The 129,178-nt window shown below is 36.3% G+C and overlaps 1 protein-coding gene across 4 annotated transcripts; it reads right to left on the bottom strand.

Annotated features, from left to right (window-relative positions):
* Nucleotides 1-24,688: 24,688 nt before the first annotated feature.
* On the bottom strand, nt 24,689-126,068 carry Ca-beta (Calcium channel protein beta subunit). 4 transcript variants are annotated; one of them, XM_089245032.1, is made up of 13 exons: nt 101,671-101,761; nt 40,918-40,972; nt 37,992-38,108; nt 37,584-37,706; nt 35,063-35,196; nt 34,242-34,333; nt 33,413-33,543; nt 32,516-32,655; nt 32,123-32,235; nt 30,657-30,808; nt 28,442-28,537; nt 27,311-27,574; nt 26,446-27,109 (listed from the first exon to the last, which is right to left on the bottom strand). In XM_089245032.1, exons 2-13 carry the CDS (start codon nt 40,936-40,938, stop codon nt 26,588-26,590), a joined length of 1,905 nt encoding a protein of 634 aa, XP_089101158.1. In that variant the 5' UTR covers nt 40,939-40,972; nt 101,671-101,761; the 3' UTR covers nt 26,446-26,587. The 4 variants fall into 4 exon arrangements, with proteins under 4 accessions (XP_089101157.1, XP_089101159.1, XP_089101156.1 ...); XM_089245031.1 differs by lacking the exons at nt 40,918-40,972; nt 101,671-101,761 and adding an exon at nt 125,466-126,068 and having other exon boundaries at nt 24,689-27,109; XM_089245033.1 differs by lacking the exon at nt 40,918-40,972 and having other exon boundaries at nt 25,640-27,109; nt 101,671-102,278.
* Between the last annotated feature and the right edge of the window lie 3,110 nt (nt 126,069-129,178).

Here is a 129,178-nt window from a genome sequence, read left to right as displayed (position 1 = left end):
AATCGGTAGTCGTGTTGGACAAAACCAAACAACTGTAATGCGGATATGTGATCGTTGGATGCAGGAGGGTACGACGGACCGACGTGTTCGATCGCATCCACCTCAGTGCACCACTTCACGTGATGACAGGCGTATTGTGCGTATAGCAGTGACGGATCGCTCAGCCACATCACGAACCATAGCACAGCACATTCAGTCTGGACCGCATCATCCAGTGTCTGCGCGTACCATTCGACGCCGTTTACAGCAGAGTGGTCTGTCCGCAAGACGTCCATTGCTTCGTCTACCCTTGACGCAGAACCACAGACGTCTCCGCCGCCAATGGTGCGATGAAAGAAGGATGTGGACGGCACAATGGAATGAAATTGTCTTTACTGACGAGTCACGCTTCTGTCTGCAACACCACGATGATCGGATTCGAGTCTGGAGACACCGTGGAGAGAGGATGCTGAACAGCTGCGTTATGCACCACCACACTGGTCCTGCACCGGGTATTATGGTATGGGGCGGTATTGGATATCACTCTCGCACTCCTCTAGTACGCATTGCCGGTACTTTAAAAAGCCAGCGCTACATCTCCGAGGTGTTGGAGCCAGTTGTCCTTCCTTACCTTCAGGGCTTGCCCACAGCCATATTTCAACAGGATAATGCGCGACCACACGTGGCACGCATTGTCCAAAGGTTCTTCGTCAATCGCCAGATTGAAATGCTTCCCTGGCCAACTCGCGCTCCGGATCTTTCGCCGATAGAAAACATGTGGTCCATGGTTGCAAAACGATTGACCCAGATTACATCCCCAGCTGCCACACCAGATCAACTTTGGCAACGCGTGGAAGCTGCTTGGTCTGCTGTACCCCAAGAACACATCCAAAGTCTCTTTGAATCAATGCCGAGGCGTGTGGCAGCGGTGATCTCCAACAATGGCGGCTACTCTGGCTACTGATTTTGGCAGGAACCACACTTCACAGAAGTCTATAAATTTAATCATTTGATGCTTGGTCAACATATTATCTACAAAATAAATATTGTTGCGATATCTCTTGTCTTTCTTGGTGTTGCAATTTGGGTGGCCAGCAGTGTATTACGACACGTGCGCATGAATGGATAGACGGATAGAATAGACGTTAGAAAGACGGACTTTGCTAGATATCCCGGCTTCGTCTCATTGAAATTTGGTCAACCTATGCAGGGATAAAGATTAAAGTGTATCACACTCAGAGGAGGTATATAACTATATATAGAGCAGGGATCGTGGCCCGTGAGCCAAACGTGGCCATCGGAGGATTCTGCTCTGGCCCGCCGACCATTTTCAGAAAATAGCTATTTAAGATAGAAAAACGATAAAATTACGAAAAAAAATCGTTGAAGAGCCCTGGGAACTGAAAAATCTGTGCTGCTGTATTTAGTACTGAGAGATACTTTCCAGATTCAATGGCAATGTTGTATGCATTTGGTACATTGAAAGAGCCGTCGTAACGAATTCGGGGATTTAGAGCCAAACACTTTTCGAGACCTTCATAGACTTTTTCATATACTCTGAGAGGCAAAATTCGTTTTGCATTATTACTGAATTTGCAGGAATGCGGAAAAACACTTTAATGTCAGAAGTAATTTTAGAATTTTTTGGGAAAGATTATTTCACACAATATAGATGAAAATTTATAATTAATGAAAAAAAGGAAAAGCTACAGAATCACTGAAGGAAATAATTGTGGAACTACTGATAGAAATAATTTGAGAATTATTGAGAGTAGTTTCAGAAGTGCTAAAAATAAAATAGTTTATGGAAAAAAAAATTAAGAATTAATGAAATAAATAATTTCATAATTAATGGAAAAAATAATTTCATAATTAATGGAAAAAATAATTTCATAATTAATGGAAAAAATAATTTCACAATTAATGGAAAAAATAATTTCATAATTAATGGAAAAAATAATTTCAGAGTTACTGGTACAAAGTTCAGAATCAATGAAAAATAATAAGAAAATTGAATCGATGAAAGAAACTTTTTCAAAATTTATAAAAATTCAAATTTTAATGAAAGAATCAGAGTAAAAATAAAAATGTTTTCAACACACACTTTTAAAAAGTGTTCAATGTGAGGAACCCTGTTTAAAATAACGGGGAATACCATGGAATGACTTTGCGGTCCGCGGGCTTCATGGGATGTTTTAATTTGGCCCGCTGTCTGAAAGGTTGAAGACCCCTGCTTGTCAGGATGGGTAAAGGGGTTCAAAGACACTCAGAAATGCGGTCTGTGTTCCCTTGCGTTATTTTTTTTAACAATGGTAGTTTCATGAGTCCCCACGCTTGTTTTGAAAAAGATGCAAAAGGGTGGGGGGGATGAAGAACGTTTCACAGTTGTGTAGTAACCGTTCATTATTTTTCCGTATATTTTTTAAAGATATTAGTTATTAAAGTTGGCCACGCAAAGGTGCATTCATTAAAACTTGCGTTTTTCCGCTATGTGAGCTGTGCAATCCCTTGCTAATTTTTGAATAAATATTGAAATTCAGTTCAACATGAAAGTGATTATAAATATTTCTGCAGTTTTGAATAAAAATGTAATATAAAATTTCTATCTGTTTGACTCTATGTTTCGCAAGTATATTCATGTTCCCCTTGGCGAAATTTTCCTCCAACCACACAGTAGCTTTCTGATGAGTTTTTTTAACCCATTTTTGACTGCTTTTCCTGGATTTTTAACCAATTATGTTTTTTTTTTTTTAAATTTTGTATATGATTACTAGTTACCTATATATACGTATTTGAGTAGGTTCGGTTCAAGAAAATTGAACCGATAATTCCGCATGGTTTTTAAAACTAATTTAACTTTCAATTGATAAAAACTAATTAATTTTATCTATTAAAATAATAATTAGGATGACGGAAATCTTTATGTATCACGTGACAAAGAGAAAAAATTTATATATATATTTTCATTTATAAAAAATCATTCAGTGAAACCTCCCATAATGGACACTTTTCTGATCCTCGGTATCGTGAAATAGGGCTTAAATGTATTTGATTCCCCGTTAGCGGACACTCGATAGCGGACAGCAAAATCAGGCAAACAACAATTTTTTTCCAAACTACTTTATTATAATTTTCGGTCATAAACCGAGAATTTATCATATTCAACTAAGATTATGTTTGATTCCAAGCTCGTGTTAGTAAATATGCCAAATCGTCAATTAATATACTTAATTAACGGATTATAGCTATGGTCCAGAATGGTGAATGGTAATGTTGGTTTTGTTTGTTTATAACGTGTGAACAGTGCAGTAACTAGACAGGTGCAGTAATAGTACAGGGCCCACGTGGAAGGGGGCTCCCAAAATCGGCCTAAATGCAAATTCTTGCACAGGGCACAGGAATGGCTAGTTATGGTCCTGGTCATGAATGTGTATGTGTGTGTATTTTTATCTCTTCTTTACACTTATCTCAATTTTAAAAAATTTAAATTTTAAATTAATTTTAAAATTTTTATTACAAAATAGGGGTAGAACCCGTATCATGTACGGCTAAAAGTAATTAATTGTTTAATGAAAAGAGAAAAAAAAAGGTTAAACAATTTTCTATATACAACACATCCCATCTTTATTTGGGAATTATGCATAATAGCCAGTAAAGTTACAAATGTAGTGAAATTTAATCAAACTTCCTTTATATCGAGACGATTAGGGGTTAAGCACAAACAATGATCCCTCCCCCACATCCTGGAGCAAGGCCCTTAGGCTGGGATATTTTGCGAGCCCACGGTCATCCTTTTCACGAGCTCCCCTATAGTTAATTTATAGCGTGAAAAAACAAAAAATCATGAGAATCGTCCTGGGCTCCAGATCTAGAGCAATGTCAGCCCCGCCCTTGTGTGTGTGTGGGGAGGGGAGGGGGGGGGGTATGGCGCAACCACTGGTGTATCATTTTTGCACACACAGTAACATTTTATCATTCAAATGTGTAGGAATCAATTGCGACCGAAGAGCCAAACGTCTTATAAATGTGAAAGACGGAGAAAATGTGGGAAAAACCCAGTGCTTTTCACATAACGGTTCATGGTAATGCTAATGTGAAAGTATAAAAGAGGTTTCACTATATATCGTACCTCACCCCATTAGCGGACAAAATTTTTGATCCCATGGGTGTCCGCTATCTAGAGGTTCCACTGTTTTTTCTGTTTATTTTTCATAAGTTAGAACAAAAATAAATTTTTATCGAAAAGTAGGAGGAAATTTTTTAATTTTTAAGAAATGATGAAAAAGCCCTTTCTACGGGGGGGGGGGCGGTAAAGAGGAACCCCAGGTTTTTTCAAAGGGCGTAAATATGTGTGAAAAAAACGAACAAAAACAAATAGAAAAAATACACACAAACAGGTAAACAGCTTTTTTGTTTTATAGTGAAATTTTTTTCTGGAGAGGGGGAGAAAAAAATCCGTGCCCTGAAAATCAGGCCAAAGAGAAGAAATTTCAAAAGCGTTGGAGGCATGGGCACCCACAAGGGTGGGGGCTGACAGGGCTCTAGCCTTGGTGACCGGGACAATTCTCATCATTTTTTACTTTTCACGCTATAAATTAACTATAAAAGGGCCCTCGAAAAGTGTGACCGTGGGACCAACAACAGATCCCAGCCTAGGGGAACTGCTCCAGGTTGTGGAGCCCCATGGTCGGCGGATGCTTAAAATGACATAAATACAAGAACACTTATACAACCTCTGACAATAAAGTGCGGTGAATGAAGTCAGAACGGCCGATCTGGCAACACTGGCGAAGCAAAACGCTGCACATGCGTAGCGGCAGGTGTTGACCATCTGCCGCCACCGTTGTTCAGTTGAGCGTCGTTTGTGTTCCGTGAAAGACTTGTTTTACAAAGTGCTTGTTTAGTGCGTTGGTTCTTAACTGAGAACAGGAAAATGAACGAACAGAAGATCAATTTAAAGTTTTGTTTTAAGCTGGGCAAGACACCGAAAGAAACTCACGCGATGCTGGTACGTGTTTATGAAGATCAAGCACTGTCCATGAAGGTCAGAGCAGAAAAATCTCGCATCAAAACGATGCTAATCACCTTTTTTGATAGTCAAAGCATTATCCACGAGGAACTTCTACCTGAGGGGACGACGATGAATGCTGCAAGGTACATTGAAATTTTGACCCGTTTCATGAAACGTATACGCAGGGTACGACCTCAGTACGCACAACAAGGTTCACGGTTTCCTGTTCACGACAATGCTCGCCCTCACACAGCCAATATCGTCAAACAGTTCCTGGCAAAAAAGGGGGTGGTGCAAATTGAACATCCACCATACTCGCCAGATCTCAATCCTCCAGACCTCTTCCTATTCCCACGACTCAAACTCGCTTTGAAAGGAAAGAGATTTGACGGTATTCCTGACATCCAACGAAACGTGACGAGGCTTTTGAACTCCATCCCAAAAGAAGACTTCTTGCAAAGTTTCCAGGACATGTATAGGAGATCTCAGCGGTGCATAGTAATGGGAGGTGACTATTTCGGAGGACAGTAAGGTAACTTTCGTTAACATTTCATCTACGTTAATGTTACAGGACTATTCACCGAACTTTATTGCCAGAGGTTGTTTCGTGCATAAATGGGCTGCTAAACTAAAAGAAAATAATTCAGTATATCAAGCTGAGATGCTCGCTATATTTACAGCAGCTCTGGATGCAGCTACAAACAGGAAGCAGACTGTAATAAGATCCGATAGCCGTTCGAGTATCCAGGCCATTCTAAACCCGCTCTCTGAAAACGCAATGGCGAGAAAGATAAGGAGTATACTTGTATCTCACCCATCAATACGCATCTCCTGGGTAAAAGCCCACAACGGCCAGTGGGGAAACGAGCTTGCGGATGCGGCGGCCAAAGAAGCGACCAATACCGGAGTCTTTTACGACGAACTCTTATATCCAGCTTCTCACGCAAAATCACTCCTCTGGAGGGACATGATAGCAAATTGGCAATTGCATTGGGATATATATGCCGGAGGCGTCAGGAAGATCAACTCATGAAGTTATGAAGAAAGTAGATACTAGGAGCAGGGGCTGGTCACGAGAGCTCATCTTATTTGTCACCGGTCATGGGCCTTTCCCGGCAACCTTACATCGCTTTAAAGTTATTGCCAGCGATAAATGCTTTTGTCTTGAGCCTGGCACGCCCCTGCACTACGCCACATGCTGTCCAGAAACGACACCCTATCACTTCCGTTCGCCGACTGCCCATCTACACAGACCATGGATACTTGGCATACCACGTCGCGAGGAATCAAAGGAAAAGATAAGAAAAATGGTGAAATTCCTTGAGGAACATCCCGAGAAGATAAGGGATCCGTCTCCTCCAGCTCCTGCAACTCCGGTACCAGCGCCGTTAAGGAGATCGCCGCGTCTTCACCCTGACAGTGCGCTGGTGGCACTGTTTGCGAGCGAGGAGCAGGATGAATCCCAAACCTAATTAATGACGTCTCGTAGAAATTAGACTGACTGTATTGAACTGCCGGAGTGCAATGAGGTGCTCTGCCCTTCTTGTCATTTGATACAATCCTTGATCAATCAAATTTCTGATTGCGCCTTTTGCGATACGATTTTTATACAACTTTCCATGATTATTTATTATCCGTGCCCGTTGCACTTTACTTTAACTTGATTAATTTGATTCTTCGATTTACATAATTTTTGATTTCTTTGCACTATATGTAATCTTTGACGTATCAATAAATTTTGGTTTTACCGGAGATGCCCTGTTTCCCCCCCTCCGGGGGGGGGGGGCGGCGAAGTGCTTAAGTTGCTTCTTGCGACAGAGAATGGGTGTCTCGCGGTTTCTCCAGTCAGAGGTTGTATGTCTTATAAATGCGAGGACGTTTGATAGCCCTATATACAAAATATGTCTGTTTTTGTGGCAAACAATTATTGTTCTTTGTAGATGAGGCACCATCTGGTGAAAATATATATGTGACGTTGTCAAGCAGAGGCGGATTTAACGGTAGGCGCACCCATTGGCGTACGCAAAGTGGGGGGGGGGGGTTTGGGGTTCTAACCCCCCAAGCCAAGATCATAGTGTTCTTTTGCAGTATGGGTGGAGATACGGGTGGCATCAAAGGTGAAGTCGACTGATCTAATGCATATATGTATAGATGAATTGACATCATCATCGTGCCCCCCCCAACAATAACGACCGTGCCCCCTCCAGACTTCCAAGTCTATCTCCGCCTATGTTTTGCAGGGAAAAAAGTAACCCCCCCCCCGAAGGAAAAAATCTGAAACCCCCCGAGAAAATTCTGCGTACGCCTATGGGCGCACCTGACCAGGGCCAGTAGAATAGAGATGCCCTGACCTGACACGTCCGGAGCCTCGACTTCTGGAGGGTCCCGAAAAACCCGAACTTTACACTTTTTTCCAAAGACCAAATGTTTTCTTTTGTGCCAGACTAAAATCCTCTTCAGTTGTCAAGAGCGAGTGTTTCGGTAATACATTAATTTTTGTTATGAAATCCGGCAATCCTTAGTCAAAGACCGAAAAAGAATGGAAATAGAAGCTATATTTTGATTGAAAAGCTATCATTATTTTTTTCCGTATAGTAGCGTCATCTGTGTTCTGGTGATCCCAGCTATGCTATTCTAATTGTGCATCTAATTATATTAACAGTTATTTTTTAATCAAACTGGAACTTGTGCTGACATCTATTATGTTATAAGTAACTTAAAAACCACGACAGTATTCTTATTTTTTGCTAGATGGCAGTAGATATTCCATGTCTCGAATTAAATCCTGCATTGTTAGATCCGTGATTGTTTGTGGAGTTTCAAATACTTATCAACAGATGGTAGCAAAAGTCTTGCGATTCAGATTGCTAAAAACTTTGACCATATTAACCACATTTTATGGTTCATAGCGTTTTTCTTCTGTTATGACTTTTCAAATCATAATATCATGCTTTTCTCTCTTTTCTCAACGAAACTAACTACAATTTGTAATGTTTACGAATGTTTGTATTCTCGTTCTTCCTGTATTTTCGATAATATATGATCGTTTATAATAAGTATTAATGTGACCATATTTAATCGAGACTATTACGGGACTTCAAGATAGAACTAGTGAATATGAACGTTCTCAATTGCCAATCACTCCTGAAAGTACTAATTTAAACTAAAAACTAATTGTAAAACTAAACGAAATTGTAAAATAAACAAGATCAAATTCGAACCATTGTGAAGCTATCATTACGGCTTTGACCACGAACATATTTTTTTCTTCATCAGTGGTTACAGCCGTCTCAACATGTTTGTCTTTTCTCCCAGATTGTTTACGCGTGAAAAGCCTCCTGGAAATATTTTAGTTATCACGTTATATTTATTGATTTGTTTACCTATCATTATGGCCATATTGATGTTTTCTCCTTTAACACTCACGAAATATCCCCTTATAAGTACTCCAAATATAGGAAACACCATTTTTCCTATTGCCTGTGTGTGTGTGTTAAATCTCACTTTTTCATTTTAAGTTCTTACTAAAATGTCTTGTCATCATTGAACTGTTCGCATGTGTAATATCATGCCCATGTTGTTTTGTGAAGCTCTGTGATTGGACAAAAGGTGATCATGTTTCGAGTCGTGACATTAAAACCTTTCAATCCAGGTACTAGTTCCTCTGGATCTCCTAAACAGGATGGGAACAATACCTTGGCATCACAAAAATTGTCTCTACATTTGAAGCCTGTGTTGAGCAAAGCAGTTGTGTTGGGTGCTCCTTTACCTCAGGCAAATCATAACAATAATACTAATAAGAATAGTAACAATAATAATGCCATTATTCCTTCTACAAAAGAAACTGACATTGCTCAGGGTTCCTCCTCGAAAGACAATATATCAAATACACCACCAGTAACTGAACCTACGATGAAAAGAAAGCTGGACGGCAGTACTTATGCCCGGCCTCCAAAGAAATTTGATTATGCCAATTCTTTTGCTCAACCAAAAATATCGATTGATGATATTGACGATATTGTTGAAGTGCCGTTCGATTGGAATCTGATGGGGATATTGAACTGGGGTAATCTGTACAGCAAGGTGCTAACAAAGACAACAGAGGTCTACAGGCTATGCTTCTCACTGAATTTGCTGCCGAGTGAGATGAACTGTGAGAACTGTGACCAAGAGTGTAGGTTGAGCTTGAGAAGCACCACTAGAGATATACAGTACCTCGTATTCGCTTGCTATAAATGCAGGCGCAAAGAAAGCTCTGCACTGATAAGGTCTCTGACGAGAGGAACAATGTTTCAGAAATCAAAACTAACAATTGGACAGGTTTTGGGCTTAGCTTATTGGTTTGTGTATGGCAATGGTAGTTGTGATGAAGCTATCCGTGAATGTTCTTTCCACAACCCTCTACAATGGATAACTGTTGCAACTTATTTCCAGTACTTCCGTGAAGTTTGTGGTAGAAAAGCGAGAGAAGAAACATATATCGGTGGACCTAATTGTACTGTTGAAGTTCACGAGTTTGAATATGCCAGAGATCAGTCAAAACAAAGATTGGTTTCCAAACTAATCATTGGTGTATGCCGGGAAAGTGCAGAAATGTTTGCTATTGAGAATAAAGACGGGACTGTCAAAACTTTATTGAGGACTATAATTCAGTTTGTGCAGCCATATACCACTATTGTTGTGAGTTGCGCAAAGTTCTTCGATAATCTTATCGTAGAAGAGTGGGAAACCATGACTGCAGGCACCAATTTCAAATTTAAGGATCAGAAATTTCTTACTGATTTTCAAAACTGCAATGGTGTCTGGGCCGATTTGAAACGAACAATGCTGAGAAAGCGTCGAAAACAACTTGATACATGGTTAGGGATGTACTCGTGGAAGAGGAAATACACGAAAATGAACTTGAACCTTTACAAGTTATTTCTCCAACACATATCTGAGGTCCAGAAATATAATACGGGTCATCGTAAAATATAAATTAGGTTCTCCCCCCCCCCCATTTGATTATAATTATTCTCAAAATTTGTTCTTTTAGATATAATCGGTGGATTGCAAAATCATAATGTAAAAAATTGTTATGAGGATATAATTTGTTGATTGTTTTCTTTTAATGTCATCCAAGTATATATTAATGCAGTTCTAATGTAATTTTTTCTCCCTGAGAAGTTCAAAATCATTTGAAATGATTCATTTTGAAAATGTGCAAATGTTTTTATCAGTTATTTGAAGTTGCAATGATGTGTGTTTATGGTAAGCTACGTGCCGATTCTACTCGATTAAATTTTTATTGAAAAAATGCCAATGAAGGGTACCTACTTTTCTGTTATAACCATCCATACTTTTTTTAACACCAAATTGACGTATTTTGGCTTGTCTATTTCTGCACTCCTTCAGCGTGATATTAAGTTTGTTGGCGTGATATTATTTCTGTATGTCTTCAGCACAATATTTAGGCTTCTTGGAGCACAATATTTAGCAAGAACATTATATAAGAACATTATGATCCCCATTATGATATTATGCAAGAACATATTGAGAGTTATGGTAGAGTTTTATATTTTGGATGGGGCCAGGATCCACCTGAAAGCATCTCGCATAAGATCGCAAGCGCATACTTATGCGTGTTAGATTACACTAGCCTCGTGTATTCTCCTCCAATATTTGTATTGTCTTCCATAGTAGCTAAGCTAAATCACTTTTCAATTGATTAGAATCATTAAAATGCGTGCCTCTTTTATTATCTGGCAAAAGCTCATGCAATTCTAACGTTGACATTGCGTATGTAATGCCACCGGCTATCAGTGCAGATACCACAAAAGCTGCAACTATTAATAGAGCAGACAATCCGGAAGCAATACTAAGAGCAGCACCTACTACTAACATAGATAGATAACATAAATACACCTTTGGCTGACATTTTTACACCTCTGCGTTGATAACAGCAGGGTTCCGTTGAACCAAGCAGCACCTTTAACGATGCAACAGAAATGAATGACATTGTTAGGAGGAAAAAAATTGTATTGCTTTAACTAAAGAGAAACAAAAATGTGCTTGCTCGACAGAACCAAACTGACTCCAAGAAAATTTGCCTGGAAAGAAGCTGGGTGGTGCAAATTTGCTCAGACAAAAAAAAAAACAAACACCAATTGGTCTGAAAAGTTGTCACCATGACAAAATTTGTGCCAAGTGGATGATTATAACTGGAAAGTACCCAATATGAAGTAATTGTAGAAATCTAAGCTGTTCATTTCGTAATAAAACGTGATTAAATATATTTTAAATCGAGGAAAAAAATCATGTTAATTTGTGATATAGTTTGAGTTCTTTTATGTGTTTCCTTTTTTCTCTCATTTATTAGTGAGAACCTACACTAGACACCAGCCGTCCATCTTCAACCTGTTGCTCGCGAGAATCATGGTGTTCCCCGAAGCATCAAGTGCGCTCAATTCTTGTGTCCAATTTCATTCTCGAGCACTATCAATCAAACGCCCTGTAAAAAATTGCATTCAAGGAAAATAATTAACTCAGATTTCAGACATATGCATGTCAAAGTTGCCTTAAAGGTTATTTTTTGTTTAATGATGGGCATAAAGGAAGTGCTTGTGACTCGAGGAAGGTTGAAGACCCCCACACACGAGGATAATGGGAATTTTTTTCTCTGGAAAGAAGGCAGTTACTTCTCTTTGCTCTTATTTTATGTGTTATCTTTGTACAGTTTTACCACTTCTACCACCACCACTACATTTAAAAAGTTCAGCTATTTTGAAAAATGTTTTTCAAATGTAAATGAATTATATCATTTCCCGCTGAACAAGTGTACAGTATCATATGACTGACTTGTCCGAACTGGTAGGTTCTTTCTGAAAGAAAAAGTAAAGCAATTTATAGATTTTTTTCAATTCTTAATTATCTGTAAATATCTTTTTGATACAACTCTATTTTAGGGCGTAACATTTCTCTATTGGAACATGACCTGAAGTCTTGCTTTGCTCGTATTGGAAAAAAAAAAAAAAATTAAGACGAAACGACTAAATACAGAGTAAAGTAAGTCGGAGTATACTGTATAAATGAATACTGCAAACTTGTTTGAATCCAGTTAAATTATAACCTCAAAGTATTTTTCCTTCACCTTCAGAACAACAATGCTATTTCAAATTTGGTCCGAAATGACCTTCCAAGCAAGGTTTGTTAAATCTAAGGAAAAAAAGTGTCTGCTAAATTTTTTAGAAGCCAAGTTTTGTTTTTAACTCTTTTCCAGGCCTTGTCAAACTTTTTCATGTTGAGCGGCATGCTTACGTAAATTCTAAAAATTTTGTGCTGTTCTCAAACTTCCATTTAGTAATCACGCATTGAAATAGTAATGCCATGATGACCTGACATTTGTCATGCCCTAAATATAAACTTCTAGAATAGCTATTGAGCTAGGTCCAGAGTCAACTTGGATAACAAGATTCTCGGTTAGTAAGACACCTTGAAAAAAAAAGTCTGTGCCAATCACAAGTAGATTTGTTTTCAAATGCAAATTGAAAAATTTACATTGTAGAAAGTACACTTGCATGAATACCAAGCAGGGATGAAATTCGGAAAGAAAATTCACATTCTTCCTCTGGGAATCAAACCACTTACCTCTTACTGTCCTGGCATTTTCTTGTGTGACACCATCTGGGGACTAATATTATTATGAGTTGTTGCGAGTTAAGAGGCTGTCTATGACACAGTCCCATTCAGCGTAAATACATCTAGGAAAGAAAAAGTCTGTCCTCTGTAGCTTAATGCCAGAGCACTCGGCCACACGGTGGTGGTTTGATTCCCCACAGAGAAAGTGAATTTTCTTTCTGAATTTCACCTTCGCTTAGTGTCCAGGCAATTTGTATAATTGGCAGAGTTTTTCATTGTCATTATTGTCATCATCCCGGAAGTTTAGGCATTAAAAATAGGTCGAAATAGGCAGGCAAAAAAAAAAACACTAAAAATATCTAAAATAGGCATGTAAAAAAAGGAATTTATAAATTATGGGAGGAAGAAAAAAAAAACAGTATTAAAGGTCCAAAAAAAAATTGATTGCACTTAATCTGTCTACTGTTTTAATTATGATTTATAATAACTTTATAATAACTGCACTATTATCCAAGTTAAATTTATTTCAAACCCAAATTCCTGTTTGTTCCAAAATAAAATGTTATTGGACTTTCAGGATCAAGTCGATTCCAGAGCAATCATTAACCGACGGGGAGCCTGTAGAGAAAATTATCTGTGTGGGCTCCTTCGAGTTATGAATGATTCTCGTTTATTTGTTGTATTATTTGGAACAATCATTTTATAGTTGAAACATAGCTACCCTGTTCTATTGTTGAAAAAAAATTAACTTTTTTTATATTACAAGTCATTCACATCTAACACCATCCAGTCAAAGCAAAGTTAATGCATGTCAACACCAAGTTTCCTATCTCTCAGATCACTTATTCACATTTAAATGTGGCTGGAAGGAAGGGGACTTTCTGATAATAATTGATACCGAGAGTTGGAAAATCTTAAAATGAACATTTTTGTTCTCAATGCTAAAAATATCCAAATTTTACAGATTATGGCCTCTGGAATTCACTAATAAACATAAACCAATTAAAATAGGTATTTATGGCAGGAAAATTTCAAAAAAGTTTGAAAATAGGCAAGGAAGGCATTTTTCCTGAACTTCCGGGCTCAAGTCATTATGTTCTGATGTCATATATACAACACTTATTATAATGACCATTGTTCTGTCGAAAACCAAAAGAAAAACATTTGGGACGTATTGGTTGTTATGAGTTGACTAGAGTCCATGCAATTTTTCTGTAGACAATATCTTAGATGTGAAATAGGTGAAAAGAATTGAAATCAAAGAGTATTAATTATATATATCATATTTATTTCTTTTTTTCAGTAGTTTCCAATATGCTCAAGGCATAGTCCAAACTAAGTTATTTTTTATAAAAAAATTTTATCTTACAATCCAGATTCAAGGTGAACCTTAGCATAATTCAGTCCTGTCTGTTGCCAAAGTCCCAACTGAAGGGAAGCAGGCAAATGTCCTGAGAACCTGACTTAAGGGATCACCTTTAATTCCTCCTTCAATATTGCCGTAAGAATATAAGAATGTATGCTTGCCTCAGCTGGCAAGTATGTAATTGTGGACCTGTCTGTCATTGTAAATCTTTTCATCTACTTCGTGAGAACCTATGTGATATTTTTTAATGATCTGTATAACTGAGCTGGTAATAATTGAACATGTGTGAATATTAACATAATTGAATATGTGAGCAAAGTAAGCATAAAGTTAAATGCAACACACTAGGTTTCGGAAAAAAAATAGGGATCCTATATACAGGGTGATTATAAAAAAACTATCCCGACATATGGGCCCCTAACTATCATACCATTCACAGAAACTGAATGAAATTCTGGCATAAGGTATTTTGATGTATGCGCTCAAGAATGATATGGAAAGCAGTGTCACTCTAACAGTTACGGTTACAGTGAGAAAATTTCGAAAATATCAAATGGCAACACCAAGTTTTTTGTATTGGAATGTGATCTCCATTGTGAAAAACCCTAAATAGCGTTCGAACGGCAACTGTAGCATGAAAATCACCGGCGGTAGATAGGCTAAAAGTGAGGACAACCAATAAGGACGGAGAAGCAGCATGAAATAAAGCATTTTATTATGTGTTTCACAAATTTTCCACATGACCTTGTGGAGGACTAATCAGGCTGGGATCTCAGCCGAAGAAACGGTGTGACGAATGAAACGAACATTAATGCTCTGGTGCATGGCAAAGTCCTTTTTACTTTTTCCTTGCCTAGCTCCGGGGATTTTCGTGCTACAGGTGCCATTTCAATGCTATTTAGTGTTTTTCAGTATGGAGATCGCATTCCAATACAAAAAACTTGGTGTTGCCATTTGATATTTTTGAAATTTTCTCACTGTAACCGTAACTGTTAGAGTGACACTGTTGTTTTCCATATCGTTCTTGAGCGCATACCTCAAAATACCTTATGCCAAAATTTCATTCAGTTTCTGTGAATGGTATGATAGTTAGGGGCCCATATGTCAGGATAGTTTTTTTTATAATCCCCCCCGTATATAAAATACAGAGAGCAGACAAGATTCAAATCAACAAATTCAATCGATTTCTAAATTCCATACATTGAAAATATTATCTGGCATCTGACTCAAATTTGCCGTAATGCAGTTAATTGTAATCTAGAAAGACATTGAAATATATTTTGAAACTTAATGTCGTTGACCCTGTTTTTTTGTTAGTTCACACACAAAGTCCCATAAAATTCGGGAAAAAATATTCCTGTGGAATGTTTTTGTTTTTTTTGAAAAATTTATGCTCATCTCAAAAAAATTTGTCTGCCACCTAAATTTTTCTTCGATTTTTACAAGCCCTGTCCATGACTGTGCAGATCACTTTTCATGGCTAAAATCATATTCTAGATACAAAAATGTCTTTGCATGTAAATGGCTCCAATAATTCATTATACAGATTGCTTGTGAGATGAATTCAAACTCCATTTTTTTTTACTATATACATGTGTATCGTACAGAAAATTCTCAATAGGAGAATAAGCTGGCGTTAAGTGTAAAGGAGATCCTTTTCAAATAGCTATATCTTCAGGGGGTAGCAAATTAATGTAGCAAAACCTCTCTATAATGACCATTCATAGGCAAGAAAGTTTTTTTGCTAAAGGGGAGGACACATTAATATACATAGACTCCTTGTTCCACGTGTCTAAAAAGTGTCCATTAACGGGAGCATGCGCGGAGATACGGGGGTGGGCAGTGTCAAAGGTGGAGTCGACTGATCTTATGTATATAAGAATTGACATCATCATGCCCCAGACTTTCAAGTCTATCTCTGCCTATGAATGGGAGATTCATTATTGGATGTTCCACACTTTATTCTTTCAGGCAGTAAGATGTCTACTATTACCAGCCTTGGAGATGCTATAGGTTAGTCTCATTATTACACGGAAGAAATAAAGTAAAAGTGCCATTTTAACAGTTGTAAAATGAAAACAACAACAAAGAAAAGAACTTGGCCGAAAATAAATTAAATGGTGAATAGTTTATATTCAAAATCAACTTTTAAAACTGTACGACATAGCTTCCATTATTTGACATAATTTTCAAATAATTTTGATAATATAAACGGTGTAATAAAACGCTCCTTCTCCATTTAAACACCTTTGAACGATAAGTACATATTTTTTTGTTATTTTCCAGTGTGAAATGGAGCTCCCACACTGAATTTCTGTACAATAGTAATAAACCAACATGTGCAGCACTGAGCACAAAAAATACACTTATTTAATAGGTTGACATTTAGAAAAACAAAACAAGACAGTACACTCAAAAACACTGAACAAACATTCAAACCAAAGCAGAGGGAAGAGATAGAGGACATCTAATACTTTTCAACACTGATACAAAACTTTTTTTTTTCAAATTCAATTACAGTAGATCCTCGATTATCCGATCCTCGTTCATCCGGAATCAGTTCCCTCGGTGATAAGGAAAAATCATGACTAAAGTCTGAAATTTCTACTACTTATACAAATGCTAGTGAAGGTAAAGAGATTTCACAAGTACAAACAAGCGACAATGATAATATCTGGTAAATGCTCTTGAGAAATTGTGAGCAGCAGCATTGTGACTCATCAGAAGTAATTTTGTTTATGGGTACAGCTGTAAAGCAGGGGATGGCCATATTGTATTCAAATCGGTTGAATGTTATTTAATTATATTTTGATGAATTAACTAATTATATTAACTGTTTAGATCGATAAAAATTTGAGTATTAGAAAATTGCACAATTTTCTGTTGAAGTCCTAATTGCATTGGATAATCGAGGTTTCACTGTAATTTTTTTCATTAAACCCCATAAAAAGAATGATTTTATTACTATTATGATTATATTTATTAGCAGTGAATTTTATTTATTGGCTTCAAAATCTGTGATTGTAATACTTGTAGATGCAAAAATTACAGTATTGCTATTTTCTAACTGAATTAGAACACGAGCATTTAATCCTCAATATAATTTTCTTTACAGAATTCAGCAATGGATATAATTGAATAATTATGAAGTTTCAACCAAGAACAGAAATTATGAATTGGCATTTTGTTTTAAGTGTTAAAAAAACAGCTATGGCTGACGACTTTTTAATGGAGTCTGTTTTCACGTGATAGACACAATGCTCAAAACTTTAACCAGTCATCTGGTTATGACGGCATAGGACATCATGCCATTTTTGGTCCGTTTCAATTTTGGAAACTAATTAGTAATTATTTCAATTATAATTTTTTGTTGTTGATTTAAAAACAGTTAAGAACATGAAGTCAGTTTCAATGTATTCATAAAATTTTTTTATCAGTAAAATATATTTTATTAGCTTCAAACTTTTAAAAAGGGCGAAATTAATTGGCCAGATGATTGGTTAAAGGAAAATGGAAAAAGTATGGTAAATATTGATTTTAACTATATTTTAGGTATAAAATGGTGAAATATCATAAGGTTAATTGAACCCAGGGCCGTCTTGAGAGCATAATGGGCCAGGTGATTTTTCTGAGGCCCTACCTGGCAAATTTTCGAAAAATTCAACTCATTTTTTTCTCAGGGCCCTCCCTCTTCCCTTGAAGTGCCCTATATGCATTGGCCCCCACATGCATTAAGACGGCACTGACTGAACTAGCCATATCCTCTCAGATACTTGAAAAAAATCTGTCTGCATACATTATTATAATACAACAGCACATAATCCTGTATCAATCACTTTTTTTTATGAATTTCAGTGATATTGGTCTTTGCAACTTATCTTGCGCCTGTATTAAGATTATCATACTTTTCTATACTTGACACGATAACTTCAATATTAAATGGAAATTGATTAAATATTGTACTAATGATTTTTTATATTTGTCTGTGTTAATCTAAAGTCTGTGTTAAATCCAAAAATTACTGTACTTAGGTGTTAAATTTTACTCGATACAGGAATCTTACACTGTGATTTTGCAAAAATAATCAAAGTTATAGATGTTTCATTAGAAAGTTAGAAAAAAATCAATTTAACATTTCTTTCATTGGTTGCAGTCAAGAGCAGTAAATAAATGATTATGACCATGGTAATACCTATTGTATAAGTTGATTTTTTTTTGTAGTCGTTGAATGCATTAGCCTTGAAAAATACCAATTAAAGCTTGTGTTATCAATGAAAGTTTATTAGATATATGAGGTCAAATATCTGTTGTAAGCTTATGTTTTTCTTTGTGACAAGATTTTTAGTAGGGCATATATTCTATAAATTCTAAAATTCATTCATCAGTTGCTGACTTTGCATTGTCAGCTTTTAGTGTTTAACATACATACATTTCTTAAGAATTTTTCTGCTGGAAAATTGGAGGTTTTCATGGCTAGCATCTAGTAAAGACTGAGTGAAATAAGCACGATTCTCTCAATGAAATTCATTTCAAAACATTTTACATGCTTACATTGGTAACAGATATCCTCTGTTGATATGGAGGAGTAGTCTATTTGTGATTTTCTCGGCTACCCAGCTGAATTATCTGGGTAAAGTGGTCCTATATCATGTCTCTTGATTTGATCTATGGGAGGGGGTCACCAAAACACGAGCTGTTTGGTGATAATTTTTCAGTCATGAGCATATACATAATCCACCCCAAAAAATTATGAGTGAAATTACATTAATGTTAAAATTAAGTTAATGAATTGCTTTACGGCAACGGCATAGGACTGTTGTTTCACGGAAGAAAGTCAACTGTGCATGCATGTCCATTGCTACTGACAGTAAAGTTCATGATGCAATAGGTGTGAGAATAATGTACTTATAGCCAACAGCCTATGTATGGATAATGGGAATGATAACCTGTGATGACCAGAAATTACTGCATCCTATGAGCTAGAGTTAATTTTAGCAAAGTGAATTGGAAGTCCCCTAGGAATGTAATTTGAACTTTTACAATCCTTGCATTGTTTTTAAAAATCTTGAATGTGTTGAATATAATTATTACTATATTTCACTAGTCAGGCTAATGCATTCAACACTACACATTTATACATATTAATAATGAAATGTTTTAAATTATGACACAAAATGAACACATTTTATTAGTATAATATATATACATGCCATTTTCTTATTAGCTGAATGTAATTCTAATCACCCATTAATAAATCACACGAAATTTGAGCGGACATAGAAAAAGAAGAAAAAAACTTTGCACTTGAACAACTGTTTGCTTTTTAAACAGTGTTACTTTTTTTTTTGCAGGCACTTCAATCACTTTTTAAAATCAAACTATTAAGCTAATATAGCATCGTGCAAGGGTTTTCTTTACTCTTTAGAGATAAGTGAAATATATTTTTTTTTACACTTTCTGGAGGAATATTTCAATCGAAAGTCTGGTTTGAGAATAGTCATTAATATATGATTGAGAATTCCTATCTTTACTTGAAATTTTACTGCTAATTATATCGTTAGTTTCAAGTAAGCAAATGGAGATTAAAAACTATCAGTATGTATTCGAAAACCTAGCGCTGCTGAGAAATGCATTATACTTTTGTAGAGTTTGAGGGGAACAAAATGAAACAAACTAATGTTTATACTAAGCCAGGGTACATATAATCCCATCAATGTACAGTCATACAACATCATTTAACATATTGCACAATTTTTCAATTTTTTTTTTATAGTTTTATTAAAAAAGTGCTTTCATACACACACACATACACACTCTGCTTAAATAGTATGTGCACCACAAAATCAAAATTAATACATATACATCAAAGAAATGTTTTGTTCATTTTTTGAACACGTTTTCAAATGTTTAGCAACACTAACTTGGTTATTAAAACTGACAAGTTACTTGGGTAATTTTTTTTCTTTACATTCATGTTTCAAATTTTTCTACCTCATGTTCATGTAACTTGGAATCAAAGAAATTTATATTACAAGAGCTCTATACAATTGCGTCATATATCTTTTTTTTCATCATTTGTTTGAGATTTTTTTTTCCATTTTTATAATCAGAAGAAAATTTTACCTATAACTAAGAAGGCACATGGGTAATCACGGGTACAATAAATTTTAAATTTCACAAAATTGCAAAATTCTGAAATTTTTTATTTCAGAGATAAAACTCAATGATTTTTTTGAAAGACTTGTTTTTTTTCTTCTTCTTTTAAAGCAGATGCAATTTTGTTCATTGAGCATTTGAAATATTTGGAGGGAACTACAAATACTCTTCTGTAATTGAATTATTCCAATGACTACCTTTCACTTACATTGAATTTTTGGGCTAGGATAAGCATAATGCTATGTGATAGAATTAAGTGGAAATTATGAAGAAACTCCTAATGAAAATAGTTATTTTAATACTGGATGAACAGGAAAAAAATTAGAAATATTTAAAAAAGCATGTACTGTATGTTAAAATTATAAATTTCTGTTAGAAATTTTGAAATACTGAATGGATTTTGTCAAAATATTCTCAGATTTTAGTTTGGCTGACATATACTACTGAAGTTCTATATAACTAACTTCTTGTATAACAAAATTTTCACCAAAATATGCTTACACTTTTGCTATTTCACTCCTGCATTGAAACTAAATTTCAATAAATAACATTTCTCTCCCCCTGAACCTTAGACTAAATATAGTGGAACCTCAAGACACCTATGGGACCAAAAGTTGTGGGAACGTCTGTTAATAAGAGTAAAGCTAGTGAAATATATTGAACCCCTATTCCACAGGATTTAAAGTGTCTTAACAGGGAGCTTGTTATGGGAGGTTCCCCTGCACAAAGTTCAAATATTTTCTGTAGCTTAAATAATTTTCAATTTAGTGATGATTCATAGCAAGATTTCATTTGCGATAAAAAAAATCAAGGAAAGAAATTTCAAAAAGCTATTCTGTCTGTGAAAATATTGAGGCATTTGCAGCATCAATGACTAATTTGGAAAAGGAAAGGTCATATTTATTTCAATGAATATAAAGATAACCCAGAAATAAAATTCTATAGAGTAATGTATTTTAGCTCTCTGAATTCCCATGCAATAAGAAATACTGCTCTAGTAACTATTATGCTTATATAATTGAATTACATGCCAAATGTGTTAAATTAATTCCTATATTGTGGTGTAAACATGATTTTTTTAAAACTAAGTTTCAAAATTTTAAATCTCATTGCCTCAGGATATTCTATTTTCCTTTATCAGGTTAGCTTCATACTTGCTCTATTAGTAGGCCTACGTGCAGTTTTTTTAAATGACAATTTCCATTTTCTCTTGGATTGGATTTCGGCTATTAATAGCTAAAGAACCCATAAGGTCAAATTTTATCAATTTCTGCAAAGTATGAACTACATTTCTTAGTTTGCATTTCATGTTGAATGTTTCAGACTTTAGTGGCTGAAAAACTTATAATAATTGTATTCTATATCTCTGCCAATCTGTTGTTCTTTGACTACTCAATGTCTAAGATTAATCACATTTAAAAAAATAAATTTGATTATTCACACATTTTTCAAGTAAATCAAAATATGCATGTTAATTTAACACAAGTTACTCTAACCTGAAAGACTTTTAATTTACTTGTGAGACACCTTTTATTGTACAGCATGAGTTATTCCAACCTGAAAGACTTTTTGTTTATTTTACTTATATTGGAATACCTTGTGTTATATAAAGAGTTATTCCTAAGCTGAAAAACTCATTTTATTTCTATTACGACACCTTGTGTTGTACAACACAAGTTATTCTATGCTGAAAGACTTATCCATGCATGAATTAACAAACTCTCATTAGAGATTTGATTATCTTTATAGAACCATACCTGTTATGCTCGTCATCATGAATTTACAAAGTCAAACTAGTGTCTGACCATGAACCCAGTACAAGATAAAAAAATAAGAGTAGCGCCTATGGAAATTGTAGAACATATATATAACTGGAGGAAATACTATTTTCAGGATTTGGTAAGTATCAAAGATTAAGTTAAAGAATGATATTTTTAGATTTATATTAAAACAATGCAGTAGAAATGCACAATGTTTTGATGAGTATTAGTTGTACATTATGAATAACTAAATGTTTCCATCAAAATAACTTTCGTTGCTGGGAATAAGGCCACAAGATAGCAAGGGAGAGCAAATTTGTTTTCATTCAAGATTTTGTAATTTTCACTTTCATAATTCCTATATAAATAATTTAACAGCTCAAACTTTTCAGCATTAAAATATTTTGCTAATGCTTGTAAATAAACTGCTCATAGTATTTCCCATGTCCAGTTATATTGCCATAATTAAGACTAATTAATCAATGTGCCTAGCATGCTATATGAACTACCCCATTAGGAATTAATATTTTTTTTCCCACTGTTTTATACGTGCAGTTTAATTTGATCTAAAACAAGTATTTTTATCACTTATACATAGCAAGAATGGAAGATTACTTTAACTCTATTTTCCTGCAAAAATTATGTTGTATTCCCATGATAATAAAAACACTTCATATATTAGTGTTCTCCTTGTACATTTCTCTCAATATATATATATAGGTTATTGTAATACAATCCCGTTTAGTTTATAATGAAAAATCAAAGTATAAACATTAAAATAGAAAAAAAATTCATTAATGAAGCATAAACTAACCATTTTTCACGTATTGAATAAGCTTTTAAGCATGATATAATAATACAATCTCTCTATAGAATGATCGTTTTCGGAAAGCTGATAGGTAACACTAAGAAATCATATGTAGGGCAAGAAGTTTCATAGTGTGTGAAAAGAAAATTGACTATAACTAAAATTTCAAAAAACAATTTTCTTATGTTAAAGTGAACAAAATCTTTCTACTATAAAAAAAAAACACAAAATATGATTGTCATGGATTAATTACATTTCTTTAAACCCAAAATATATTTAATATACTTGATTAATATGGATCGTGAAATTATCGATAAATACTCAAAATTTACCCTGAGGACACTCAGATGAATAAAAAGCAAAAAACAGTTTCATCCATTAGATAAAAATTTACTTGAAATTTTTTTAATAAAATCATATTGAGAGAACACTTAAAATCTATGAGTAATATTTCTGCTTTAATGCACAAATAAATGATCAAGATAATTCTATACCAATGTCTTATTTCATGGAATACCCTGTTGGTTCTGCCTTTTTAATTATATATGTTTGGCACAATTGTTTTTAAGGCAATTATGTACATTTTCTCATTGTTGATCCTGAAAGGTATCAAGGCAAGTTATAAGAGTTTTATCTCTTTTGATGCCATATAGCAGTTTCTTCCTTAAAAGAATTAAGTACTGAGATTCATTATTAATTTTTTTTTGAACTCAGTATAAATTTTCAAGGTATTTGAAATATATTTACTTTAACAAAAGAAAAAAAAATTGTTTGTTCTCATATTCAAAATAATCTTTTGGTGAAACCCCCATTTTTTACCGATGACTATTTAAGTGCATTTTGATTAAATGGGAAAAAATAGTGGTCATATGAGTTAGGCCAACACCTAGCATCCATTACTCTTTATTGCTTAGCAGGGATTAATAAAAAGTTTTTTAAAGGAAAACTTCCGTATGCTAAACTATCCTAAATACTTTTTTTTTAAAGTCTATCTTGGAAAGAAATCAACTGGTTGGTTCAAGATGGCAAAAACTTAAAATTCCATTTTGGGGTATCAACATATTGGGAATTTTATCAAACATATTATCAATTTACTTAAGCAAATGATAAAATTTTTGAAATGGCCAATTCCAAACCAACTTTGATTGGTGTAACCTTTCAATTCTGGCATGTGTGGAGATATTCCTGTGATAGTTTTCTATTCACAATTAGGGTCTGGACCATAGGCACCAGAAACTAGGGGGTAGACGCTGTTTGAGTGCTTCCCTCCAATAAATTTTACAGGGGAGGGGGTTGAGCCTCCTCAATAATTAATGAATATACAATACATCACTTCCTCCCTCCTGCATAAAGGCTCGAGTCCCCTATATGTAGGGAAACTTTCTGCCCTTCACTGTTTTCTTTATTTTGGTGCCTCTGGTCTGGACAAAGTGGTGGCCATTCCATTACCACATTGTTCTCTATGCACTTTTTTGTAGTCTCAGATTTAGAAATAGGTGAATTATAGGAAAATATAATTCACCAATAGGTAAACTTTCTGCAAAAGTTGTTTTTAAGGAATTTTTTCGTCTTCCTTCGACAAGCTATATCCAGGGGGCTGTCCAGACTTATTTTGTCAGGTCCTGTTTTTGTGAAAATGTTATTATGTGGGAAGTGAAATAATCTAGATAATCTATTAATAAAGAAATGGAATGCCAAATTTACGGTTTCATTAATTTTTAATTTTGTGAAGGGTCTGTTTTTCGGATCCAGAATTTTGTGAGGGGTAAGTTTTTTAGATCCAAATTTTATGAAAGGTCCAGAAAAGGACCCAAATTTTGGCTGGACAGACCCCTGATATCAGTCATCTGATTGAATGGAAAGCTTCTTTCCATAGAAAGACAGAATTTGTGTAGTAGTCTATCCATTCGTTTTGGAGTCCAAAACTGAAATTTTTAGGATGTTGTGTATAGTTCATATTTATAAAAAAGAATCATATTTTATATTTTTTTGAGATGCGCTATAGATAATATGTATTAAAAATGCAGTAACTGATGAACTATATTATTTGGCTAAATATGATTCAAATTTTGATTGCGCTATGATGTTCATTTATGATTTGAATGAGTGAAATGCTTTTCTTTTTATGTATTCAAATTCTAGCAATAAAAATGGTTACAATACACGTCTGACAAGTCTCAGAAAAAAATTTTACGAAAAATTTTCATGACTTGATTGATAAAATAATTTTTCCTGTATCTGGTTTGGCTATGTGTAGCTTCTCAGAATTTTTTTCATGCTATTTTTAAATCTAAGTTGACAAAACACAAAATCATGTCCTTGTCAAAACTAAACCACCTTTAAAAATGGTAATAATATATGAATATAAAAAAATATAACAGTCATTAGAGATATCAGATATTTAAATATACTTTATCAATACATATAATCATTTTTGGTGTAAATTTATTACTTTGTGCACAGAATCTGCAAGCGTAAATTTTTCATCAAATATGCTAAAGGCTTTCAAGTTTTTGAATGTTAACAAAGTCTAAAAATTTATCAAATAGTGCAAATAATCATTTACATGCATTTTAGATCACAAATGATTTAAAAGTTGGTTTAATGATATCCAATTTTGAAGTTTTTTGCTGATAGCATCTACGTATTTTTTAATGAATGTTTTTTTAATGATTTATGCATATTTACAGTTTAAAATATCTTACTCTTATTACTATTTTATTTTTGAAGATAAATTTTAAAAAAAAGAGAAAGATAGAACTCTCTTATAGCAAGAGTGTCATTCACTAAGCTATACTATTTTATACTTCATTAACGAGAAAGCTTGCGAATTAGAAAAATGCAACTGCTGTGGTAAATGAACAAGAGGGACCCCTGATTTTTTTTTAAATCAAATACTCAGCCTATGTTATTTTAGATGTTTGAAAAAAAGAAAATAAACTAAAGGGGTGATTATTTAATCAGTATGCAAAAATACATTTTTGTATGACATTTAATATTTATATCCACACCAGTAGGGAGAAGGGAACATTCAAAAATAATTACTACTTAAAATAGTGGAACATGCAAAAAAACAGTAAAAGAACAAAAACAAGCCAATAGTTTGATTTTGAATAACTCGAGAGAATATGTGAAAATAAAATAAATTGGTTGGCTTACATGAAAATTTCTATATATATTTTAAATATATTTAATATCACCATGGCGAGAGCAAATGTTTCATAAACACTCGCCAAGCCTTTCACGAATAAAACTTTAATTTCTTGCACCTATGCAAAAAAAAAATCTGGATACGTAACAATTTCTTTTATAAATTTTTTGCACTTAGGCAGCAAGAATGAAGAGCGCAGTAATGAAAATCGACAAATACAAATTCACACTATGAGCCAATGACCTTGCACTTGCTCATGAATGTGATCAACATTTAAGAAGAAAACAAGGAGCACTTTGTGGGTACCACCAAACTCTGAAGAGGTAGTAAAAAATAGGAGGAATTTCTTTCATTTGAATGGTTGGAAAGGATATATGTATATATATATAATACAATTCATATTTCTCTTGAAGACAATGAAAATAAAACAGAAAAGTTCCAATCACATAACTGGAGCATTTGGAGCAACACTGATTCGTTACTCCTCACATAACTTGCTTCTCTTATTCTCTTGGCAAGCAATCCCAAGAGAAGACTTGGTAAATATTTTCATTTGGTTCGCCCCCAAGATGGAGTAGTCAGCAGGTAATGCCCTTGACCTCCAAACAGCGGAGCAATCAACAGAGTAGACTCATAGAGCCATCTGTGGCAGGCATTGCCGTATCGATAGAAGAAAAAGAGACAATAGGTGCAGGAAAATTTTGACATCGCCAGAAAGGATTTTAATTTGTTGACGAGTTCATAAGATATCCCTGTGGACCATGGTCTGTCCTCTGTGGGGTGATGGATAATCCCTGTCATGTGGGTGATGAGGATGGTGTCTCACTTCTCTGTCTGGTGGCAGTTCTCGCATCTCCCGCATTTCGGAGCCATGCCTGCGAGAGTATTCTCCTGCACGATCTTCAGCTCTCATCACTTTATCTCTAACTAATTTGCTGTCCCTGGGGTCCATTTCATCTGCATAATAGTTGTGCTGACGTTCGCGTTCGCGCTCTCTATCGCGGTCGCGGTCCCACGCCATCCTATCGTTGTATTCCTGGTCACTGAAGTCAGCCATGACATCCCTATGAGCAGGCCTGTGTGGCGGCAGATGGTGAGTTTCTGGATAGCGATTCTGCATGTCACCTTTGTCCATTCTGTCTGAAGGAGGACCATATACACTACTTCGGTCTCCTGCTGGCACTATTGGAGGAAGCTCCCGTCGAGGTTCTCGAGGTAACATGCGATAATCAACAGGAGATTCCATTTCAGGTGACAGCGGCTATTTGGGATAAAAACATTGGTTATATGTATTGCAAAAACATATGGAAAAATCAGATAATGAAACAGACATTTTTTTTTCTGAGAAGCCAACCACAAATTTTTTCAGAAAGGCAAATCCATAAGTTTAGTGAGAAAAAGAAATTCCTTTAAACAAATAATTAATTAATTAATTTTTTTTATTAACTGAACAAATACTTACTTCCCCATGATGCCTTGGTCGCCTTTCGCTTTCTGACCTGTATCTGATACCAGGGGGTGTGGAGTTGTGTCTGAGCAACCCTGGCCCAGTGGGGGGTGCTTCTAATCTTGGTGATGCATGAGGAGAAGGAATGGGACGTGGAACTACGGGTGGTGGTGTTTTAGTGGGAGGGTGAGTCGCTCTCCAGTAGGCCTCAAGGAATTCTGCCAAGTGTTCACAAGCTTCTTCTAGTTGGTTTTCATCGAGTATGACATCGAACATTTCCTAGTTTTAACCAAAAGGAAAAAATATGCTTAAACAATTCAATGCATTATATTCCTAAGAACTACAGTGTTTCTCAGCTTCAGAAATGCATTAAAAAAAAATAGAAAGAACTTTTATTCTAATGTAAGCACTGTACCATCCAAAATAAGGTGCATTCTGCAATTAATAAGGTGAAAGTTCTTTTTGAACAGAAAAAAAAAAACCCATTGAATATAGTGATTAAAATCAGAAAAAATGCCTAACATATAAATTTAATTTTTCATAATCAAATTAAGCTTACTGTATACAGTGGAACCTGTCTATTATGATACTGTATGGACTTGGAAGTCTGGGGGAGGGGGCACGGTCATTATTGCTTGGGGGGGCACGATGATGATGGCAATTCATATATGCATATATACATTACATCAGAGTCGACTTCATCTTTGACGCTGGGGGGATGAATGTATCTCCGTCCATGGTTATCTCACAGTTTGGATCAAGGGGGTGTCATTTTCCAAGGTACAGAAAAAATAAATTGGGATATAGTGTACTACCAGCTTTCTAAATAGATAAAATTATTGTTATAGATATGTGCATCTAAAAAGTGATTATTGCTCTAGGCAGGTTCGAAATACATTGAGTAAATAGGAATTTCACCAGAGGACCAAAGAAAATATCGTTAAATCAGTGCATTTCATAGACAGTATCGTTATACACAGGTTTCACTGTATCAAGTTGAACCCACTTTTATCCCACTTATGAAGTTTTTTTAATTCATTCTCCAGAGGTGGTTTTGTACAGAGTTTTGATTGTACACTATACAGTAATCAAAGATTATTTTGAAATAAAAATATACACTTGGATATATATACTTGAAAAACTTACAGGTGCACACTGTGTCAGTTTTTCAGCTGCAACCATTTGTACATTCAGATTTCTACTCTGAGATTTTCCTCGTGATTTTATTAACCTTTGCAAGACCTGAAATTGAAGTTATAGCATGAGGAAGCAATGAATGAAAACAACAATAGCTAAAAAAAACACTTTAAAGTTGGTTGAATCGAAATACAGTAGAACCTCGATTATCCAGGTTAATGATGAGGAAAATGATCACTAGAGCCCGAAAGTTTAAGCACTAAAAATGGTCAAAATAGGCAGGAAAAAAGCACTAAAAAGGCTTAAAATATGCACTAAAAAACGCAATAATAAGTGAAAGGAGGAAAAAAATGACTAAAAGCCTATATATTAAGTGTTAAGCGAAAACTGGCTAAAAATTGGTTGCACTTATGTCTACTGTTTCAATTATACCTTATATTAACATTATTTAAAAAATGAAATTGATTTTATGCCAAACAAAATTGTTTGTGGTCCCTCAGGATTATGTTGATTCTAAGGCCAGCATTAACAGATGCAGAACCCGTAGAAAAAGCGATTGTGGGGCTCCTTTGAGTTACAAGTGATTCTTATTTATGTTGCATTATTTGAAGAATTCATTTTTACACTTGAAACAAAGATACCATGTTTTATTGTTTTAAAAAAATTGACTTTTTTTCATTGATATTACAACATTTGCAAACATATAATTCAACTTAAGGCTTGATGTGGCTGCACCTGTCGCACGACCCTAAGAGTGTCTCTGGGCAATTCAATCGATTACTAAATACCTAAAATAACTTGCATGGTTGGTTGCTGTGCATTTCTGGTGTAATAAAAAATAAAATGGTCTCCAAAATACAATATGGACCCGACAGCCCTCTCAACTCCTGCATGGTCTGGGTGAGCCAAGATGTCAACTGATGACTACTTGAGACTGTGATCGGTCAGTTATTCATATACTGCAGTGCTGTCTAATGCAAGAGCCAGTTATGTTATAAAAAGAAACACACTTCTAATTTTACTTAGCTTTTCTCATACATGGGTTGTGTTCATAGCCCCCCCCCCCCCAGGGGAGGGCTGACCGAGCTCTAGCTATGGAGCCTGGGACAATTCTCATTATTTTTTGCTTTTTCATGCTATTAATTAACTATAGAAGGGCCAGTGAAGTCTGACTGGGGACCCACAAAAGATTCCACATTAGGAGTCCTGCTCCAGGTTGTGGGAGGGCCATGATTGTGTTTGTCTGAAACAAAAACATTCATGCGTAACACCATTCAACCAAAGCAAAGTTAATGTAGGGCAACACCAAGTTTTCTATCTCTCAGGCATTTGCACCTATTCGCGTTTCAATGGGCCTAGAAGGGGAATTTTCTGATAATAATTAATACTAAGACTTAGAGATTTTAGAAAGATAAAGTCTTTTGAAGTTCTCCATGCTCAAAATAACCAAGTTCTATAAAATATGGCCTCTGAAATTCACGAAAAACGTGAAGCAATGTTAAAATAGGCATTTATGGCAGAAAAATTAAAAAAAAAAAAGCCATTTATACAGAAAAAGTTCAAAAATGAGCATTTATGGCGTTTTGCTTGAACTTCCGGGCTCTAGTAATCATGAATAATCAAAAAACACTTATTGTTTTTATATCAGCCATTATGCATGGTTCTAAAATGTGCAATGAGAAAGTTATGATACCAATAGGGAATAATGCTGCTCCAGCTGATGAGTCAATGATCATACATTTGAAGCCACATCATCTTTACGCTTTGTGTTTGTTGTAAAAAATGCAGTGCATTTCAACTAACACCCCCGATACAAGAGGAGCTTTTTTCCTGGCATTCCATGTAATTGGCTGTAAATCTTCAAATGTCCATTGCCCCATGGCAATGTTCTGTTCTTATGTGTACCTATGGGATCTTCCTTTCAACGTGTTGACGTGGGACCTCACCTCTTAGAATGCAGGGGAAAGGGGGGGGGGGGTTCTGTAAAGGAATACAGAAATCTAGCAGTTCTACAAAAAGGAAATGTTTATTTTCAGTACCAATCTTACTTAACCAATGGGGAGTGGGGCAAAGCAATAACACACACATAGGGTAGAGCAGAGCAGAACATGAAACCACAATTTTCATAGCACTGCTAATCCCGGTTCCCAGTTAATGAAGATTCTACTGTATAGCAATTCAAGGATCTCAACCTCACTTTTGTAAAATATAACATAGGTTTTACCTTTGGTGAAGATATCTTGACGTACACTACAATGGGTGCTAAGGAGGTTTTGAGGAGTTGTGAGGGATGGTTAATGGTATCGCAGTCCAACACAACAAGCTGAAGTGTTCGAGCGAGTTCAAATATCCTCTCGATTTCGGCTTGTACTTCCGCTGCGAAGAAAAAAAAAACAGAATTAGTGCTCATGTTCATATCAATGTGATATATAGAAATCGTAGTCAATGTCTCAAACAAAAATTCTGTAGCTGAATTTTTTGCAATGTTCTGCTATATGTCCACAGTAGACTAAAAATGTTGCGTGGTAAAAATTTGTGCATACAAAAAAAAAATCCTCCTTTTTATTGTAGTATCATATTTAAATCAGAATTATTCAAATCTCTGAGTGCTCTAAACTTTACATTAGTGTCAAGAAAATATGAAAGAATACTTTTGCCTTTTATTTCATAAACAGTTCTGCTGCAAGATTGTTCTGTGAATTATGGCCTAGTTTTCTCTCTCTCTCTCAGTATATTCTACTTTGGGACCAAAAACTAAATGTTGCTGATATTTTTGACATTTTTTTCTCCCATGTCTGAACTACCCCAAATATGAAGATTGTTGATATTTTTCCCCCCATGAATTTCAGAAAAATATCAGGCTTGTATTATGACACTAAATAAATGGGGAAAAGCACAGCTATGTCTTTTAGGACTTTAAAAAAAAAATGTAGACTGTATTCTACCACTATTTAAATCCTACACATGCACCTCATACACATTTCTCTACAGAATTTCTAATAGACTGGCACATGTTGGAATGCGTGTGTATGTGTTGTGAACCTAATGTGAAGATTGTTTCTGTGCAATGCTTGTTATGTGTAATGCTGTCATCAATTCTTCTATGAATGAAATGTAATAATTGTACCATTGTAGGCCTCTTGCTCTCTGTGGCAAGACTTTTTAATGGGGAGATCAGCTCACATTTGTGCCTTGAAGTTGGAAACCACAGAAAACTAACTTCAGCCGACCACCACTGTGGTGACATTGGGATTTGAACCTGGGTCCCCGCAATGCGAGTCCATAACTATAACCACTCAACCTCCATAGCGGCCACCACAGACTGTATGCTGCAAAACAAATTGATCCTCATACATTTCCCATACATTTTCAGTACAAGGCAGAACCTTGTTGTGGCCCAGAATCAAATAAATCTTGGCTATCCTATTTGTACCATATTATTTTATTCAAGGAATGAAAAATGTTTTTTTTCCATATCTCCTCCAAAAGAACAGTTACTTTCTAATACCTATCTTTTTACTTTCTTTTCATTGTTACACTCAAAAGTCCAAATACTTTGAGCAAAATTAAGGAACAACAAACAAAAATAAGTTTTCCCTTTTGAAAAACTGCTAAACTGAAATTTGAGTGTTTGAAGTGAAATGACTCGAAATATTTCATTGGCGATGTACCAGAAATGCAAAATCATACCTAAGCAAGAAGAACGACTGTTTGCTCTCTCCATGATGGCTCTTTTACTTGGATTATTTAAAAGCGATCGCTTTGCTAGTGATATGTCCGCTGTCACTCGTGTTATGATAATCCTAAAATTGAAATAAAAAATGTAAAATATATTATACATATTTATGCTTAATATCACTGGCATAAACTTCATTTTATTCCATAAAAGGGCATAAAGATAGAATGCAGATAATTTTAAGAAAAGAAAATACCACAGCAAGCTGGATTCTAATATAGTTTTTGAGCAATAAAATAATTTTTCTATGTATAATCCTAGTTTTAAGTTTTTTAAAACAATAAAAATTGAAAATAATTTCAAACGTATTAATTTATAAGTGAAGTATTCAATACTTAAGAACTCACCTCCCTTCAAAGCGATGCTTCAGGTAGTCAAACAGCGCTTTTTGCATCATATCTGTGACCTCGTAACCCTTTAGGGATGGACCCACCAGGACTACAGGCCGCATGGAAGGCACTACATCATATGGGGGAATGTTCTCTGACTAAAAAGGGAAAAGCTATTTTACTATTGCAATTAACATTTGTCATTGAACGGCTCAAATGAACTCAATGTAAATTAAGAAATTTTATTCTCTAAGTCTGAAGTACTGAATCTTTCATATTTGGGCTGCCCCCTCCTTTTTTACCAATAAGATGAAGGTCGTGAACAAATCCAAATGAGATGGTGGTTGATCCCTCTACAAAACAATATTCCCAATTTCATTATAAAGAAATCATTAAATTGTTTAAAGAAGCAGTTTTGGGTTTACAGAATTGTAGTTGTATGAAACTAAATCAAACGTTTAGTCAACACATATTTTAGACAAAATGATTGGTTTGCTTCCACCTGGACCATTGCTCCACAGCCTGGAAATGTCGTGATCCCCCTGGCCATGACAGCCTACAGTGTTCCATTTAGTCATGTAGTTGTTTCCTCATTCATGCCCATGGACTGCCTTAAATCTTTCCAAGGACTTTGAAGGGGTATTTAGATCCCCTGGTTAAAGACCCTTGCTTTAAGTAAATACCTCATAATCATTTGAGAAATTCATCTATACAATATAATGAAACATTTCATTTGAATGTTGAGTAAAACATACAGAAAAATGCTTAATGTTGTAGAATAGTGGCATAAACACTAGAAGATTAAAACTGAATTATCTTTTCCAAATTGTGTAAAAAAAGTGTTTTGTTTTTTTGTGTGAAAAATATTTTTGCAAAAACAGATGCTAAAACTTTTTTTTAATTTCACATAACTACCTTCTTAAAGAAAGGCTTTTTCTTCTCTTTGGCAGGTGGGGTAGTGACGGTCTTGCCTAATTTGCTGTTGCCAAGACTATCACTATCCTCCCCGATCCCAGGATCTAAGCCATTCTGGTCCACATCAAAACCTAGTAAACAAACAGAGCTGATCACTCAGAAACTCTTTTCCTTTTCTACTTTACATATAGTAGAAAAAACTTAAAAGTAGAGAACTTAAATCTGAGAATATTCAAATTAGGACATCCACTAACAGTTTGCTTTGGTTTTGATTGTAATATCACATTACAATTTGCTATTAACATTCTGAATTAACCAGTCATCTGAGTATTTAAATCCTTGAAATGTAGCACATGGTGGGTATTTGAAGCTGGAAGGGAACCGGTTTACACTTAATTTCAAAAAGTTAACTTTTGGAAAATATATTTTTTTTATTAATACAACAAAATTCCATCCCACTGTATGACCCCTGCTTTAGAGGTTACAAGTTACTTTCACCTGGAGCTGATATATTCAGACCTGCACATAGCAAAATAGATTAAAAATCTGCATGGCGGCTGCTGATGTCATACCCATCACTGAAGTGATCAGCCATAACACAGATACAGCATCATGCCCAGGTGACTGGTTAAAAATGTAAAACTTTGGCATTTAACATTATCTCATATCTATGTTAGAGTCAGTGCTTGGATGACACACTCACAAAAATGCATTTATAATTAGAATTTAGTCTAACAATTATAAAAAGTATGATCATCTAAATGCAGAGGCATTAGTTTTAAACTCTAAAAAAAAAATATAAATATCAAAGTTTGTGAATATGTCTGACCTGGTGTGGGTGGCGTTGAGCCTCTGGATGTAGATCTGGGATTAGCTAGCTCATTTACAAGACCACCGATATTGGAAGAGGAACTTGTTTTACTGCAAAGATGGAGAATATAGAGATAAAATTAGATTATGATATTATGGATAAACCTAGATACACTAGACATTATAAATCTAGCGAAATATTTATTTTCTAACTACGTTTTAAAAGAAATACATAAAAAAAATACTAGTAAAAACTCATGAAATCCCTCATACGTAGTAAAATCAGGAAAAAAAAGTGTTTAAGATTAGGCTAAAAGTTTAAAGCTGTTTAAGCCACAGCTTTATCTCACAGAAAATTACCATAATTATAAAAGTATTTAAGAGCATATACATTATTTATGTCTGAAATTCTACAAAAATGTTCAATATAAAACGCAAAGTTAGAATATGTAGTAAAATCTATACCTGGAAGAAACAAAAATATTTTTTTTTCATGGCAGGATGAGAGGGTGGAATGTGAATACACCCTCTCAGCCTGTATTGAAGGTCAACTTCTGACCTCAAAAACTTTAAAGAAGTCAGCCACCAAAGAAATAGTGGAAATAATTTAAGTTTTTTCTTTGTTACAAGTTCCTTGAAATTGACTTTTTATATTTATAAAATGCTTAGTCCTGTATTAGTTTCAGAGACCCCTATTTTAGTTCTTCTACAGCTTTACACAGATATTTACTTATATCTGAAATGGGTTCAGTTACCTTTATTTTGGATTCTAAGTTCACTTGGTTAATTCTCGCTTATGAATTTAAGAATGATTAATTACATTTGATTTTATGGACTTACCTGGTATACAATTTCCTATTACTAGTTTGAGTCTGTTGTAACCTTAAGTTTTCTAACTTTACAGGACTAGGCACAAAACCGACATCACAGCCTTCTTTGACTAACCGACCTATCCACCAGTCATTGTTGTATTTCTGGAAATCAAGTTTGTATGTATGTGTTTATAAATGCATATACAATAATACCTGATATAACAAGTATAGTTTATAACACTGTACAACAATCAAATCACGTCAAACATGAAAATATACAATTCAACACTATTTTTACCTGCTGAACATGAATATCACTATGAAAAAAGTTTTATGGGCTTTTGTTTTTGAGATATTGTCATGCAAAGTTTGAAAAAAAAAATGCTTTATGAGTGGTTTTGATCTGCTGAGCACGAATATCATCGTGAAAAAGTTTATCAGCCTTTTTTGGAAATATTAAAGAATTGCAAAAGTGCTTTACAAGCAGTTCTATAGACAAATTAAATTAATGACATGAAAATGCACAATTCCGAATTGCTGAATACTAATATAAAGTATACCAATGAAAAAATTCTATCGACATTTTTATAATAGATATTACCATGTTAAGAATGAATGAACTATAGTACTGTAATACATTTTATTCTCTATCATTTTTGTTGTTTTTACATGTATAAAGAACATATTATACTTTTAATAGTTTTATGCATATTAATAATGTCTATTATATATTTGCAAAGTTGCTATATATTTATATCATTTTTTTGCATACATTTACATTGCTTTTCTCATATATTTGTTTTCCATTGTGTTTCAATTTATTTTGTATTAGACTACTGTATATGTATCAAATGTGCAATTACCAAGAATACAGAAGCCAATCTAGCTTTTTGATAATTAGATTTGTGTTGAGCACACCAAAAATCACTAAAGAATTTACCATTTTTATTCAGGATGTAAAAAATAATAATTTCTAAAAATTTCTTGTTTAGTGTAATTAAAACTTGCCAATAAAAAAAAAATGAGCAGTAATCTGCAGTCAGTGAGTCAATTTTTAAAGAGACCAATTACAAAAAGTCTAATAACAATTTTTTCTGTTATCATTAGCTCTTGTTCTAACAGACTTTTATAATATATATATATATATATATATATATATATATATGAAAATTAAAAAAAAAAAAACAAATTTATTTGTACATGACACAAATTTTTGCATCACATAAGAAAAGTAGTATAAAAAATGTGTCATCAGAGGTTGATGAGAAATACAGGGTGTTTCAAAAAGAATCACCCGATTTGAAATGTGCATACCACAAAAAGTATTAAACATAGACACTTAAGATTAATTTTATATTGCATGGCTAATCAAAGTTTTTTTTACAAACCAAATTACAGGTACTCAATATGTCCACCTTGGGATTCACTGCATATGTCTGTGCGGTAGTCAAATTCGTCCCAAACTTTTGCGAGCATATTTGCATCCACTGTGAGTGGATTTCTGTGGACTACGCATGCCAAACTCTGTCAGATGCGCTTCACATTTTCGTCTGACATGTGGGGATGGCTAGGGGATTTCCCTTTACGCAGACAACCCATGTCTCAGAATTATTTATGCCATCACCTAATACTCTGAGTAGGAAGTTCAACACCAGGATATTGTCAACGAAAAGCGTGATGAACAGTTGTTGCAGACTTGCATTTCGCGAAGCTTAGAACACAAAACAATTTCTGTTGTGAAATCGCCATCTTGACAAACACTGAAGTGGCGACCGAATGAAGAGCGTTAGTACTACCTGTTGGCAACTGCCTGAAACTCGAGATTTTTCTCTTTCTACTTATACATCATTCTATTAAAAGCTGAATAGTTATGATTTTTTAAAATCAGATGAGATTCTTTTTGAAACTCTGTATTGTTATAGTTTTTACTCTCAAAACTATGAAACTTTAAGTTACAGTCATGGCCTCTACATCCTGAAGCAGGGCCCCTAGACCAGGCTTCTATGAGCTCCTTTATGAAGGATTTATATCGTGAAAAACGAAAGGGCTCCAGGGATGGGGGCCATATATGGTTACAGTATTAGTATTTAAAATTGTTATAACACAGGGATGCCCATTGCCCAACCTTTTTAGGCTACAAGATATGCGAGATGGCTATTGTATCATCTGCATTAATAACTTTTTTGGAATGTCTTTCATAGACCAATAGAACATTTTTGTGGGCCAGACGTTAAGTGCCCTGGCTATTGATTATTTATAAACACTCGTACAGTTTATTATGTCATACATGGGTTTAGATCAAACCATAAGAGTTAGGGGTTTTAAATAGATTTTCAGTCCATAGATTTTATTCATGATTCTTTTTTATTTAAAGAAGTTAAATTTTTCACAATTCTGGTGTAACATCCATCTTCTAGCATAAATAATTTGAGAGCATTTTTCTCAAATATTTTTGAGAATTCAGATTTTTTATTTAATCAATAAAGTGTGTTTGATGACATTAGTGTTATTAGTTTGACTTGTTTTTAATAGTGTTTTGCGTAAATTACTTCTTTAATGTGAAGGTAGTCTTTAGTGCTGAAAGAAATGGCACATCCATGAACTGGTGAGTCATCATCCAGGCTCCCGTCATAAGCAACGTTTGTGCGCACTGCGAAGGCCACTGGCTTTGTCTAAAATAAGATTTAAAAAGATATTTTAAAAAAATCTGATGAATTTCTAATATATTAAAAGTCATAAGTGATATGCTATGAACACATAATTCAAATTGAACACTAAAAACTGGTCTAGTGTAACAGTAACAATTTTATACAACACAACATGTGTGAATACAGATACACTCTTCACAAAACAGTAACAATTTTACATGTAAAGTTAATGTTTCATGTATTTTTACTAATATTTTATCCCTATTAAAGCTATCAACTTTCATAATTTCCACATAATATGGAAGTTACCCGTGCTTTCTCGAGCTGCGACAAAGCCTGTCTTTCAGTCTCCCTTCGCAGAGCTTCACGCTCCTCATCAAGCGACAGATCTGAAGAAGGTTGACTATAATTTGAGTCTGCTGACCCCTGCAAATAAGGAAAATAAGAATCAGAGAGAGGAAAAATCGCAAAGTTTTTTCATTAGGAATTTTTTGTTGATTCGAATTTAAATATATACAAGCATTAAAACCTTGTTTATTGAAGATTTGTGAGTAGGGAGTGAAAGTCAAAACTTTCATTCAATCTTCCTTTGATTTTGAATTTTCTTTGCCTTAACACAGACAATATAGAAAAAGTATTGGAACTCTTCTAATGAATTTTTTTACTATATTAAATTTGATGGTTTTATGAAGCTCATATTATTTTATTGTTTTTATAGCTAACCACATTCATGAGAGTCGTTCATTTGAAACAAAGTTTAATGTTCTACTTTTTATTACAAGAAATGCCTTCATCCCTTTCACTGAGATCTTCAAGTTATAAGCAGGAAAACTGTTTTATTCTCCCAGCTCCCAATATAATATACAGGGCGCATAGCTAACAGCTCGCACCGAAATTTACTGGCAAATCGCTGATCTTAGAGGCATACTTCCAATTAGAAAATATATTCAAATAATATGTGAACCTCATACAACATTCACATTTCAAGGGGTTGTAGTTATTAAAATGAAATAAACTGATTTCACATATGGACACCCTGTGCTCGAAAACCCGATTAGATAGTTTTTGCCCCGTCTCTAATGAGGAAAAAAAAATTTACATTTCTAACTGCAATATTCACTGAAATATTTGGAACTCAAAAAATGGAGAAAGGCGAGGAAAAAACATTTTCTGTTAGTTTACTGTTTTTCAAAACTGTTCCCAGTTTTTTTTAAATTCGAATATTGCACCTATAAAGAAAGAATTTCGTTTGTTGGCCTCAGAAGATACAGGGGAACAATTTTTTAATTGGGTTTTTGAGCACAGCGTGTCCGTATAAAAAGTTAATTTTTTTCATTTAAATAACTATATAAACCCTTGCAATATGAATGATGTATATATATATATATATATCTGAGAGGTCCACACGTTATTTAAATACTTTTTATTATTGGAAGTATGCCTCTGGAATTAATGGTTTGCTATCGGTAAATTGTAGCGCAAGCTATGCACTCTGTATAGTAAGTAAAATTTATTTTTATGCTACTTTTAATAGGTTTAATGTAGCCTATATCTCATTGAATGCTGATAAGACAACAAACTTTAACCAGATATCAGAATTGAAAAACCATAGTCTAATAGAAGTAGCTAAGAGCATAGATGTTACATAGAATTCAAGCTCTATTAACCCATTTTTGACTGATCTTTTAATTTATCACCGAATTCCATAATTTCACACATACATGTGTCTATAATTAAAGTTGGTATGTTTCGAGCTGTTTGTGGCCTTTAACTATTCATAAGAAAGGTAATGAAACTCATGTCTTAACAAAGGGATACGGAAGAAATTGAGAGCAAAAAAAAATTGTGTATTATATAATACACAAATTATGTTTGTATTTGCAAAAAAAAGAAAATGTTCATACTCTTTTTACCAAATGAAAGTTAATATGTATGTACTTTACAAAGTGTGGTTGTACACAGACTTTTCTTTCAATATTGCTGAATAATGGAAAATCAACGATCCACTTCTATTTCATGTAGAAGGATATAGTGGAAAAATTAATATAGTGAGCCTTTATTTTCATGCAAATATCTGATAGATATTTTTGTCATGTTTTATAGAGAAATCATGCTGTTTTAATAGTATGAAAGAAACTGATAGCATTTATGCACAATGATATGTCACCAGTAAACCAAACAGCTGTAAAAGTGATACAGTATAACTTGCCATGACTTTACAAGATTCTCCCATTTTCCCCCCATTTCAGATTTATGAAAGGATTTTATTTTGGAAATTACTAGTTTTGTTACATTATTGGAGAAACTTAGTCACAAAAAAAATCAGTGAAGCAGAAGTATTTTCTGTAGACAATTAACATTCAAATGACTCATGAATTACAATTTAGAACCATACACATGCATAGACAACAAAGTGTGGGAAAAAATATCAAGATCAACATGACATAGGTAGAAAAACTGGAAATTTGATTCCTTTTTTTTTAATGAAACTAATTTTAAGATAATATTCATGTAATATTTTGAAATTTTCCCCATTAAAATTTTTTTTAATAATATTCATATTGAATCAGTTTTTAAAATAATATTTGAGAAAAAAAATAAAACTCATTATCATCAGTCAAACTATTCACACAAAAAAATATAAGAAAAACTTCAGAGATTCAATATTTATCCCCCTCCCAAATCGTGAAGAAACCTTTACAAACAACACAACAACACTTTACAATAGGAACATCATCATACATCAGAATAACTATTTGACATCAAGTTCAATGGATCAATTACATAAATACGAAAAAAAAAACCATTACAGACATGCATACCAAATAACAAATATCACTTAAGAAACCAACATTTCATGCACACTCATAATGACATAACATGCAGATAATGTATAATATTAATGATTCAAATTAACATTTAAACCATCATGCATTATCTTCCACATATACATGTACTGCATATATATATATATGCGACATTTACGAATAAACACATGAATACATGTTTACTGAAAAATCACAACTCATGCTATCGCAGATATCATTAATTCTTCCAGTTTGCATGCACAGGAATCTTATTTGAAGAAAAAGTATTAAAAACCTAAAATTTAAAAAAATTGGAAAATCAAAAAAAATTCAAGAAGTGTGTTTGTGAAGGAAGAAGAAAGATAAGGAAAATGAAAAAATAAAATAACTTGTAGAAGAAAGAAAGGTAAGCTGCGTGGTAGTCTTACCAGTGGTGTGTACTTGGACATACCAGTTTATCAGGCAATGAAGTGCGGGCGAACACTGTTGTCAGCGGCATGCGGGAACAAGACACTAGAATCAGAGCTACAAAAATGCACCCGGACAAAGACAGAGAACGAAAAGCAACATAAAAAAAAAATTGACCCTCCCATTAAAAGTTTATTTTTACCCAGTTACATTCCCAAGGTCTTTTCAATTCTCATTGTACTATTGAATACCAGAGTAACCATACCCTGGTGAGGGAAAAATATTTTTCATCTGTGTTTTTTTTTATGCAGTCATAATAGATAATTAATATATATATTAGTTGTTATTCGAAAATACATCTGTTCATAAATGTGATAGCATAACTACAATGATTGAAAATTAATTGTAATCATAGCTCCCACAAGGGGAATGGGTTGGCAGGCTGGGCTTGGACGATTCTCATTATTTTTTTGGTTTTTCATGCTATAAATTCACTATAAAGGCCTCCCCCCACGTGTCTTGTCTGGGGGCCCTGCTCCAGGGTGTGGGAGGCCATGACTATTATTCTATGTACTAAATACCAAGATAAAATAACTTGTCTAATCAAGTTAATCATAAATTAGAATGAAATATAAATGCATGTTGCTTATACAGGTTGTCCGCTCTTATAGCTTAATTAATTGGTTTTAGAGGTAAACTTTAAGCTATAAAAATGCTTTGCGAATGCTGTCACAAATCATAGATGTTTAGAGAGAAAAAAAACGAGATTTAAATTTTATACGGTCTCCGAATCATATCTAGCATGACCTCATGTCATATCCAGTAAAAAAAAATCCTCATGTGTGTGTGCACCAGCATGTATATATAAATTTCCGGCAGTTCATAAATACAGTGAAACCTCAATTTAACGATATTCTGCGGAAGAAAAAATGTCGTTGTAGATCAGTGTTTCTCAACCGCCGCCGGACCCTGACAGCGGACAAACCGAGCAGTGAGCGATTCATTTTTTATTTTGCTCTATTTGTTGCTCATCAGTCGTGTGTATGACCGGATCTTCCACTCACAAAAAGGAAATCAACCGGTCCGCTCTCTTCCAAAGGTTGAAAACCACTGTTGTAGAGTAAGGATGTTCACCTATTAAAAAGAACGCGGGCCACTTATTTAGGGGCTTTGGAACAGCGCCGTAGGTTACTTCAGTGATCTAGAACTGCGCCGCGAGTCACTCAAGTGATCAGTAACGTCGTGATGTGGAACACTTAAGCGATCTGTAAATTTGCCGTGGGACACTTCAGTGATCTGAATTACAAAATTAGGTTTGAGGTCGCGAGCCGTTGATTGAGCTAAAACGGGTTTTCCGCATTTATGCTGTCTTTTTCCGAATTTCCGTTTTTCGAATTTGAATATCTCTGTAAATATTGCACTTAGAAACTTTTTTTTTGCTGACATCACAGGAGGGCCAGGGCAACAACTTTCTAACTGGAAGTTAGAGTACAGGAGAGACCATATAAAATATTAGATTTTTTTTACTTTGTCATACACTGTATTTTCACTCTCAAAGCTGGCACAGGGTAGTTTTTGAATTAATTTTGAACATTTTTTTGAATTGGAATTGTTTCTAAATGACGGACAGTTGATGGGATAAAGACCGCGCTAGCACTTACAGGATACCCTGTACACAGGGTGATTCAGAAAAGATGGGGAAAACTTTAAGAGGTGATAGTACACACCAATACAAACAATTGCCATCAAAGGATGTATGGTCTAACATGAAACGCAAACGCGCTAGCGCGTTTCGAAACGGCGACTCCGCAAACGTTAAAACGACATTCCTATTGAAATTTATAGGAAGAAAAAGAACACCGTGCATGCAAATGTAACCTGGGGAAAGAAACCGTATGCAAATCTGCGTCATAGTGAATAAAACGCTCGGACGCTAGCCCTGTGAAGTTATTCCTGCGTACAACCGTTCCAACAGTTGTAACGTACGGGATAGTGACGCACTTCAGTAATACTGAAAAAGCAGACATGCATTTCATTTATGGAACTGCAATCTGATGGAGGATGTTCCAACTGCCCTCCGGCGGCGTATGTGGCTCCAGCACGATGGAGCCCCTGTACGGCACTATCTGAACGTCACTTTTCCAAACTGATGGATCGGGCGAGATGGTTCTGTAGCTTGGCCACCACGATCGTCCGATCTGTCCATCTGTCTTCATTTCCTTTTGTGGGGAGAGCTGAAGAGTCTGGTGTAGGAGACTCCTCTTGAATGTGAAGAGGACCTAATCACAAGACATTCGGCTGCTGCTGGGGAGGTTCGCGATATGCCTGGAATATTCCAGAGCGTTCGCCGATCCCCCCTTCGCCGCTGTTCTTGCATCACAAACTCAAACACTTTCTTGCCGAAAACTCAAACACTTTCGGTGATCGGGTGGTACGAAATAATCGTTGTGGTGGCCGAGTGGTCAAAGACAGACTCGCATCACGAGGTTCCGGGATCGAATCCCTCTGGTCCCGCAGTGGTGGTCAGCTAAAGTTGGTTTTCTGAGGTTCCCACCTTCAAGGCGTGAATGCGAGCGGATCCCCCCTGTTGAAAGTCTCGTCACAGAGAGCAACAAGCCTACAAACGGTACAAATATTCAATCATTACACTTCACTTCTGAAATGTAGACGGCAGCATTGAAAAATCAGACAACACTAGATACGCACTCAGACCGATAGATACTTACACTTCCGGCAAAACTCGCTGGGTAGTAAATTGCCCATGGCGATAGACCTGAGCTGTGCCAACACCAGCTACAGCAGATATACGTGTACCTGCGTATAGAAATGTCCTCTCCACTTGTTAATGCAAGATTCATTGAAAGACTGGTTATTTGTGGAGATGTGAAGATTACAAGGAAGATTCATCAATTTTACGTTATTTTCTTATATGTGTATCTGCTATAGATGGTGTTGGTTGTGCTCGTTTTAAAAGAAAGATACGAAATACTCTGTTATAGACGGCCTCGGAAGAACTAAAATATGTGATGAGTTTAAGAATATTGAAGGATGTATTTCGAGCGAAATATGAAAAATATCACTCTGTAGTGATTTTTTCATATTTCTACTAATCTACCAATATTACAAAAATGACCAAAAAAAAAAAATGCACAGACCCTTCGTATCAAGATGTTGAAGATTGGAAGTAGTAAAAACGATCCGGATCACACAAAAGCCGAATCACGACAGTCAATATTATTGCATATGCTCAAGATGGAGCATCATTCGATGAGAAAGAAATCATACAGACTCAGACAAATGCATAAGAAAGAAAGAAAATGTCCGATTCTATATACCAGAAAAATGAAGATTACATTAAGATATAACAAAAGAAACTCCCCCATATATATGCATTATTTCTCTCTCTCTGGTGAGCCTCCTCGAATCCCAACAGTTAGCTCAATTTAGCCAGGCGGAAGCTTTCAGCTGGTTGCCACGGTAACTAGAAAATAGGGAGGTGGTGAAGAGAAAGAGAGAGCACCCGCCATATTTTTATTCTTCTAATGGACTTTTCCAACATGGCGTAAGCAGCTATATAAGAAAAATAATAATAAAAGTCGATTGTGTTCTGCTTGGCCTGTCTCCAACGAGAATGAGACTTTTTTTTTTCATTCTTATTTTTTTCTTGGGCATACCTAAAGCAGAACGCAAACAACAGGGTGCAAGCAGGCAGACTGCAAAGTCGCGCTTCATCCAATTTACTCTATGCATGTAGGGGAAAAAAAAAACAACCAAAATTTCATATTGGAATTTTTTTTTGAAAAAACCGTATTTTTATTCGACTTGTATTTCCGGATATTTGCTTGGCGTAAACAGTCCCATTATAAATACATTAAAAAATAAAGATCTATCTATCAGAGAAACGACTGAATCTGAAAAAGACTGAACACAATTTCGTGTTTTTTCCGTCGCATTCTAGGTTATTTTTGCTGTTTTTTTTTTCTCCTCAAGCTGTGAAACGGAATTATCCGTTTAAGTGGTGGTGCTTGTACTAGAATGTCAGTTTGTTTGTTTTTTTCTTTGATTCTGCCAAAAATGAAAACTTTGAGCGAAGAAAATAACGATGATGGATCTTCAAAGAAAAATGCAGCAATCTATAATTTGTTCTAGCCCGTATAAACCCTGCTGGGGAATTTCGTTTTTACTCACACATTATACAGTTGTTTTTTTTTGTACAAGACGCATTAAAAAGTTTTCTTGTTAAAGATAACTTTCTTGGACGCAAAAATCTCACTTTTGGTGTATTTTTTTCCGATGTCATTCTTAGTAAAAATCAAGGCTGTCTTAACGCATGGCCCCAGGGGGGGGGGGGGGGGTGCATGTCTGTAGAATACATAACATACGTAAAAAAATATATTTATCCGAGAAAAGGCTGAATCTGTCGAAAGAATGAAAAAAGTTTTGCATTTTTTTTCTGTTGCATGCTTGGTCATTTTCGCTGTTTTTCCCCTCACGCTGCGAAACGGAATTATGCGTTTAAGTGGTACTTGTATGTACCAGACGAAAGCTTTTTTGTTTTCTGACTCTGTCAAAAACGAAAAGTTTGAGCGAAAAATACAAATAATGATGATGGATCTTCAAGAAATGCAAGCAAGCTATAAGTTATTCTAGCCCATATAGACCATGCAGGTAAATTTTGTTTTTACTCGTACATCATAGTCTTTGTTTTTCACGAGACAGATGGAAAAATTTAGTTGAAAATCGATCATTTTCTTGAACTTAAAAATCGCTCTTTTGGTGTATTTCTTTCTACGTCTTGGTAAAAATCAGAGCCATCTTTAACGCATAGCCCGGGTGTCTCATGTCAATAGGGCCTCCATGATACTAAGACCTGGTACTACGATTTTCAAGAATGAGAAAGATGTACCGTATTTTAATGTGTACAGGAAATCCCTCTTTTGCCAAAAATTGGGTCCTAAAAATATGAGGGGTTTCTTATACATGGACAGAATTATGCATATATCTTTTCAACCTTTTCCAAATTTTTAGCTCAAAAATCCTGGGAGTTTCTTATACACGTTAAAATACGGTGAATTGATAAGCTGTTACTTGTATAGCTAGATAGGGCAAGTAAAATCACTTTCCTTGAAGGACCTTGATGCTGTAGGGATAGCCCTGATAACAATAAATAGGCAGGGTTACGTGATTTTTCCGAGGTCCCCCTATCTGGTTAGAAATCAGTTTTAAAACTTAGCCTTGAAAACTGATATACTTTTGATCTCATTATTATGAAGGTCCCCACCTTCGGCCATGCCTGGGTGGGTGCTTGTTCTGAAACAGCACTGACAACAGGATTCAATCGTTACTATTGTTGTAAGTTGTCTTTTCCGACACCGAGATTTATTTTAACATCGCATTCACTCAGCGACGATTCGGAAAATACACATCACCAACTGAATTCTTATTTCCAGACCATATGTCCTTGAAGACGTTTCAAGCGGTCCGTGAGCTTTGGATGATAAAACAATAAACTCTAACTTAAATAAACTCTACTTATAATAAACTCTTACATTATTTGATACTTATTATTTCGTAAAAGGGCCCGTGGCCTTCATCACATTGGGGTCCGTTTCGAGGATTCTCACAAAGGGTCTGGATAACACAGATGGTTAAAAAACTCTGCTCTACGGACACTACAAAATATTGAGAGGTATAGTGCCGTACGCAGAACTGTTGTCAAATTTTTGGCAATAGTTTCACCCTAGCCCAAAAGTGACAGGAAAATATTAACAGTATCCCAGCAAGTGATGTTTGGGGCTCCCTACCTGGTTGCGCTTACTGGTCAACAAAACGTACCTACCCTCAAAAATTATTGTAGCAAATCGTACCATTTTCATTATCATGCCCCCACGATGCGTCTGAGGCAGAGTCGTCTTAAGAGCACCATGGGTCCCGGGCCAAGTGAGTTTACTGAGGCCCTTACCTGTCAAATTCGCGAAAATTTCAACATGATCTCATTATTGTAAGTTGTGCCGGCCACCCCTCTTCTCTTGAGGAGCCCGGGCCGTGCTCACGTGTTAAGACGGCACTGGTCTGATGGCTCTATGAAAACTCAAATTATTTCAACAATTCCTCCAAAGTGGGCAACAACGGCAAAAGAAACGAAAACTGGAAATCGTCTCTGTGGTCACGATAACAGCAGCAGAACAAGAGAAACGTCTATTCAAGAATCTAATTCAAGATTGTTACCATTATATCCAGCCGATTCCGACTTTCGATTATACAATAACCCTTTGGCGAAAAATTATTTTAATACCCTTTGTGGCTCCTATTTTCACACCCGTTGAGTGTGACTTGCATTTATTTTTTTAGGTTTAAAAGAAAAATACATTTTCAAGTACACTCATTCTTCAGGAACTTTCAGATATCTGAGATGGGAAGCATGGTGTGCCGGCCTTCCAATATAATTTGGTTGACAAGTACTTCCAACTAGGTATCCCCCCCCCTTTCCAGAACATCACTGCCTGGAGGCCAATGGGGCTGTAAAGACGGCCTAGCTACAAAATCCAGTAATGGAAGCACGACTCCTAATAGACATGTCTAGCCCGAGTGACGCGCGCGCACACACACACACACACACACACACAGTAGTAAGATGCTCGTCTTCCACTGAAGGTTACCATTACGGTCCATGGGTTCGAACCCAGGCATAGAACGTCAGAAGCAAGTTCTTTACCTACTTAACCAGCGGCGACCGCCAATGGATGGAGCCTTGATTTCCCACCCAACTCTACTGGTAGGAAATGACCATATGGCGATATATAACCGGAGTTGGTGGTAATAAAGTAGACATATCTTATTTTTGTTACAGTTACAACCGAACGACATAAAAATTCGTATGTTTTGACGCAATTTTTATCTTCTAGGGTTTCTAAATCCTTTTCCGCCTATGGGTCACATTTTCAATTTTTGTGCCCCTTCCTTCCCCGATCTTAACCATCAGTGCCCCCTCATCCAAGAGCAAGACCCTACAAATCGACTTATGTGTAAATTTAACCTGTACAGATATCCCTTGCTTTACGCAATTTTGAAAAATAAATTTTAAAAATTGCGACCCTCAAAATTTGTGTAGTTTGATAATGCATATGTATATAAATGTATTAAATGACAGAATTCTTTAGAGTTGTAGATGCGACAAATATGGAGGAAACTCTCAAAAAACCCCATCTCACTGGTGAGAACATCTTTTGGTATCACATCGACAAAGCCATTAGGATTTTAATCAGAGAGAGAGAGAGAAAATCTAGAAGAATCATATTTATACAAGGAATACTCAGAATATTCTCTATCTTTGCTTCTAAAGTTTTTATAAAAAGACTAAGAATGCTGTCTCAGCTGAATCTTGACAGCTCTTCTTAAAAAAAATCTCCAGAAAAGAAAACATCCACAATCATCAGAATCAATGTGAAATAGTGAAGACAGAGAAGCAAAAAGTATGAATTAAGTTTATTCAATAGCTTAAATTTACGAGATTTGTTTAAGATGTTGAATGATCAATTAATTCATTGAAAAAAGTATTTCACTGCTGAAAAGGACTTGGGTTTATTCTCTCTGTCTCCGGTGCTATCTTTATTTTTCTAGAGACTGTGTGTTTATTATTCTCTTAATAGTTTGATTTCACCACCGGACTTTTACAGGGACAGCGTTTTTTTCGATTTGCGAGAGATATAAGTGCTCCTTATTACTCTCCACTTTAATTTTCATTGAGTATTTTCAATCGATTAGAATGTTTTTCTCTCTCGCTTCATTAGATTTTCATTTTACTTTCACCGGTTTTTTTTTTCCGTTTTTTTCTTTGCGGATTCAATTCTTTTGCCCACGTGCTCGTATTGGAGGGAATACCTGGTTCTTTGTTTACTGCCATTTTGGTGTTTTCCCCTGCTTCTTTATATATTTGTGTTAACGTTTGCCGTTCTATTTTTTAAGTGTAGTTGCTTATTAACTAGTTTTTTGTAATAGTGTTAGTATGCCTCTACTTCGATTAGTGTTGTGTAGAGCTTACGACGGGGACGGGAAGGTTTCCCTGATCTAGGATATAGTAGCGGATAGTTTCAAGTGTAAGGGGTGTTTGGAGACGGGCAAGGTTGGAACTCGGAAGTCGACAGACATGTTACGGGAGAGAGTTAGGGTTTTGGAGAGCCCGGGTATAACGGAGCCACCTGTCGTCGAAGAAGCAATCTTCACGAACAACGATAGTTTAGGGGAAAATTGGTGGTTGGGGAAGAGGTAGAAGGTTATAGTGATAAGGATTTAATTATTGGGGATTGTATGGTTAGTGATTTATTCAAGTGGGGGATTTGGAGGGTCTAAATTTTCTAAAAAATGTATGTGCAAGCAAAGCACCAGGATATATCGGTCCTCAGGGAATGTGCTAATGAATTATTCGGGCCAGCCGCACAGATTTACAGGAGAAGTGTCCCAAGGGATTGAAAGCTTGCAAATGTGGTTTCAATATTTAAAACGGGTTGTAGAGAAGCTGTGCCCTATTATCGTTAAGTGAGTTTGTCGAGCTCCCTCTCGAAAATATTGGAAATTATTATCAAAAGGCAATTGAAGTGGATAGACGAGAATAATGTATTGTCGGATAATAAGCACAGGCTCAGAAAAAGGGTGGGGGAAGTCGTGTAACTAACCTCCTTTGCTTCTGTGATCACGTGACTAAGGTTTTAAGTAATGGCAAAAATTCAGATGTTTATCTTGATTGCCAAAAGGCATTCGATCGGGTCCAGCATGGTAAACTCTTGAAGCGCTCACACGAGACTGGGGACAACTTGCTGAATTGGATATAATCGTGGTTAAAAGATGGGTCACAACGGGTTATGATGAAAGGGGAATTCTCTGATTGGATAAGCGTCAAAAATAGAGATCCTCGAGGAAGTGTCCTTGGCCCCCATACTTTTTTCACTGTTAATCGATAAACTTAATCAGGTATCGATGGAATTCTTAGCGAATTCGCAGATGTCGTGAATCTAATGGGGTAGTCAGAAATCAAAGCGATAAGGAGTTTCTCCAGACCAACTTAACCCTAGATAACTAAACTTGAATACGTGTTACTGACTAACTCGTTTAGTAGTCTGTCAGGCAAATGTGTAATTATCAAGGGTTAAATAGGATTGCAGAATGGGCAAATGAATGGAGCATGACGTTTAGCGATGACAAGTGCATGGTCACTCATTTTGGTTCGAACAACCCACGTTTCTCTTACGAGTTGAATGGCGTCACTATTCCGAATGCAACTATGATCACCGATTTGGGAATTCTTATTGATGAGTGGATTAAGAGCGCGCAAGTTCTTATAACCGTCTCATTTTCATATTTCCATGGAAATCATTCATACCAGCGCCATCTATCGGCTGTTTTGGAGTTATTTTTTCGTCGTAAAGATATTCGTGACCTATCGATGCTAACCCCGCAAACCATTTTTTATTTCGGTTATTTTTCCCGTTTTTATGAATTTTCAAAGTTTCTACGGACTTTTTGCCCACCCCGTATGTAGATTTTTCATCTCTCCCTTTCAACTGATTTGCACCCGTAATCCCCTTACAAATTCGAGTAATACCAAAAATTAGCAATTGTTCTAAATGTCGTAAGTGAAGCGAAAAACCAGAAATTAAGTTCAAATTCTGATATAAAATTCAGTGAAACCTCGACATAATGGTACGCGAACCAAGGAAAAATATTTTTGTAGAGGGAATATTGTTGTATCCAGAGGCAACATTATCATCACTCACCACAAAATTTATGCTTTTGTTGACACCTTTTCTGAATCCGCGTTGCCACTTTTACCAATCACGAATGCACTTTTAAGAAATGATTCTTCACGAAAAATTACAACTGATAAGTGGATTAATAAAATTCAGTTTAATGCTTCGTCCTTTAAAATGGTTTACCGCATTCCATTTCCTGCATTGCACAAAAAGTAACACCCGCAACTTCAGTTTTTTTGACCAAATGATGCAAAATACCGATGTTAACAGACGCCCTCGGAAGAACGAAAACATATGGCGATGTTAAAATTATATTCAAGATAATTCTGTGCGAAATATGAGATATACCGATGCAGCGATTTCGAAATCTCTAAAAGCATCGTTTATAGAGAGATTTATCGTAGTGAAGAATATCGTTGTATTCTGAGGAGATTAAACCCATCACTACAAATTTATTAGCCTGTACGGCTGCTCCTGTTAGGAGTAAAAGAGTTAATAGACTTTAGACAATAACAAACAAGATTGGAAAAAAATTTGGTTGTTAAGGGATTTATTACATCGAGCGAAGTGAAAAAAATATCGTTTCAGCGAAATTTCACTGTACTTCAAAATAAAAATAAGTGTTAAGCTCAGATATCTCGCTGTATACTGAACAGAAAAATAAGTTTTTTCAGAATTTTAATTTGATAACCAATACTTTTATCACCAATTATAAGAAAAATTTCAAAAGTCTGTGTAATTAATAGCTAAATAGATTTTTTTCCTTGCATTGTGCTTTTTTAAATTCAAATGCTCCGTGAAAGTTCAACTATATGTTTAGGTGTGCCACGAGGTATAGAGATATAAGATGAAAACATCGTAGTAGACTAATTAAGAGACATTGACACGAGTTCGTTCGCGAGAAGAGTATGAATTCTAAAAATTCTTGATCAATTTTTATATCTTCATGGTTGTACCTTCATACGTTTTTGGGCAAGACCGTAGCGGGGAAGAGCAAGAGGTCCAGCCCCCCCCCCCCACTCTAATTGTTAGAAAATGGCTGATTTTTATGGAATTATATTTTTAATTCTATTTTTCTGTCATTTTGGTCCTCCTCTCGAAACATCAGTTATTTCCCCCTCCGAAAGAAATTTCTGGCTACTGCCTTATTTGAAGGTATTCAACACTCGGAGAAATCACGTAACTCGTATCTATTAACAGTTCAAAACCACGCAACAAATCGTGTGTTCGCCTATGGATCAAAATCGGAGGTTTGTGGCCTATCATAAAACTTGGGACAAATTGCGAAACATTTCTTAGTGCTGATGTGTCACAGACGGAAACAGTGATAATAACCATGAGAAATTTCTCATTCTGAAAAATCTCTTACTGGTGGGATTTTTAAAAATCACTATACATGTGAAAAAGGTTGCCGTCAACATTAACAAACACTTCACTTCTCATACGCAAGTCAACCCACTGCCCTTGTCAAATGAATGTGAAATGCGGGTGAAGTAGAACTTAGGAGTGTGCGAAAAATAAATGAGCCGTTTCGCACAATCTCAAATTCATCTAAATTTTCCGCTCAACATTTACGCCAATTGACAGACATTAATGAAGAGAGAGAGAAGCAAAATCTATATATAATTCAAGTTTCAATTATTATCCTGCTCCCATGTGTAAGAATGTGCTCCGAGATTGGGCCTATCTTGAATACGCCGAGGATTCTTCTAGGGCACCTATTATCCTATGACAATATCGGTGGATAATTTTGTAAGATATATATAATTCAACCGTTTTACATTAGCGGACCGGCAATGAAAATAAACGAGTGAAAGAAGAAAAAATAAATTAAGAAAATAATTTTCAGACCAACAGAAATAAATAGAAGAAATAATCTGCGGAGAGACGAAAAAATAGAAATATTTTTTGCGGATCAGCAAAATATAAACAGAAGAAAAAATAAATAGAAATAATTAGTGGACCGTGGCGAAAATAACTAGGAGAGAAAATAAATAGAAATACTTTGCGGGCCGCCAAAAATAACTTGGGTGAAAAGTAAGCAGTAAAAATATATAATTTGCGGACCATAAAAAATAAATAGCAGAAATAATTTCCTGACAGGAAAAGAGAGAAATATTTTACGGACCAGAAAAAAATAAACAATTGGGAGATATAATTTGAGGACTGGCAAAAAATGAATAAATATAATTAATCGATCGCTGACGGCTAAGACCGAAATAAATGTTAGTATACACACGGCATAACATTTAAAATCAAATCTAAAATTACGTAGTATCGAATATGAATTAGGCTTAGTATTTCACTGACCGCTAAGGAATTCCTAAGGACTGGCACCGGTCAGTGAACGAGTAATTGAACACTGCGTGAATAATAGTATATGTATAACGTATACAGGGCGTCCCAATATTTTTTTTGCACAGTAGATCTCTGCAACCCCAACCATTTACTTTAGAACATTACTTTCAATAAAAAAAAGTTTTTAAATGACGAAGTTATTTAAACTTCCAAAATGCGTTTCAGGGGTCGTATACGTAAAAAAAAAATAAAGAAATTAACGTTCTGTACAATTCCCTAGTGACACAAAATAAAGTGTTCCAGACTCTGCCACGAAGCTGGGCTGGAAGAGATCTCGTTGCCGAAGTCCAGTGGCAAAGTTCTGGCGTTCATTCATTCAGTCTTCTAAATTAACTTTTAATTGATGAAATGTAGAATCCCCTCTGGATGATGATTTGCAATTTTTTTTATAATTTTAAATGCAATATTTATCGAGGTATTAAATATATAAAATCACTAGTTTTGGTAAATTATCACTGTGATGAAATTTTCAGTGGCTCAAAAGTTTGTGTCTAGGGACTGTACACAAATAGAATGAACTTAACCATTTAATTTTTTTGTTCACAATAAATAATTTCATTTTTTGACAATTGCAGAATTTTTTCGACTGAATTTAATTTACGTTTCGAAAATCGTGAACCACACCTTCAATCACTACTTCACCAAACACCAACTCTGGCCATATTGCAATTTACTGCCATTAGTGAGATGGGCTGGAAGGGAAGGTGCTGTCTATCTGTGTCGCCTCGAGTTCGTTTGGGAAAATATCTTATCTATATCCTCCTTTGGGTTCGAACCCCGGGACCCTGACAACAACCTTCACGATGGTAGACGAGCATCTTACCACCATGCCACTCGGGTACCACCTTCAATCACTGGCGATAAATGATGAGAACTTTAAAGTCAAATATCTCCGTTAACATTGCATTTGCAAACGTGAAATTTCTTGTAAATGACTTTTTAGAGAGCCGCATTTACATCTCTAATTAAAGTTTTAGCTCACAGGATCTAAATAAAAAGGTGATTTTTCTACGTATGGGAAGTTTTTTACCCCTTGGGAAGTTTAAGACTGAGTAGCTAAACGTCATTTGAAAACATTTTGCAACTAAAAGTCTCTCTAAAGTCAACGATTGTAGAGATATCAGTCGTACAAAAAATTTGGGACATCCTGTATACACACACATATAGTACAAATACAACGTCACAACAGGCAAAATGCCCAACGAGGTGGCTGAGTATGTTGGTCCTTCCCATGTAGAGAGTTTCAGATCTCCTGGAGAGATTATAATGCTAACGGGACCCGCCTTGCTTTAGTATAAACTCTAAGCCAATATTTGTCCCAAACTCTAAGCCAATATTTTTAAATATTAGAACTTTGAAAACTTATTTTTTGAATTCCCGAAGTTCATAATTTAAATTACAAATATATAAAAATTCGGGTTGCTAGAGTTTACGTTCAGATGAGACGATTATTGTCAACCTAAATGACTTCATCGAAGTATGAACATGAACGAATCCAAATTATCTCAGTGGTTCAAAAGTGGATTTAGTGTATCCATACTGATAGAGAATAATTATTCATCCTAAAGATATTTCGTGACACGACTACAAAGTATGCACATTCCAGTTGGATTCAAACCACAGCAAACGCAAATACCGTAACATTTTCCTAAAATAATGTAAATTCGGGAAAGTCGTGGGAAGGAAGAGCAAACATTTCTCCACCACGCCTTCAGTCATAAATTTTAGGTACCCTTTCGTTAGAAAACTCCCACTCACTACTACGAAAATTTCCGAAAAAAAAAACAACTTTTTACTCATTTTCTAGAAAATGAGTAAAAACTTCTCATTCTCATGGCACTAAAGAGTGCGTATGAGACCCATATATATATTCATTCTTCTCTCACACACCCATAGTTAAGAGATGAATGTAAAGGTACGAGTGTCTGCGAATATATGAATTGCGTGAAAAGGGGGGGGGGGCACTAAATGAATGAAATGATCCAAAGGAGAGAGAACTCCACACATCTCTTTTCCATCTTCACTATACACCAAACCAACGTCGTTCTTGATGTGGTGGGCAGAGACCCACCCTCTCTATATCCTCTCGGCTTTCCTGCTTTGAGCAACCGATCCATTACTTTCCCGTGACGTCAGTCGATGACGTTATTTCTCTTGCCCGTGACGTCAGAAGTCCTGAAGGGTTGCCAAAAACTTTCACTTTCAAAAAAAAATTAGGTAAAATACAACAAAATTAAGTTTACTAAGACTGTCTACGAATTATTTTCACCCACATTCTCTTATTTTCTGTACCATTGTGTTTGGGCCAATTCGTATGAAACTTAATCGCCCTCATATTATTATTCACAATATCGCACAGTCGTCTCGTACGAGACGATAGGTATCGGGAGAGATTTGGATGAAACCTTTCAAAGACTGATGGGAATTTATATTTACGGCGATACTCGATATAACGATAAATCCCTCTACAACGATATTTTTTCAAGTCTTGTTTGGAAATTTTCATGCTCTAATGTTAAACTGCTGCCTCTCGGTGTAACGATAATCCCGATATGTTTTCTTGGTCCGCAGAGTATCGTTACATCGAAGTTTCACTGAATAAATGTATGGGAAGGAATTGAGAATTTACCGTTTTAGTTGCTTTCCTATAGTATCTTGTACAGTTGCAGTGAAACAAACGTCAGGTACCCAACACAAGCGGATAAAGGATCCTCGAGCAGAAGAGGCAGATCACCGAGGGTGTGTGAAGTGAATTGGGGGGGGGGGCGGTGAATATCTACCTTCACCTATGCTAATACAATTTTTTCACTGAACGGGGGGGGGGGGTCGTCACCTTCGACCTGCACTTGTATCCGTCTAAGGTACCCTAATATTAGTTCGAAGAAATCAATCGCATCGAGGCCGGACTTCTTGTAGGCAGATGCGTAAAAATGGAATCCTGCTCTTGGGCCCGCGAGTCCTCGCAATATTTTCTACCTTCATAATACTTATAGAAATATTAGGTTTGAGTTTCTACGTTTTTACGTTTGAGTCCTCCCAAAATTTCCAATAACTTTACGCCTATGGGGCAGATGCAAAAGATGAAGTCAGTCATCCCATGTCCCATATCATAGGCCGTCCAAAACTGAATCAAACTAATAAACCCCCCATGCCCAGCGGCTGATGGTGGGATTATAAACGGGGCCCCATACAGGCCTATGAAGAGGAACCTGTTTTTTTTGTAAGTTTTCGTAGTGCGGCGAATAAATTGTGTGAATTATAGGTTGTAATTGGAATCAAAATACATCGACTCTAATTAGCTTGAAATATTGTTTTTTGATGTGTTAAAAACTTATATGCGTCATAAATGGTTTATTAAAAACAAATATATGTAAATATGGCAAAGGAATACGAATTTTCTAAGCCTGGCCTTATTTGAAGGTTTTAGGCCATCACAATGGTCACATGGCCATCTTCGATTTAATTCAAAGCTCTCAAATGACTTTTGTTTAAAAAAAACAGTTTTTCTTACAGTGTCGTGATCACTATCTCATATTATGGGGACCGATAGGTTCATTACTTTTAATTAGAGTAAGAAAACACCAAGTCGAGACCAGTTAATAGACTGGTATTCATGGTGAGGGGGGTGATCTAATTTATATGCGTATACATGAACTGACATCATGGCCCTCCCCCTGTCTGCCTATGCCGGTATCCTATTTTACTCTTTGTTGTTTTGATTACCACACATAATACGGCTATTTTTTTACCGATATTTCGTCAAGAAAATACAGTGATCGGGAAGATGAGGACCACTGGCTCGATATTTCAATCAACGAATAACGGAAACAGGGCTCCAGACCCGTGGGTCCCGGAATAATACTTTTTTTAATTATAAATTGACGTGGGGGAGGGGGGGTGATCAGCTACGACCTCCTAGATTATACAGAAGGTTATCTAGAAGGTCGTGGGTCTACTCAGTCTCTTAGGTAGGATCGACCTTTGAAGGGTGCACACTAGGGAGGGAAGCAGCACAAATAATCTCATTCAGAGAAATTTTGAGTAACATTCAAAAAGCATTTTAAATTAACAGAAATTAAGATAGTATGTCTTTAAAAAATATATAATTTACCTTTTTTGGAGAGCATGGAGAAGACTCTTACTGCATACCCCCCTCTGGGTCACCCAAAATTCAGTAACAATGTAGGATCTTCCTCCACATGTGAATCACTCACAGAACATAACCCCAAGCCAATTTCATGGCTCCTAAGCACCACAAATTTAAGTTTTTTCTTCTCAGATTTTACTCACGAAAGCTTTTACAGTACATAACTTGAAGATCACATTTTTCTACATATTAATTAGTACAGATAATGCCTATTGAAAGCAATATCTTCAAAAGGGTTTACCAAATTTTTTACATTGGAGGTATCATAGGCGAATGACAGTATTAAACATCCCCCCCCACACCCACCCGTCTGATCTTTACACCACAGAAAAGCCCCTTCATAAAGCCTTTGTGGTACACATGTTGGGAATCACTGCTGTAAACCATCAAAATAAATTCAATAATATCCTAAAGCGTCAATTTTTTACGCCAAACACTTACACTCAGTTAAAAAAAAAATCAAATGGAAAAAAAATTAAAGTCATCATTGTTAATGGGTCTAAGTGATGCTTACAATTTCAACTATTTCATGACTATTAGTTTATAATTAATATCAATGGAACATATTTACGGAATATTTATTCAATGAAACACCATCGTGAACTCAATGGGACACATCCGATTATTTCAGTCTAAATCTTCCATGGATTAAGCCTCGCGAGCCTTAAAAAAGCCCGTGTGTGACCCGTGACATTTTCAAAGTCCAGTGGTTCGCGTGCACACAATATGAATTTCCTACTAATCGATAGCCCGAGAGAAAATGGGGACACAAAAATATTGTCCGACATTTACGTGACTTATAAATTATTCGCAAATATACAAACATTTCGGACCATAGGACACAGAAATAAGTTATTTGACACGCACACCACACGCGAAACCCGTTACGATAATTGAATCCCACCCTGTATCTACAACATGTTACATATATATTTTTGAAAATATATTCAGGTAGAAATCGAACCCAAGACCTCGTTAATAAATCAGAGATTCTGATCATCCCATAACAAGAATCACCGATATTTTTTTAATAGTTAAATTTTCCATGCACTTTATCAACATGCAAAATAACATGCTCAACATGCGGAATAAGAGAAAAAAAAATCCATGGTGGTACATTTGTTAACATGCAAATGTGGCTCGTTTTTCCATTGATAAAGTCAACTCCTACCTGTTTTTTGATGTGTGGACTCAACTTCTTCATTGTTTTCGCTAGGAGGAGTTTGCTCATAGTATGAGGTGCTATGGGCATGCTGGGAAACTGTTAGTGTTACCACGCCTTCACCTGTTTTTTTGTTTTATTTTTACGTGGCTACTTTTTTTTTTAAAAGTATTTATTGTTCTTGAGGTAACTACTAATATATTTCAGTCCAATGGCGAAAAGTCTATATATCAAGCAAGAACCATAGGTACCACCGATTTATCTCCTGGGGGTAAAATATACACACAGGTAAAGGTCAAAATCTAATATATACAGGGTATATAAAAGGGCTAGGAAGGGATGAAGTTGAAAATCTCCAAGTTCATGTAAATTTATCGGAAGATAATCGAATAACGCTCCATGCTATGACATACAATACAATCTCCTCACAGTACCTTAATCACTGACACTATTCACTTAAACGTAATTAATTCCGGTGGTAATATTCCCGATTCATTCGGAAATTGCTCAGAAATTTCAGAGGTCATGGATCACCATTTCCTTTTGTAAATGCCACTATGCTGTTGAGAAGTTCAGGACAAATTTGGATTTCTTTGGTTGGAAAGATGGCCTAGATGGTTAGTAGAATTTCTGGAACTGAATCCGATTAAAATCAAGGTTGATGTGATGATGGAATCGTAAATTTGATGTTCTTTTATTAAAATCTGTGCCGATCACATCCTGATTGAGATTGTAGTTTTTCAGACAGTTATACACAATTCCAAAAATGTTGTTTTTCTTCAAATACTTTCCAGCAGTTTTTCCGTCTTTCTGATCTATCTCGATCAGCCGATAGATCTCAGTCAGCACTGACCGACATCCAATCAGGACCACGATACTCTAGAGATGTGCAGAACCACAACCAATTTTTTGCTTTAAAAAAAAGCAGTAGCAACTAAGACTTCAAGGAAAAATTTGAGACTTTTTTCAGGGTAGAAACTCAAATAAAACTCATTGTAAACGTATGCTGTAGATGATGATTATTAATAATAATTCCCTTGAGAAATTGGAAAATGTTCAGAGATCAGGGGGGCACGGATCAGGACCAAGATCAGACAAGGAATACTTAACAAAACAAAAAAAATCGCACACACACACAAGACGTCGACGTCGTCGTCCTGCGTTTTCCACCAACTCCTTCACTCGCTGCTGGTCTCTACCCTCTCTAGATGAAACATGGCTGCTGTGTGTGTGCTGCTGCTGCTGTCCTGTGACAGTGGCGGTGACGTCAAACTGATCGGCCAATGGCGTAGCAGCTCCTATGCCCTCTTGTTCGATATGGAAAAGAGAGAGAGAGACACACACACACACCCAAACTGGAAAGAATTTCGGAACCAAGGATCAGCTGGAAAGGCGAAGTGGGAAATGGTGGGTGTCTTGGCGAACATCGATCAACAACATCCCCACCCTCATCTCCTTTTGGCTATTTATTTGGCCCCATTTTTCCCTGTGGATCGACCTCGGCCCTCTAACCTATGATTTTCCAATCACGACCCGAATCCAGATGAATCCCATAACGGGAATGAATATCTCAATCAGAAATCTGAAAAGGTAGACAACTTTAAATCAGGGGTTCTTAACCTAAGGGTCGCGACCCAAGGGTTTCTGATGTGGGTCGTAGAAATTCATTTACAATGCAGCAATGAATAATTTTGTCGTGTCCCACTGGTTTCATGGGCATCTTAATAATTTCGGCGGCCCGGGCCACGACCACCTAGATAGATAGTTATATAGGAGGTCGTGCCCGGGCCCGGACCCAGAAATTTTCGGGGCTCTCTCTAGAACCACGATTTCAAATATTTTGGGAAGAAAGAAGTCGGTATATATCCAAAAAAGCATAATATTATTACAGAATACATATAAATGTTGAAAAATACTTATAAAAAAATATGGAAACACGATCAATGAATATTTAAATTAATGAGAATTTGAAATTGATGGAAGAAGCATATAATTCTAGAATTGAGATGAAAAAAATCCCCGAACTAAGTTTCCAAAAGAGACAAATACAGCACAAGAAATTAAATTTTTCGTGTAAGATTCGCAAATCGGTGGATTTTATGAGGCCGAAGTCGTGTTCGGGAAATTCAGCGACAACAATTCACTGCCATGCAATTTCACCACCATAAAAAAAATTCATCGCCAGGAAAATTCACCAGCCAATAATTCGACGAATGGAAAATTCATCGACCATCAGTTCGACTTGAGGAAACGAACGAGTGAATGAATAATGAGCGAAGCCGGTCTGCCACTTGAGCCTGCTCGCTCTCACTGACTCACTCAACAGGTCACTCAGTCAATCACTAGGTATCTCGTTCTATCACTCACTGGGTCGCTCCCTCTGTCACGCACTCACTAGGCCACTCATTACATCTCTCACTCTCTAGGTTGTTTATTTTATAATATCACTTACTCACTCACTCACTAGGCCACTCATTATATCTCTCACTTTCTAGGTTGTTTATTTTATAATATCACTTACTCACTCACTCACTAGGTCACTCACTCACTAGGTCACTCACTTACTTACTAGGTCACTCACTCACTAGGTCACTCACTTACTTACTAGGTCACTCACTCACTCACTAGGTCACTCACTTACTCACTAGGTCACTCACTTACTCACCGGGTCAATCACTCATTCACAATCTCACTCAGTAGGTCGTTGACTCACTTTATCTCTAGGTCACTGACTTACTGCCTAAATCACATAGTAGGTCTCTCGTTTTTTATTCACTCACTGGGTTACTAAGTCTATCATCAAGTCACTAGGTTTCTCTCTCTCTCTTATACACTCAATGATCTGGTCATTCACTCACTCTGTTGCTTCCTTATTAGGGAGGGTTGCTCACTGAGTTACACACACACACTCAATCACCATGTCGCGCACTTACTCTCACTAGGTCACTCATTTATTCACCGAAATGTTTTAAGCTATAGTCACAATTTTTTGGTAAGAGATCGACACGGATTGGTTAAATTCAAGTTTTTAACCAATCTATGTTGATCTCATCCAAAAAATTGTGACTCACAGTTTGAACCATGTCGGTGAATACGGTCCCAAGTCTACCACTGGCTCGCTCACCATAACACTCACTAGGTCACTTACTCTATCTCTAGGTCACTTACTCTATCTCTAGGTCACTTACTCTATCTCTAGGTCACTTACTCTCTCACTAGTTTGCTCACTCACCAACACTGACCACTCTGTCACTCAATCATACACTAGCTATTGTTTCATTCACTGACTCACTCACTCCGTCATTCGTCACTCACTTACTGGCTCACTGACTCGTATCGAACTGTCGTCGGTGAATTTTCCTAGCGATGAACTGTCTGGTGGCGAATTGTTGTCAGTGAATTTTCCGGCGGTGAATATTCTGTAAACTCGTTGAAGTGAGTGATAAAATCTCTATATCAGAGGTTTTTAATCTTTAGAACCCCACTGCCCGGTTTAATTCATTTTTGTAAGTGGGAGGTCCGATCACACATACGACTAACGGTAAATAGATGGGAAAAATCAAACGGCGAATCCCTCACGGCCCGTCTTGACCAATGTCTGGGCCCAACGCAGTTTCCCGGCCCGGTGGTAGAGAAACACTAATCTATAGCACCTCACATTTTTTAACCCTTTAAGAGGTTTTTAAAATTTTCCTGATCCGCATTATAACTGCCACTAAACCTTCTAGAAATCGCCGCCTATTTTCAAGACGTAAAAATTTTTTTTCAAGCGTGAGCAGATAAATTCCCCTCCCAACACTGAAAATAACAATAAAAAAAAAGGAAGAGTAAAAACTTTTTTTTCTCTGTTATTTTTGCTGTACGTAATTATCCTGTACCTCGGAGGGAAAAGAAAGACAGTCTCTCTCCCTCCCCTTCTGTTATCTGGCTTTGAACAAAAGCTGGCTCCACCTACTGGCAGTTGATTGACGGTGGGGGGGGGGGGGGGAGAGGGGCATATTATCAGGAGAAGAATATAATATAACAATAGCTGGGCTCGGGATTGTCGAAATGAGATGGTTTTAAGAACCCGAGATATTTCGTAATTGCCAAAGTAAAGCGGATCAAGTTGGACGAGATATCTCGAGATTGCCCTGTAAGGCTAAATGCACAAATAAGACTAGGTTCTTACAAATAAGACTGATTCACCCTGGCAGATCACTATGTGAAACGATTTATGGCCTAATTGAACAAATCATTTGATCATTTTTGTCGCACCACGGTCATTTCTCTGCAGACGACGGCTAATTAAACCGGGCCTTACAATTTATTGCCGATTCCAAACGTCAGACTTTTTTTTATACTCACTGAGAGAACAACTTATTCAATTACAACTTATTCTCTGAACGGGGGGAGGGGGTAATCACCCTTACTGCTCCCCCCCCCCCTGAAACCCAGGATATCCATTCAGCCAAGTTAAACCCAACGGAGTCTTTCAATAACGACCATTTTATCCCGCCAGGACGGTCCAAAGGCAACAACAAAGGACCTTAAACAACTTACGGTCGGCACTCACTCAATCCTCCAATACATCGCTTTTACGGAAGAGAATACTCTTGATTCTCACAGTAGTTGCTCGTCACTCAAGGTGGCAAGATTTTGTGGAAAGAAATTTGAATGTCATGAATTCTTGTAAAAAGTTAATTTTTATTGACATTCTACAACCCCTTCCATTTCTTCTTTAGTTGCCTAATTGATTCCTTTAGTCTTTATAGTTTTCTCGCCTGTGGGGGGCTACACGAATTCTGCTGCCCTTCGCCCATTCTAGTCCAATTTTCTTGACCAATCTTTCCTCAAATTCGCCATCCTATGCTGGGGGGGGGGAAAGCTCCTCCCACACAAGTACACCCGTGTCTCTAAGTCACTCTTTTGGTCACTCCAATGCTCACATTCTCTAAGTCACTCACATGCTAGCACACTGTTTTGGTCACTCACATGCTTGCAGACGCTTTAGGTCATTTTTTTGCTTGCTAACTGACATGGTTCCTTGATTTACGGGTGACTCTAGTATTATTCATTTACAGTACACTTCACATGCTCTAAATCAACGGTTCTCAACCGGTGCTCCGCGGAGCCCTTGGGGCTCCATGTGCACTTTCTAGGGGCTCCGCAGTGACTCAATGAAAATAAAATAAATAAGTAAATTTGATAGATAAATGAAAAAAAGAGGCCTACAGGGTTCCGCCATAAAAATTATATACAAAAAGGGCTCCTCGAGTCAAACAGGGCTCCGATATAAAAATTATGTATTGAAAAAGGCTCCGCGAGTCAAAAAAGGTTGAGCACCACTGCTCTAGATCATTAATCACTCTTGTAGTCATTCACTTTCTTTTACACTCTCTAGGTCACTTACACTGACCTGGTTCTTCACTCTGTGGGTGATTCTTTTCGTTATTCAAATGCTTGCTCACGCTCTAAGTCACTCTTTTGCTCTCTCTCACGTGCTTGCAAACTCTCTTGGTCACTTTTACGGTCACTCACTGATCTAGTCCCTTGCTGTCCGGGCAGGTGCGAATTTATTGAGGTATACATCCATTTTGCCACACTCTTCTCCCATTCTACTGATTTCCTTGGCCACTCATTTCTCAAATTTGCCACCCCTCTTAATTCGCCGACCTGGGCTATTATAGCCCGATGAGCTCTCCCCTGTAAATACCCCACTGTGTACAATAACTTTTGAAAAAGGACCCAACAGCGAACGCAATGCTTATGAGATAAGTATTAAAATTTGAATCTTTTAATAATTTTCTGCTTTTTAGTCCAACAAACATGGGGCTCTTGCGGCTTTCCATCACTCAATCTGAGAAAAATTTCTTTCGAATAATTGAAAAGGGGCCTGACAGTTTGATCAAAGTTTGAAAGACCTTGAGCCTTTCATTAGGCCTAACTTAATATGGATTTTTCGTTTTTGATGAGATCGTTTAGTCGATTGTAAATATAATACCATTCCCGTCTTTTGACAACGTCACACCTACTGTATACTGAAATACAAGTGAAGATTTTGATCATTTTTGTCGCACCACGGCCATTTTCTGCACAGGAGGGTAATTAGACCGGGGCCTGAAATTTATTGCCGATTCCGAACGGCAGGCTTGTTTTTTATACTCATCGACAGGTTGGTGCTGGTGAAGATTTTAAATCTTAGTTTGCCATTGTTTATAGTCAGGGCCGTTTTAACGAGCTCACGCTGAAGTTATTTTTCTGTGGTTCCCAACTTCGAGGCGCGAATACGATCTTATCTGCCCGTTAAAAAGTCTCGCAATAGAGAGCAACAGGCCTACGACAGCACAAATATATTCAGCCATTTGACTTCATTCAAAAATTTAAATATAGATGACAGCACTAAAAACGCACACAAAACGCCATATACGTACTCAAACTCTGTTAGGTGTCACACTTTCGGCACAACTCAATCGGTAGTAAATTGCCCATGACGATAGACCGGGGTTGTGCTCGGATTGAAAAAAAAAAGAAGAAATATTGAATAAAAGAATTGAATTGTTTACTGCAAAAAAGAGGTAGCTCTATTTTGGCTATTTTGAGCTAATCCATTTTCTTGTTAAAAAGAGATACATTTCCTTCGTTTTGTGCTAGGAAAAAGCAACTGCAGCAGTTCGTTCTTATGTCTCTTAATAAGATAGACCACCGTAGCATTCGGGCTAGAAAGGGGCCGATTTATTCGAATGGAAGAGAAACGGGCTTTCTCATTTTTGCACCAAACCCTTCCATTAGGGGGTGGGGGACCCCGAGCAAAGCGAGCATCACTTCCATGAGACAAAGGTGAACAATTTTCGAGTTGAGTTGCTGCTTAAATTTCGGGCCAATCACTCAGTAACTCCCTTGGACACTCATATCCTCACTCACCTGTTCACTCATACAATCATTCATATGGTCAATCACTCGGTCACTCATATGGTCACTCCTACACTCACTCACTTGGTCAATCATACAATTATTCATATGGTCAATCATACAATTATTAATATGGTCAATCTATCGGTCACTCACATGGACATTCATACAGTGAATCACTCGGTTACTCGCTTGGTCACTCATGCGGTTAACCACTTGGTCACTGATACGGTCAATCATTCAGTCACTCACTTTGGAAATCTAACAAGCAATCACTCCGTCACTGACTTGGTCACTCATACAGTAAATCACCCAGTCACTCACGTGGTCAATCATTTGGTTACTCATACGCTCAATCAATCAGTCACTCACTTCGAAACTCATACAAGCATTCAGTCAGTCACTCATACGGTCGATCATTCAGTAAACTCCCTTAGAAACTCATACGGTCAACCACTCAATCACTCGCTTGGATACTCATAACGCCACTCACCTGGTCACTCATATAATCATTCATATGGTCAATCACTCGGTCACTCGTACGGTGAGTGTAGTACTTAGTTCACCTCGTACTTGTAGTACTTGCACTCGTACTTGTAGTACTTGCACTCGTACTTGTAGCACTTGCACTCGTACTTTGTTCACCTACTCAGTTACTGATATACGGTCAATCACCCAATCACTCACTTGCACACACATAAGGTCACTCATTCATACCGTCAATTCCACTCTCACAGATACTGTTGCTCACGTGGTCAGTCATTCTGTCACTCACTTAGACATTTGTACGGTCACTAACTCACTCCTAAAGCCGATTTCACACTCACTCGGTCACTCACATGATCAATCATCACTTACATGGTCACTCACACAGTCACTCATGGGTTCAGGGTAGGTGAAATGTCAGATGCGAAAATTTCGGGGGTGAAATGTGACGGGGACGAAACGTTCCAGAGGCGAAAAGTCGGGGAAGAAATATAGGGGGCGAAATTTCCGGATCCCGAGGAGGGCACCTGAGCAATTGCTTCATTTGCCCATGCGAAGATCAGACAACGCCTTGCTGATAGTGTTTAAAACAATATCAGCAGCTGAACGAAGTCAATCGCTCAGCTATAGACACGTTAGTACTGTACAATGATCTCGAAATGGTGCGCCGTTGCACGATTACCAAAACTTCCTCGATGAAGCAGTAGCGACTCAACACTTCTTTGTTGTCATTCACAATGTTGACCACCAAAAAATTCCAGACGTTGCACATTGTGACTTTTATTATTTGTCCATACCAAGGACGGAATGTTTGCATCTTTACTTCTTGAAAATATATAACTGAGACACGGCAGCTCAGTCGCCCTCAAGGGTATCAGACAGGTGCGGTTTTGCTGGATCCAGCACTCGCGGTGATAGAAATAATAAAAAAAAGATATACATTGTATCAATTAACTTTCGGGGCTTAAGCGTTGTGCCTATTGCAAATATTTTCACGACTATGACACATCATAGAATTTTAGTTTTTTAAACGATAAATTTACACCATGAAAATCCCAGGCCTTAATCACACCAAATGTCACGGTGTAGGCCCCCGCCCTACAGACCGGGACCCACAATTTATTGCCCATTCCGAACGGCAGCTTTTTTTATACTCACCGAGGGGTTGGTGCGCTAACTCCTCGATGCGGGACTCTCTGCAGTAGCAGTTTTTCTGTGGTCAGGTCACCGTATCTGTTGTACCCTTGTGTCAGGTATGTTTCTGATAAGGTCGAACCGTGTATCGAACTCGCGACATCTCTGAACATCCTTTGGTACTTCAGGCGAGTATCTTATCGACCTGGGCTACAGCGTCCACTCCTGGATTTAGGGCCGTCATTACAGCTGTTTTGGTGAGTGCTGATGAAGATTATTGCATTTATGTCTGCTGGTTGAACAGTCATGCCCCCCCTATATGATGGAGTAGAAATCTCCGGCGAGCCATCTTTGAAGTTAATTTATAATGTAAAAAAGAACAAGGATTCGTCTACAGCCCTGTCAGCCCTACCTCGCTATGTAGGGATGGGGGGCTTTTGTAAACAGAGCAGGCCAGTAACTAAGCTGAGACGACCGAGGCATAATGCTCCGGGGCCCGGAGCCGAATGGAGGGGAGGGGCACATGAACTAACACACTCATGAAAGTTATTTTCACTATTATGTGATGTATTCCTTATATGTTAGAGTGTCAATTTCTATTAGCCTACCCTACAGCAATTTAAATAGTTTGATGTATCCCGGTGACGAAATAAATATCCGCATGCAGAGATGGTAACCTCGTTAAGCGAAATTTCCCTTCTGACTGAATTTTTCCCACACATTCCGAAAATTGTGCTAAAAATCTATCGGTAGAAGTATGCAGTCAAGTATTTTTCACTAGAAAAGCGGTCGTTGTTTTCCATTTACATTTTTTTAAGCTAAAATTCTTCTGTTTGATGAACTTTCAAAATTTCCTACAAACACAAAGAAATTTCCCATATGGACCAATTTTGGCCAATTTTTCCCACGAGTTACCATCACTGTCCGCGCGCGTGTGTGGGAATTTGAATCCAAAGGAAATTCAGAACATGTAACGCCATCTTTACTCATGGGAAAGAAACATAAATTCCTCAGATACGAATTAATACTTTATAACGTAGGAAAAAACCATAATACAAGCCGAAATACACTGAAATTTCTGAAATTTCAAGCGCAATAAAAGACAGGAATTGAAAAAATCGAAAAAATATATATATTAGAAATTCCATAAACAATTTAAAATAATTTTTCAATATCATGTGTTTTTTCAATTAAAAATTAAGTTTTCAACAGAAAAGTATTGATGGAAAAAATAATAATAACGGTTATATACACAACATATAACATGAGGACGACCTATTAATAGATGTAATGGCTGTTGTTGTTCATTCAAGGACGGCTTTGAACGACGGAGCCTATCCGTCTCGGCATCTTTTATGGGTGATTTCTCAAGACGAGAAGATATAAAACTAGCAGCAGCCATTAAAGAAAATTTCACGAGTCTATTGGGGAGGAGAAGGATTATTATTAAAATATAAAAATGAACATGATGTTTGAAGACGGGTGAAAATAAAAATCAATACCAAACGTGCGCGTGAAAAAAAAAGAAGCTGTGTGTTTTTTTTGTATCATGTTGAACCCTTAGACGTCTCAGAACAACTTCCCTCTTCTGAGCTGACTGCAGCTATAACTATCTATCAGACAGCTGTGAAACTGAGAACATCTTAGTGAGGAGAGAGAAAAGATCACTCCAAAAAACACTGGAGGGCTTTTCCTTATGCAAGTGATGGCATACATTCTAATTTTTGCAACCATGTATAACCCAGAATTATTTAATCTTTAGGAAAGTGCGGCCCACTTCATTGATTTGAAAACGTGTCACGGGCCACTGCGTGTCAGTCAAGTGATTTGTGAATATGCCACGGGTCATTCAAGGGATATGGGAATGTGCCGCGAGACATTTATGCGTTATGTAAATGTGTCGCGGTTCCCTTAATCGCTGTGGAACTGTACCGCGGTGATCTGTATATGACGTGGTGTGTACAATTATCGAGGAATCGATTTATTGGATAAAAAATAAGCGATAGAATGAAAAAAATATAACTCGTGTAAAATTAGAAAGTAAAATTTTAAGTTAAAAATGACAATAAACGATAGTGATGCTAAAGGACCAAAGATAGATGACGCTGAAGGACAAAAAAAAATTTATTTAGGCACGCACAAATTCGAAACTTAAACTGACTCAACATGAAACGAAATTAATCCATCGAACAAAATGCAAAATTGAAATTATATTCACCGATATTTGACTGCATCAAATTTTTCGAAAATTGAGTTCAATTAGGATAAATTTTACCAAAATGATAACTTTTTTAAAATATAAATTTTTCTAAAAGAAGACTTTAATGTACAGGGTGATTATAAAAAAACTATCCCGACATATGGGCCCCTAACTATCATACCATTCACAGAAACTGAATGAAATTTTGGCATAAGGTATTTTATGACATGAATATTTATCATTATTACATAAGGTATTTCGATGTATGCGCTCAAGAATGATATGGAAAACAACAGTGTCACTCTAACAGTTACGGTTACAATGAGAAAATTTCGAAAATATCAAATGGCAACACCAAGTTTTTTGTATTGGAATGTGATCTCCATTGTGAAAAACCCGAAATAGCGTTCGAACGACGGCAACTGTAGCATGAAAATCACCGGCGGTAGATAGGCTAGAAGTGAGGACAACCAATAAGGACAGAGAAGCAGCATAAAATAAAGCATTTTATTGTGTTTTACAAATTTTCCACATGACCTTGTGGAGGACTAATCAGGCTGGGATCGGAGAAACGGTGTGACGAATGAAACGAACATTAATGCTCTGGTGCACGGCAAAGTCCTTTTTCCTTGCCTAGCTCCGGGGATTTTCGTGCTACAGGTGCCATTCCAACGCTATTTAGTTGTTTTCGGTATGGATATCGCATTCCAATACAAAAAACTTGGTGTTGCCATTTGATATTTTCGAAATTTTCTCACTGTAACCGTAACTGTTAGAGTGACACTGTTGTTTTCCATATCGTTCTTGAGCGCATACCTCAAAATACCTTATGCCAAAATTTCATTCAGTTTCTGTGAATGGTATGATAATTATGGGCCCATATGTCGGGATAGTTTTTTTATAATCATCCCGTATATATTATATCGCTTGGCTGTGTCACTGTCATCATGGCTGCTATAGGAGAATATTTGTTTTTTCTACTTTTAGAAATTTATTAGAAATCTCTAAAGAAACTTTTAGAAATTTAATTATATATATATATATATATATATATATATATATATATGAATTATTTTGAGAAGTTGCAGAGAAAGAGTTTTGAGAAGTTCTCCCGTTCTCTTCCTCCCCAAATCCATCACCTAAAATGAAGAAAATCAGGTAAGGGGGACAATCGATTTGCTGCGAGAGCACGTTTAAAATTTACACCTTCCATTTAGAGGGCAATTGACAGACCCCTCAATACTAGGGGGGTGAAGGGTTGAAAATTAAAAAGTTCTCAATGCTAAGAACTTCTAAGTTCAACAGAATATGCCCTCTAAAATTCGCGAACAAACATAAAACAATATCGCAATAGGAATTTTCGGCAGGAAAAATTAAAGAAAAAAACATTTCACAAAGAATGTTTGGAAAATAAAAAAAAAAAAAAAAAAAAGGCATATATGGCATTTCGCCTGATTTTTCGCGCTCTAATGATAAAGAACTTCAAAATGCCGTCCCCGTGATGCTATAGAGTCAGTGTCGCTTGGTTGTCACTATCATCATGGATGCTGTAGGAGAATATTTGTTTTTTCTATTTTTAGAAATTTATTTGCAATTAGGCAAGTTTTCAAAAGAGTTTATTAATTATTGGAAATGTGCCCAACAATTTGAAACTAAGCACAATGTACATCACAAGTATTGTATTTTATTTTGCTACGCTCATTCTACGCTATGCTATAGCTAGCGATTCTGTTAGATGGTCGGTTAGATGGAACACTATTTTTCACACCTGGCGTGTCAGAAAATAAGGAATACTATAAGTATTTTCTGAGTTGGGCTAGAACATTTCTTAAAATGGTACGTATAGTAAGATAGAAAAGGAAAGGTTTATAAATTATGCGTGTTCTGTTCTCTGTGGGCTCGCCTGGAAAGTTTTGGGGCAGAACAGGAAGAATGCATTTGTGACTCTTGCTTGTACACCGCCGCATCATCAACTACAAGAAACAAACGATGAAACTTCTTGAAAAAATCTTGTTTTTGATCAACTCGAATTAATTTTATTCATTTTACAAGATATACAGAAGACTGGATGTTGTGAAGATATTTATTATTTGAGATGTTAATTTTTTAAGGAAGGAAAAAACTCATCTCTGCCTCTACCGGGAGTCGAACCCGGGTCCCTCGATTGCCGGACGAGTGCTCTGACCAATTATTTGAGATGTTAATTTTTTAAGGAAGGAAAAAACTCATCTCTGCCGGGAGTCGAACCCGGGTCCCTCGATTGCCGGACGAGGATGAGAGCACTCGTCCGGCAATCGAGGGACCCGGGTTCGACTCCCGGCAGAGATGAGTTTTTTCCTTCCTTAAAAAATTAACATCTCAAATAATAAATATCTTCACAACATCCAGTCTTCTGTATATCTTGTATTAACAAGTGGAGAGCAACATTCATGTCATTTATTCATTTTGAACCCCCTATTCTGTATTGCAACACAAAAATGATTTTTTTAAATGTCTCTTTTCTTAGTTATAATTTTTAAATACGATACACTTGTCAATGCAGAGACAAGAAACCAAATTTTATAAAAATACTGGTTTCAGGTTCCACTCTACCATGTTTCAAATTGGAATAATCGAAAAAAAAAAATAAAAGTGGCATTCTCCATATTACTCCGAATGTACTACACAATCATCGATGTTTTGTTTTAAAAAAGGCATCACGATAGCACCATCTGCAACGCTACTGACAACATGTGTGTGTTATCATCACAAAAAAAATAAAAGCTATGGTCTAGAGACACCAACAACAACTGTTGAAGACACGGGAGCACACGACGCAAAATCTTCTCTGTACCAACATTAAAACGTATTGCCTCTGGTATGCCTCTCTCTTTTTCTCTCTACGGGAGCTCCCGTTTTCTCACTCACTCCCTGAACTCTCTTCAAAAATCGATTCCGAACCGAGAGATAATTTGCCAAAAACATTATCCGGATACCACCGCAAAACTGCGCCAAAATAACGAAAATGGAATATTGTGCCAAGATGTTCAGGAAACAGGAAAAGAAAAAAGTTATAGCAAAATTTATTTTCCTTTTTTTTCTTTCTATGTGCGAACACGTGAACGGAATAGAACTAACCACTATTCAAAGAAAGGGAATGTGGAGTTTTGCCATATTGGTGGGATAGGAGAGATCAGTTAGACTGGTCATGGACCTGAAAATGTGGACATTTGTCTATATTACAGCACCAAACCGCATCTGAGCATACGTGTCTGCTGTTTCTGGCCTCAGAAATTGTTGACGACAGGTCTGGAGAAATTTACATTCCCGGTCGGGTGTGTAGCCAAAAATAATAGATGCCCGAATCAATATTTTATATGCCTGAAAAATATTATCACTGGATTTATAGTTACTTGAAAATTTTAAAACTGAATTGATTTATTACCATAAAAAATATCGGAAGTGATATAATTTTTTTTAAATCGAAATTTTGAAAGAAATAGAAAATTCAAAAGGAATATGGGGTCACCAATTGGAAATCTCGAATTAGTCGAACTCTTCCTAATCATAATTTTCCTCTCTGTTGGCGTAGGAAAAGAAGTCACCAAGTCATACCTTACCTCGCTTATAGAATCATAGCCGATTTATGGTACGTGACCGGACTTGGGCAGGTGCAGCCCCAGGGTAAGTCAAGTCCTGCTACTGAGAAACCGGGACAAATCCAGATAAAAACCGGGACGTATTAAAAAATTTTCAGAGGGCATTATAGTGTCGAACTCTTAAGTAAATGGATAAAATTCCCCATTAGCACCAAACACCTGGGCCTTCTACGGTTTAGTTTAGTCATCCTCAAACCTCTTGTTATTGAAGACCACTGAAATAAAGAGGAAATTTTCCCGAACCAGCAAAAATGGGAGAAATAATTTTCAAACCGGGGGAAAAAAATATTAGGAGGTAAATTTCCTAACCTTCGGACTTATTATAGTCATATTTATACTTTGTTATTATAAATACGTGAAACCACGTTGAGCTATGACTCCTGCTGTCACCTGTTGAACAAAAAACAAAACTATCTGTTAAAACTCTTTGAAATAAAATTATTGTTGGTTTTGAAATGATGTGCAGCATGAATATACACGATATATAGTACAAACAATACATTTTTTAAAATTTTTATCCATTTCGCACACTTTAGCCTATATACTATAAAATAGGGTCATGAAATTTTTAATTGTTTTTTTTTTTTGAAAAGTATATTTTTACGTTTTTATCAAACTAAGGTCTTTTCTCTTCCGTAAAAAGCATCAAGATATACCATTTGGTGGAAGTGAGGTTTCCGTTTTCTAAAACAGCCCAGTTGCAGCATGATTTCATTCTGTGCCCAGTACCATAAGTTGTGTACACATTTGCATTGTAGCTGCCAAAGAAAGCATTTGAATTTCTGTGGAATTTTACGCAGATCTTAGGAACACTTGCATAATCGTCGATGAAACAATTAAAAAAAAAACTAAATTATTCAATTTTTTTTATGCCCACCGCGTCGGGCATGTGATCTAAACAAAAATACATGACTTCTGGCCGAAAATTTTACATACGCCAGGCATGTCGGGCAATAGATTTGTCGAGCCCTGGTTGACGATACGAATAAATCTGAGTGTTTCATAAATATGAATAAGACGCACCAGATGTAACCTCTCATCTCCAGATGTTTTTGAAAGAAGACAATCGAAAAATAAAATAAAATAAGAGATAGGAAGTTCTTCTCGATGGTTATTGAGCTCTTCCGGTTGCTGTCTTTTGCACAATGCTGTGTATCTAAGAGTGAATAGTTCCAATCAATGTATCAATATAATAGAGGGAGAGAGAGAGAGAGAGAGCTGTTATGGCCTCTTCTATTCGGACTGATTGACGACCCATTTCCTCCATGACTCGGGTAGTTTGTCAGAGCTGCAGACCCTATTTGTGCTGCAGACCTGTTTTTTTATTCCCGAAGTTTTGGTAAATGTGTCAGTAATGAGAAAAAATTTATGATTCCCAGCAAGTAGTCCGGATATCTCCGAATATATACGGATTACCCATCCAGTTTAGTGGATCAATCATTCATGTGTGTGTTCTAATACCAATAGCGGTAAGAATGACAGAAGTCCATCCGAGAATGGTATGATCTATAAAAGCATTACATAACTACCTATATTAGGTACACACCTATGTTAGGGGTGAATGTGATAAATTAGTTATTGTGCATAATAATCGGATTTATCACTCTACCGCGTAATATATACAAGGTGCCAAGTCCCTATGCATCCTTTAACTTCTGAACTTTTGATTCAGTTAAAAAAAGTAATAAAATGACGTGTAGATGTCAGCCATGTCATTAATTTTGCAAGAGTTTTTATATTGGAATTATTGTAGTTATTATTTTAGTTTTCAGCCTATCCCTAGGACGATACTTGGTTCTCTAGGTCAGTGGTTTTCGCACTTTTGTCCCCAGCGACTCCCTTGTTTAATTTATGGTTCCTTCTGCGGCTCCCCCTCCATCCTTTGATAGATATTTTCCCATAAGCAAAAAATATATGCAGGGCATGTCTCCAGATTGCTGCGACGCCCCTTGGAGCCGCGACTCGCTCCTTGAGAAACACTGCTCTATGTGTTTCACCAAAAGTCCTCAGATGATCGCTAATTGAAAAGTATTCTCTAGAATCAGTGGTTCTAACCTGCTGCACGTGATAGACCTTTCAGGAGGTACGTATGAAATAATCAGCTATGAATAATGACAACCTATGGCCGGTGGGCTAGCTTTCAGTCCGTTTCTAACAGTAAGCATACATATTACGTCCGTGTTCTACGAACCCGGTGCCCTCTCGCTTTTAATTAGTGTCCGAGAACGACTAAGTTGCTATGTAACAATTATAAGAACTATTGCAATGAAATAGCAGTTTTTGAAATATATAAATTTGAAAATTTGCGCCCACACCACCTTCGCAAAAAGCAATACATGTATCCGTCGACACGTAAGGGTTGGAAATCACTATCAAGAACTTCTAGGAATAAGCGTAACTATCATACATGTCCTAGTGATGCGGGAACCATTTACGAATTTCCAGGGGAGGTACTTGATGCAGGAAAAGTTGAGAAACTTTCGTTCAAACTTTTTATATAGCAACTCTCTCTCGCTCTCTAAATGTATTTGTCTCATCACTCCCATTCGCAGAAAAAAAATGATCGACCGTTTACGTAGTCACGCCTCGAAGTTAAAAAACACAAATGCAAATAAATACAAGTACAAAATCTGCGGAAACAAAGCGCATAAAAAATATGGTTGCCATTGCTCAGAGGTTCTAAACCTATGGGTCACAACCCGAAAATGAGTCACGGACCTATTGGAAATCTTCAATACGACACTTCAAAATAGATACTTAGGCACTTCAATTCAATACTTCAACAAAAAACCAACTTCAGTCAACCATTATCATGAGATAATGTGACACACCTATTGGGTCTAGATGCCAAAATTACTTGAGATTAATTAACATTTGAATGCAATTTTATATGTGTGAATTATTATTAAATTATTATTTTACGTATGAATAATTATTTTTAAGTGTATAAATTATTAAATCATTGTTTTCATGTACAGATTATTATGCCACGATGTCGTGTAGCAGACATCGTCGATTTTCGAGCTCAATATTTGGGAATCACTGGTCCAGAAAATAAAATTAGTACGTCTTAAACACACATGCTCAACTATGTTCCGCGGGCCAGATTGGCCCTCGAGTCATCTGATGTGGCCAGTGATGTCAAACATAATTTTGCACCATAATAACTTAGCGGAATATTTCCTTATTGCCAAAATGACTCGCGGTGCAGTTCGTCATCATTTGATTGACCCGTGACGTATTCCCAGATCACTTGTGTCCTGCTGTAAGGTTCCAGATCACTCGTTCCCGCGGCACAAGGTCATTTATGCGTTATATCAAATATACAAATCGCAGCGGCACAGTTCCATATCGCTCAAGTGACCTGCGGTGCTGTTCTAGATCAGTTGGTCTATCACCAAAAGACAAATTACATTATACTTCGGAGAAAGAAAGTTCTGAAAGTTCTTCTCAGTTTAACTCTGGAGTGCACGGGTTAGGCCCGTGAGACCCATGCATATGCATTTCTCTCATTTACCGATAAATGGCAGTAAAACATTTTCGAGGCTCTAGCTAATTTCCTATGTAAACTAGTTTATTTACTGTAATAGATAGGCTGAAATAGACTTGAAAGTCTGGGAGGGGGGGGTCGATTCATATATACGTAAATACATTGGATAGGTCGGCTTTAACTTTGACGCTGGGTGGGGGGGGGCATTGTCCCGTCCCCAGTATCTCCGCTCACGTTTACTGTGCAAACTTTGGGCGAGAGGTGGCTTTTTTTTTAGGAAATGTTGAAAGATTTATCTGTATCTGGGTCTGTGAGACCCAACCCTCCGTGCAATCAAGCAACATTTTTTTTTCTCAAGGTTAACTGATATGATTATTTTAAAATGATTGTAAAAATTAGGTTTATATTTTCATATTATAAGATTTTTTTCAGATCCATTAAAAAAAAGCACAAAATTTTATTGTTTTTATTACTGAGACTTTTATTAAAGGACTTTTCAGTCCCTTGAGGACACAAAGTGTTCGTAGTGTTTGCATTTCTGTACCATGTATGAATTTTCGAAATAAAAAAAAGTGGTCAATTACATTCATTTTATGTTAATATTGCAGCTAAAATGATGTATCGAAATTCTAAAAAAATAGTGTGTAAATATTTTGTATGAGCCTGTAAGAGACAGAACCCGTGCACTGGAGGGTTAGAGAACCTAGCGTTTAACTCTGCGTGCTCTGTAAGTGCTGCTCTATCTATCTTACAAGCCGAAAGAGGAAAATTTAAAAAGATTGAAATGTAATGTATTTTTAATGTGTTGTGAGTCTACTGATGATTATTGATTTTTTCGGAAGAAAGCATTCACATCAAATCAATGACCATATGGTGATGCTATATGGGTAGCAATGACAAATTATCTCATCTTAAGTGATTGATGGACATTTACTATGCTGCGGAATGTATACATATTTTTTAATTTCACTCTGAATAATTTAATAAATTTTATTCTGAATAATTCTACCTACTGAAAAAATTCAATACATATCATTAAATTCATTAAATATTTCTGTGGAATCGGATTTTTTCCCAATGTTCATAGCAACATTTCTATCGTAGCGCTCAAGGGGAATAATTTAGCGCATAAATTAGTAATTAAGTATTTCACGTAAATAATAGAAAATTCATGTCTTTTTGAAGGCAAATACCCGGATGTAATCCGGAAATTCGAGAGTCGTAGACTTCGAACGTCATTCGTTGGAAATAATGCTCGAAATCTCTTGTACACAATCAATGGTCGTACACATCGTTGATCTTTAAGAGAATTATATGGCTGCTGGAGGCAGGTACTTTTGAATGCATTGTGTGTGCGTGTATCCTCATATGCATGTACACACACACACATGTTGAATTAGTAAGTGGGTTTCTCATGATAAATTAACGGGATTCCCGGCAGCACCGGACCCCCCAGTGGTAAAATGTTTGCTTGACCACCACCAGCAGCAGCAGAATTCATTTCATACAGCTACTCACTCATGAGCATTTCTAGACGCCGTTCCATTGGCTAGATGGAAGCGACGGCGAGTGTGAGTGAGATCTCTCACAGAACATACGATCGATATACCGGGGCTTTTACTGGAAAAGATTGTATATAAGCAGCGGCTGTGTGGCGAGGCAGGAAGGTGGGATCGGGAATCGAGCCACACACACACGTGCGCTCCTGTTCTTTTTTTTCAAATTTTACATTAACAGCAGCGCTTTTGCATGCAAAAACATTATTCGCACACACACCTAGCGTGCTGAAGGTATAGTGTACAGCCTTGTGTTTTTCTTTATGCCTGTCTTGTTTTTTGTCACAGGGCTTTGCATTCACTTCTCGAGTGAAATGAGCGTGTATTCATACGCACGATTAATGTTAATGGTAACCATCTCATGATGAAGTGGTTGAATGTCTAAGAAAAGAAAAAAAAAGGACTTTGATATTACACGCGCGTTACTGATCGATGATGCTTCTAGAAAGCAAAAGTAATTCGGTTAAAAGAGTTTGTTTGTGTGTGTGTGGGCGATCGTTAATTTGCTTGTGCAGTGGGAAACGCGCATCCAAAAGGTACACACTGACTGTAAAACCCATAATTACAAGCGAATAAAAGGAGATGATGGTTCGTTATTTTAGTCCAGAACCTGCGGTATTCGATTAACACGATTCTCATTAATTGTTTCTGGGGGGATTTATTGCCAAAGGGTAATGAATTATTTGAATTAATTAAAATGATCGATGGTGATGGTAAGATCTGGCAAGCAAATTGCAGAATAATGAGAGAATATATGATTAACAAAATGCATTTTCTGTAGGAGGTGAGATGGTTTTAGTAACCGAATGGATTGAAGTGACTTCAAACTGTCTAAGAAGTAGACAGTGAGAAATCACTAACAAATATTAGTGATTTCTGATTAGTATTAGGTAAAGTTTTCTACTCTTCATTAAGTATAGACTAATTCAAAAAATGGTGGAATTTAAGTATCGTAGTGGTTGAAAAATTATCTTTTTTTCTGTGGTTGGGAAAATGTAAACCGTTCGAAAATATTTTTAATGAAACAAAGCCGTAAACACATAGACCACAACAGGTAACTTGACTATGAGGAAAAGATTGAAAAATAAATGCAGTAAATAAAGGAAACAATGCTCAATATAGATGCCCACAAAAAATATAGATCTCTATTAGTTATAATTTAAATCAAGAGGAAAAAAAATAATTATTGAAAATACAAAATACACCCTGCCCATAAAATGGCTTCCCAATTTTTCCCAGTATGAATACAATGTTTCCATTTTGAACGTGTCAATTGTGGTGAATTTCACGACATCCGAGGGTAGGTGTTGTATTTATTCACAACGCTGCGAGAGAAAAATTAACTGCGTCACCACAACCTGGAGTTGTCCCTTACTAATCGATACCACTACTACTATTACTAAACCACACATGTACTTCGTCCATGTCCTTATGAGGAACTTCTAAAAGATTGGAATGTGAGCGTACGTGTTGTGAATCTTACGTGAAGTTTGTTTCGGTGTAATTATTGTTATATAGTGCTGCCATCGCCCATCTGTTTTTCGAACTATGAGTAGAAAGTAATGATTTATTTTTAGTACCGTTGTAGGCCTGTTACTCTCTGTGACTTTTGACTCTGTGACTTTTTGACGGGCAGACGGTAAACATGTGATATGAAACTATGTATCTTTTTTATTTTTATGCTGCATAGCTATGTAAATTTCACGCAATAAAATACCGGTTACTATGTTTTCGAGTTTTCCGCACTTTGTTACACCACTAAAACATTGTAAGGGGCCGTACAGGTATTACGTCAGCAGATTGAAAATTAACTAAGCGGCACATTTACAGATCACTTAGGTGACTCGTTGTACAATACTAGAGCATTTAAGCAGCTCGTGACACAGTTTCAGATCACTCAGGTAGGGCCGTGGCACATTCACAGATAACTCAAGTGACCCATTGCGACAGTTCAGGAACACTTACGCAGTACGTGGCACATTTAGAGATCTCTTGAATGGCATGTGGCACAGTTTTAGAGCACTTAAGCGGCCTCCAGTGCAGTTCTACATCACTCAAGTTACCCGCGGAACATTTCAGATTACTTAAGTGATCCGCAACACATTCCCAGATCACTTTAGCGATCCGCGGCATAGTTACTGATTACTTGAGTGACACGTGGCACAGCTCCAGATCACTTGAGCATCCCGCGACACATTTGCAGAGTGCTTAAGTGACCCGGACACATTTCCAGATAACTTGAAACCGGTAAATTTGGCAACTACTATAGTGATTATTTCTAAGCAAGACAATATTTTGGAGCACTGTCGAGACCCACTAAAACGAAATAAAAACTTTTCCTTTGGGGTGTCTTCACGCTACTTCTGGGGTAGTGCAAAGTAGCCCCCAGTTTTGCTCAGAACGTAATCATCAAATTACTATGGATCATATAATGGTGAATAATCAGTTGATTACGAATTTTACTGGTATGATTTGCTGGTACGACAACTATTATATATATACAAACAACATTTATTTTTCAATTAAGTCATTTTTTGACTGCAAAATGAAAATTTTTTTTTTGGCAAAAAAAATTCTAGATAAAAAATCAAGCATCACAGATATGTTTTGCAAATGATATCCAAAATGGTGGATTGGATATCATCCAAATGGTGGATTGGTTGCATCAGTAACTTAAATACATGAGTTGATCGATGATATCTCCTATCGAGCCAAATCAAAACTACGACGATTTTAGCAGCTGGCTGATACGAAGATGAATTAAGAAAACTCATCTGCCTTTGCGGGAAATCGAACCTTCGCCCTCTCACTTGCCGGGTGAAATCCTCTTTCCTTAGAACTCGTGTACGCTGAACGGGACTGGACTGTACACGGACAGTCGGCCCTAATTCAGGCCAAAGCTCGTAATTTCTGACATGCGACAAGATGGCGACTTATTCGAAGATGTGTGAGTGTGTGTGATGTCGCTCTCCGCTAATCATGCTTGTTGAAACCTTTGTATGAATAGCAGAGAGTGACACCTTCTCTCTTCGAAAAAAAATTAAAACAGTTTGGAAATTTTCCATAGTATAGCCGCTTGGCAATGTTGAATCTTTTTTCAGTATTGATGCAAAGTAATCCCGGATTACGGTATCCATACATTGTGAGTGTGACGATTACCAACTTGCCGATGCAATCACAGCTGAGAAATCATCAACTCAGCTTACCTCGAAAATCCCAAGCATGTTTTTTCTTTGTACTGGTATCACAGAAATAGAAACTGTTTATTCAAGGGAAGATGTATTTTTTTAAACTGACACGAATCAACAACGATTCACAAAATCCAGCTAGACAAGCCATTCGGAGCAACATTCTCCAATAATACAATCAATCAATATGAGAATAAAAAAAAGCTACAACATCCTCAATTATTATATATGTATCCTTCCCCTTCAAGCATATATCGTCCTCCCCCCCCCCTCATTCCAGAAGCACGAATGTGCAATGTCCTTGGAAAAAAGAGCGTGAGAAATAACATTTAAATGTTTACTCTACCCATGTTGCTACTTTTACTGTATGGAAGTTATTTTCCTAAAATGTTTCGTAACTTGTGTTTCAATGGGTATACACATACATGTTTCACGCACAATTTAGATAGAAAAATAAGGGATCCAACCAGCAGATGAAAAAAAATAGAGAAATTTACATATTCGTGCTTCTGGCATGCGACGGACGATATAAATTCAATAGTAAATTTCTTATGCGCACTCAGTACCCTCTCACTCGAACGGCAGCAGCCATTCACATTGGTAGTGAATATTTGGAACACACGGGAATGACATTCTAGCATTTTGTCCCACTGAATTTCGTGAGTGCTTTTCGTCCTCGACGCAAATCCTTTATAGAATTTAGCGGCGAACTTATAGAAATATAGTAGAATCTCGAAAGCCCGAGGTTCCGGATAATCCAAGGAGCTGGGGAACATCTCGTAATTCCTTCTCAAAACCTGTTCCACTGAGAAAGAGTTTTGCTTTATTTTGTCTAATTTTTTCTACGAATTCGAGTAAATTCAGTATAAAGGGTCTTGACAGGAGGTCGGATTGAAGGGGTCTTGATCCTTAGACTGGAGTCTCCGTTGGACTCGCGTACCAGAATTTTTCACTCGATGGTAAATTTATAGTGTAAAAAAAATCAAAATGATAATATATACTTATATCCGCCTTCCAGGAATTGAGCCCCTCTCAGCCTCTCTTTTAGAGAGACCATGGGTCGTGGCAATCCCTAATCTGTAAGGAATTCACAGGTGAGAACAAGACAGGTGAGAATAAATATGTTGAATACGTAGTTCCAAAAAAAAAAAAAAAAAAAGACAGGATATAATTATATTTCATCAAATGCAACTGACGGGGGCTCGAGATCGGTGAGTTAAGGATGGAAACTTTCTTAAGTTTTAGTATACAGGTTGTCCTGTAAGTGCTAATGCGGCCTTTATCTCATCAACCGTCCGTCGTACAAGTGTGATTCTATTTTAGAAATAGCTCAAAATGCGTTCGAAAATTACTTGTGCCAGTTTTTCAGATTGGGAACACGGCGTTTAGCAAAATAAAAAAAAATTCAAATTTTCATACGGTCTCCTTGTCTTCAAACTTTCAGTTAGAAAGTTGTTGCTTTGTCTCTCCCGAGGACAACAAAAGAAAAGTTCCAAGTTTGTAATTGCAATATTCGCTCAGATATTCGAATTCAAAAACCAGGGAAAAGTTGGGAAAGGACAGCGTAAATGAGGGAAAGGAGCGTTGTTCGTTAGTTCTTGCTGTTCTTTCATAAGGCCGAACACATAGTGAGACGACCACGAGGTACGAGAGTGCATAATAGAGACAATCGACGAAAACAATTGTGTTGTTTTGTTCTACACCGCACATACTCGATGAGCCAGACAAAGAAGGGAGAGAGAGAGGCCACTCAACAAGAGGTGCGTGACTTGAAAAATCCTGTTCGTTTTCACCTCGATCTGCTGATTTTTGCTATCTGCTGATTGATCCGTTTCTCACTTTTTTTCCTTTCCCCCTCTTCTGCAGAGGGGTCATCATCATCATCATAATCATAGCCTTAAACTTCAGAACCCCTCCTACCATTTTCTCTATCCTCTTCCTCTTGTAGTGTGTGCGGACCTAGCTTCCTCCACCCCTATGCATTTTTTCTTCCTAGTCGCTATTCTTGGAACGCGTATCTCTTCGAGTCACTATGATCACAGCCTAACTTTTTTCCGATTTTTGAATTCGATTATCTCAGTGAATATTGCACTTAGAAACATGGAGTTTTTTCTGTAGGCCTCAGGAGAGACGGGTCAACAACATTCTAACTGGAAGTTAGAGGATAAGGGAACCGTGAAAAAACGTAGATTTTTTTATTTTTCATTCTCAAAACTGGTACAGGGTAATTTTTGAACGCCTTTTGAGCATTTTTTTTATTGTAATCATACCTAAACAGACAATTGATGAGATAAAGGCCACATTAACACTTATAGGACACCCTGTATGCGAGTATATTTACTTGTAAAATCGATACAGGGAGCCCATTCCCCCAAGTCATTTTCCATAATTTTCCGGGTAATCCACGTTTTCAATAATCCCAGGTGGTCTCGGTCTTGTTCACGTCTGATTGTCGAGACGCTACTGTAGAAAGAGAGAGAAAGAAAGAGAAGAGTGGTCATTGGATAGGACACAGGGTGGTTCAGAAGTCCTGGCCCCCTTTTGGAAAAAAACTGTCAGAGACAAACGGCTTGAAGCATTTGAAAGAAATTCGCGTTTTTTTTTTACTTACTACAAAATTTCTACATCATGCGTGCACACTTTCAGTAACGCGGAGGAAGTGAAGGCAATGTAGCATCTCTTGTAGTATTTCTTGCCATGTTATTTGTAACATGGGTGGTAAAAAAATAGGGCTGAGAATCGGATAAAATTTTTAATTGGTTAATCAAAAATTTTAATCGATTAATCCACTGTTTAATTGAATTTTAATCGAATATTTTCAAATGCTATTATTTTATAAAAACCTTTTCAGTAACTTCTTTTTATTAATTGACATTATAAAATCATATTAGACTCTCTCTTTCTTTCACACTCACCTATTCACTAGATGTCAACAAATATTAAAAGGGATTCGAAAATTAAGGCTGCGCGCTTGTAGTTTAGAAAATAAGTCATTTTAGGTTTAGTCCCTGATTTTGAAACAACTTTCTCTTTCGATCTTCATTTTGTTACTTTTTTTCCCTCCAGAAACTGCTCCTAAATGATACTGAAAGGGAAGGAGCTGATGTTTCTCTCTCCTGAATACGAAAGCTGCTGTTCCCAATGAAGGGAGCAAAATTTGGTCCTGTCTTCTAAAAATTTCATTAAACCCAATTTAAAACTGAAATCATCACCAGTTTTCGTCGTTGGATCGACTTAAAGATAGAAACAAACGTCTTAAAGCATTTTTAAAAGATGTTTCTTCTCTTTTAAGAAAAACAAAACAAATAACATGACAGGAAATGTTATATAGGCTTGACATTCGCCGCGTCACTGAAAGTGCACATGTAGAAATTTTGTAGTTAAGTAAAAAGAAAAAAAAAAACAAACTTGAAAACCTTCTTTTCAAATGCTTCAAGCCGTCTGTTTATCTTTTATAGCTTTTTTTTTAAATATTTTTTTTAAAGAGGATCAAGACTTCTGGAAACCCTGCATGTTTCAGGGGTTACGGATGATCATAAAAAAATGTCAGTCTGTGAACCTCTGAGCCTGTCTTTACATTACTGAAATAAATTCAACGCGTAACATTTAGATAAATATTTACTGTGACATAGGAGATCCAAATTTTTGATTTCTGCAATATAACTAAAACAACATTGCTAATTAGAAATTTTACATTGCTAATTAACAATGATCAACATTACTGATCAGCAATACTATCATATTAATATGATATTTTCATAAGTTTTCAAGACTTCAAAAGAAAGGCACATCAAAATTGTGAAAATTGAGAAATTCAATCACCGATATCTCGGCAAGTGTTCATTCAAATGTTATGTGGAGTTAATTTTTTTTCTAATTCAATTTAAAAAAAAAAGCGCAAATTTTATTGATTACAATTTTTCAATTGAATGAAAGTCATAATCAAAATTGAATTCGGTTCTTTATGCTGATCATTTTTTGTATTTCATTTTCATTATCAAATGCAGAATTTTTATTTCTTTCGAATAATTTTCTGAAACACCGCGTTTAAGACTATACGAGAAGAAGGAAACAACTGACATTAGCATACAATTCAAAGGGAATATCAAGAGATTTTAGTTTCTAAACAAACTCTCTCTCAAGAAATTACTCTAATTCAAGAGAATATTACATAACTTATATTCTTAGGAAAACACTCAACGCATATTAAATACATCAAACACCCTTTTTTCACTTGAGGAAACACTATCCCCCTCTCCCTTTAAGCCAGAATTATTAGCGCAATTATTTTTTACGAACTGCCGAGAATGCCGTTCATTTCTTAGAGGAAAAATAATTAACATCGACGAGAGAGTTATAGTGTCATACAGTGTATGTGTCAAATGAAGAGTAATTTAAATAAATGAGTCCAATCCTCACTCACGTTTTTGAACAAGACTCACTCGTTCGGTACGTAAGAGAGAGAGAGAAGAAAATTTTCTCTCAGGAAATATCCGGAAAAGAGTGATCATAAAAGAGGTCGCTCATTATGTTAAAAGGAAAAAAAATATATAATAATAAAGTGATGTTGGGAAGCTCGTTAAAACACATTGTATGTGCTGCCATCTTAGCCCTTGTTAAAAAGAGAAAGATTCAACAACAACAAGAACGAATTCTTAACCAATTTTCTTGAGGATTTCACTATTTTTCCCCTCATCATTATAAAGGCAATGGCGTACAGCCGAGCTTTTCAAACGGAGGTTCTTCTTTACGCCATCGACTTATTTATGCGCTTCGAGTATCATCTTGAACAAAAAAGAATTATCGCCTTTTTTTTTTCCTTAAACGAAATCTTGAGAATAAGTGTTAAAAGATTATGAAGCTTTAGAACCTTAAACTATAAAAACCTTAAACTAAACCTTAACTAAAAAAAACCTTAAACTATAATTTCGTTCTCAAAAGAGGTATAAAAATTGTTCCTTTACCTCCTTCCCCCATGATAATTTTCTTACACTTCATGAAAATCATTTGAAGTTTTCCCTCGTAAAGAAAATCATGGCTGAATAAGGCGTGTCGCGAAATGATATTGCGCCACGTGTATTGGTTTGGTTTTTAATGAATATAAGTTTATCCTGATAAGAGCTGTTACGTAACACCAATACCTAGTTTGTATCAAATCTTTTTCGAACAAAAAATTTGTTGAAATTTCGAAGGATAAAAAAATGGCGGAATGTTCTCTTTTACCACTTTCACGCACAAGCTTTTGGCAAGAAATTCGGATTATCTCTATTTGACGAATCAGTGATAAATTTGGTAATCCCTTGTTCTAGCCTAGCAGAACGTTAGAAAAAAGGAAAAAGTATAATAGATAAGGTAAATAGATTTTTTTAGAGTGTTCTTTTCACCCTCACCCTACGTGTTCTCTTTCGCTTTTAAGTGTATATAGTTGAAAGATACACATTATGTGTGTGGGGGAAAAAAATCCTCAACAGAAGTATAGAAGGAAAGAAGAGGGAAAGAAAGAGCAACTTAGATAATAAGGCAACAATAAAACAGTGGTTCTCAAAATTTTTGAAGTGATCCACTGTTTATATCAAAAAATTTCTAGGCCGACCATATGTCCCGATTTTCCGATTTTTCGCCAGTAAAAATATGCTGTCTCAAAAGCACTTTTCGGAACGCTTGTTTCGGTTTTAATTTTGGCGATACTAACTTTAAACGACATTCAATTTTTTTTTTAATATTATACCCATAAATATTTATTTTGTTTTTTGATGTTTTTAGCGTTTATTATGCAAGATAGAAGTGTAGCGAGGTGTATGGTCCGTGATTTTTGCATACAAGGTGATAAAGAAAGAATAATCAGATTTCGAAATGATTCTACACTTGAAATCGACCATTAACAAAAATTTCTCATAAAACGTTTTTGAATTTTAAAATTTCTCATAAACGTGACATTTCTACACTTATATCTGTATATATAAAATTGATTTTCTGTGTCTGTCTCTGTGCGTGTATGTTCTCTATACAAATCTAGAAGTTTAGATCGATCGTCGCCAAATTTTGCATATATATCAAATGGGACTCGACTTGAACGATAGGCTACTTTAAAGTTTGTCAGACCTGGGCAAATGTTCGAAATGGGCGAAAAACTATCGGACAACAATGGTTTCTGAGCCTCAATAATCACTTGCGAAATGTTTACGTTGGTTAACATGGTTCTCTAGCAATGCGTTTCAGACATGTATTTTAATTTTTTAATTTTTTATTAATTTTTTTTATTTATTATTATTATTATTATTAAAATTAATTAATTTAATTTTAATTAAGCCTTTACAATGATTTGTCACTTCTTTAATCTTGTAAGTATTATATATAACTTAATAGTTTATTCCTTTATAATAGTTTGCCACTCACTTTTTCAATCCTCCCAGTAGTTGAAAAAAAAACCCCTTGCAGCGCCGGGTATTATAGCTTTCACATATATTACTTATACTTTTTTTTTAATTTTTAAGAAATATAAAATTTTTAAATCGGATGATCTTTCTGAGTCACTCTGTATAAGTATTGATTCGATATATTGATTATTGTACAAGTAGAATTTGATAAAATTACATTGTATAATGCATGGTAATTAGCTCAGCTGCGTACAGACATTTTGTAATTTTGACATATTTTTAAAATAAAAAATGATTTTCTTATTCGGATGTTTATATTTTTGAGAATCTCTCACACTCCGGGGACGAATTCACACTTTGGGAACCACTGTTGTAAAGCTCCGCGATGGCGAAGAGGGAAAACACAGAGAACTTGTTTGAATTTATTCCACTGTTGCTTGGATGTAATATTACGCCTGTGATCATAAAGAGGTAAAAAAAGTGTCTCGTAATGATAGCTGTATTCGATTAACATGGTTCTCATTAATTGTGTCTGGAGATTTATTGTCACACGTAAATGAGTTATTTGAATTAATTAAAATGATCGATGGTGAGATCTAGAAAGCAAATTGCAAAATAATGAGTGAATATATAATTAACAAAATGCATTTTCTGTATAAGATGCGATGCATTTAATGACCAACTGGATTAAAGTAACTACAAATCATCCGAGAAGTAGAAACTAAGAAATCACCAACGAATATTGGCAACGAATGTAGGTGATTTCTGAGTATTGTTAGGCAACGTTTGTCCACTCTTTAATAAGTGTTAACTATTTCAAAAAATGTGAAGTTTAAATATCGTACCGGTTGAAAAATCATTATGTTTTGTGGTTGGGAAAATGCAAACTGTTCGAAGATATTTTGAATGAATCAAAGCCATAAACAGAGACCTCAACAGGAAACTTGGCCATGGGGTGGCCAGAGAAGATTTCAAAACAAATAAATAAGGCAGCTGCAATATGCAGTGTAGTGAAAAAACATTGATAAAGTTCCATTTTATATATATGAAAAACAGAAAACAAATTAATTATGTGAACTGGAAAGAGAAAGCAAAATATATGAACAATGAAAATTTCAAAAAGAAATTAATCGAAGAATTCAAAAATGAAAAATTCAAATAAAAATTCAAAAATAAAAAATTCAAATAAAGAATTCAAAAATGAAAAATTCAAATAAAAAATTCAAAAATGAAAAATTCAAATAAAGAATTCAAAAATGAAAAATTCAAATAAAGAATTCAAAAATGAAAAATTCAAATAAAGAATTCAAAAATGAAAAATTCAAATAAAGAATTCAAAAATGAAAAATTCAAAGAATTCAAAAATGAAAAATTCAAAAATGAAAAATTCAAAAATGAAAAATTCAAATAAAGAATTCAAAAATGAAAAATTCAAATAAAGAATTCAAAAATGAAAAATTCAAATAAAGAATTCAAAAATGAAAAATTCAAATAAAGAATTCAAAAATGAAAAATTCAAATATGAAAAATTCAAATAAAGAATTCAAAAATGAAAAATTCAAATATGAAAAATTCAAATAAAGAATTCAAAAATGAAAAATTCAAATAAAGAATTCAAAAATGAAAAATTCGAATAAGAATTCAAAAATGAAAAATTCAAATAAGAATTCAAAAATGAAAAATTCAAATAAAGAATTCAAAAATGAACAAAGTCATAGCCATTGTCTAGGACTCTCATCAGGGGGAACACCCTGACATTGGCTTAACACAGAACGTTTCTAAGAGCATTCCTTGGCCTACATAGCCTAAATAGATGCTTGATCCCCCGACGTTCTGCTGTAGTACCATTGAATTCAAAAATCAAAAGGTAAAGCCAAAACGAATGTTTTTGTCAAGTTTAAGAAAAAAAGTAAAGTTGCAGTCAATATAAAAATATATGGAATACATAAAATAGATGCAGAAGATGCAAGTGCTTTAAACATAACCGCTAGCGGTTATGTTTAAAGTGATCAGTTATAGTTATTGGTGTGAGGAGGAAGTAAGTTCAAGGTGTAAGGAGGAAACCTGTTGCATATTAAGATTTTTTTGAGATTATTTAATGCATTTTGAAAACCGTTGTCATTATTACAGATATGTTTGATGCGAGAAACTTGAGAAAATACAATATCTTTGAAAACCTTTTTGTTGATATTTGAATTGTGATTGGTTAGGAAATAGACTTTGAAATTAAAGTCTTTTCTTATGGTCTTAACTAAGTTCCAGTGAAAGTAGGATGAAATCATAGATTTTCAAAATTTTCTTTTGATTTTTGGCTTTGTTCTGGGATAGTACATCTCACGGACTAATTATCAACTTTTTGTTGGTCTCCAGGAATCCAAGGATGTTTTTAAACCTACCGGTATAACATGAGTTATGATTAACCTTAAATCAGCCTTACACGACCGAATGTAAATTGAATAAGGTGTTGCATTCGAACAGCGGTCCTCACCCTGCGGTAATAATTGCCCCCCTCCCTGCCTGCTGTACTGGGATATACTGAAGAGGGTGATGAGTGAAAATCAAATGAAAGGGGAGTCACGGAGGTGCTGAGTCACGACAATTGGTGGAGGAGGCCACAGACAGCTGTGGAGAAATGAAGTTTTCAAGTTAAAAATATTGAGAAAAAAATGTCACTATTTCCGGAATTCAGCAGAGCTGTCCATAGAATCAGGGCCATCTTGACCCACCTCCTCATGGGGTTTCATGTCCATAGGGGCATACATGGTAAGATTTGACACCATGATTTCGAGTGTAAGTATGTAAATATTTAAGCTGAGCATACATACTTCCTGCTAATTATATGAGGTTTATTAAGTAGGTTCATTGGATCGTCTTATATTTTACAGATCTATTTTTCTCTTATAATTCGATATTTGAGAGGGACGATCAATCCCTCCCTTCTGGACCCGTTCCTGGCCCAGGGTTTCAGAGATCGATCTCATTTATGAAATTCTGTTCAGTATAAATTTAGTTTAGACTAAATTCAATAATTTAATTAGAATGGGTCTCACTCTTGAATGGGTGTAGGATCCCTGGGTAAGACCAAGGAGCCACGAGAAGAAAATATGGTTCAGGGGGGGGGGGCATGGGCTAAAAAAAGTTGGGAACCACCGCATTAGGGTGATGATCAATAAAAACCTTGCCAGTCTCAATTGGATACAAGCATCGAACTCCTTCAGTAAGCACTAGGTGATCAACAGCAACAATTTCTTTTTAAATGCTTTGTATGGATTACGGAAATTTCCCCTCCGACATTTCACCCCCGGGAATTTCACCTCTGACGTTTCGCCCGGACATTTCACCAGTCCTGACGGTGTATGTGACGAAGTGAGTGGGTGAGTGACCGCATGAGAAACCGAGTGTGGTCATTCATACGGTCACCTTGATCACTTATATGGTCGCTAACTTGATCACTCATACGGTCACTCAATTGATCACTCATACGGTCACTTAATTGATCACTCATCCGGCCAAGCACTTGGTCACTCATATGGTCACTCATGTGGTCAGGCACTTAGTAACTCATACAGTCACTCATTCGATCACTCACTTGATCATTAATATGGTCATTCACACAATCATACAGACACTCATCACACTTACTCATACGGTCACTCACAGGGTCTCTAACTCATTAGCTATGACCACTCTCCCAATTAGTTGGTCATTCACACATCCAGTCACTCACTCGGTCACTCATACATTCAGACCTGGTGATATGTCAGGGGCGAAAAGTACCGGGGACGAAACGTACTAGAGGCGAAATGTCGCTGACGAAATTTCCGGATCCCGATTGGTATAAGGGGGTAATGTTTCAAACATTAGTATCACGGTGTGCTTATTATAAGGCTTTCTATAGAAATATAAGACATGACGAGAATAGGTGTTTGCACCTACAAATACAATCAATTGTGTGTGATATAAATCAACACCTTTCGTAAAAGTTGACCTTTGGTCATCCATTCCATTCATCGCGTGAAAGTAATAACACCTATCGTATAACACATACCCCTCGCTTTCATCTCTCGAGCAACGACGATACATTTTAGCTGAAAATGACCTACCGATGAGAACCTAAAAATAGAAATGCGCTTTTTATTTTCATTTTCGGTGATAGGTGTTATTTTCGCTTTTGTTCTATTTTGGTTTTGATTTCATTTTTATCTATTGGAGTCAGTCCGGAACGTGATTGGAAATACGCATCGTTATGGGATGAGCCAACTAATGGTGAACTAGGGGTTGAGATAAAATTCCTAGTTGCTTCCAACAAAAAAGCGAACCCTTTAATACAGTGTTTCTCAACCTTTCTGAAAACAAGGACCAGCAAAATGTCTGAAACAATTTGACGGACTACTTACGTCCCGTATTACAGGACATAACTGCAATTTCCGTCCCTTTTTTTATACATTTGTCCCGTTTTTCAACGGTACTTATTTGAATTTGTAATATTTTACACACGCACGCACGCGCGCGGTTTATCGTATTTTTCTCAAATGCATTTTTGTTTACTGCGTTTGCACCTGCCCTTCATTTCCACACATTTCCATAATTTTAGAACTAATTAGCAAATTGCATTTAAAGCAATATATCACAATTTTTGGCAAAATTTAGTGATATCCCGTAATTAAGATTACAATTTCCTGCATTCTCCTTGGTGATGTAAGTATGAAGGTATTATTTTATTTGTACACATATGGATATTACTAATATCAATTATAACGGCAAATAATTTTATCAAGTCTGCTTGTGGATTACCTATGTCATCTCTGGTCCGGGGACCATAGGTTGAGATACTACTTCAATAGTTACCACACAGCGTGTTGGATAATGAATAAGCGTCTTAAACTAGAAGTGGTCATCACACTGTTGGCTGTAGTTCAGTACTCTTTTGTGTGTTTTCAGATCTTCACAACCTTTTCTTTCACAGAAACTCGCCACAAATAGCAGTGTTGCCAACTTTATTGTTTTTCCAACTATAAATCCAGTCTTTCTTAAATGTTTGGTCGGAAAGATAGCTATCTTATTATAAAATAACCATGTAACGTAATTATAATATCGATGACAAACTTTCTGGTTGTTCAAATCCCGATTTCAATTATTTAAATAAAAATTTTGTAAATTCTAGTTGTTTAATTTTTATACGGTTGGCAACACTGACAACGAGTGACGAACCTTACGAAGTTACGATGCACCATTAAGTTTTCTTTAACCCTTCACCTACAAGCTTTTGGCAACAAATATGATTGATTAATATTTGATGAATCGGTGATAAATCCAGTAACCTTGTGCAAACTTAACCGCATGTTAAAAAATGTAAGAAATGGGAAAGAAAAAAAATAGAAGAAAAATAAATAAAAAGAGTCACACACACACATTGTTTTTCAACCTGTAGTCCGCGGACCCCCAGTGCGTCCGTGAGTACTTTGCAAAAGTGTTACCGAGATCATTTTCTACCATTTCAATGAGAGATGCATTTTGTGCTGTGAAATTGTAATGTATGAAATTTTTTGACATAAAAAAATGCATTTAAAATGTTTTACAGAGGCGTCGAAATTGACTTTCTGATGCTACAGGGGGTCCATAGAGCATTAGCTGGCACCACGGAGGGGACCGTGACATTGAAAAGGTTGAGAGACACTGGTCTGCCTATCCATTCCGTTGAAAATTTTAAAACTCACGAAACGAACAAAAAGGGGAAAAAAAAACCAAAAAAAAAAATCTTAAGGACGATAAATGAAATACAGTCAGCAGCAAAGTTTTTTCCAAAATCCATGGTGAAAACTTTCTTATTAATTTTAACAATGTTGCCTAACTTGATCTGCTTTTTCGGTTGACCCAAGATGTCTCCGGTTCTTAAGACGCTTTTATTTCCAATGTGGTAGTTATAATGCGTAGCAGGAAAATTATAAAAACCGCTTAAAGGGTTAAGAGAAAGGAAAATCTGACATTATATTTTGCCTATTTCAGAACTTGATAATTATGCACTCGAAACATGTTCATCTATTTGTTGTTCATCTTCATTTTGGGCAAGCACCGATTATCTGAATATTCTTTTGTCGACTGTATTTTTATTTTTTTAATTGTATTTCTCGCTCCTTTTATTATCCATTTCATGGAGAAAACAGATTTCTAATTTGTTTCTGTTTTGCCAGAACACGAGAGACACTCTCAAAATAGTCTTCAAGTAGGATTCCTTCAAGGAAGGATTTATTTAATTTTTATCCAACTAACTTCTGATCAAACCTCCTTTCTAGTTACCTAATGCCAGGAGAAAGACAACCGGAAAAAATACATTTTTACATGTTTTGCAACAGTGATGAAAAACTAAGCATGTTGAAAACATATGCTTTTTCAGAAATAATAGATGGCTTTGAACTTAAACATATGGAAAAAAGTAAAAATAATTTCCAATTATACATAAATTTCTCAAAAAAAAAGTAGCCAGGAGAAGTTCATTTAATAAAGACACTCGCCTCTTTTTCCCAAATAAATATAATTTGTGAATTAAATTTAGTTTCCGGAATAATCCTTATTTCTAATTGATTTAAAAAAAGGTTAAAGTTATTTCTGCATTCTTCTCTTAACTTTCTCAATACAAAATTAGATAAGTGGCAACTGATGTTGTAGGATTTGAACCAATATTTTCCAAATGTCATGAATGGGGGGAAAAAAGCTGGGGAAAATTTTCATTTGGCTATAAACTATTGATAAAAAATGTTTAAAATTATGAAAAAAATGAAACACGAAAGTATACCGGTCCTAAAAACATATATTATTGAAAAAATGTGTATATTTTTTGTTTTAAGATAAGAAAGTAATAATTTTAAAATTTTAAAAATGGGCTGGGGAGAGCGAAGAGAAGGGCATTTCCTTCACGAATGAAATTTTGTTCGAGCAAATTTACAAATTACATTGATGAAAAAATTATAAAGAGGGTGGTGACTTTTCAGGAACTGGGATTTATGCGTTAATAGAAATTGATGAAAATAGAAAAGTTCTGCGCTAAATATTAAATTTAGGTCAATTTCGTTGGAATGACCGAAACGCGTTCAAAAAAAATCCAGTCTGCTGTTTCACAGCCTCAAGTCTCAATTTTCACACTGCTTAAGAGTCCCGTATACTAGCAAGAGGCAGCGTATGTCTCTAGGTAAGGTCTCCAAAACTTTAAGGCATACTCCAGGCCAGGACAAAATAAGAGCTGGTAAAGAGGAAGAGTGACTATGGGCGAGGATGCTCAACCATTATGGGAATGTGGGGCCACTTTATTGATGTGAAAACGTGTCGCGGGTCACTTAATGAAGTGATCTGGACAGAGCTGCCGGTCACTTGAATGATCTGTTAAAGTGCCGCGGGTCACTTAAGTACTCTGGACTGTTGCACGCGTCACTTAAGTGATCCTAAAATGCAAGGTGGGCCACTTAAATGCTCCTGTACAGCACGTTCCAAAGGATTATTCAAGGGATACGTAATGTGCCGCGGGTGACTTAAATAATCTGCATATATTCCATAGGCTTTTAAGTGATATGTTAATGTGCCGTCGGTCACTTAAGTGACCTGTAAATTTGTCGTAGGTTACTTAAGTGATTTGTAATGTTCCGCGGGTCCCTTAAGTGATCTGTAAATATGCCGTGGTCCCCTTGAGTGATCTGGAACTGTGCTGCTGGTCGCTCAAGTGATCTGTTAATGTGCCGCGAGTCACTAAAATGATCTGGGCATGTGCTGTAGGCCCCTTGAGTGAACTCAAAATGTTCCAAGTCATTCAAGTGATCTGTAAATATAACGTGGGATCTGGAATAACGCCGAATATCACGTAAGAGACATGGAAATGTGCCGCGGGTCATTTAAGTGATCTTAAAATTCAATGTGGGCCCCTTAAATGCTCTGGAACTGCGTTGCACGTTACTCAAATGATACGTAAATGTGCCGGGGGTCACTTGAGTAATACGGAAATGTTAAAAATTAAATAAGGAACACTTAGTTTATTTTTTACAAAATTAGGTATGAGGTTGCGGGCCACATCAGATGACTCCTAGGGCCACGTTTGGTTCGCTAGCCATGGCTACATGCATGGGTTGGGCATGTACGCTTCAGGGGAACGCGAAGAGATCGTTAAAAGAATGAAACCGAGTAGGCTGTTCTGTTCATTTTTTTGACTGACCATCGCTTAAGACGGGCGTCAGTGAAAATTCCCAAATCGGTGATCCTACTGTAGCTGCATCGAGAGAAATTCTAAAATTATGCTGAAATATTCTATTTTTTCTAACGAAAATTGATAAGGGGTGGGGGAATCCTTTACAATTTCCTTTCATTCACTTTGTTGTTATAAATCCTAATTTTTTATTAGCCCTCACCACCAGCGGAGGGGCTCCGCGACAACTTTGTAAAGCGATTAACATAAACTGTTGCAGGACTGTAAGAGCCCCCAGTGTATTTCTTTGCACGTGGGCCGAATGATGTTGTTAAGAAGACTCTCTGATACACCAGATAAAGAAAAACTGCGGGCTGATCAGCTTATCAATTAAAGTTATGAAACATACTTATTAGAGCTCACAAATTCGATATGGTGGAGACTTTTATTAGGTGGATCGTAATAGGAATGACGAGCTTATCTCTTTCTCGAATAAAGTCTGAATAATATTGTTTAAGACATACATGCTCAAACCATGGCCCGCGTTCCATAAGTGGAACTCGGAGTCATCTGATGCGACACGCGACAAATTACAAACCACTCATTTAAGCTGCCAACGGCGCATATCCCGGTCACTTGAGTGACCCCAAACACTATTCCATATCCCTTGAGTGACCCCAAACACTATTCCATATCCCTTGAGTGACCCCAAACACTATTCCATATCCCTTGAGTGACCCCAAACACTATTCCATATCCCTTGAGTGACCCCAAACACTATTCCATATCCCTTGAGTGACCCCAAACACTATTCCATATCCCTTGAGTGACCCCAAACACTATTCCATATCCCTTGAGTGACCCCAAACACTATTCCATATCCCTTGAGTGACCCCAAACACTATTCCATATCCCTTGAGTGATCCGCGGCACATTTTCAGTTCACTTGAGTGGCACGTGGTACATTTGCAGATTACTGAAGTGGCTGACTGACATATTTACAGATCACTTGAGTGGCTCGCAGCACACTGACAAATCATTTAAGCGGCCCGCGACACACTTTCAGGTCACCCGAGTGCCTTTTGTCACATTTCTAGATCAATTAAATTTGTCGCAACGCATTTTCAGATCACTCCAGCGGGGCCACGGCACCCTATCAGAATCAGCTGAGTGACTCATGCCGCATTTCCAGAAGACTCGAGTGACCCGCGACTTGTTTCTCAAACAATGAAGTGGCCTACGCTCTCCAAAAGGTTGAGCACCCTTGATTTAAGTTCTCTATATTTCTTAATTAAAGCAATAAAAAATTTGTACGATATATTTACTCAGTGTAAATTTTTAAGATTTAATATAAGCTACGTAATTTTCTTATTATCTTTCAATTATCAGATTTTTCATAATGTATATATATCTTGCATTTTCTAAAATTATTAAAAGAAATTTAAGTATTTCATAATTACCTCACTTCATTAGTTTTAACGTTCCCCTCTTTAAATTATTTCATTTTTGAAAATTATTTTTAAACTTGTGGAATTGAATTCCACAATCTAAGAACCGAAACCTTTAATAATATTTAATACAGGGTGAGCAAAAAGTCCGTAGGATCTTTAAAAATGAATAAAAACCGAAAAAATAACCGAAATAAAAAACGGTTTGCAGGGTTAGCATCGCTAGGTCTCGGGAATTTTTTTTGACAAGAAAAAAATCTCAAAAACAGCCGATAGGTGGTGCTGGTGCTAGCGACTTCGGTGCAAATAGGCAAATGAGACGGTTATAAGAACTTGCGCGCTCATTATCCACAATCATTGTAAACCCTTGTAAACCGTGCATGTGGACCTGCTACACACTGCCGTTGCTGGATTTGTGACTCGCCTGCAATATGTTATCCCCTGTGGTGGTGTTCATGTGGAGCACATACTGCTGCGATAAACGATTTGGAGGCATTCTGATCGTTATTTGCGTATCTTACGTACTTGTGTACATCAGTGCCACCTATCGGCTGTTTTTTGAGTTTTTTGTCTTAAAAAAAATTCCCGTGACATAGCAATGCTAACATTGCAAACAGTTTTTTCATTTCTTTTGTTGTTTTCGGTTTTTATGAATTTTTAGTTTTTACGGACTTTCTGCCCACCCGGTATAATGTTTTAACAAGTTATTTTTTGACAATTATTCCAGCAATTTCAATTACAACTCTTCCACAACATTGTTACGTAAAAAATTTAAATAAATTTTTAAAACTGATTTATAATGATTCTTTGATTTTTAGGTTTTACCATATTAACTAGACCATTTATGCAATTTCCTATAATACTTTTCTTCTTTGAAAATTGTTTATAGGACAATGTCACAAACGAGTTTGAAACAAATTTTTAATCAATCAAACAGTTAATTAATGATTCGAAATAAGAATTTGAAAATTAAAGTAAAACATATACAGGGTGTTTCTGAAAGGAATAAAAATTCCATGGTTAATTCTAAAACTAAAGTAAAAATATACAAAATAACCAGAAAAAAAGAGAAATTTAGATGTAATAATGACATCTCCGTGAAATGATAATTGGGAGAAATCTATAGATATATATGTTACGGTAAATGTGATAGATCCGGTTATTATACATAATAACCAATTGGTATGCATAGTTGCTGAGCATTTTGATAAGTTTGATAAATATCCCGATTATCACTTACCGGTGATTATGTATCTTGCCCAAGCGTAATTGGTAAATTTGATAAATTTCCTTAAATTTATCACTTTCACCGGCTAGGGGCCGTTCAAGTATTACGTAAGCAAATTTTTAGCAATTTTTGACCCCCTTCCCCCCCCCCCGTCAGCAAAAGTCCGCAAAACGCAGACCTCCCCCCCCCCCTCCGTCAGCAAAATTTCGTCATCAGCTTTGCCCCTCTGAATCCTAACTCATATTTTAATAAAGAATGGTTGATGATTTAAGCACTATCTATCCAAACCCCCTTTCCCGCTTGTCATCAAAAGTCAGCGAATCGGAAAACCTCTCCCCCCCCCCATCGATGATGACGTAATACTTGAACGACCCCTATTATGCGTAATATCCAAGCGTCACGTCGTTGGTAAACATGATAAATCGTACTGTATGATATACTATAATTGAAGGTAATAAATTACGGTAATTCATGTAAGATTATATCGGGGTACGAACGTAAAATTTGTTATCATTATTGGGGGGGTTCGACTATATTCATCACATATACTAGACTCATTTAGATTTTTTTTTCACATTTATCAAATTCATCAATCACAACGGTACTACGCGTAATCACAGATAAAGGCGATAAATTTCAAAGTATTTAGCAAATTTACCAACAACGCTTGGCTATTACGCATATTCACCGGTAAAAGTGGTCAATTTATAAAACTTACCGGTATGATTGATAAGTATGCATAGTAACCGGTTATTATGTATAATAATCGATTTATCATATTTACCGTAACATAATGATTATATGCAAATTTATTCATTCAAAGACCAATGGTTCGTGACTGTTCTCATACATTTTGTGAGGAAAATAAAAGATTACTACTTTCACTTGATACTCGTTTACCCTGATATTTGTGAATATTTACACATAGAAGATGCAACCATACAGTGAAACCTTCGATATCCGGAACAACCCAAAGAATATGTCACATGTGCAAATTTCAAAGGTGCATGCGTGAGGAGTGAAAGGGTGTTTCGCGGGGTCAGTGACCAAAGAAATAGTGCAAATGATGCGCGTGAGGTAATTTTGTAACATTTATGTAAAATTATATAAATAAAACAAACAAGTTTGCAACACCCAGGACTGTATAAACTTCATAGTCTTTTACTCCAGCTCTTTTACAGCTTCTCTACGGAGATATTTATTGATGTCTGAAAATTTTCTCATTTTAGATGCATTAATCTCGGTTTATTTCGGACTCTGCCAATATGTTGACATAATGCAGGGTGATTCTAAATTCATGGGAGAAAATTTAAGAGGTGATATAAGGCACCTAAACAAACATTTTTGGTCATAGAATGTGTGGTCGGATCGCAATAGCAAAGGTGCTACAGGGTGTTTTTAGAGAGTGCACAACAGCAAAAACAAATGCCATATTTTTCCGACGGATTTGCTGCGACATGTGCTATCAACCATTCAAGAAAGCATATTCACCTTCGGAGTGGATTCGAGTTTGTTTTTTTATAGGTGCAAGGACCATCAAAGTTATGCTGCGCCAAACAATAGTCAAGCGGTATAATTACTTGTTTTAGAATTTGCATCATCCAGGTTGCATGAGAAGGACATGAGACGGCCTACCACATTACAATACCCTGCTGTCTCGAATGGTTGATTGCACTTATTGCAGCAAATGAGTCAGAAAAATATGATATTTGCTTTTGGTGAAGAGCTGTTGTGCACTATCTAAAAACACCCTGTACCGCCTTTGCTATTGCGATTCGACCGCACATTCTACGATCAAAAATGCTTGTTCAGGAGTCTTATGATACCTCTTAAAGTTTGTCCCATGAATTTAGAATCACCCTGTATAAAGTACATTATTTATCATAAGATAATACGAAGTAGGCCTATATTCTGTACCTATGAACTTAAAAATGAAAACTTAAGAATATATATTAAATATATTAACACCATTCAGCATCATGACGAGCAACAATAAGTATGAATTAAGATAATATATTATGCATATTAAGCTAATTAATAACAACTAATAACATAATTAAATCTAAAAATTATATTGAACTTTAATGCAATATAATTCTATAGTTTCATATCCATAGACTATACGACTTATAAAAGATTATAACTTTTCATATAAAAATGCAATTATACACAATAATGTGATAGAAAATTATAGACTTAACATATTGACAATATTAACTCGAAATTTTATTGAGATAACAATGAATTATACATTATTTTTCCCTTAAAGAAAATAAAGCTGTTTAATGAAACAATTTTTTACTAACTTTTATTCATTACGCACTGGGCATATCGATTTGAACTTTTCATCCCACATCCAGATAGCATTGTACCCATTTAAATACTATAGTATTTGATTGTGCATTATTTTTTTTTAAATGAAATTCATAATTTTTTTAATCAAAATTTTCACTTAAAAAAACAACGCTTTTTCTTATAACTATAAAGTCGAGGTGAATTGGATATTGAGAGGGAAGAAGACTGCAATTTAACACATTAGAAACCCTAAATAATGACATGCAACAATGTGCAAACCACATTCATCAGCACATTTTCAACTTAACTCATATGCAAGGTGATTACTTAATTCCTCTTCTTGCATTTTACTAGCGAACGTGAACCTTTGATCCTAGAGGAATACTTCCAATTAGAAGAATTATCCAAATAACGACGTATAGTAAAACTCAGAACACACCATTCATGTTGCAAAGGGTTGTATGGTTACTAAAATAAAAAAAAATAAAAAAATTTATACGGACACCATGTGCTCAAAAACCCAATTGAAAAGTTGTTGCCTGTCTTTTCAGAGGGGAAGGGGGGGGGGTGAAATTCCACGTTTCTAAGTGCAATATTCGCATATATTGAATTCAAAAATTGGGGGAAATTTTGAATAAAACAGCAAAAACCAACGGATGGCACTTCTTTCCTTAATCAATCTTCTATCCTTCATTTATGTTTTCTTCCCAATTTTCCTCAGATTTTTCAGTTCAAATATCTCAGTGAATTATTTTCTCAGGAGAGACAGGACAACAATTTTCTAATTGAGATTTTGAGCACAGGGTGTGTGTCCGTATAAAAAGTTAATTTTTCTATTTGAATATCTATGAGACCCCTTATAACATGAGTGACGTATCTGAGTTGTGCACGTTATTTGGGTACTTTTTCTTATTGGAAGCACGTCTCATATGGATCAATAGTTCCCCATTAAATTGCGGCAAGGGGAATTAACTAATGTAACTATATAACCCGCACATTATGGAAATGATAATTATTCTATAGTCATACAGTTAATAGCATTAATTTGCATAACCACAAGAAAAGATTTGGTGCGCAGATTTTTTTTAAACATGAAACTACGGGAGTAGTGAGATGATAATTATGCGATTCATGTACTCCGTTGTTATGCACTAAAGATACTCGAACATCTTGGTTTCTAGGATCATACGCATACATGTAATTATGATAACTATCAAAGAGAAACATTATGCAATAATAGATAATAATGGATCATAACTCACAGTTCGGTGGATCAGTTTCATGGAGGATGAAGATCTTCCTTCCAGCGTTTCTATTTTGTTTTTCCCTCTCTTAATTAATCACCAATGCATCCAAACGGAAAAAGGAGCGGTAACGAAAATAATTAACGCTAATAATCAAAAACGAAATGACTATTCGCTGCACTACGGAATATGCTTCTTCTTTACTCTCCGGTGCACTTTCATTAATTCTAGCATCGAAATGACGAACGCATTTGGCAAAATTCGAACCAAAAATACCAAAAAATATTGAACAAAAATGAGGGTTTTTTTTTTCTTTTCGGAATTTGCTCTCTCTCTCTCTTGCTGTTTTTTTTTCTTTCCCTCGTTCTTCCTGGTTTGTTTTAACACTCGAAAGAAAAGGTTCTTTTTTAAGGGGAATGATGAGAAATTGTTAAATTGTTGTGCACATCGCTAAACGTAAAAATAATTACAATAAACGACGAGAACAACAAAAAAATAAGAAGCGAAAATCTACAAAAAAGAGACGTTTTTCCCCTAAAAAACGATGTACGGGTGTTGAAGGGGGGGAAGAAGAAGAAGAAGAACAAAGAGCACAACACACACAACATCGAGGACGTTCCGCGGATTCCACTTCACTTTTCGAGGGGGAAACGACAAAAATCTGGCGATCAAATTCGCTAGCGCTGCCGTCGCCAACTAAACCCGCCAGCACGCGCCAATTGTCTGTCTCTCTCTCTATGGATATGGTTAATATAGACTTGAAAAATGTATCAAAACAATATAAATATCCCTTAGGGGTGTAGGACAGGGGCGGTCGCAACGTTTTTTTTTGGGGGGGGGGCTACACCTACGGTAATAATATTGCCTTTCTAAATTCTGAATTTTCATCAATTTTGGAAATAAAAATTTTCATCTAAAAAAAATCTGGAATTCTGCATTTTTATCAGGAAAAAAATAATTCTGGAGTTTTTCTTTCCTAAATTCTGAATTTTTTAATCAATTCTAGAAATCTACATTTTCATCTAGAAAAAAGTAATTCTAGAATACTGCATTTTTATCTAAAAAACATAATTCTGGAATTCTGCATTTTTATCTAAAAAACATAATTCTGGAATTCTGCATTTTTATCTAAAAAACATAATTCTGGAATTCTGCATTTACATCTAAAAAAATTCTGAATTCTGAATTTTTATCAGGAAAAATAATTCTGGAATTTTTTATATTTCCTAAATTCTGAATTTCAATCAATTCCGGAAATCTACATTTTCATCTAGAAAAAAAAATTCTGGAATTCTGCATTCTTATTTAGTAGAAAGAAATAATGTAAATTTTTTTTTTCACAAATTCTAAATTTTCATGAATTCTGGAATTATCATTTCTTTCCTTTATGTTGAATTTTCATGGGTACTGCAAATATCTGTCAATTATTTTTATTTTCGATTCATTGATTCTGAACCTTCATTAGTTCCCCGCCCCCACAGATAGTTTCTTTCATTAGATTCTCGTTTTAATTGGTTTTTGAATTATTTCTTTCATCAATTTAAAATTTTCTTCAGTTCGAAATTTTCATTTACTTTTTTTTTGTTAATTTGCATTTAATTGTGTCTGTATTTTTTGTGTGGATATTTTTCAGTATTCCTGTATATACTGAAATAATATATGAATTTTCGGATTCCGATTACCCTCTCCCACAGTGGAATATAAAATCAAGGCTCTAGGGGCAACGAAATTAAAACGCCTCCGGGGCCCCCACTTTTATTTTTGCGCCGGGCTTATTAACTTTTATTTTTGTAGAGGTGCGACCCAGGATGAAATAAGGAAATTGTCGAAGACCTCTGGGGTTGTTGATCGTATTATTCAGTGTCATCTCAACTCATGGGCCATGGCTCCGACATTCAGCAGCAGGGCCTTTACACTTGGATCTTTGGCGGGCCCTCATGCTAAACTCTTCAACCCCCCATTAGACCTAATGAACACGAATATCACCATGAAAAAGTTTTATTGGCTCTTATTTTTTGAGATATTACTATGCAAAGTGTGAAAAAAGGGCTTTATACGAGCAGTGTCTGTGGATAACAATGGAATTTCCAACATGAAAAATATGCTATTCAGGATGGTTTTGACTAGCTGAACAGGAATACCACTATGGATAACGTTCTATCGGCCTTCTTATCGGAGATATCACCATGTTAAAAATGAGTGAACTATAGTGTTGTAGTACAATCTGTTTTTCTGTGCATTTTCATTTTTTTTATGTACATTAATATCGTGTATATATATTTGCGAGGTTTCTATATACAAGTATTTATGTTGGTTTTTTTTCGCATATTTATCTTTTTTTTTTCATTATGTTTTGATACGTATTTGATTCACTGTTATATACGTATGTGTAATGACAAAGAAAACTGGAGCCAAACAAGCTTTTTTTATGGTCAGATTCATGTTCAGCACAACGAAATACGTAGTAATTGTCTGTTTTTTATTCAGGACGCGGAAAAATTTTCAAAATTTGTTGCCTAGTGGAATCTTTAATTTTAATATGATGGAGGAAAAAAAAACACATAAATCACATGAATCGTATTACTATCAAAAAAACATCCAGAACTTTTGGGGTGACCGGTAAAAGCCGATTTATTCAGATAAGGTATTACTCTCTAAATTGTATGGATGCGATCCGCGATTGCCCTCAAATAGAAAAGACTGAAACCTTCAAGTATTTATGAATAACATTCAAGTAGAGATTTGAAATGGAAAAATCATATGCAAATTATCAACGATATAATAAAATATTATAATATAAGAATATACGTATAATCTCCGAAATATTTGTATTAGAAAAATTTTTAATAACTATTTACAATGCATGGATCCTGTCCACTCTTCATTAAGGAATTTGTGTATGGAGAGGAGATTATATGACTATTATTATTGTTATATACTCCTAGCATGGGACCCCAACAACCTGCAGCAGAGCCAGTAGGCTCGGATCTATCACGGGCGCCTAGCAAGATTTTTCATTTGCCCCTTCACGGTGAGCTTACATTGTCAAAAAAAAAAAAATCACCTTGGGTCCCTCGGCTGCATCCCTCTTATGATCATTTGAGCATTTTTGTGCTACCGCGGTTATTTTTTGCACTCGAGGGCTAGTTACACCTTTGACATACAATTGATTTCCGATCTCGAATGGCATCCTTTTTAATACTTACCGAGAGTTTGGTGTGCTATCCCGTCGGCGTAGGACACCCTGCGGTAGCAAAAAAGTGTGCAACGCAATCTCATCACCACCCTTGTGGGGCCATGACTTTTAGTGTTTTTAATAAATAATAATATTTTTTTGTAGAATAGTGGTTTTTAAAACGTGGTCAGCAATAGTTTGCTGAGGAATCCACGTCATGATTTTTTTATAGATATGACCGTATTTAGGGGAAAGAAGATAGGTCTAGTGCCCTGTGTCCCGGAACCACAAACGTATAAACGTATTACGTATTGTTATCTTTGGTCTACGTCCGGAACAGGGGAAGGCCGGGGGAAAGAGCAAATTTCACCGTTTGACGAAGTGGTTCTTAACCATACTTGAAGGTGGGAGGGGTGGGGGGTTGTAGGGCTTTCGGGGGATCCGTGAACTTGGATGAGAAAACAATTGACTTATATATTTCTTTACTGTGTTTACATGTGAATATTACTCTAGAAAGATATCCGTGGCCTTCATTTGATTGGCGGGGGGGGGGGGGGTTTCCTGGCACAATATATCCTTGGAGCACAAAAAGTAAAGAACCCCGGTCCGTTCCTTCAAAATTACACGGGAGTGAAAAAATATGTGTTTACCCACGAAGTGTTACGTCATTTCGTGGCCGGTGCGAAAATAGTTTGGCGGCCCTCTTTAATACGTATGTCGCGTTCCCCCGCCCATGAGAGATATGATAGGGAGTAGACTTGGAGATTAACTAATTTTTCCTATACAACATTCAGCAAAAATCAATTGAGTCAAATCAATGGGCCCTTTAAAAGACTCGGAATTCGAGTTCGTCAGAGAACCTCTCCGAGGAGCTTCCAGAATGGAGTCCCACTGGAGGGTTCAGGTAGATAGAGAGCCTTGTGTTAACAAGATTGAGGAGACGGAGGGATGGCAATTTGGGGAATTGACGGTTCTGAGCCCTGTTAGCCCAGGCTGACATGCTCTAGATCAGGGCCGTCTCACAAAGCATCAATCTTCTCCCACCCCCCCCTCCAAAGCAAACTGATTTTTTTAGATCCAACTTGCTTAAAAATACCTTCCTACCAATTCACATTCTTAATTTCAAAATTTTTAACCAGATTGAATTTTCCCGAGAGCCCTTCTACTCTTGAGGTTCCCCTATTGTGCCTCGGTAGTCCCATGCGTTGAGATGACATTGCTCTGGGGAATTAGGTATTGGTCTAATATTTTTACCACATTTAAAACTCTGAATTCTCTTGAAAACCAATGGTATAAGGAACCAGAGCTAAAAATCTGGGGTCCTGTCAAAAATCAAGGCCCCATTCAAGGATGATGTTGGCACACGCACGCGCGAACACACACGCGCGCGCGCGCACGGATTCACTGTGATAGAGCTGTGTGTCTGTTGGTAAATCGACTTATTTTTCACCAATAGACCGACAGAACTTCAAGTTGCAGCTTTTCTAAAGCAGTTATAGTTTAAAAAATTTCAGTTTAACGGCCCTTAACATTTTGCGGCCCGGTGCGATAACAGCCTCCACACCTGCCCAAGTTCGTCCCTGTTTATCCTTCTTACCAAGTATCTAGTTGCGGCACTGGTTTCCGAGAAATGAAAAAAATTAGAAAGAGGATGTATTTCAGTCGCTGACTATATCTCAAGCTTTGACCAAGGAATTCTCAGGAAAGAACTGTATTGAGATTGATTAAAAAAGAGGAAAAAAAACTTTTTTCTAGTGACACGCAAGTGCTACGAGCGACCACACGCTACCCCAATCACATTCACTTGCGCTTCCAGACGCTCTGACGTAACATCGGCCGCTCCCAGCGGTTATTGACTGATTCTCACATTCATACCACTGCAAAAATTATTATGAAACATATGATTTGAAATTTCTGAATATTTCACCTCTTTTTTAGTGACGAAACTCATTTTTCATTCGACTATAAGAACCATGAAATAGATAATATTTTTCAAGGGAAAAAACGTGTTTCTCAAACGGAATTTCGAGACGAATGCCATTAATTAAGGCATTAGGGATCCACTCCGATTTTTTGTCCAGAAATTATGGCGATGATGATGATAGAGATAATATCGACTGCAGTCACAGCGGCGCCCCCTCTTATCCGGGACCGGGGACAAAACGGGAAAACGAGGTTTGTATGGGCTGTGTGTGTTTGGCGTGACAGTCGCGTTTGTGAGGTTTTTTTTCCTGTGGCGCGCCTGCGCCTTCATAAGAGACTTGTTATGGGAAAAGAGAAGACCCAGCCCATAAATCCCCCCCCACGGTTCCTAATATTGCCGCCGTCTGGCCTACGTTCTTTTTTTTAGGGGGATGCACGCATATATATTTGATTCTACAGCTATATTACCGTTATTTACCATATCGGTAATTTTCCAGGGCTCTTCTAGACCAGTGGTTCTTAAGATGAAGCCCTGCTCGCGGTTTTGGGATATTCTGTAGGAAACGCGGGTAAAAATCAAATGAACGGGAAACTGCGACAGGTGGTTAAAGGAGCCACGGGTGAGCTTAAAAAAATCGGATTTGTTGATAAAACTTTCAGAATACAGCATAACTGCACATAGAATTAGAGCTTAACTCATGGGCTCATGCGAGATGGCACGGGGGCCTCTTATCCATCTACGGATGAAATATTGTAACATGATTTTCGGAGGTGAAAATTTTAATATATATGCTGCTACTTTCAGTAAAAGTACGGAATTCTCCAGAACACACGTCATTCTGCTCGGGTAGCCCTGCATAGGCGTAAGATTGCATCGGGCCTATGTGAGCCTGAGTTTCTCCAATATTTACTACCCCATCTCCATAATACCTATGGAAATATTCGGTTTGGGGGAGTCTCCCTAATATTTTGAAGCCCTCTAAATACAGTAAAAACAGCGACAAGATTGTTACCGCAGGGAGTCCCACATCAAGGGGTTAGCACACCAACCTCTCGATGAGTATAAAAAAGACTACCGTTGGGAATCGAAAATAAATTGTAGGTCTCGGTCTAATTAGCCATCGGGTGCAGAAAATGACCGTAGTGCGACAAAATGATCAATACAGTAAAACCTCTTTTGGTTGCACAAAAAAATTTGCCTGTAAGAGAGAGATGACCATTGATCAAGGAGGGTTTGAAATGCATACTTCTATTATAAAAGGGGAAATTATTATTTGGCCGTAAAAGAGGGGTGAACGTATCTGATGGGTGTCCGTTAAGAGAGGAGGAGGTTTTACTGTATTTTCAATAACTTTACGCCTGAGAGGCTTATGATGTTAAAACGACCCTTTATAGAGCCCCCACAAGAGGGAAGCTCACTGAACTTTAGCCCTAGGCCAGAGATCAACTTATAAAAATATTTCCCTATAAATTTACTCAAAAAATCAATTCAATTGTAGAATAGGCCTCGCTCCCGGATGAGAGGCTTTGGTAAGACAGGAGCCATGTGAAGAAAATATGATACTAAGGGACATATAGCTGAGAAAAAAGAAAGAAAAACGGCTTTTGTGTTAACACTGCAATGTTTTTTCTTGACATTTTTAAACCCACGGCTCCCCCCATTGGGATATTTTTTTTTCCATGGGCCCCATAATGCCTTATCCAGCCCCCGCAACATCCAGAAGCGAGTTTTTTTTCATTCTTTCCACTTAATGAATTTAGTCCAAACTGAATTGAATGAATTAAATTAAAAAAACTGAATTAAACGAATCCGCGGATCCCTGGGCCAGGCATGGAGCCAAAGAGAAGAAACGATGGGGCGATCATCCCACTCGGTAGAGTAGAGAGCCCGGTAGAGTACGAGGCGATCAAATCAACCTGCATAATAAATCACCCTTCACGAAATATTAACCAGAATCCAAGGCTGCTCTGGGCTGGTATAGAGTTCGGTGAGCTTTCTTCTTGCAGAATTTATATATGAAGTGCCCTCTCAACATCAAAGGTCAAGGCCAAAAGTGTGTTTTGGGGCCCCATACTTATCCGGAAAAGTGACAGCATGTATGTATGCATACTTACTAACGAAGGGGTTACGACCATATTTCATCATTACGCCTGCTATGGGCATGAGGCTTCCTCGGTCTTGCCCAAATGGGTCCGATACGTAAAGACGGTTCAGCTGAAAGCAGTCATATTTTTTTCCATCGTATCTTATTCAAGAGCTTATCTTTATTTTTTCAATTAACAAGCTCATTGTGGCTCCCTTATTCACAAGTCGGGACTCTCCTTTCAATTCCTTCCCCACGCAACTCACAGTGGCGCACCTCCCCCCTCAGTCATCTGTCTTAACTCCCTTTCAATCCCCCCCCCCCAACACCACATAACATTCAAGAGCTTTATTTTTCAGAAACGAACTTTTCTTCCAAAGTTCACTATGGTTCAAAGTCACAAAAATCACTTACTCGCACATCATAACTCCCCTTTATTTTACATCTCATTGCCCCCCCCCCATTAGTTATCTGTAATGACTTTCCCCTCTTATTTTTCACACCTCATTCAAGAGCTTTACTTCTTCACAATCGGATTTTTTTTTTCATAGCTGACTGTGGGTCCCCTAAGTCACCTGTCGTGATTCCCCATTATATTCTTTTTCATAGCTGACTACTTCACCAAGTCCGGTCATATATATAACCATACGGCAATTTCCAACCAGTAAAGTTGGGTGGGAAATGAAATCTCCATCCATCGGTGGTCACCCCACGATCGGTAGGTAAAGAACTTGCTTTCGACGTTCTATGCCTGGATTCGAACCCATGGACCTTGATGGTAACCTTCATTGTGGAAGACGAGCATCTTGCCACTTTCGGGAGCTGCATAGCTGACTGTGGGTCCCCTTAGTCACCTGTGGGAGAGACAACTGTCTTTCCATTTCCACACGCATTTCATTCAAGAGCTTTATATCCTCACAATCGAAATTTTTTTTCACAGCTCACCCCGGTAGTCACCTGCCGTGGCTCCTCTTTCACTTGATTTCCACCCGTGACTGCCGTTTCACTTGATTTTTTTTCCACCCGGGGAACCTTAACAGTGTCCCAGTACCAGAAGGGCAGGTTGAGATACACGGTTGTATACGCTCTTGTAGGTACTACTAAGATATTAGCCCGTGGTAGTGACCCGAAGCTCATAAGCCACACAATCTGATACATAATACAGTCGAGTCCCGTTTTAACGAATACCGTTACTTTTCTAATCCCCCAGATAAGTTTGCATAGAAACAATGTAAAAATCTGGAATTCCTTTATAACGAAATTTCGTTATTACGTAGTGATTTCTCCGGTCTCTTGGAGTTCGTTATAACGGGATTCGACTGCATGTCTTCTCTCTTCGCATTTTTTCCTTCCAAAAAGCCAGGCTTTTTCAGAAGCCCCATGATCATTGGCGCCGTATTTGACGTACCGTTCGGACAGACTATCCCCAGTCTCTCGCCAAAATCGAAATAAAAAAAAGGGGAACAATGTCTTGCTGGCAATGCTTTCTGTCTGCCAGTTTCACTAATCGAGACTGACTATCCACAGCCGGCGTGGCTATTTATAAATACATTACGTTCGCGAATAAAAGGCCCCGTGGCCTCTGCCGCTTGTATGAGAATTAAGACAGTCGAATTCTAACTTGGCGAAGAAAAAAAAAAAGCTTGGCATTTTATTATTATTTTTTTTTAAAAATCTTTTTCCTTTCGTCTGAAGTTTTATAACTTGGCGCAGGTGTAACTGTCTGTTTTTTTTTTTCTTTTCTGAATAGAATGTTCCCTTTAAAATACATGAAGAAAGATATTTTGAGATACTCTGTGATGTTAGGGGTTTCCTCGAAGAGAAATTTATGCATACGGAATAAATGTACGTCATTTGGCGAAATGTAACGTCACAGCGTCATTGCTGGTGAAAAAGACGAAGAAAGAATAAAAAAACATTGACTTTGAAGAGAGTTTTTATGGGAAATTTAAATGAGTTATGAATGGATTATGTATGATTCAATTCGATAGTTCCTTGATTGAAATTTTTTTTTTTGAGTTCCTTGTATAATCGACAATTTAATTTTGATTTTATGATGAATAAAATCAATAGTTTCTAATTGATATTGGGTTTAATGAAATTTAAAAACTTTCTAATTTCGAATAAAATCAAAAATTTGTAAAGGCATCTAATTGCAAATTTAGACTCAAATTTTCACTTAAATCAACAATGTCAATTGTTTGCAGTTTTCTGTAAAATCATCAATTTCTGATTCTTTTCGATTTTTAATGAAGTAAGCAAAGTTTCTAATTCACTGCAAATTTTCAAAAAAAACAAAAAAAACTCAACATTTCTAATTGATTCTGATTTTGAATGAAATCAAAAATTTCTAATTAATTCCAATTTTCAATAAAATAATTTTTTTTAATTACAACCGAATAAAAAACTCCTAATCCCAATAAATCAAAATTTCTAATTCTCTCCAATGTTCCAATCAAATCAACAATTTTAAATGTTTTTTTCCTTGTACCAGAATAGATTTTTTCTACAGTTAAATTAAAAATTTCTAATAACAATCAAATCGTTAATTTCTAATTCCAATCAAATCAACAATTTCTAATTTTTCCAATTTCTAATAGAGTCAAACATTTCTTATTATTCAAATTCTTTTCAAGTGATTCAGGTTTCTAATAAAATAAAGAACAGACAACTTCCAATAAAATGAATAACATCCAAACGATTTCAATTGAAAACTGTCATTTCAGTTTCTAATAAAATCAACAATTTCCATTTTTTATTTATGTTCCAATTTATATCAAAACAAAAATTTTGATTTTCTTTTCTTCCCATTATCTTTCCCGAAAATTCGATGAAAATGTTATGAAAATATTTAAAAATGACCTATGATAAATCCCGATCATTGATTTTTTTTCCATTACACAATAAACTTCAATGCAAGGACGGATTTCCCGAATAGTTATGAATTAATTGTATGATTTGAAAAGATGACCATGGGTCCCGTATTTTTGGGACCATCCCCATTTCTTCTTTTTTTTCTGTTCCGATTTTTCCCGTTTCTTAGTCGAAGATTTCTTGAATTTTTTATTCAATTTAACACGTTGTTACAGGTAATTTTCAACGGATTGATTGAATGCAATATTATCATATAAATGTTATGAAAATTTCATGAACTCTCGCGCTGGGGCAATACTGCATATTTCGCATAGGGAGGATTTAAGGCCGCTGTGGTGGTCGAGTGGTTATAGTGCCGGACTCGTGATGCGAGGATCCGGGTTCGAACCCCACAGTGGTGGTCGGCTGAAGTTGGTTTTCTGTGGTTCCCAACTTCAAGGCGCAAATGCGAGCCGATCTCCCCGTTAAAAAGTCTCGCCACAGAGAGCAACAGTCCTACAACGATAAATCATTCAACCATAACACTTCACTCATAGTTTGTAGAACTGGGGGCAGATGACAGCACTACACATAACAAGCATTACACAGAAACAAAACTTTACGTCAGGTAGCACTACACGTACACGCACATTCCCGCATGTACCGATTCGTTGGGGGGGTTCCGCGGGGGGGGGGTGCATGTGTGGGTAGCAGTAGTAGGTAGGGGCTCGGGATCCATGATGTTCTTAACTCAGCCACCTCGTTGGGCAGTTTGCCTGTTGTGGCGTTGTATTTGTATTTGTATTAATCACCCCTATCACCCCCCCCCATACATCTCCGCCTGTTCCAATTTCTCTCCTTAGTATCGTTACCAATTTGAAATATATACTTGTTAAATTTTTTTAAATCATAATATAACTATTTTTTAATTTCTCATAAAATTTTTGATGCATTTCAATTTTTTCTTATAATAAATATTTAATATAATTTATAACCATAATTAATTATGTTTGTGTTTTTAATAAAGGAGTTTCCTCTTCGATATACAAAAGAGACAAAAACTTTCTGATTAACTTTTCGGAAGTAATAATAATAATAACGTGATCTTCACGTATTCCCAAGGGATCAGCATGATCCGTCCATGGAATTTCTTAATTTTTTGATTTTTAATAGTATTTGATTCTTTTTCCCAGAGTCTGTGATGAAGAATTTTTCTCGATCATTTCTAATAATATAGTTAAAAGTAAAGAAAGCTTGAGTTTAAGTAAGAAATACAGTGAAACCTCGTTACAGCAATACTCGAGACAACGATAAATCCCTCCTGGATTGGAGTATGCCGTCAGGTTTTGGAGACTGTACTTACAAAGGGACACTGAATGAATGAACGCAAGGGGCTCTGCCACCGGACTTATCCCTTGCCGAGATCTCTTCCAGCCCAGCTTCGTGGCAGAGTCAGGGACAAAGTGAGTGCACCTAACAGTCTGATTGTGTAGCTAGTGTTGTGTTTGATATTTCAGTGCTGCCATCTATACTTCAAATTGTGAGTGAAGTGTAATGATTGAATATTTGTAACGTTGTAGGCCTGTGGGGCTTTCTGTGGCGAGACTTTTTAACGGGGAGATCGGCTCGCATTCGCGCCTTGAAGTTGGAAACCACAGGAAACCAACTTCAGCCGACCACCATTGTGGCGCCGGTGGGGTTCGAACCCGGATCCTCGTGATGCGAGTCCGTCACTATGACCACTCGACCACCACAGCGGCACTTACAGAGGGACATTGACTTGGTCGTGGGGTGCAGAGAGGAGCCACGCCTGCTCTTGATGGCACACGGGCATTAAGCTATGAAGAGACTTGATATTTTGCAAACGGAATTCATTGGAAGAGCGCAGATGTCAGAGGGGGGATATGGTTGAAATGTTTAAAATTTTCTTCGGGATGGATAAAATGGACCATGAGTTATTAATACATTGTCAATCAACTACTTCGACAAGGGGACATCAGTATCTGTACATCTATTGGTAAGAAACAATTCTAGGTTGTGGTGTCGCAGGGAGTTTACCTCCGGGGGTCGTGAATTCTAACACAATTGGCACGTTTAAAAAGAAGTACGATAAACATGTTTGGATGAATCGAGAAGCTATCCATTCTTAGATAAGACAACCATAATTTTTCATTGGGCACTATATTTGTGTTTTAACATAATTATTGGTTTCTTATTCCTCTTATTGGGTTGCTGTATTTTTAATATAGTTCAAATATATATTTTCGACATCCATATTTTTTCTATGTGGCATCTTTTTTCAGCCACATCGTTGGGAGTTTTATTTGTTGTGGTCTTTGTACATATTTATATTTGTACAAATTGTCCATACTCTAATGTTAAACTACTTCCTCTCGATATAACGGTAATCCCTTTACAACGATATTTTTTGTTGGTCGGCAGTGTCGTCGTATCGAGGTTTCGCTGTATGTCTATAGATCAGACTATATCCGGTAGAAAATTAGAATTACGCAATTACTAATTTACCGTATATGCACTTCGTTTCACTATAGCTCAATGGCTGAAGAATAAATTGAGCAACTTCAGTAATATATTGGCGATAAATTCAACTTCTAGTGCCAAAGTAGGTCGAAACGTGAGACATGGTGGAAATTACTTGGCGACAAAATTCAATTTGCACCATGACCATCAAAAAAAACCAGAAAATTCTATATTTCTTTCCACGAATTCCAATTTGGTTGTTGGAGGATTATGTCACTCCTTGGCCGTATTATAGTCTCGCCAAGGTTCATTATCTTCAAGAAAAAACCTTGACGTGACGCTAAACAGTTGAAGGGTTGCTACATTCCCAGCACCCAATTGACTCGATCGACAAAGAAATTCGATTAAGTTTCATGAGAAAAAAACGGACACGCTTGTGAAACTCAACATGAGTTGTTTCACCTCAAAGAATATATGTTTGAGAAGAAGCCATCTTTAAGGAAGGTTCCAAAAAATTACTGCTGCTTTTCCGTTCAATATAATTCTCAAGGTGGAAAGTGTTCTTATACTTAATCTTGTGAGAAAAGAAAAAGTGAATTTACCGGACATAAATGTTAATCTTTAGTAAACGTAAAACGGGAGGAAAGCAACTTTTTTTTTTCCAACGCATGGAACTTTCCTTATTGAGTTATTCTTCAACCATTAGCTTTTACTCAAAACAAAGTCCTTCCAATGGAATTACGTTTTTTATTTCTTTTTTCCTCTATTTTACGGAACGCGTTCCGAAGAAATAAATGAGATTATAGGACGTGCTTTTTTAAATATTATTATTACTATTATTATTAATATGTGACTTTTCGCATAATTTTTCTCGCTGCAAGGAGACTTAATAATCTCTTTAACAGAGGTTTAAGGCAATTTTTGCGATGTGTACTCAATGGCATCCACTCCTTTTAAAAATCATATTATTGATAATTTTCTATAAAATATGATTCCATTTCTCTTCGCGATTTTTATGAATATTAATTCGTGGGAGTGTTTTTTTTTTTTTTGGAAATTTTTCGGACGTCAACACACACGTGCATGAATAAATAATGCGGTAAAGGAAAAAAAATGCGCGTTACGGCGCGGAACGAAAACTCCAAATGGAATCTGGCAATGGATCAATTTTTCGGGTTTTTTTCCTTTTCAAAGGACGCATGTTCGTGTGTGTGTGTGTGTGTGTGTGTGTATATATATATATATATATATAGGTCTTTTTTAAACTGTAAATAATTCAGAAACCCGTTCACACTGAGAGGAAATGACGTAATTAATACGTCACATCATGAGCCTTGTTTTTCACACAAATACGAGTCACGTTGAATGTCCGTGAAAAACTGAAAAAATAAATAAATATTATGCTATAACAGAACAAACAATTTTCTGGTGAAAAATGTGTTTGTTAAACTGCTCGAGAAATTTAAGGCGTATGAGTGTAAGCAAATGGTATTTATTAATAGCCGAAGTACAGGGTGTTTCAAAAAGAATCATCCGAAGTAAAAAAATCATTAACAGCTATTCAGCTTTTAATCCGTTTTGATCGAGTAATGCATAGGTAGAAAGAGGGAATCCCTGAGTTTCAAGCAGTTACCGGCAGGTAGTGCTAACGCTCTTCCTTTGGCCACTTGAAAAAGAAATGCTTGAAAAATAGCTTTTCCCAAAGTTAGAAACCGATTCGGATGACTTCATTTTCCAGCAGGGCGGGCCGCCACCCCACTGGAGCGTGGACGTTCGAGAGTTTTCGAACAATCGCATTCCTAAACGACAGATCGGCCGTACGGGACCTGACGATTCAATTAAACATCTTTGGTCTCCAAGATCACCGGACCTCACAGTGTACGATTTCTTCTTATGGGGATTTATAAAAGACTACGTTTATGTGCCTTCCCTTCCAGCTACATTAGCCGAACTGAAGATACGCATAACAGCAGCCGTGGAAGCAGGTCTGGGCTCGAATCCCGGTTCGGTCATTGATGTCTACTAATATGTACTAACAAATTCGTAACTGGACAGATCGTAACGATCTCTTGGGAATACGGGCTGATCACGTTGTTATTATAAAAAAAAAACATGCTCGGAGAAAAGTTTGGGATGAATTTGACTACCGTATATAGATATATGCCGTGTATACGAAGGTAGACATATTGTGCATCATCAAAAACTTCGTGATTAGCCGTGTAATATAAAATTAATCTTAATTGTCTGTGTTCAATATTTTTCATGATATACGCATTTCAAATCAGGTGATTCTTTTTGAAACACCCTGTATATTTATGGATCGACAACAATCATACTTAATGAATGCCGTTTGAAATGTTTGTTTAAAATTTATTTCGCTCAGAAAAATTCTTAAAACGGTGGGAAAATGCTTAAGAGATAAAGCAAAAAAATGTGTGAGAAACAGCGCAAGAAATGCGTTTTTCAACGACTCTAATTCTTGCCGCTTTTCTATAAAATGGTATTGGAGTGAAGTGAACTTACATATAATTTTTTTTTATAAAAAGTGTTTGGAAATGGTGAAAGCAATGATAATGTTGATTCATAACCTTAAAATTTGATCATTTAATCATTTTTGTCGCACCACGGTCATTTTCTGCACACAAGGGCTAATTTTAGACCGGGATCTACAATTTATTGCCGATTCCGAACGGCAGGCTTGTTTTTTATACTCATCGAGGGGTTGATGCGCTTAACCTTAAAAATATATGTAAAAATATCATATTGAAATTTTGTGATGATTCAATCAATTTATTTTTAGAAAAATAGTGTGTCAAACTCAAGTGAAATTCCAAAAATAACATTCTTAAAATAACACGCTTTTCAAGTTCATATTCACGGGTTACTTGTATGTAAAAACGCAACACCAAAGTGGACGTACTTTTGGTGTTAACAAAATAAGGCCTGTTTTGGAATAATAAGAAATAGTTCTTTTTCAATATATATTTCATAATATATAATCATAATATATATATTTAAAAAAAAAAAAAGAAGAAAAAAAGATATTTTCTTTCAAAATGACGTTTTATACGTAGTCGGATCTCTTAAACGATGAATAAAAACTACTCAAACAAAGGGTATCAGAAACATTTATTGAATGATGAAAGAAATATTTGTTAAGTGGTGCCAGAAAGTTTTTGGTATAAAGTCCAAAAATTTTTTGATGGGTAGTAAGGATATATATAGTGACAAAAATATTTGATAGCCAGCACAAAAGGTATTTGTGAAACTCTGTAAGAAATGTTTTCTCTCATAGGCATAATTTCATAGTTTTTCATTCATAGTCTTGGGTTTAATATGCTTTTTAAAAGGGTGGAAAACAAAAATTCTATTGATAATTGAAATCGAAGCTAGTTATGGCATTCATGTGTCTTGTTTTACTCGTAAAACATTGCTAGATATATTAGTTAAAAGGCGTAATATTGCTCGTCATCCTTTGCAAATAATATCCATTAATATATGTTTGCTTAACATAAGAAAAAAAAACTGTTTGCTAAGGACTGAAAATAAGGAATGTTGTCAAACTATACGAGAGAGATGTTGTTGAATATAATAAGAAAGGTTTTGCTGAGAGAAACAAGAAATGCTTTTGAACGGATCAAGAAATGCTTGTTAGAGATGTCATATGAATGCGCATTCAGTGGTGTAAGAAATGTCGATTCAAATCCAAAAAAATATTCATTTAAGGGCAAAGGAATTGACTACATTTTAGTTATACAAATACAAGGTCGCAACAGGCAAAGTGTCCAACGAGGTGGCTGAGAAAGAGATGCCCATAACAAATATGGATGTCATGTATTTTAGAAATACAGAGACCTCAATCAACTATTAATTATTAATTATTCTATTATTAATTCAACTATTAACTAACCCCCAATTAACAAGACTATATATACGCGCGATAAAATATAATACAATACCCATAAAAAGTATTCATGGTTGTCTTATCTAAGAATGGATAGCTTCTCGATTTACCCCAACATGCTTATCATAACTGGTGTTCCCTTGTCGAAGCAGCCGATTGACGGCGTATTAAAATTACCAAGATTCTGTAATAGCTATAAGATCTAGAACCTTTATAGTTATCATAGTTTGGAAAAAAACACTTTCTTATTACCCAAGCTCCTGGCATTTATTAGCACACAGTTTGATTTGGTCCTCCGTGGTTCAGCGTTAATCGAGAAGCCATCCAAGTCAGAGGTGGGTAATCGTCAATACTGTTATTATTATCATTTAACTAGTGTACATTCCCGTCTACGTGGTCAGTAAACACCTGACCTAAGCTTATTGTTAACCTCCCAGAACCCCCCCCCCTCCTATTTAGGTGAATCCCATCCCAACGAAGCCACCTAGTGGTGAATGTGGAAAGCTCCAAGAACGTGACCCCCCAAAGGGAGAACTAAATGCCCTTCAGGCTTAAGTTAAAGTGGTGGATCCTGTTTCTATATACCCCCACTGCCCGTTGGCAGTACTAGAATCACTGTCACATCTGAACTCCCTCCCGAGTGGATAATAAATAATAAGGCTCGATACTCTGACAGAGACTCACTAATATTCTCTCCGACGTGCTTCCTTCCAATTCACAGGATTACCCGTCCAGGGAAATAAAGTCTATGAGAAACGTCTCGAACGTCGCTAATCTTCCCCAGGAAGGCAACAAGACAACAGCCGAAAATCCCTACACACCCTGTTCCCCAGTTCCCCTAACCATAGAATCCTCGAATGACACAAGATGTTCATTCGATTTCACAAGAAATGCTCATTTAATGTCACAAAATGCTCATTTAATGCCGCAGAATGCTCATTTAATGCCGCAGAATGCTCATTTAATGCCACAGAATGCTCATTTAATGCCGCAGAATGCTCATTTAATGCCGCAGAATGCACATTTAATGTCACAAGAAATGCTTATTTAATGTCAGAAGAAATGCTTATTTAATGTCACAAGAAATGCTTATTTAATGTCAGAAGAAATGATAATCTAACGGCACAAAAATGCTCATTTAATGACACCAGAAATGCTCATTTAATGACACTAGAAATTCTCATTTAATGACACTAGAAATGCTCATTTAATGACACTAGAAATGCTCATTTAATGACACTAGAAATGCTCATTTAATGACACTAGAAATGCTCATTTAATGACACTAGAAATGCTCATTTAATGACACTAGAAATGCTCATTTAATGACACTAGAAATGCTCATTTAATGACACTAGAAATGCTCATTTAGCAGCACAAGAAGAGACGCTCATTTAGTAGCCCAAGAAGTGACGCTCATTTAGTAGCACAAGAAGAGACTCTCATTTAGTAGCACAAGATAAGCTCGTTTAATGGTACTAGAAATGCTCATTTAATGGCACAAGAAATGCTCACTTAATGACACAAGAAATGCTCACTTAATGACACAAGAAATGATTATTTAATGACACAAGAAATGCTCATTTAATGGCACAAGAAATGCTCATTTTAAGGGCACAAGAAATGCTCACTTAATGACACAAGAAAGCTCATTTAATGACACAAGAAATGCTCATTTAATGGCACAAGAAATGCTCATTTTTAAGGGCACAAGAAAAAAGTGTCCATTAAATTGCACAAGAAGTGCTTATGTTACAGTTCAAGAAATTATATTTAACGGCATAACAAATGTTTGATAAACGGTTCAAGACCGCACAGAAAACATCAGTTAAACAACGAGTATTCAGACGCCCGTGGCAATCCCATTACCATCGCCATACCAATGTTGAAGTATCGGACATCCTGGCAAACAACAATTTTCAATCGCGGCGAGATATAATGGTAGAGAGGGATAAGAAAGATCACCGAGCGCGCGCGCGTGTGTGTGTGTGTGTCTCGTGGCATGAGATGATTGTCAGCAGCAGAGTGAGTCTATTGCTAGCCTAGTATTGTTTCGACAGTAGTCATTGTCTCGGAGCCAAAAAGTTTCTGTTTTTGTTGCCTCTTCCTCTCCGACATTATCCCAAAAGAAGACCCCGCTCCTTTTCTTAGGTTTTTTTTTTTCAAAGAAGGATTAAGAAAGGAAAAGTAAAGCAAACAGAATTGAACAAAAGAGAAAGAAAATAAGAACGTTTACTACTTGCCAATATATGTCAGACCTCCAGCTGAGAAGAACTTAAATTCCGAAGGTGTCGTCACCGTCTTATAACTTATCCAAAGTAATCCTAGATTTTTTTCCCCGGATTTACGATCTTGTCGTAAGAAGTAGTTAATTCTTATAATTATTTTATGATCAATGAAATTATATGAAATGCTTATACGAAGAGTGAATGATCAATAAACATTCCAGCAGAGGTGCCCATAGGGGGTGTGTGAGACAGGGGTGGTCTCACCGGGCCCCGCGCTCAGGAGCCCCGTGTGGAGCCTTCACTAATTGTAAAAATATATTGGAGACTTTCATCAATTCTGAAATTATTTCTTCGGTTAATTCTGAATTCTAACTTTCATGAATTGTGATTTTCATCAATTGCGGATTTTTTTTTTTTCTAGCGTTAACTCTGTATTTACTAAGGGGGCCATTCAAGTATTACGTAGGCAGATTTTCAGCCATTTTTGACTCCCCCCCCCCTTGTCAGCTAAACACTGACCTCCCCCCCCTTCCCCCTGTCAGCGAAATTTCGTCAGCAGCCTAGAATATTTCATATCTTCAAAAAGGGGTGGTTGATGACGTAAGCAACCTTCAAACCCCCCTTCCCCCCCTTGTCATAAAAAGTCAGCAAATCCGAAAACCCACTCCCCCCTCGATGCTGACGTAATACTTGAATGACCCCTAATTCTGGGGTAAATTCTGAAATTCCAATCCATTCTGGAATTTTTTTTTCCAGCCTCATCAATTCTGGAATTATTACTTTCGTTAGTTCTGAATTTTCATTGTGGGCGGTGGAATTATTTTTCTTTCAATTATTTTTAATTCATAACGTCTAACATTTTCATTAGTTTCCGGGAAATGTTTCTCTCATTTATTAAAAACTACCTTAAGTGCTGAATTTTCATAAATTTTTGTGTTTACATTTAATTGTGTGTTGAAAATTTTCTGTGTGAGTATTTCTTGGAATTTCTGTAATTTACACAAAAATTGCCACGTTTTTAAGACAAATAAATCACACTGGTCGAATGGTCGACGCGTTTCGGCTCTTCAATGGCGTCGACCATTCGACCAGTGTGATTTATTTGTCTTAAAAACGTGGCAATTTTTGTGTAAATTAAAACCAGGCAAAGTTACTCATTTTTTTGTGATAAAATTTCTGTAATTCTGAAATGATGCGGATGAAGATTATCTCCCCTCCCCACCAAAAATATATGCCCCGAAATCGTTGAGCCGCACCTGGCCCCGCGTCTCGTAAGGGCGGCCCTGCATCTCAGTTACAATCTATTTGTCTCTAATATTGTAAAAATCGGCAAATTTTTGTAGCTTTCAGCCTGGAATTGACTATTCTAGACAAGAAGAATAATCGTATTAGGTTCTCAGACACACAGGTATTAAGCTCTACATTGATGAGATTGTAAGACTCCCCCTTAATCATTATTTATGCTGTTCGGAGGATTCGATCCCAGCTCGAACGTGTCCTGAAACGGCAATACCGTAAAAGATACGGTAATAGAGGTCGTGATAATACCATCTAATCCGTGTCGTATATCTTTATTGGGTTATCGCTCTTTTTTACCTAGTTCTTATTTTCTTAACATGTTTAGGTGTCGACTTTGCTACGGTTTATTTTTTTTTGTCAGATGGAAACTTATTATTTCGATCGGTTCTGCGAATTTATTTAATAATAGCTGTATTATTATTAGAGCCGGAAGCCACCTGGTGATTATTCCAGGTGTGATGGGTCTGTGGATTCTGAATATCTGTGGGAAGAATCTGCGACAATTCAGCGCTGACAGTTCAGTTCTATTACAATGTAGCCAAAGAGGATGCTTTTTCCAATTTCTTGCGGTACTTATATGCAGACAAGGGGAGTGCAAGTTAAATATTCGATTTTGCATTGAATATTAGGAAACTGTGGCAGCATTAGTATTTGCACCAGCTAGAGATGTAGCTGAAACGTTTGAAGACTTGTTAGATAGCTAACAGAAATCAAATTAGAGAAGTGCATCTTTGGCCAAGAAAATATAATTTTAACAAGACATAAAATATTCAGCTGCGAGCGTAATAGCGTAATAACTTTTTATGACATGATGATGTATTTTTATAACGACGACATATTTGTGTCAGAAAAACAACAAACAATTCTGAACACATCTTATTTTCAAAATCATTTCAAATGAATAGATGGTATGGTTCAATTTCTCAGTACATTACAAATCATTTTTGAAAGTATGCCAGCTCCCAGCATGGCCCAACCCACAGTGGTAAAGGACTAATATCCCGGAAGGGACGGAGCCTGAACCTTGTCTGTTCTGACAGTTCTAAGTCTGAACATATGGGAAGGAAATTGTTATTTACAAAACACAATTACTGCTCTGAATCGTCGTTGCGCTAAACTGTCTCGCGCTGAACTGCAGTGACACTTATGTGAAGCATGTGGTGGATAGTGCCCTGGTTAGCACAAATACGTAAAACCTGCCAACTTGGAAACTTATGCATCCTGGATATCGGACCTCCCTACACTGCATGGTTTTGAATGAACTAGCAATATACCTATAACAAAGCATATCCACAATACTGTATAGTACCTCTATATCTTGGACACCTGCTTAACTTTGACAGATTTTAATGGAATCATAGGAGCACAAATTGGACAGGCTTTAGCGTACCATAGATGGTTTAGGAACCAGAAGCTGCAATAGTTGAGAGATCCCTGGTAATTCAAAGCTGCTGAAATCTAATTTTTGACGCACTCACAAAGAAAAGTACAGCTTACTAATTTTTTTTTGAAACAATAATAGCAATATTAAGTTATTTAACTATCCATATCATGTATGATAAAATTCTTCATACCACCTTGGATCATGTTTTCTTATAGTTTCACATAATTACTTGATTATAATTTTAACTAAAGAAATGTTAGAGGTTAGATAATCTATTTTTTCCTACTCATAAACCATTTTGGAACACATTATATTGTATCGAATCAATTGATTGTAATTTATGCGAAGAAAATCACATAAATGGAACATTTATTGGTCAATAGAGGTGATGAATTTTGTACCTAAAATTATAGATATCAAACCAAGTCTAATTATCCAAAATGCAATTGAATATTGGTTCGTCTTGAAAATCTTGTATATTATTAGGTTAGAAGGAAAAGTTCAAAGATATTTTCAGTTTTATTTTTCGAAGTTTCTTCTATTTTTTCCCCCACACGCAAGCTTTAGCAACCTTCCGAATATTTTTGGCATTCCATTTTTGTAGAATTCAGCTTGTCCAAAGGCAAAAAAATCATCTACATAGATTCCAACAGCATGTAAATGACATGATGTGTTCTTGTATGAGTTTTGTAAGGGAAGTGGAACAAATAAAAATTAACGGTTATGATGCCTAGTCAGTATGGTGTATGTGATAAAACATCTCACCATTATTTCACGGAATTAGTTTTGGGTGGCGGAATAAGTACAGATCTTGACTGTGGCGTTTGAAAAGCATATCAAACACACCCATAGGGCCCATTTTTCTTCGACTAGTTTTACAAAATATTTGCTAATTGGCATTTTTAAGCGTGTTAAAAATTTTTGCAAAATTTAGAGGAATGAATTTCTCGTGTTTTCATCGATTTCGATTCGATTTAGGACTTTGAAACATCGTCTCCACAATCCTAATATCGACTTAGTCCAGAATTTAAAACTCCTCAAAACCATCAGTTTGTTGATTCATATCATCTCCTCATCTTCATAATAGACTTCATAAATGTTCCTAAAAGTTTAAGCAGCATTACTTCTACTTCTTTTGAAAGCAACATCAGGTAATGAAACTTTTGATTAGCCGTATAGAACAAACACCCTATAGAAATATTCGCAGTGCATGGATTACGTAAAAAGCTAGACCGGATGTCTATCACAATACATTTTCAACTTCCCATTGTAGCCAGAAATGCTTATCTCATAGAAATAAACGACAGCAGTTGTGAAATATATGTGCCTACCCAATGCCTTAGAAATGTATTTCTTAAATCATTACAGCCGACGTTCGTAATAGCGACCGTGTGTTAATAAAACCGTTCTATTGTAACGACCGGTGTACGATAAGTCCCAATTTTTTTTTCCATTCATCCCTTGTCATTTTTTATGCAATATAACGACTCACCAAGATCATTCAATCTAATATAACATCCGAATTCTGCTCAGCCCCCGACTCTTTTTTCTCCGTGTTTTTCTTTTGCCAAAATTACGTATGACCTTAACTTTTGATAATGGAGAATTTAGATCATAAGCATGTGTGTGTTTGTGCATGCAATTAGTTATTACAATTTCATTATTATTCTCACTGAAACATCATAAAAAAAGTAAACAATATAATTTTTTTCCCGTCAAAATAGGAATTCTAATAAGATGCTAATTTTTCTTAATCATCGGTATAATGGCCTCCCAATACAACGTACTTTTTGCGTAGGACGATGGGGGGGGGGTCATTATAACGGACATTGGCTACATTACCGTATTACACCGTAAATTTCGGTAAATCAGCCATTGAGATTTATAAAAAGCCACAGTAAAAACGTAAAACGTGTTTTTTGATAAAAACATCTGGGATTTTTACGAGCCTAAGTATCTTTCATTCAAGACCTGAAAAAAAGGAACCACTCGCATTTTGTACGTTTATCTACTTCTAGTTGTTTTTAAGAATTTTATAATAATATATTTGTAAACATACATGATGAATTCTCTAAGGGATCTCTCCTGGAGTAAAATTTATTTTCTTAACTGCATTCAAAAGTAAATACGTAAAGAAAATGTTCTGAAATTCATCGCAATCCCAGGAATTCGAATCAGCCGTTTAATCACAATAATTACTTCTAAAGCTGCATAGCCACAGCTTTATCACAGGTAATTACAGTAGTAAACAGATTTAAATAAAAATATCACCACAGGCAAAATTCCCAATGAGATTACAGAAGAAAAGATGTCCATAAAAAAAATTAATGACAAATATATCTGAAGAACTGCAACCAAAAAAGAGAAATTAGGAATGACATTATAAAATTCGATGCATGTTCAATAACACAATGCGTTAATGAATGACACTCAAACACGTACCTATATCAGTGAAAGATTTAAAAAACTCTTGTACACTTACGCTTCTGTTATATACAGGCCGATAATGTTCACGTACCGTACGCATGCCGTTTGTGTTGCACGCACTTTTCAATCATGTACTACACTGGAACTACGGTACATAAATCCACAAATTTCCACTTCGAAACAACGTTATCCTTTCGGGTTCGATATCGATAGCACAAATCGACGCTAATGCTCTTCACCAACTCGATCGGATTTCGATATTTCTTTGAGGATATTACAAACATGGATGTTACAAAATATGGCTGACATTATCCCACGAGGATGTTACGAAACATGTCTGACCATCACCAGATACACAAATATTTACTCTTAACCTAATTCTGGGTTAGGAATGTGGGAAGAAGATGGAAAAAAAAAGAAGGCGGTTATGAGGTTCCAGATGCGTCTGGAAACGTCTGTGCACATTTTTTTTGTTTTAAAAGACTTCAACGAATGGCTGTTAATGCTGAAGATTTTTTCAAGTTGATGTATATAATGTTCGTGCACATCTAAGACCTAAAATGTTTCTTAGTAAAACCTCATAAGCTCCTTCTTGTTAATCATCATCGCAGACACAAAAACTTTTTAAATTTGTTTGTTTTGCTCGTTTGTAAGCCTTAAAGAAAGAGAACTGCTCGAAGATTCGCGCTTTGCGATTTTCTAGGTGTCTCATTGGTCGGGACGTCTGCCAGAATCCGTAGGCGAAATAAGAATAAGAATTAAAGGAATGAACAGCAAAGAATAACAACAACATGAAGGATGAAAGAATAAGAAGCAGAAGAAGAAACAGAGAATGGCGATTCTCTTCGAAAACGCACGTTTGCCAAGTATAATCTTGTTTGTTTCTTTGGCTTGGTTGGCATTTTCTTTCTTATTTTTGGAGATCTTGTCTTTTAGTTGAGACGGAAACTCGACAAGATGAAGAAGAGACAAATAAAAATAATAAAAGGGTGAGAAGAGTGTAGCCTATTGTAACTCTCAACGTCGTGAACTTGACGAAAGTTGGAGGCGGCAATGGAGTAAACATTATTAATCAACTCATCGAATGAACTGGAATGGATTTTTACTCAGTTAATGGTTATTGGGAATTGAATTTTGCTGGTTCTGGTTCGATTGTTTCTACTTAGGATTGAAGGGAGAGACGTTTGTTCGTGAGGGTCTCTCTCCAATTCTGTTGCTTCTGTTGTTTCAACTTCTTGTGAAGTTTGGATAGATAAAATGGACTACTGAAGTTTTGTGAATCGTATTAGATATTTTGATGTCTTTATGTATCGCGTCAGATCATACTAATGGTCCTGATGCTCCGCGAACAGCATCGGACCTTCTAAAGTCCCCAATGGATGATATGAAAGCTCTTCATGCTCCCGTGGATCACACCAGAGCTTTTGAGTTCTTCGTGGATCGCACCGGAGCTTTAGAGTCCGTCGTTGATCGCATTAGCGCTTTTCAGATTTAGTGGATCATATATAGCCACTTCAGGGATAGTCCCGCAAACTTGACTAGCGATCTTGGTGTCCCCGTGAATCGCATCAGAGCTATTCAGGTTCTGAAATCTGAAATAAATAAATTTTAAGATCAGAATGAATTCTGAAAGCTGTTCAGAGATTTCTTTGGATCCGATAAACTCACATGAAGGATCTTGATGATCCCGTTTAATGCATAAAACAACATCAGAGATCTTGACTTTCTATGGAGTGCATTAAATCACACCAGAGCTGCAGAGATTCCCGTGGATAGCATCAGAGCTATGAAGCTCATGTATCAAGGATATCAGAATCATATCAGGATTTTTCCATGTTTCCATCATAGGCGGAATAGACTTGAAAGTCTGGGGGGGGCACAACGGTGATTGCTGGGGGGGGGGGGCATGATGATGATGATGATGATGATGATGATGATGTCAGTTCATATAAGCTCCGTAAACATGGAAAATAGAAAAAGCGGATTTAAAACCCTCTTCAAGAATTTTCCCCAATCAATGACTGCCCTCCATTTCTTTCCTTACGAAGGAAAAAAGTCGTCAAGCGGGTGATAGAACTCTCAATGCTACCGCAATATTTGCACATGAATACGCTGGGGGGGGGGGGAGGCAATGCCCCTCATGCTTCCCCCCCCCCCTGTATCCCCGCCCATCGTTTCCATGGGTAGCATGACAGCTTTTGAGGCCCACGTAGCATCGTAGCTGCTGAGGTTTACCTGCGTTTTCATTAAAGCTTTTGATATACCCCAGTGGATCTTAATGGTCTTGTGAGCGCCAGGATTGCAACCTGGTTGGGAGATCCTGGGTTAGAGAATGACTATTGAAGTCTGTACTAGACCAGCGTCTTTTGTTTCTTTTATTTATCTATCTTTTATTTATTCTATGTAAGAGTGTAAAATATGTTCTCTGAGTTCCTTTTTTCTACGCTAACTTATAGGATCCCATAGTATATGATAGCTTCTACCGACCCTTTCCTTAATCCGTTCCAGTGTTCTCAGATGGGTGATATAGCACTTTTCAAACTGCTTTTCTAGAAGATGGATATGGTTGACCTAAGATCTGATGGTATATATCCATCAAGTTCAGGATCTTGTAAAAAAATCTTAGTAATTTTAAGTTGACAAAAAAATAATAATGACATTGGAAAGGCCTCGTGATTAGCAAATATTTAGTGCCGCAAGAAAAAAAAATTAATAATTAAAATATCCCGAAAATATTGTCACGAGACATGATTTTTCTTTAAATGAAACTAGAAATTAAGAAAACTAAAACGGATTTTGCAAATGAGAATGTTTTTTTCTTGATTATAATCAATTATGAATTATTATTATCGGAAAAAAAAAACTACCTTAAAATGCAACGCTAGTACTGCGTAACGGTTAATACACATTATTTTTTTTTCTATTTTCTATCCATCAGCAGTTTTACGAGAAACGGATATTAATTATTATCAGTGTAGAAAAAAAAAAAAACTACAAAAAAACAGGAATATTTTATAGTTACATTCATAGTCTGCTGCCATCTAGCTTTGAGTTGCTCAACACAAAACAGAAAACATTCGAGCTTCGAATAGAACGAACGCATATTGAATTTCGAGAACGAAATATACACAATTTAGTGGGAACCATGGCCCCCGATAAAAGTGAGGCGGCTAACCAGCTGGAGGGCCCCGGGGATAAATTTTTGTTTTTACGTCATCAGTCAACTTTAAATGGGGACCCGTCAAAGATCTTAGCGGTTCTAGGATGGTGGGGGACAGTGATGTCTTATCGTCTTAACATGTGGGCTAGAGAGCGGTCCCGGTCCAGAGTCCCTAATTATAGAAGACTTGAATGAGTTTTGAAATTATATATTTGTCTAATAAATTCTGAATTTTCAAATAACCACAAACAAATATGATTTCACAATTTCTTTCATTAATTCTGAAGTTTCACTTATTCGGAAATATATTTTTTTCTTTAATTTTGGATCTTCATTTTTCTGAAATTACAATATTTAATTCATTAAAATTCTGAACTTTCATTCATTTTTTTATTTGGTGTGCACATATTTTTGTGTAGATGCTGTTTCTCAGCATCTCTGTACAGTCTGGTTTTTTGGATGTCGATTTCATCCTTTGCTCAATGTTCCAAGTACCTATAAATGAGGACACAGGGATGGATATAGTAAAAATTTATAGAGTTAATCTCACGAAACTTCTCAAGAAATAAACAAAAATAAATGTAAACCCAAAAAATCTAAAAAAAATT

This window comes from Pholcus phalangioides, unplaced genomic scaffold (genome assembly GCF_987345545.1).
Source record: "Pholcus phalangioides strain wild (caught in Gottingen) unplaced genomic scaffold, Ppha-v1.0 ptg000015l_1, whole genome shotgun sequence".
Classification (NCBI taxonomy): domain Eukaryota; kingdom Metazoa; phylum Arthropoda; class Arachnida; order Araneae; family Pholcidae; genus Pholcus; species Pholcus phalangioides.
Note: the sequence above shows the minus strand (reverse complement) of the source record. Positions and strands in the feature narration are given on the sequence as shown.

Coding starts and splice junctions, on each gene's coding strand:
- Ca-beta (XM_089245030.1), bottom strand. CDS start 58,400: ATGCCCATAGCACCTCATACTATGAGCAAACTCCTCCTAGCGAAAACA. Junction 38,109..58,319: donor GTCCACACATCAAAAAACAG/GTAGGAGTTGAC, acceptor CCTTATTTGCAG/GGGTCAGCAGACTCAAATTA. Junction 30,809..32,122: donor CAGTCGTTCTTCTTGCTTAG/GTATGATTTTGC, acceptor TTTTCTTCGCAG/CGGAAGTACAAGCCGAAATC.